The sequence below is a fragment of the Cyprinus carpio genome, chromosome B20, assembly GCF_018340385.1.
Source record: "Cyprinus carpio isolate SPL01 chromosome B20, ASM1834038v1, whole genome shotgun sequence".
NCBI lineage: Eukaryota > Metazoa > Chordata > Actinopteri > Cypriniformes > Cyprinidae > Cyprinus > Cyprinus carpio.
Genome location: NC_056616.1, coordinates 6,143,408 through 6,287,586, shown reverse-complemented (window position 1 = coordinate 6,287,586; position 144,179 = coordinate 6,143,408). Strand labels below are relative to the sequence as shown.

Genomic DNA, 144,179 nt, shown 5'->3' with positions numbered 1-144,179 from the left:
CCAAAGAAGCCACACCAGCCCTCTTGCAATCATCACTGGTTTGGTGAGACAATCACTTTAATGATTAAGAAAACGCTAACCAATACTGACATAAGCATGACATACAGTGTGCATACAGACTGAGCCAACTACAGGTGAAAAAATTATTTTCAAGGAACAGATAATGTATTTAAATATATTTATTTGTCAACAGCAATACCCTCTATCAAAGCTGATTGGCAGTACCCAGAACTGCAACTATAAGTTCGACAACCAGAAGAAGCACATGACCTCTGCCATGTGCACAGAGAAGCACATATTTCTTCCTTTCTCTTACCAGTGAGTGACACTGACATCATATCACTTACTACATTTCCCAGTGATATGTGTGCATAAATGGAACATCATATTCTAATTCATTTATATGCATTTCATTTTCTTTGCAGAAATACGTATGGTATCTCTTCGCTTGTTAAACAAATCCTAACTCTTGAGGGAACCAGCAAGATTAATGACAGAGTTTTTGATTATCGTGAGTGTTCCCAGTTGCACTGTTATATCTAAAATAGATCTGAGAATTTTGGATTTGATTTGTCTTGATAAAAATGATAGAACTGTTGGGAATATTCTGACTTCATGTTTCCTTTGGTTGTATCTATGTAGCCTTTCACTCACATATCATCCCGTTCTCCAAAATACAGGTTCTACTAACCCCAAACACTTGGCTCTAGAGGCAGTGGAGGATAAAGCCCCAGCTCAGAGCTCTGAGGCTCTGCTCTTCATCTTCAGGCAGCTGAAATCCATGAATGAAAAAAAAGATCGGCAGCTGAGGGCCAGCACTTTCCATAGTTTGGTGTCTGAACTCCGTGGGCTCGAGCATGAGGTTCTGCAGCAGAACATCATTCAGATGGTGGAGGAGGACAAGTTTTTGACCTGGCAGGCCCTGATTCAGTGTGGTACCCCAGAGTGTGGCAGCGCCATGTTCAGTATTCTGAAGACCTTTGATGCTGATTCCATTGAGGTAGATGCTGCTGTCTATGCTCTAGGAATGATGCTCAGACCTACTGGTCTCTTGGTGAAAGACATACTGGAGATTGCGCAGACCAAGAAGAGCAAGCCAGTAATGTATGCTCTCAGCAATGTTGTAAGGAGGTACGCAAATTCTTTTCTTTTCTAGATGGCTTAATTCCTTTCAATTCCCCTCTGAAAAGACCAGTATAGAATAGCTTAAATTTTCTAGCACATCTAAGCTGGTTCATATTAATTAAGTGCTGCCAGCATCACCATGCTGTCAGATGCAAAACATGGTTGGTGAAGACTGTGATTTGTATGGTATTTCTAGTGAAGCTGGTCCACCAAAGTAATCGTGCTTTGTAAGACATTAGCACACCGAAATCCAAAGCACAACATATGCTGGTGATCAGTTATGCTGTCTTCCTTTAGCTAAAGTATTTGTCAGTATATTTAGATTAGATTAGATGATTAGATTCAACTTTATTGTCATTGCACATGTAAGGTACAAGGCAACAAAATGTCGTTAGCATCTAACCAGAAGTGCAATAAGCAGTAAGTACAGGATATACAGTGTCTACAATATGTTACAATTGTACAATAAATATACAGATAAGGCAGTACTATGGACATAATTTACAGATTTTTAAATACTATCAGCATGATATACAGATGGATGTACTATGAACATACTATACAGATATTTCCACTTTAGCTGAACGTTAATAATATATCTCTTCAGGCACTTCCAAGCTGAGGGTCAGCTCACCTCTGAGATTCTTGAGGTGTCTAACTTCATTACCTCCATTCTTGGTGTTGACTGTGCTGGCGAGAAAGATCTGACCTACTTGACCTTAAGGGTTTGTATTTTAACATCTATATTTTTAGATATTTTCACACTGGGAAAACAACTTTTTTTATATATATATAATAATCTGCCCTGGTTAGGTGATTGGAAACATGGGTGAGGCTATGGAAGCAGCTGATCCCACCATAAAGACCACTCTGCTTAAGTGTATGAGACAGCCTGCCACCACCCTGTCAGTCCAGATGTCTGCCATCCAGGCTTTCAGACGAATGATTGTGACTCCTGATGTAAGTGTTGCAATTTTTGTTGAACAATTTGTATTTCTTCAAAATCAGATGTGTGCCTTATGTAAGGAATTATCCAATTTCACACCAATCTCTCTCTTTTTTTTAATGTTCAGGCCCGTTCTAACATTCAGAGAGTGGCCCTTTATGCCAAAGGTGCTGTTCAAAAGAGACTTGCTGCATATCTTATCTTGATGAAAAAGCCAGAGGCAAGTGACCTGGAGGTTGTGAGGAAGATCCTTACCCAGGACCAGAATGTGCAAGTCAAGTCTTTTGTGGCTTCTCATGTGTACAACATTATTCATTCCAGGGATCCTGAAATGAAAGAGTATGTTACTTAGTTTGTCAGTTTTCTCTAGACAGTTTGCAAAACACATCAACTGCTGTCTACCTTTTTTTGCTCTTTATCTACTATAACACTATAAATACTATAACTTTTTCTTCCAAGGTTGGGCAAAACAATAGTCAAGGTCATGCAGGATGATGAGGTGCTTGCCCACTCAAACTACACTCAGCTCTCTCGTAACTATAAGATGGATGTATTTATCCCAGGCTCCAAAATGCAGGGAAGTATCATTTTTGATCCCAGTAGCCAGTTGCCCAGAGAGGTTATGCTTGAGACAACCCTGAAAACCTTCGGTTACAACCTTGACTTCATTGAGGTAGTAATCTTAATGTGTTATGTACCTGTATTTAATTAGTTGTTATATGATTAAATTGTTACTTATTGCTTGTAGTTACCCTTGATTTTTATGGACTTGTTGCATTTGATTTGACTACGAATTTATTTATTTGTTTATTTATTTTGTGGTCACCAATTTGGCATGGAGGGCAAAGGATTTGAGCCAACTGTTGAGACTCTCTTTGGAAGCAATGGCTTCTTCCCTGATTCTATTTCCAAGGCAATGCACTGGGTTGGGGGCAAAATACCAAACAAAATCAATGAAATTCTGCAAGAATGGGTTGAACCCCTGAGAACAGAAAAAACTAAAAGACAGGTAGTGATATCTATTGCTTATTCCAAACATAGCAATGTGATTATTTATAGGATTTAATTTTTCATGCATGTATCCAAGGCTAAATAATATCAGAATCTTCTCTTTGACAGGTCCCTGAGAATATTATTAGGGAAATGGTGCAGAACTTCAACAAGCTTGCAAAGGATCTATACAACCAGGACTCCCCAGAGGCTATTGCTTACTTAAGGATCATGGGGAATGAGTTGGGATACATCAAGAGCACCAATGACCTGTCAGCTATTGTTGACAGGATTGCCACATATATTCAGGCCTTTAAGTACTTACCTGCTTGGGTATGTATATACAATATGCTGCATTTTACATAAAACATATCTATATTAGCTCTATCATATATCAGACAACACTGGGTTAATTTATACAGTGAATTTTTGCTATCTGTTTTTGCTAGCTCAAGATTTTCTCAAGATCTTTTTGAGGCACTATAAATGCAAAATTCTACATATTCCTGTTTCAATAGATTACAAAGGCCTTGATGTCTGGAGATCAGAGCATCTTTGCTCACTACATCTTTATGGATAATGAGTTCTCCCTTCCAACTGCCTCAGGATTTCCCCTTAAGTTTGCTTTGTCTGGGACCTTTGTGCCTGGTGTTGAGGGTGGTCTGCGTATGGAACCTGGCAGGGTATTAAATATTGCCCTTGATTACTTTTTGTTTATGCACAAAAAAAGTATAACAAATTATTTTATTTTGATCTTTTCATTGTCATGTTTATTACTAATGTATCCCTATTTCTTTTCACAGGGTGAACTGTCTTTTTCACCCGCCATGGCAGTAGAATTTGTTACCTGTATGGGAGTCCACATCCCTAAATTTGTTGTCTCTGCTGTGGAAATGCACACTAATATGTTCCATGAGAGCACTTTCAATGCCAAGATCACTAGCGGCGGTGGCCAAATAAAGCTGTCAATACTGCCACCTAAGAACACTATCGAACTCTTTAGAGTCAGGTAGCTTTTGTGTTATATGTTACATGGCTTATTTTAAATGTATGCTCTTTATACTGTTAAAGAAAATGTACAGAAAGAAATTGCATCAGCTTTTTACAAATTTGGTCCAGGCAGCTGTTTAATAGAAACATAATGGGAAACCTTTTGTCATTGTTCACAAACAGCAATAAGTTAGTAATGGTGTCCAAAACTCCAGTCACACTTGTTCCTGAGACAGGCGACAGAACTGCCATAATGAACTGCAGCCCCCTTATTTCTGGAATCAATTACTGCACCACCATACTCAACTCTAGAGCTGAGAGAAATTCTCCATACTTCCCTCTTAACGGAGAGTCTAGGTAAGAATCAAACTTAAAAAAAACAAAAAAAACATTAAACACATTTTTTCTATGTGTTGTGCTTAAAGTATTATGTGCCCACAGTTTTGTTTTGGGTATCCAACCCACCGGTGACATCACTGAGTACACTGCAGCCTTTGCCTATGAACTCTTAAACGAGGGCAAGGAAGGCCGCCAGAAGGTTGATTCTCTGAAAATGATTTTGAAAGCAGAAGGCATGTATACTTAACAACAGTAAATTTGAAATTATGACCACTCTGTTATTATATAACAACATTCCTACAGTGTTTGATGCTGTGGGTTTTAGGGATCACTTTTTTCCTCTTTTCTTACCATAGGTACTAAGGCCACAGAGGCAACTGCCACTATTAACTACAACAGGAACAAGAATATTCTAATGACCAGCATTGAAATTCCTGATTATGATATTGAGGCCGGAATCAAAGCTGGTGTCACTGACAGCCTTGCTAAAGGAAAGAAGATCACCATTGATATCACCAACAAAAATATTAACCAGTTTTCTCTCATTGGTCATGCAAAGTAAGTAGATATGTAAATAACTTTTTGAAACATTTGCCAATGGGCAAGTTCCTTAATCTAAAAGACATGTTTCTGCTAATAACAGGCTTGAGGACATGAAAGATGGCTTGCTGGAAACTCAGTTGATTATGCCCTCACTTAACACTGAGGCCACTCTTACTGCTACCATGAACTGTGCTGAAGATTTGACTCTGGAACTCAAGAGTAACATCAAGCTCCCAGAGACAAACTCTGTGCAGAAGATTACCTTACAATATGGTATTGGATACTTTTACTGTTTTCACATTTTTTATTTTAAAATCTTTATTTAAGTCAGTCTTAAATAAGTAAATAATTATTTTGGGTCTTATGTCAAATATAACAAGTGATAATTTGCTTTTAAAACAGCTAAAGATGAGATGAAGATTGAGATGAAGTCTTATATAGACTCAGAGATCCAGAAACTGATGCCTAATGCAGCACCTCTTCAGAGTAGCCTATATCAGGCCTTCGATAACATCATGGAACATAAAGTTGTAAAGACTGACATGAAAATCCGTCACATTTACGCAAAACTCTGGGAGGTATGATTGTATAGAATTTACAGTAAAAACTGTTTTTATTATAGACATGAAAAATATTTGGATAATAACCAATATGTTTATTGATATGATAGGCTTACCTCATTTGGATGGACAAGATTGCTTCTGATGTGCCTTACTTTCAGACACTAAGAGAGAGCATTCCAGAGCTGGTTATTCCATCTTTGCCTGAGAGGGTGTTCATGAACACGTAAGATTAATGCTAATGTTTTAAATCCAACTACAAATGTGATTATCCATTCAACTTCAAATAAATTTTATTATGTTTGCAGAGAGAGCATTTTCAAATACAAGTGCAACAAAGATCATGTCACCTTCACCATTCCTTTACCTCTTGGTGGGAAAACATCTGAGGACCTGAGAATCCCTCCCACCATGGCCACCCCAGAACTACTTATGCCACAAATCAGTGTAATGCTACCCTCTAAAAGGTTCAATCTACCAACCTTCTCCATTCCTTCTAGCTATGACCTCTCAATGCCTCTTCTAGGAATGGTAGAGGTATCAGCAAAAATGAACACTAACTTTTATGATATAGAGGCAGTTTTTTCTGGTGGCAACAACACTGTCAATGAGCCCAGCTACATTACAAGCTACAAAGTTGTTGCAAACAGTCCTGTGGAACTTCTTGCTTTTACTGTGGAAGGTAAACATATGCATATATGCAGTAGGCCTATACATGATACATGATTTTAGTTTTAATTGATATGGGTCTTTGGGTGTTTTTTTTTTTTTTTTGTCATTTCTAGAATTAATGACCATGTTTGTTACATGCAGGATCTGCACAAATTGCTGAAATTACAGAGGACATTGCGAAGTTCGACATCATTTCTTCCCTGAAACATAAGCTCATAGATGCACGCTTCAGTCTAATGGAAACAGCCAAAATCACAGATGAAGTGAAAGCAACAGGAAATTACAAGATCGAGGCCTTCAGCCCTCTGGGTATGCAGATGTCACTGGTATACACAACCCAGGCATTGGTTTCTTCTGAAATCACAGGAGATGGCAGTTTAGATGGATCACTAAATTTAGGACCAATATCTGCTAGAACTACTGCCACACAAACCTTTTTACTTCAACCCAAATCGACAGAGGCAAGAGCTGAATCAACTTTCAGTTTAAACTGTCCCAATTTCCAAATACTAAACAAGATAAAAGCTACAGCAGCCAGTGGAGAACTTTCATTTGAGTTGAACACTGACATAGAGAATGACCCAGTCCAACACACCACCAAGTTCAACATTGAACTAAATGAAGCTAAGTTTACCATTAAGTCTGATTCTGTCACCAGAGCTTATGAGACCAAGCTTCAAAACCAGGTAGATTTCTCTGCAACTATAAAGAAGGTCACTATCAGGATTGAGTCCCAGGCTGATGACAACACAAACCGAGCTTTCTCCCAGCTTACTGGGTCCCTAAGCACCCAGGGACTGGAGCTCAATAGTGATGCCAAGATCAACTTTGCTGCCAACCATGCCTCTAACAAAGGCACGCTGTCATTCACCAAAGATGGCCTGACAACTAGCTGTACCACTAGTGCTCAGATCAGCTCTTTGATCTTTGAAAACATTTTCCATGGTGTAATTACAACTACAGGTGCTACAGTGTCTGTCTCCAGCAAGGGAACAGTCAATGAGAACAGCGTTGAACTCAAAGTTGAAGGAAGACTTGCAAGTTCAGAAGTATACCTAAAGAGCATGTACAAGGGTGACATTTTCGATGCCAACACCAGAAACATGATCACTCTCAAGCTGAATGAAGATGGTCTAAACCTCTCCAACAACTTGATTGCATCACTTCAAGAGATTAAAATAGAAAACACAGACTCACTGATAGTTACCCTCAAATCTTTGGCCATGCATTCTATATCCAACAGCTACCTGAATAAGAACAACTTCTACAGGCACAACATTGCAGTGGACATACATGAATTTACTGCATCTTTAAAGGCTGAAAATGATCTTAAAGTAATTGGTATCCTCTTCAGCAATGAGGCCCAGATGAAGGCAGAGCCCTACAAGATGGAAGTTACTGGAACTCTGAAGGGGATATCAGGTGAAGAGGAACTGAGACATACATATGAGATCACGTATGTTGACCAGACAGCCACTGCAAAGTGCAGCACAAATGGAAAACTCATGGGCAGTCAAATGACTCAAAGCTCGGAGTTTGAGATCACTGGGTTTTCCACAAAGTTCAGCAATGAGGTGCACTTCAACTCTCCCTCTCTCCAACTGGAAAGCAACATCCTAACTAAAGCAGAACCTTTCAGTGTGAATGTTGAGAGCTCCTTTAACTCTGATGGAGCACTTAACCTGTATGGAAAACACAGTGGCCAGGTGAAAAGCATGCTGCTCCTTCAAGCTGAACCTAAGTCTTATTCATACAAGCATGAATGGAAGGCCTCAACTTCTCACCAGTTGAACAATGGAAACTCCATTAAAACTAACTTCCAGCATAAAATAACTAGTGCTATCACCCCTCAGCAGCAAAAGTTTAACTTCAATATGGAGTCTATGCTGAATGACCATGCATTTGACCACTCCCTGGACATCTTCAACACTCCAAATAACATGGGTATTGCACTGAAAGGCACTGTGTCCACCAACCTCTTGAACAAAGCCAGTGATAATCAAGAATTTGGCATCACAAGTGCTCTGAAATATGAGAAAAACAGTGATAGTCATTTTATTTACCTGCCTTTCATTGATAAGCTGCCTTTTCTCATAGAGGAGGTCAAAATTGCAATGCTCACCATTAAAGATCGTAGCATTGACCTGGTTGATGGCATTGATACTAAATATGATATTACATCCACTTTTAAAAGCAAAGGAAATGAACTTTCACAGGTAATTGTAAATTTTGATGTGGACATGTTCTTGGATGATGTGAGACTTTTTGCTTCTGATATGAAAGCTGTAGTAATGGAAATGGGCAAAAACCTGCAACCCATTAAGGACTTGATTGACAGTTTGGGCCAAAAATCTGGCATTATCACCAAGATAAATGAAATTATCAACAAAATTGATGAGGTTTTGGCAGAATATGAGATTGAGGCGATGGTTGAGAAAATCATCGATGAAGCTGTGGATTTAATGAAACAATATGAACTAAGGGAAATTATGCAGTCAGCTGCAAGTTACCTAAACTCTCTTGACATAAAACCAGTATTTGATAGAATCTTTGAACAAATGAATGAGCTGACAAAACTACTAAATACCAAAGTCAAAGAAATGATGGCTTATGATTTTGACACCTTGGCTGATGAAGTAAAGCAGATGGTCACTGACCTCATTAGGCTCCCCTGCTTTGGAATGCTGCATGGTGAGATTGAAATCAAATCCTCGGAGCACATTCTGAAGACCAGTGCTGAACTTAATAACTCAACAGACAAATTCACTGCTTACCTGAATTCTCAGTTCCAGACTCCTATTGATCTCTTGGCATACACCTTTGATGCCACTGCTCACCTTATCATCACCAGAATGAAAGAGCTGTCTTTGACTGAGACAGTGAAAGCAAATCATATAGCTTTCTCTCTTGATCACGAGGGATTCATGTCCATCAATGGCCCTATTGCCCAGGTATCTTCCAAGACCACAGCTAAGGCTACGACAGAACCATACAGGGCTGACTTAGTGAGCAATGCATTTCTGAGCACAGAAAATGTCTTCTCAGGTACTTTGGAGACCTCTTACATCCACAGTGTGAACATGCCAGTGGCCAACATCTTCAGTGAAGCCACAATGATCCAAAAAACTGCTGCTCAGCTGGAATCTGGCATAATCACCCTCACCCTTGGAAATAATGGCAAAGGAAAATTGTCTGTCTTTGATTATTGTGATGAAGGAACCCATAAGAGTAACTTGGAGATTCTGGTGAATGTGGAATCCATAAAACTGACATTTGATGGTGACACTGACAGCAGTATTCTCAAGATGAAGCAGAAAGTTGATGTTGAGACTAGAGGTTTGACTCAGATCAAGTTTAATGTGTATGCAGAGACAGAAACTCCTTTCATCAAGAGAAGCATTGCAGCAGTGAAAGGGCAGATTCGTTTGAAGGAACCCATGGTTGAGCTGAGTGGGTCTCATGATGCTGAACTGATTGGCAGAGTTGAAGGCACCATTACCAACTCAGTTAACTTCAAGGTTGTGCCTTTTGAAATTATCTTTGACACCAAGAACAAGAAAAACACTAAAGTAATGCTTCCACTTATGTTGTCCAGTAAAGTTGATTTGCAGAACGATATGGCTTTAACTCTGAATCCCTCTGTGCAGCAGGCCAGCTGGACCAGTCTTGCTAGGTTCAATCAATATAAGTTTTCTCATTACATTAGTATGGCTAATGGTGAGAAGGAAATTCAGTTCTCTGCATCAGTAAATGGTGAGGCTGACTTTAATGTGGTGACCTTGCCGATTAACATTCCTAAATTGACTGTCCCATTCATTAACAAAGGAACAGTGTATGTAGAGAAATTTTCTTTATGGGAGGACACAGGCCTTAAAAAAATCTTGATCACACCTCAGCAGACCTTTGATATGGATGCAAAGTTTAAATATGTGAAAAACCCTAAGATGTTCAACATGCAACCAGTCCTTAATTCTATTATTAGGAAAATTAAAATACCCATTTTCACAACTACCAAAACCACATCCGATACATATGATTGTCCTTATTTTGCCAAGATCACACTTCCCAATATTAAGGACTCAATTATGATCCCTGTCATGGGAGACCTGACCTATGACTTCTCTGTGAAAACAGCTATGATCATTATGAATACCAAGGCTGAGATCCTTAATCAGGAGGAAATTGCTGCCCAGTTTGAAACTCAGGTTAGCTCTGAGTTTGGTGTACTCAATGGCAAAACCAGTGGCTCTGCCACCTTCAACATGAATTCAGGGATGAAACTGTTTACCAATCTAATTGTGGAGCATAAATATTTTGAGAACAACTATAATGGAGTTCTTGAGACCAACACAGAAGTCTCAAAGGCCGTTATTTCAAATGTTGCCAAAGTAAATCTTCCAGATGTGAAATTTATGTTTTACCACAATTTAACTGGAAAAACAGAAGAAGGTCTTACTGTTTCTGTATCATCCCCATCTGCTGGACTTCTTGGTCTTCAGCTACAGAGCAAGAGCTTATCCCACCATACAGGAAGACTTTTTGGTGCAAACCCAGTAAGAATTTTTTAAAAATATAAAAGTTGATTTATTACACATTTAGTGTATCTTACATATCAATTAACATATTAAAACTTTGAACATTCAGTATACAAGTAGACATGATCAATAAGTGACATTATCTATTTTTTATTACAGTCTGAGGATTACATGGACATTCTAAAGGTTGACATTGCAATAGAGGACCCAAACAGACTGAGCTTCCAGGCACAGTGGAACAAGGAGCTCCCTGGTCAAATTCTTTTGTGGCTGAAGGAGAAAGTTGCTTCATTAAAGGATTTGAAAGACACAGTAACATATTTCATCTCTGCACTTTACAATGACATCAGCAATAAGTACGAGAAGCTAGAAAGTACCACTGATCACTGTCTGAAAGAGCTTCCTGAAATCCTGAAATTAAATGTGAAGAAAGCAGAGGAGCTCATTAGCTCTATCAAATTTCAAGATCTGGGCAAGCTTTCATCCTGGATCAGTAAAGTTTTCTCTGATGCTGTCAATTCCAACATTCTGAAAAAAATAGCTGAGCAGACTGAGAAGACCAAGAGAATTATTGAAGACTATTACAAAACTGTCAAAGCCAAGGCCCAGGACATTTTTGCTGAGATGACCCTTGAGCAACTGATTGAAGACACTCAGGCTTGGATTGAATCTACTATGACCCGTCTGGAAGTTCTCATGAACCAAATTATTGAGACCCTCAAGGATGACAAGAATATTCAGTCCTATGTGAGACTGAACAACACAGAATTGAATATTGACATTCATATTCCATTCATAAGGGATTTCTTCAGTAGAATTATTTCACATCCTTGTACCAAGACACTAAGTAGCTAAACTTTGCCAAGAGAAATGATCAAAATTATTAGTGTTATGCCCACAAAATATTTGCCCATGCTGCTATGGTTCCCTCTTTTTGTTTTGTAACTAATTTAGAATAGTGTTCTTTAAAGAAAATAGCTGAATGTTACGATCTATCTTATTGTATTTAATAAGCAATGACAGTAAAGTACCAATCAAAAATAAAACATTTTACTGCATAAAGTGCTATTTGATGTATATAACCAGCTATATATCTCTGTTAATACTTTAGACAGTTGCATTTTATATATATATATATATATATATATATATATACATATATAGTTATTGTTTTCTTTTTAAAATCTATTTACTTAACCATTTTATATGTGTCATAAGGAGGCCATAAACTCAATCTGATAAAGAAATAATAGAAATAATATCAATAAAATATGAATTAATTGTTCAGTTTAAGAAATCAAGTAAAAACAGATGGTTTGATTTAGGAATGGAAATTAAAACAGTGTATTTCAACATTAAAGATAAAAATGAAAATTAACAGTACAAATACACTTTTGTCTCTCAGTATCTTTATACCCTTACTCTTATCTTAAGCGCCAACTGAAATGTTGAGGTGAACTGAAACACGAAGGACAGCAGAATTAAATTATATTTAATTAAATAACAAGAGAACATGCAAGAGACACAGAAGAAAAACTGAGCAGGCAGACAAAACATCCATGTAAGGACAATACCTGACACACACACACACACATACACGGCTTAAAAGGACTAATCAAGGTAATAAGAAATGGGTTACAACAATGGAAATGGTTTTTTTTCTTTTAGCTTTTGTTTTGTGAAAATTATATTTTTTGTTTTTTTTCTTTTCCTATTTATTATTTTTACTTTTTTTTTAAATGTATCGTTATCTCACATTTTCATGGTGATTTTACAAAAAGCAAACAACCATAATAGTAACGTATCTCTAATTTTATTTATTTTATAACTAATAAGTAATTATTGAAGTAACAGCTAATCAATAACTACATGTATTCTGTCATACCTCTTGAAGAACAGTAAATCAAGTTTCTACATTACATTTATATATTGTAGAAATTGAATATATTTAACATATGGCAATTTTTTGTAATTCTGTATGTTTTCTGATGGCTGGCATCTTCTCTTCTCAGGTATTTGGTTCTTCATTTAAGGGTTGGATCCAGACTAAGGCTTCTGGAATTCCTTATTATTATAGTTATTATTATCATTATTCTTATTCTTATAAACCACATCAAAGTTAAACTCTTTGGCTTTGTTGTCTTTTTCTTGCCAAAAAACTGTTAAAAAATAAAAATTAATAATAATAATATAATTAATTAATTAATCTAAATCTCTCTTTTTTTTCATGCTTATACTTTTTTTTTTTTATGTTGCATTATCTCACTTTTTCATTATGATTTTACAGCAACAGCAATCTTGCTTCATTAACCAGCTAGAGAGTAATTACAAATTTACAAAACACATACCACAGTTGATTTGGGACAGAGACATTGTAGACTCTCCGTTGAATAGCCCTTCAGTCCTCTTAAGGCTCTTCCCACTGGATCTATGATTCTTAAACGCTCTCGCACTCGCCATCGCGGAACTCTGATCCCTCTTCCTCTCAAACTACCAGTGATGTAGGTCTCTCCCGATCCAGGGGTTTGTTGAAGAACCTCAGTAATATGACGATCTAGATCATCATTTGAAATGTTTGTGAAGCTCCCATAGTCCACTAAACCAAGTTGTCTCCTGTGGTTGTACAGTGTTCGAATGTTTACAGACAACATTCGTGATATGGCCATCCAGCTAAATCCTAAGTCCTGCATGTGAATCAACAGAGCAGCTGATATGTTGTACCTCAAACGAGAAAAAACAAAATAACAAAAATGTGCTAATTCACAAAGTGTTAATGCATAACTTGTATTAATTATTTTGTTTGCAACTTGCAAAGAGGTTAAAGTACAATAAATTATCACCACTCACCTCAGGCTTCCTCTCTGTGATGCAGAATGTGCACCTCTACCATGCACTTGTGTATCAGCTTCTACCTGGAGCACTATTTCAGCCAACATTTCCCTAAGAGATTCATAAATTCCTTCGAGAATGATGCATAATGTTCTTTCAGCAACATTTTGTTGAACATGACTGCCCATAAGCGCTAAGAATGTTGCAAGAATGGAAATATGATCCTCGAGATGACGTGATGTAGACTCCAAATTGTTTATGTTGTTTGGAGTATGACCAACTGTTGCAAAAAAGTTTTGTAGCTCACCAAAGTATTGGAAAATTTCAGAGAATGACATTTTTAAAGGAATCACAATTCAAAAGGCTAAAACAAGCTACACATTATTCAGTGAGAATTGTCAATGGTACACTTTCTTTTCACATATTCACACTTTCACATACATTTAGACTTTCATATATATTCAGACTTTCATTCTATATATTCAGACTTTCATTCTATATATTTTCAGACTTTCATTCTATATATATTCAGACTTTCATTCTATATATATTCAGACTTTCATTCCATGTATATTCAGACTTTCATTCCATGTATATTCAGACTTTCATTCTATACATTCAGACTTTCATTCCATGTATATTCAGATTTTCATTCTATGTATATTCAGACTTTCCTTCTATATATTTTCAGACTTTCATTCTATATATATTCAGACTTTCATTCTATATATATTCAGACTTTCATTCTATATATATTCAGACTTTCATTCCATAAATATTCAGACTTTCATTCTATATATATTCAGACTTTCATTCTATATATATTCAGACTTTCATTCCATATATATTTAGACTTTCATTCTATATATTCAGACTTTCATTCTATATATATTCAGACTATCATTCTATATATTCAGACTTCATATTATAAATATAATTTTTTCCTGAACGGCTTGCCATAAATATGTATATACATATTTATATATATATATATATATATATATATATATATATATATATATATATATATATATATATATATATATATATATATATATATATATATATAATAATATATATATATATATATATATATATATATATATATATATATATATATATATATATATATATATATATATAGATATATATATACTTGTACACTTTGTTTGACAATAAAGTTTTGGTTGTTGTGCCTTTGCTTGAGAACTTCGCTTTCATAGTTTAGTTTTTGTCAGTTAACCCTTTCTTAATCCCTTAACTATTCAGATCTTAAAAATTTGGTCAGTTAACCATTCCCTGATTCATTTACATCACTATTTCGATTCGTGAAAATTTTCACAGTGTAGTTATGGTCAGATAACGGTTTCGTTTCGCTAATAGGATCAAATTAATTTATGCATATATTTTCAGTCATAACTTATGATTTGTGTGTGCATCAGTGTACATCAGTGCATTTGCGCATAAGACAAAATGTAGAGCACAATTGTTTCAATGCACTGGCAATTGATCTTCTTCTTCTTCTACATTTTGATCTTTGCACATTTTTCTGATTTATCGTGGCCATAATGAGTCGCTATTCTTCTGTGAAGTGTCAAAGTTCTGCCGGCGTTAATTTATGTCATTATGTTTTGTAAATATTTTTCTAAGCTTCTGTAATACAATTTAATTTTGTAATTACATTGAATTTTAAGCTTATTATAATGCCTTTATATGCATATAATGATTTGATTTATACATCTGTGTGTATATAATATTATATATATATATACATACATACACATGTGCATATATTGCTGTAGATTTAATTATTATTATTGTTATTACTATGATTATTTTACATTTTAATTTTTGATTTTTTTATTTTTATTTTTATTTATATGTTTTACTAATTTATTTTAGTAATTCAACTCAAATTGTAAAACTTGTGTATTACAGTTTTTCTCCATTGGTTTGGCTCATTTCTTGAAACAGAAATTACATTCTTAAAACAACTTGGACAAACTTCCAAACCACTTGGAAATTGTTAACAACAGAATTGATTTTCTCATTCATTTCATCAAATTGCAAATGTCTAAGTACATGTCTCAATGTCTCACATTTGTCTTACATTTTTGCAAATGATTAAGTACAGGTAGCCTACATTTAGCACAATTTCCAAGTGAATAGATCTTGTTGATCTAAACTGATTGTTGATTCTCAGTCTAATGGTTGTTTGCTCCAAAACGTGTCAGCGTCATTTCATTGTATAAGTCATCACATGCACAATAGTCTGTTCAATTGTCAAAATTAGTCAAGAACATAATACCATGAATACCATATATGAATCCTTGGAACATTTGATAAATTTATTACAGCAATTGACAGCCAGGTGATACTAGAACTTGACTAATGAAGGAGGAGTTTCACACATCTCAGATGACCAATCAAACAGTATGTTCAGTTACCTGACAGGTGCTGTCCATGACTGTGAATGCTGCAAACGTATGTAAAGAGCTTGACCATGCAGGACCAGTACAATTTCTGAACATGGAGACACCTGGCCAAGTAAATGAACAAGGGCAGCTGCCTGCTCGAGGGAGAGGAAGAGGAAGAGGAAGAGGAAGAGGAAGAAGAAGAGGAGGAGGAGTAAGGGTGCGTGGTGGTGGAATAGGGGGAAGAGGCCGAGGAGCACGAAGACACCATGCTGTCCCGGATGAAATTCGGGCCACAATTATAGACCATGTCATCAACCATGGCCTCACAATGGTGGAGGCAGGTCGCCGAGTGCAGCCTAATGTGCCTCCCTCTACAGTCTCCTCCATCATCCAAACCTTTCGCAGGGAAAACAGGTATGTAGTCAGTCAATGATGGAATTTTATGTTGTATACGACAGTACATTGAGCATAGAACAAGAAATATATTTATTTACACATTTACCTATTCATTTAGTGTATGTGTGTGTGTGTGTGTGTGTGTGTGTGTGTGTGTGCGTGTTTTTGTAACATATCAGGACACAACTTTGTATAATGACATGGGTATGACACAGGAGTTTTTCTCAGTCACTTTGGTGCATTTCTCAAATCAGAAATGAAATTCTCAAAACTACTTGTACAACCTCCATATCATCTAGGCATTTATACACATCATAAAACCAGTTTCTCATTCTTTTGAACAAGTTGCGATTGCTTTTGTACATTCATGCAGTTGATTATGCACATTTATCTGCAGTTTCCTACATTATCAGTTGCTAATGTCATGTTGCTCAAAATGTATTATATAGTTTTCTGTGCAATAGTCTTACCCCTCAAAACATCTAGTCGTTAGTTCATCGTATAAGTCTCTGAATGCAAAAAGGTTCATCTAGTTGTCATAAACTGCCAAGCACTTTTTTTTTTTTAAACATTATTATTAGACTTTTTGTAAATTTGGCATGAATTGTGCAAGTGAATCTTGACTAATGAAGAGAATGTATATAAGCCAATGATAAACCATTTCTCTGAAATAGCTCAAAGGTTCATCTCATGACTCTTCAGTTGGAAAGCCTACACTGTATAGACAGACACAAGAGTTACACAGTGGACTTATCTTTTTTATTTTCATCTTTGTGCCCATATTTCTTTTTTCCTTCTCTATATCACAATGACATTGTAAAGGTTTTTTTTTTGTTTGTTTTGTTTTTTTTTTTGGTCAGACCACTAGTAAAAGTGTAACTAGGAATTCTATCCAGTCTCTTTCAATCAATATCCCACATACAATAATGTGTAAATTTGTACTTTTGAAATGGATATATGGCATACATAAGCATATGGCATAATGTTCAATACAGTAACTGTCATCCAAAATGTTGCCATAGTTTACATCAGAACATCCCTCCAGAGTACACTGTTATATTGACAACATGACTAAGCAATTTGACTGTCAGGTAACGTACACAGTGACACAAGGACTTGTCATTCTGATGGCACTGACATGTTCATTGACACAGATATTTATTTTTGAGAGATGAACTAAGGATTTTGAGTAAAAGACTGGCTTTTGCAGGTAATCCATGGTGTTTTGCTATTTGTACGAGTTGTTTTGAGAAATGCACTTACTGTTTTGCAAATGTCAAGGATGATTCGGGAAATGTACCAAAGCGACTGAGAAAAACTGTAAAAGGAGAGGGTGACTTATGAGGACATGACCCATGTCCCCATTTTTCAAAACACTTATGAACCATACAGAATGAGTTTTTTTTTTTTTTTGAGAAAGTAAAAATGCACAAAGTTTCCTGTAAGGGGTAGGGTTAGGTTTAGGGTTGGCGTAGGGCAATAGCACATACAGTTTGTAAAGTATAAAAACCATTATGCCGATGGAATGTCCCTACAATTCACAAAAACAAACGTTTGTGTGTGTGTGATAGGCCTACAGTAATATCTTACCTCAATGGGATGTTATGATACTAAAAATGACAAAAACATTGGAGAAAATAAACTATGGAATAGTTTATTTTCTACAGTATTGATGATACAGTTTACAGTAGTATTCCAGTCACTGTGCAGTGATGCGTTAGAATTGTGGTAAAGTTACTGTAAGTAAAACAACAGTACAATTACATAGGTAACTCATTCTGTAAGGGATACATAAGGTATACATTACGAATGGAGTGTTGTCCTTTGAATTCTATGTCTAGGATTGGACGACAACCTTGCACGGGTGGCAGAGGAAAATTTCTCAATGAACAACAAACAAGAGATTTGTAACATGGTGATGGGAAATAATGCCATCACATTGAGACAGATCCGTGCTGCAATCCTACAAGACAATTCCATATTCCAAAATGTCAACTCTATAAGCATCTCCACAATAGACCGGATATGGACAATGAAGCAAATTTACAGGGTACCATTTGAGAGGAACTCTGATAGAGTGAAAGAGCTGTGGTACCTGTATGTACATATAAGTCAGTTACTGGTTGTCCATCATTATAACCTTTTTACAATTACAGTTTTTTTTCAATTGCTAACAAGCGTTTACCAATACTTAAAGTACTTTTTCTAAACTTTTAACACAGCGACACACCTACATCACACAATTAGCCAAATAGTTAATTTTCTGGCCAAAACTACATTTTGTTAAATAAATACAAACTCCAGATTTCAAAATGCTGAATACCTTTTTCTACATATACTAACTCTATCAAAACACAGCAAACCCAATTCAAAATCGAGTCATTCGGACAAAACTTTAGAACTAGATTTCTATCCAATAGGAACATATAGTCAATCATAGCACAGTGACTGTCAAAATACTAACAGTGGATGGCTTTACAAAAACTGCATTACTTTCTTTTACATGTTTGAGATACATGTTTCAGTTCTACTTGAATAGAAATGTATTGGTTTTTTTTGTAATTTAGTTACCTTCAACTGAAACCCATTTTTAAGTGTTGAATGTGTTCATTCTAGGCAACATAATGTCTAAAACTGATTAAGTCATTACTTTATAGAATGTACAATAGAAAAAAAATAGGGTCCCCTATGCAGAAATTCAATTGGAACCTTGATTGAAATTGCTCTCCAGTAGGTGGGGGGTGGATAGTGCCCCCATGGTAGCTGATGCCAGTGATCAACAAAAATTACAATATACATGGCCTTTGGTTACTATGCAAGCTTGTTTCCATCACAGGATAAAAAAAAAGTTAAAACGGTAATTGTGAACTTTTTATCTCACAATTTGGACTTCTATTGCTTCTATTTGGAATTGCGAGTTTACATCTTGCAATTCAGACTTTATCAGAATTGTGAGATAAATTCACAATTGCAAGAAATAAAAGTCAGAACTGTGAGATGAAAAAAGTAACAGTTACCCTTTACCCTTTATATTTCATGGAAGAAATAAGTTTTCATAGGTTCCACATGTGAAAGAGAGAAAAACAAACAAACAAACAAACATAAAAATGCACAATCCAGCACACATTCTTACCCCCTCCCTTACCTCTTTTTCTCCCTTACCTAACTTCTTCTGATCTAACTATTCCTCTCCCTCTCCCATGCATTATTTTCTCTCTCTCTGATTCTTTGTGTTGTTCTGCACCCACAAAACAAATTCAAAGAGGTATTTTTTACTCTATGTTCATGTAATTGAAAGAGCATCAACACCTGACTATTCCTCCAACTGAGACTGGAATCAGCTATTTCTAAATATTTTAGTGATCTGTTACTTAAAAATGCTTATCAGTTGTTACAATATTTTATATAGAGATATTTTTTAAATACTTTTGAGCTGCTGTTGTCGCAGAAGTAGAGGCTTTACACTATATTTAAAGTTTGGAACATTAGATCTTCATTTCTGTCATGCCGTGTTTAAGAATTTGTAAAAAAAAAAAAAAAAAAAGATACACGGAGCAATTCCAAGAGGGTCCTCGCACTATCGGTGCTCGGGCCCTAATAAGAAAAATCTATGATTTTGGAATGGGGTAAGCTTATGTGAAAATAAAATTTAAGCATTTTAGAAACGTGTTAATTTACTGAATATTGTGTGAAAACAACATGAATTGTCACAACAGACTGATGTTGTGCTAATTGTGTATAGTGTTTTGAAAATGTTACTACAGATTGGACAAAAGGATGTTAGCAATTGAAAAAAACTGTAAGAAAATGTAAGCATTGTGGAAATGTGTTCACTGACTGCATATTGTGTGAAAACGACATGAAATGTGTGAATGGTATGGCCACAAAGACCGATGCTGTGCTAATTGTGTTTAGAGTTTTGAAATGTGACAACTGGTTGGACAAACGCTTGTTAGCGACTGAAAAAAACTGTAATATCATGCTCAAAATCACACATTGCAAACTAAACTTCAACATTAATTTTCAAATTACAATAATACACTAACACAATACAATACCAAAAACACTGCAAACATGTCTCAAAATCAAATTATTATTCCAAAACACTAACACATGTTCTCGTCCAACAGGAACATTTAGTCAGTCATAACACAATGTCATAAAAACACTAACATCAAATGGATTTACAGAAGCTGCATTATTTATTGGTGTCAGGTCAAGATGGTGTATTGCTTTGATCATAGATTGTGTGTTACACTACAGTTTATTTTTCTTTTGGGGTTTAGTAAGTGCAGGGTTTTTTTTGTTGTTGTTTTTTTTGCTGCAGAAATTCAATACAATAAATAACATTATAGAATGAATGGTTTATGGGGGGGGGGGAAGACAGAGACAGAATTGCTGCAGTAAAGGCTTTATTTGCAACAGGACATTAACAAAAAAATCAAAAAAGAAAACAAGAATTCAAGAAAAAAAGTACAATATAGCTGTCATTTATTATGTGAAAATACAAAATATACAAAAAGAAAAAGCCACAGAAGAAAAATAAATAAATGTAATCTAATCTGCCTGGTCTTCTGCGTTTGGTCACATGTTCTCATCCACATCACACCTGATATCTTCTCTGGCAAGGCATCTTGGGAAGATTTTTTTGGTGTGCCTTATCCTTCCTGGGATTGTTCAGCTGTGATGTCTTGGCATACAGCATCCATTGCATCCTGGAGGGACATTTGGAGGGACATCTGGAGGGATGATGGTCAAAAACCTTCCATCTCCAGGCTCAGTAAAACTCCTCAATGGGGTTGAGGAAAGGGGAGTAAGAGCAAGGGAAAAAAGAGACATCATTCTCGAATGGTTGTCAAACCAGGCTCTGACTGCACTGGGAATGGTGGCATGCCTCATTGTTCCATGTGATCACATATATAGTCTTTGGTGCAGATCTTCTAAAGTCTCACATTTATGTAGGAGTGCACTTTTCATTACATTTACATTTAGACATTTAGCAGATGCTTTTATCCAAAATGATTTACAAATGAGGACAATAGAAGCAATCAAAATCAACAAAAGAGCAAGTGCTATAACAAGTCTCAGTTAGCTTAACACAGTACACATAGTTTTTTATTAAATTTTTTTTTAACTGTAATTAGTAAGTACTATTCCAGAATTTAAGAATAATACTTTCCCACAAAAGATCAGCCCAAAGAAGTCCTATTTTACTGTATATCATATGGTCATGCAACTGATAGAACGTCAACACCTGAGTGTGTTTTCTAGATGGGAATAAGATGTAATTTGCATAATTTGTATTTGCATAATTTCAATCAGCTCATTAGCAATGGCAGAAAATCCAGGAGACATATTTGTGTTTCGATTCACAATATGAACAGCAATTCACTTTGACTTTAGCCTATAAGTTAGTTTTAGAAAATGATGTTATCTGATCTGACATACAGTGTAAAAGCATTTGAAAATTTGGCAGTAAAATTACATTAGTTTTGGTCTTGGTTGAGCTTGTGTGTAAAAGAAGTTCAAGCATTTTAAATTTGTGTTAACTGTATGCATTTTGTGTCAAAGCAACAAGAAATGTGTTAATTGTATAGTCTACACAGACGGATGTTGTGCTAACTGTGTTAAGAGTTTAGGAAAATCGTTAAAAGTAATGAAATAATTGTCATAACGATTGTAAAAAAATGTAAATGACTGCTATATTGTATTTTTTTGTCATTGTTGTTGTTTTCTTGCATTCTTTTTTTTTTCTTTTTTTTCTAATGTCCTGTTGCAAATAAAGCCTTTACTGCAGCAATTCTGTCTCTTTCTTTGTTCCCCCCATAAACCTTTCATTCTATAAAGCTACTCTGAGATGGGTCATTCATTTTTTGTATTGAATTTCTGCAGCAAAATAAACAAAATACATGCATTTACTAAACCCAAAAAGAAAAAGAAACTGTAGTGTAAAACACAATCTATGATAAAGCAATATACTGTCTATTGTAAAACGTCAGTCCTGACACCTAAAATAATGCAGTTTCTGTAATTCCATTTGATGTTAGTGTTTTTTATGATATTGTGCTATGATTGACTAAATGTTCCAGTTGAAGGAGAATATGTGTTAGTGTTTTGGAATAATAATTTGATTTTGAGACATGTTTGCAGTGTCTTGGTAGATGTAGTGTATTGTGTTAGGGTATTGTTGTAATTTGAAAATGTGTGTTGAAGTTTAGTTTACAATGTGTGATTTTGAGCATGAAATTAACTGTTGGTGCGTTAAGAGTTTAGAAAAATTGTTAGAAGTATTGAAAAAAATGTCATAGCTATCGTAAAAAACTGTAATAGACAAGCCATACCTCCCAACAAAATTATGGACTGTTTTTATAGTATTTACGAATGTTAACACACAACATCCCACAATAGCAAAAACAATATTCCAAACCTTAGATACAGTATAAAAACCTCTGCTTCTGCAATGATATCAGTTCAAAAACAATATATCTCAGCTGATAATAAATAAACAATTGAACAATTGACACACAGCTGATTTAGCTGAAATTGCTGAACCACAGCTGATTCCAGTCTGGCTTAGACTCAGTGGCAGGGGTTATATTTTTCTATTACATTGACACTTATACAGTAAAAGGAGGACTTTGAGGAGTGATGTTTTTGGAAACAGAAACAGAAAAAGACAAACACTGTAATGTCTGGACGAGGAAGAGTAAGAGCAAGGGGCCCAGGGAGAAGAGCAGGCCCAGTGAGAGATGCAGTGAGAGGTGCAGGCCCAGTGAGAGATGCAGTGAGAGGTGCTGGAGCAGTGAGAGATGCAGGAGCAGTGAGAGATGCAGTGAGAGGTGCAGGAGCAGTGAGAGATGTAGTGAGAGGTGCAGGAGCAGTGAGAGATGCAGTGAGAGGTGCAGGAGCAGTGAGAGATGCAGTGAGAGGTGCAGTAAGAGGTGCAGGTGCAGTGAGAGGAGCAGGGCCAGGGAGACGAGCAGGCCCAAGGAGAGGGCAAGGTAGACCATGTAATCAATGACCATGTAATCAACCTCGGTCTCTCACTCTAAGAAGCTGGTGAAAGAGTGCAGCCCAATTTGAGGTGGTCAACGGTTGCCTCCATTATATGCATCTTTCAACAAACCAACAGGTAAGTATTGTAATTTACGTGGATTGTTTCTATTCTCACTTGACATGTCAATGATGTCATACAGTAATGCATATGTAGAATTTTTTGTCCCTCTAAAGAATGCAACGTCTTCCCCTCTCTGGGGGAAGAGGAAAGCTCCTCAATAATGATCAAGAGCTTCCCATTGTAGAAATGGTTGTTGCAAATAATGCAATAAAACTGCATGAAATTAAAACTAGAATTGTGTAGGACCATGAGATATTTGACAATATCGATAGCATCAGCCTCACAACCATTACGCGGACATTGTCCAAACACAGAGTGAAGAGGATGAAGCAGCTCTGCACTGTTCCCTTTGAGAGGAACAGTGAGAGAGTCAAGGAGCTACGACGACAATGTTGCCTTTCTCAATGATCTCCACCAGCGCCTGGTTCCAGAGCAGGATCAGGAGGGTGAAAACATGAGGACCTTTGTAATTACCTGGGACAATGTGGCTTTCCATCATTCGCAAGCAATAACAAGATGGTTTGAAGTCCACCCAAGACTGTTAAATGTCTTCCTTCCACCCTATTCACAATTCCTCAACAAAAGAAAGTTCTTTTCTTCATGGAGGTAAAAGGTTTATGACCATCAGCCACATGACCAGATGTCCCTCCTTGAAGCCATGGATGCTGGCTGCAGGGACATCACAGTTCATGATTTCTAAGGGTGGATCCGACATACCAAGCGGTTTTATCCCAGGTGCATCGCCTTGGATAATATCAGATGTGATGTTGATGAAAACATGTGGCCTAACCCTGAAGATCGCAGAGATTAGATACAGTAATTTTGTGCTTTTTTAGTACCCCCCCCCCCTTTTTTATCTGGGCTTTTTGTTGTTGTTTTTCTCAGAATGCTCTTGTGTGTTTCATGGATATTTTGTTCACTGTAAGCAATACTGTAAAACTTTTTCTGTTCTATCATACTGTGTTTCTACTGTACCTCCTGTAGTAAACAGTAAAGGAAAAAAACTGATTTGCTTTTTACTGGAATGCTTTTGAATGTGAACATTACTGTACATGTGGACATACAGTTCCCAACCAAGACATTTAGTGTTAAAATGGTGGATTGCATGTTTTTGCATGTAAATACTTGTAAAACTGAAACATAAAAGTCTATGCAGTTTTTGTAATGTCAATAATAGCCAGTATTTTGAAACCTGGTGTACTTTGATTGACTGCATGTACCTTGTGAAGTGAAAACAAGTGTTATTCTTTGACAGAATAATTTCATTTTTGAGTCAGATTTGCAGTGTTTTGGTAAAGTTAGTGTGTGCAGAGAAAGATGTGTTCTATTTTGAAATGAAGAGTTAGTATATATTTAACAAAATGTGTTTTTGAGAAGAAAATTATCCATTTGGCCAATTGTGTTTTGTAGGTGTGAGTCTGTGTTAAGAGTTTAGAAAAAGTATCTGAAAAACTGTAATTCTTTTTTCAATTGTGTGTTGTAGGTGTGTTGGTGCGTTAAGAGTTTAGGAAAATTGTTAGAAATATTGAAAAAAAATGTCATAGCGATTGTAAAAAACTGTATTATGTGAAAATACAAAATATACAGAACAGAAAAAGCCACAGAAGAAAAAAAATAAATAAAAGTAATCTAATCTGCCTGGTCTTCTGCCAAGGGCGTAGATTTGGTTTGAACATTTTGGGGGGTTGAACGTTGTATGCTGCCTGTTATTTTTTTCAATTTTTTTTTTTTTTTTTTTTTTGTGTATTGTTATTGGATTCATTATTTTTTTCCTATCTATCTAACTATCTATCTATCTATCTATCTAACTAACTATCTATCTACATGCTTTAACTGATTACAAATTCAACATATACAAATATGAAAGAGACAACATTAAGACATTTATTTTAAGATTTTTACATTCCACCTTAATGCATTTTACTTTTTTTTAAGGGAAACACATCGGCTCTTGAACAACTGTCTATACTGTTTCCTATTTTATTTTATTGATTGAATGGCATCTTCTTTACCTGATCACCTGCTCCTCCTCTGCCTTTGCTGACTTTTCTACCCTGCTGCTATATTTACCTCGAATCTGTTATAAAAACATGTTAAGAGATTATACATCTCATAACGTTATGAAATTTGTGTATAATCATCATTCATAAAATTCTAACATAGTAGAGATTATCAAAAGAAAGAAATTAAGTATTGAAACCACCAGTAGGCGGAAGCGTTTCACTGTTTTAATGAGTTAGCCACTTAAATCGTTCATTCATCCAATTCGTTCAAAAGTCAGATTAAGGAAGGAAACAAACACCGATGTGAATACTTTTGTCATTGATAATTACAGACACTATTGAAAAATAAACTAGCAAAACAGACAGCTGCTTTGGTAACTTGTTATACTGATAGTTATAGCTAAATACATTGCAATGGATTAGCTAGCTAAAATATATGTGGTGTGTACTTAGCTATTACACAATATTTTCATACCTCATTCTCAGTATATGCTTTATTTATTTATTTATTTATTTTGCATCCCTCCCTGACCAGCAGTTAAATATAGTCCGCTGTGCAGCGCTTCTCTTCATTTTTGGCGCTAACGTTACCCGTGTGCTCTCCCATTCAAACACCACCTAGCATTGGTTTGGTGAAAGTGCGATTGGTTGGGCGTTACCAATCGGTTCAATGGAGGGGGAGTATTTTTTGTCTGATTTATTATGACAAACTCATATTTGGTTAGGAACAAAATGATTGTTACAAAATAAATGAATTCTACATATTTTTCATTTGATCTACTGTGATTTTCATGTTGAAATATTGAGGGGGTTGTAACTGATGGATTTGAATATTGGGGGGGTTACCTCCCCCCACCCCCCCATAAACTACGCCCCTGGGTATGATGTGGATGATAGCATGTGACCAAACGCAGAAGTCATACCTGATATCTTCTCTGGCAATGCATCTTGGGAAGAATCTTTTGGTATGCCTTTTCCTTCCTTAGTATTGTTCAGCTGTGATGTCTTGGCATTCAGCATCCATTGCATCCTGGAGGGACTGCTGGAGGGTCGATGGTGAAAAACCTTCCATCTCAGGGCTCAGTAAAACTCTTCAATGGGGTTGAGGAAAGGGGAGTAAAGGGCAAGGAAAAGAAACATCATTCTCGAATGGGTGTCAAACCAGGCTCTGACTGCACTGGTAATGGCGTGATCACATATTTTGACAAGTGGTCTCCCACCTGTCCCTTTTCTCTAGTACCAATCTTTGGTACAGATCTTCTAAAATCTCACATTTATGCAGGAGTGCTTTTTTCCACACAAGATCAGCCCAAAGAGGTCCTCTTTTACTGTATACCGTATGATCATGGGATTGAAAGACCCTCAACACCTGAGTATGTTTCCTATATGGGAATCAACTTATATATTTGCAATCAGCTGTTTATCATTAGCTATGGAATAATATAAAATACAGGGGACATATTTGTCCTTCAACTCACAATATGTGAAACATAAATTAGAACATGATGTTATCTGTTCTGACATACAGTGTGAAAGCCTTCGAAAATTTGGCAGTAAAATGACATTGTTTTGGTCTTGGTTGAGCTTGTGTTTAAAGAAAGTTCAAGCATTTTAAATTTGTGTCAACTCTATGCATTTTGTGTCAGAGCAACAAGAAATTTGTTTATTGTATAGCCTACACAGATGGTCATGTTAATTGTTTCATTTAGAGTTTAGGAAAATTGTTAAAAGTATTGAAAAAATTGTCATAGCAATCGTAAAAAAACTGTAGTGCCTCCCATGTAAATCTATCTAATACTTTGGGTTTTACTGTAATATTTCAGTAAGTCTAGTCATTGATGATTTCCCCCTCCCCTTTCTGTCAAACAACCCCTGTAGTACCTCTGCATAGGGGTACATATACCCCAGGTTTGGAACCACTGGAGTAGTGGCCAGTAGTATATTGAACTTGTGGAGAACATAGAACATTCCTATGTAATTGTCTGTAACTGTAGTGTATGACTCTTCTGTATGACTGATTTGACTGATTTGACTGACCCCTCACATCCTCGTGTTTGTGGATGAAGCTGGCTTCAACCTGGCCAAGGTCCGAAGACGACGCCATAATATTATTGGCCACCGGGCCACAGTGGATGTCCCAGGCCAGCGAGGGGGCACTATAACTATGTGTGCTGCCATATCTGAGAATGGTGTGGCCACTCACATGCCCAGTCTTGGCCCATACAATACACAGAAGCTCCTCATCTTCTAGGACTGCCTTCATTTTGATTTGATCCCTGAAAATGAGAGAGTTCTCGTAGGGCCTCACCTACCACAATATGTCATTGTATGGGACAGTGTGAATTTCCACCGTGGCCCGCTCTCAGGGCCTGGTTCACTACTCATCCAGGATGGTCATGGTGTTCCTACCACCTTACTCTCCTTTCCTCAATCCTATTGAGGAGTTTTTCTCCGCTTGGAGGTGGAGAGTGTATGAGCGTCGGGCTCAAGATCAGAGGTCCCTGCTCAATGCAATGGACGCTGCATGTGAGGATATTACAGGAGATCATTGTAGGGGATGGTTGCGACATGCACGCTTCCCTCATTGCATTGCAAGGGAGAGTATACGCTGTGATGTGGATGAGAATCTGTGGCCAGACAGACAGCAGCATGTGGATGGCCAGGAGGGTGAGGACGGTGACCAGTAGAGGGAGGGTGAGGACAGCAGTGGTGGACAGTAACGGAGTAGCTTTACTTCGTTACTGTACTTAAGTACATTTTTCAAGTATCTGTACTTTACTGGAGTAGTTTTATTTTTAGTAACTTTTACTTTTACTTCACTACATTCCAAAGCATAAGATCGTACTTTTTACTTAACTACATTTCATAAAACATATCGTTACTCCTTATAATAGGCTATATCATGTGCTCTGGCACGCAGAAGCGGTTTCTGATTCAAGAACGAACTGATTCTTTTCAATGAAGCTTTTAAATCGGTTCGCAAATCGCACCAAAAGATTCATTCACAAATTAGAATGATTCGATTGCAGCTGTTCTAGAGTCAACAACTCACTGATTCAAATGAACCATTTAGTGCAAGTCTCTAGTGAACTCAATTCACAACCGGGAGATCTTGTGAGCGCGTGCGACTGATGCTGCTAAAAGTAAGGTACTAATGTCGAATTTTAGGATTAATTATTGTAACTGAAAACCATATTTATGTCAAAACTGTCATTTATTTGGGAACTTAATCTGCTGTAAAGGGTGATCTATTTAAGCCCACTGAAATGCTTGAATGCAAACACATCAGCGCCTCTTACGTCAAAAAACAAAACATGTTTGAATTAACAAGCCGAGTAGACAGATATGAATGTTTATTCATAACCATACTGAAAATAAATAAATATTGGTAGCTGATGCTAACTGTCTAGCTAACAAGCTTGGTGCTAAGTTGAGGTAATTTTTTAAAATAAAGTCCAAATATTTTTATTCAGTCACCTAGATAGATTACATCTGAGGGAAAAGAAAGGCTGTGATGTTCAGAACATGGTAACTGCAGTAATTATCAAAGTGGGAAGTGATGTCCTCTGGGGGCATTTGGCCAAGGGTTTATATATATATATATACCACAGACAAGGTTTGAGAAGAAAAAAATCATTATTATTTTTTATCATCAAATATTATTTTTTCCTTAAAATGTTTTTCCTAACTTCAGGCCTTATTCTCATGTCATATATAATGGTGATGTTCTGCAAAACAACAAATTTTAAAACACTTTTTTTTCATACTGATGAAAATCTGATGGTCAGATGTGACCCTGGAGCACAAAACCAGTCTTAAGTGGGTGGGGTATATTTGTGGCAAAAGCCAAAAATACATTGTATGGGTCAAAATTATAATTTTTTCTTTTATGGCAAAAATTATTAGGATATTAAGTAAAGATCATGTTCCATTAAGATATTTTGTAAATTTTCTACCATAAATATATCAAAACTTAATTTTTTTTATTAATAATATTTGCTAAGAACTTCATTTAGACAAATTTAAAAGTGATTTTCTCAATATTTAGATTTTTTTGCTCCCTCAGATTCCAGATTTTCAAATAGTTGTATCTCAGCCAAATATCATCCTTTCCTAGCAGCTTATTTATTCAGCTTTTGGATGATGCATAAATCTCAATTCGAAAAACTGACCCTTATGACTGGTTTTGTGGTCCAGGGTCACAAATCTGTTTTCTCTCAGGTAAACGCAGTGTATCTTCACAGTGAACATTACTACATCACTCTCATCAGCGTAGTCCATATCAACAACAAAAATATATCTTGACTCCATATATTGGTTATTTTGAGAAAATTCCAGGTATTTTGAGCAGCAGGATTATTAAAAAAAAAATATGTGCTAATATAAAATTAAATTAAGTAGCCTATTTAAAATTGCTAAATAAATCTATCACATACCTTTTTACTTAAGTACATAAATTAAGTACTTTTGTACTTTTACTTGAGTTAAATTGAAAAAGGAGTACTTTTACTGGAGTATTATTTTAGTATACGTATCTGTACTTTCACTCAAGTACTTGATTTGTGTACTTCGTCCACCACTGGAGGACAGTGACCAGTGAAGAACTGTGTCAGGATATAGACGAGAGACAGAGGTAAGTAATCCAATCACAGTGTTTATTTGCAAATCACAAATGCAAGGTGAGTTCTTAGTGATTTCTGGTGCAGGTTCGGTGCAGATACTCAGTGCGGGGCTGAATGCAGGTGAGCACGTCTTGAATAGATAAGTTAATGCTAAAGTTAGTGCTCCTGTAGCTCAAGTGGTAGAGCATTGCGTTACCAAGCGCAAAGTTGGGATAAAGTTGGGTGCGGATAAAACCAAGCAAGCTCGGAGAAACACACTGAGAGTTGGGAGGAACTTCAGATCACAGATAGCAGGAAATTAAGCAGGAGTCCTGCAAGCAGGAGGACAATGACACAGAGGTTAGAGTTTCAAAGGTGAGTATACTTTACGTCCTTGAGTCCGCGGTGAATCAACAGGTCGGGAGACAACGGCATATGGTCTGTTCCTGTTGGAGGCTTGACATCGAACTGGGGCTGTGGTGAGTGCTTTATAGTGCTCTGTGATGAGGTTGATAATTATGTGCAGGTGCAGGTGATTAATACTCCGGGGAACGTGATCACTGTGGGATTGATGAGACCGGGCTTGACTGGTCCCTGACAAACTGTTAGTTGTGAAACTCCAGCTTTATTTACAGCACTGTAGGCTGCATATAATTTTTAGTTTTTTGTTTTTGTGTTTATACTACAGTATATTATGCTGTATACATTTTCTTTTTACTCTGATGTATGGAAGTTGCTTTATGTGTGTGAATGATAATGGTTACAATTTCCTTGGCAGTATGAGTGCAAGGTGTGATGTCAAACCTTGGAGGCTACCCTAAAATCCTATTTCTTTTTTTTTTCAGTTTTATACACAACTGTATTCTGTTAGCTAGACAAAAACAGTACAGTAACCATTGTCAATGAAGGACTGGGCTAAGACTGAAAGGTGGACATGAGGGATATTTCAATGGTCCTCTGCCATAACATCAGGGGATGTCCTCTGCCATAACATCAGGGGATCATGAGGGATATTTCAATGGTCCTCTGCCATAACATCAGCATAACATGTGAACAGCCTCTGGGGGCAACAGCCTTATGAGGATTGTCAAGCAAAATTGATTCAAGAATTTAAGTGAACTTCACAAGGAATGGACTGAGGCTGGTGTCAAGGCATCAAGAGCCACCAAGGAATTTGGCTACAGTTGTCGTATTCCTCATTAAGCCACTCTGAGGCGTCTTACCTGGGCTAAGGAGAAGAAGAACTGGACTGTTGCCCAGTGGTCCAAAGTCCTCTTTTCAGATGAGAGCAAGTTTTGTATTTCATTTGGAAACCAAGGTCCTAGAGTCTGGAGGAAGGGTGGAGAAGCTCATAGCCCAAGCTCATAGCCCATGACATTCAACAAATTTTCAGTGGGATTTCTGTCCTTCAAACCACTGTGTGCTCAGTTTTGCTGTGTGCTTTGGTTCATTGTCATGTTGGAAGGTAAACCTTCTTCCCATTGACAACATTCTGGCAGAAGGCAGCAGATTTTCCTCAAAAATTTGACAGTATTTTTCCCCATCCATTTTTCTTCTATCCTGACAAGTGCTCCAGTCCATGCTGCAGAGAAAGACCCCATAATAGGAAATTACCACCTCAACTGACCCGTACTAAACCATGAAAGTTTTCACATTTCAGAAAAGTGATGTTAGTGACCCAGGGAAGGGTCAACTGACCAAAACTGACATGTGAAAGTTTTCACAGATCAGAATAGTGATTTTACTGACTCCGTGAAACCTTTATCTGACCATAACTGCACTGTGAAACGTTTTCACAAATCGAAATAGTGATGTAAATGAATCAGGGAATGGTTAACTGACCAAATTTTTAAGAATAGTTAAGGGATCAAGAAAGGGTTAACTGATAAACTATGAAACATTGGCAAATCTGAATACTGAAGCTAAGTACTCAAGCAAAGGCACAACAACCAAAACTTTATTGTCAAACAAAGTGTACAAGTATATGTGTGTATAAGCTAATTTACCTTTTGAATTGGAAAACATTATTCACTGGAACTGCAACCATATGACAATATTATACAAAAAACGGGGGGCAGAGCAAAGAGAAACATGGCCACACAATAAAATGCTATTGTGAAATTTTTCACAAATCGAGCTCGACCTAAAACAATGTTTTTGTATTCCAGCAGTCTGCGTGTTTATTGGTAATAGACGTTAAACATGAATTACACCTTTCTTCCACATTCCTTACTGGCGGACTTACCAAGGGGTTTACGGACAAGAGCTTTGCTGTGAAAAAAAATCACAGATCAAGCTGGTGAAGATGACACTGGTTTCATTCCACTAAGTGTCCAACTTTTGGAGCTATAGGCATTATAAAGTTAAGAGTCGCTACGAAAAAAACAAACCCTGATTTTGGCCCGAAGGACAGCATCACCTGAATTCACAAATCATGGAGAATGATATTCTGTATTATTTGCATGTCTATGACAGCGCACTGCGTATTTATAGACAAAAGAAATCTGAATATCAAACCGCAAACTGTCTTTACTGCGGTTAATTACCTTATGTTTTGAGGGATGAGTATGTTTTTTGATGTGTGATCTGTTTATTTTATTTAGCTTTTTCTATCATTTACTTATCTATTTTTGTACTCTTTCTCTTTTGATTTGTAATTGCTGTATATTGTTCGGTCATCCTTGAACCCCTGACTCTTTTCCTTGGCATACGTTCTGTCACACTTATATTTCTGAATGATTGTTTAATTAATAATAATAATTATTTAAAAAAAAAATGCTCACCGCAGGCTGCTCAAAACTCCTATACCGCTGATCAACATGCAATTCCATGTTGCATTTTTATTAGCTGGTCAGTAAAAATGGGTCAGCAGGAAACACAGTGCGATGATCATGCTGAATTTCTGACACTGTCAGAAAATGATCGCAGGCTATCTTTGGTTGCTCTTTGAACCTCTCTCACTGTACGAAATAAGAACACCATTTAAGAGCCACTATCACAAAAATCGCTACAATTGTTTCATGATGCAAATCTTTCCTCTGGGACAGCCGAGAACCGTGCAGTGTGTTGATTAAGGCTTTATATTATGGGAATCCTTGGCTCAACTATAACTTTTCATCAAAATAAGATATTTACACCAAACTTGATACGCATATACAGGTCCTTCTCAAAAAATTAGCATATTGTGAAAAAGTTCATTATTTTCCATAATGTAATGATAAAAATTAAACTTTCATATATTTTAGATTCATTGCACACCAACTGAAATATTTCAGGTCTTTTATTGTTTTAATACTGATGATTTTGGCATACAGCTCATGAAAACCCAAAATTCCTATCTCAAAAAATTAGCATATTTCATCCGACCAATAAAAGAAAAGTGTTTTTAATACAAAAAAAAGTCAACCTTCAAATAATTATGTTCGGTTATGCACTCAATACTTGGTCGGGAATCCTTTTGCAGAAATGACTGCTTCAATGCGGCGTGGCATGGAGGCAATCAGCCTGTGGCACTGCTGAGGTGTTATGGAGGCCCAGGATGCTTCGATAGCGGCCTTAAGCTCATCCAGAGTGTTGGGTCTTGCGTCTCTCAACTTTCTCTTCACAATATCCCACAGATTCTCTATGGGGTTCAGGTCAGAAGAGTTGACAGGCCAACTGAGCACAGTAATACCATGGTCAGTAAACCATTTACCAGTGGTTTTGGCACTGTGAGCAGGTGCCAGGTCGTGCTGAAAAATGAAATCTTCATCTCCATAAAGCTTTTCAGCAGATGGAAGCATGAAGTGCTCCAAAATCTCCTGATAGCTAGCTGCATTGACCCTGCCCTTGATAAAACACAGTGGACCAACACCAGCAGCTGACATGGCACCCCAGACCATCACTGACTGTGGGTATTTGACACTGGACTTCAGGCATTTTGGCATTTCCTTCTCCCCAGTCTTCCTCCAGACTCTGGCACCTTGATTTCCGAATGACATGCAAAATTTGCTTTCATCCGAAAAAAGTACTTTGGACCACTGAGCAACAGTCCAGTGCTGCTTCTCTGTAGCCCATTTCCTGCACACGCCTGTGCACGGTGGCTCTGGATGTTTCTACTCCAGACTCAGTCCACTGCTTCCGCAGGTCCCTCAAAGTCTGGAATCGGTCCTTCTCCACAATCTTCCTCAGGGTCTGGTCACCTCTTCTCGTTGTGCAGCGTTTTTTGCCACACTTTTTCCTTCCCACAGACTTCCCAATGAGGTGCCTTGATACAGCACTCTGGGAACAGCCTATTCGTTCAGAAATTTCTTTCTGTGTCTTACCCTCTTGCTTGAGGGTGTCAATGATGGCCTTCTGGACAGCAGTCAGGTTGGCAGTCTTACCCATGATTGCGGTTTTGAGTAATGAACCAGGCTGGGAGTTTTTAAAAGCCTCAGGAATGTTTTGCAGGTTCTTAGAGTTAATTAGTTGATTCAGACGATTAGGTTAATAGCTCGTTTAGAGAACCTTTTCATGATATGCTAATTTTTTGAGATAGGAATTTTGGGTTTTCATGAGCTGTATGCCAAAATCATCAGTTTTAAAACAATAAAATACCTGAAATATTTCAGTTGGTGTGCAATGAATCTAAAATATATGAAAGTTTAATTTTTATCATTACATTATGGAAAATAATGAACTTTTTCACAATATGCTAATTTTTTGAGAAGGACCTGTATCTAAGACTCAATCTGAGGTAACATGACAAAAATCTTTGGCCACTATAAGGGACCCTTTTCACACGACTGTGATGACGCGTTTAACGGTCATCATCAGCATCATAAATCCTCGAAAGTTTTTCATATTTGTATTTTTTTTTTTAATGTATGAACATTTATAACACTATTCTTGTTATTATATCACCTTTGCATCAAATTACAAAAAAACTGTTAACGCTAATGCGAGGGTGTTTCTAATGCAGCGTCTATAGGAGGGATGGTAAATTTAGGCTTGTTTGAGATGAGCAAAATCTGCACAGAACCGATCACCGGTGATCAGCACGAGATGCATGCCGGTTAGAAAAGTGTCCGAGTTACGTCCGTCTTGCTCTGATGTCATGCTAACGTGTGCCAAAAAACTCTCGCGACAGCGAGGCGGCTGTGTCGGATTGAGCAGTCGAGCGCAGCTGCTCTCCACCGACTGCGCTATTCAAAAGCATGATGGGAAACGACTGACTGACGACACAGCTTTCTCTTTATTCTAAGAAGATTAGCTACCCATTTATTTATATTTACTTGCGAATTAAACAAAAACAAAACATGCCTAGTGAAGTTAAGAATTAGGACATGCGTTTATTTTATTTAATTTTTCTCTTAATTAGAATTCTTCCTTGTTGTAATTTTCACTTTATTCTATTGTATGTTTGTGTGAATTAATAAATCAATCCATTAAAAATGGACTGTTTAGCCATTATGCCTCATCTTTGTGTGGTTTCATCTGAGAAGTGTCAGGGTCTGGCTTAAAACAAGGGAAGAAATTCTAAAGAATGTTTGCTACAAAACAGCTTTGACTTGCATAGTATGGAAAAATACTATGGACGTGAAATGGTGGCAGAAACCTGTTTGTTTGCAAACATTCTTCTAAATTTCCTCCTTTGTGTTCAGCAGAACAAAGGAATTGATGCACATGATGACAAAACAGTGGTATTTCGATTACATCCACTTCGTCTGCGATAAAAAAAATGCGAACGCGATCTCCTCCATTGCTGACGTTTGCAGGAGACAAAACAGTGAGATTCAGGAAGTGTCCGACTTCAAAGGTCTTTTTTGACCCCTCCCCTTACTGCAGCCACATATTCTAGCCTACATTTCAGGCGAGGCAAGGTGCATCTCAAACAAGCCTTTTGACAACGTTCTCTCTAATTTTTTCCCCCTTTTATTGAAAGTCATGAAAACACTATTGTGGAGTTTTTCTTTTGCTATGTGAGCAAATGGGAATGCAAAAAATATATCTGTGGTACTCTCCCATTCACTGCTTCTCAAGTTAACCCAACTATGACAACTTGCACTGCTGAGAAACCCGGAAATGTGAAAAAGCTCCATTGGACAAAAAACTTATGTTAGTCCGACCGACTTAAAAATCACATGCAGTGTCTGTGTCCAAAGTTCCACAGTTGTCTATAAGCACATTGGTGTATCTCGAAAAACATGGCCACCATCAGTAAATGAAGTTTGAGCACCTATTAGATGGGGTTAACGGAGGCTAATATGAATGAAACTTGGTAGGCCCTAAAGCTCTGTGAGAAATTTGAAAGAAATCGGCCACACATACAGTGCCCTCCACTAATATTGGCAACCTTGGTAAATATGAGCAAAGGCGGCTGTGAAAATAAATCTGCATTGTTTATCCTTTTGATCTTTTATTTAAAAAATGAAAAAAAATTTAACCAATCATTGGAGTAAAACAATTGAAAGAGAGGAGAAAATCTGTTCCTATGGCTCAGTGGTAGAGCATTGTGTTAGCAGCGCTAAGGGTTGTGGGTTTGATTCCCAGGGAACACATGTTGGGTAAAAAAATGTTAGTCTGAATGCACTGTAAGTCGCTTGCATCTGCTAAATGTATAATAAATGAAAATAAAACAGATAGAATACGAAAGACTAGAAAGTTAGTTTATTTTAAAGAAAACAAGCAGCAAATGAATAGAGTGCAAGTCTAAAAGGGACCAGTGTTTTTTCAAAGAATATAATTAAAATAGAGAGTGCTAGAGTTACAGGGTCAAATAAAGATGGAAGAGATGTGTTTTAGCCGATTCTTGAAAAAAAAAACACACACACAAAAAACACCATATTCTTCATATCCTTAGGTATATTTTTGTCTTCCTTTACTTTATATTAAAAGTTTCCAATTGACATAGTTTAAAAACATTTTTTGAGTGTTTCAGCAATTTAACAGGGATCAATAGTTAATATCAATGTGAATAACACATGAATGTTCATAAATTGAAATCAATGTGTAAATGTTTCAGAATAATGACTTGTAGTAAACAAAATTTATTTATATGGATGAATAAACTTTATTAGCTTGCAAAGAAATGTGATCTCCAAAACACTTAAAGGTCATTAAATGCTACCTTCATTTTTACATATCCTAATGATTAAAAAAACATTTGTCAAATTGAATGACATGACTTTATGTATTTTTGCCCATTTAAAATAAGAAGTTGCCACTTTTTTATTGTAGTAGTCTGCATATTGCTGCATTCAAATTTACTCATTGTTCACGAACATATGATGTCCTTTGTGCTAACAGCATTTAATAATATATCAGCCATTTATCAATTGAAATGAAAGATGGAGGCCGTAATACTTATGTTGTCCACCAGAGGGAGGCAAAAGACAACAAATTATTTTAGATCGCATAGTTTAAAATCTGCGTAAATGGTTTAATAGATTAACTAATACGCATAAAATTCATTATATATTTATAAAGTGAAATAGAGGCTAAAACAATACAAGTCTAATCTGTGATCTCCAAAATACCGTCATATTCATACTAAATTCAGAAGTTGTCAGACATGACTGTAAGGTATATACAGTCAAATTAAAACAAAAATATTATTTGTCTGTTGCAATATAGAACATATAATAATACTTCGATATAAAGACACTTAAATTTACATTTACATTTAGTCATTTAGCAGACGTTTTTACAAATTATGAAAATAGAAGCAATCAAAACCAACAAAAGAGCAATAATATGCAATATGTCATCTATACAAGGCATTAGTGCTTGGATCCCGATAATCGCCGCTTGCTGTTATTTTTATTATTATTATTATTATTATTATTATTATTTAGATATATTTCTATAAGAAATTTAATATTTGCTCTTTTTTAGACTTTAAACTTACGTGAACACTCTTATATTTGTATAACATAACTCTATTTAAGAAACTAAACAAACCTGTGTTATTATATTTAACATCTGTAAATTGAAAACATCGAAAACAGTGGTTTGCGTAAAGTTTGGGGAATACAATTATGATCATCTGAAATGTTAGTGTGCAGGACTGATGTTGGATGCGTTGTGTGTGACAGAGTGTATACACAGGGGAGGAGGGCACCAATCCGCCCAAACTCCCACACAAGCGCCTCCAACACCTAATGATTAAAGCACACACAACACTGTCTCCACGGATACTAAACTTATACACAACACCGTGTCCATCATAGCCTCGAAACATCGGGCTTGAACATCATCACACACCACGCGTGAGTATCTTTAACCAGATGTAATGGATATTTGGGAGCGCGAACGTCAATTGTAGCCCCTTTTGTTTAGGGGCTTGAGCAGGGGGCCATGTTGTGAGTTTATCAGCCAAAAAACATGGGGCTTTATTAATTAATTCTTATGAAATATCCTCGTTGTTGGGTTCATAACAGTGAGGGCAACGTGTAAAGATATATAATTATTTGTAAGTGGTTTTTAAGGGATTCATTCGTTGTAAAACGAACTTTTAGAGGTGAGAGGCCTGTGTTGTTTCACCAACAAAGCGTCTCGCGCACTAGCAGAAACACAAACACATTGAAGTCGGACTTGGATTTTTGGTACACATTTGGATTTAGTTGCAATGTCGCATATCAGTTCAATGGCGCTGTTGAATTTTAAAATAGAAATAAATCAGGTTTCGTATTAAAACAAGCCCTATCTTTCGCTGACTGTTAGCGAGGTGGTGGTAGCTTGCGGAGTAAAGGGCCCCGCGATGCTAACAAACAACAGACAGGCCGATCATATAAAAACACTACTGAGACCAAACATTTAAGGATTTAGTTGTGAGCTCGAAGATTTAAAGACAAATCTGCATATTTTTACATCTAATATAAAGCCTACATTCACCGCCGTCCATCAATTGTGTGTTAGCCGTTAGCATTCTGCTATCCCTGTAACTACACCCAAAACATTCACATAGAAACGCGTGATTTCAGGTCTTTTAAAAAAAAAAAAAAAAAAAAAAAAACGGTTTCTAAAGCTAGAATCTTATGCTTTTCAAAATGTCCTGCTTTTAAAAACTGATTAAGCAAGGTTTAGTTATTGGACACATTTCTAGAGATAATAGGAAATTATTCTGCGGCTTTGTTCTCTAGACAATTTGTGGAGTTTTATTTGTTTGTATTTGATTGCATAACTTAGTTATTATGTGTGAGGTGTGTGTGCATAGTTATATATGTGTGTACACACACACACACACACACATAGTTATTATTGAAATGTAGTCCTTATTTTGGCTGCTGTTGATTACATAAAGGTTAACGGTTGCCTTTTATGTAAAACAGTGATTCTGTATTCCATATATTTTAAAATAAACTATTTAGTCAATTATTGTGGAATGAAATGAAGATTAATCATTAATCCCATGGAGGCAAATAAAGGTTTTTTTTTTTTTTTTAATTGCAATTAACTTCTCTGGTCCTTAAAACAGTCATTTTTTTCTGTAGGTTTTTCCGTGGAATGAACATTCCATGCAGCATCTTAGGTATGAATGACGTGGCCTGGCAGGAGACACGAGGCGGGATGCTGCACACAAATGGTGCGCCAGAGACTGGAGGTGTCAGAGTCCATGCAGGGGGTTCTCTAGCTACAGTAGGAGGTGCTGGGCAGGGACATGTAGGAGCTCACCCTCTGCCAGGTATGGACCGGGTGGCAAATCCCAACCCCAGCACCCCTCAGCCTCCATTGAGCGGTCGTTCCCAAGATGATGCCACTGTGGGCTATTTTTTTCAAAGGCAGCCTGGGGAGCAGTTGGGTGGCTGCACTGCAAGCAAACACCGCTGGCCCACTGGTGATGGAAACCATGTTGACCAGGTAAGAAAGACCTCAGTCTAACCCTAGTGCAAAGGAATGTGAACATGGGCACTAAGACAGAGGACTGTATAATTAAATATCACACCAACATGAAACAACATACTTACTTTGATTTGCACTTATTAAAATATAGGAAAAAAGTGAACATACTTATTTTTAATATATTTTAAATGACTAAAAACTTGCTGACAAATGGTAAATTTGGTAAGATTTATAATTACAATTAATTCGTTTTTTGGGGCTGCACTGTGATCCTTAAGTAGTCTTTTGTAGACATCTAAAGATTCTTGCTCTATATGCCTGATAAGATTTTTTTGGTATATGAACTTGTTGCACTGAATGTCATTTTAGTGGGTGTCATCTGTAAATCATGGCGCATATGTATGTATATATATATATATATATATGCAGGGCTCCAAACGGCGACTAAAATAGTCGCATTTGCGACCATAAATATTAATTTGCGAGTGACGTTTTTGCTGAGGTCGCCACTGGCGACTACCCGCCGAAAGCTCCTCAGTATTTAACCGCTAAAAAGTTTTCTCAGGCGGATGATTTGCTACATTCTAGCAGCGCCCCGTCTGTGATAAAACGAACTCGGGCCGAAGGTTAATACACACAACTACACCGAGTGTGGACCTGCTGCGTGTACAACAGCTTTCAGCCGAGATCGGCCCATAGAGAAAAAGCCGTCTGTCAGCCAGAAGTGTTTTGTAGAGTCGGCGTGGCTCTGGTCCATTATCTTCTCACCGATGCCGAGACTGAACCGACAGAGACGCATTTCAGCCAGAATCAGCCCGAGTGTTATTGCTATCTGGGTATATATTTACGTTATAACTTAAAAAATTGAATGTAATGCCTTTTTTCCTAATTGTTTAGTGATCAAATCTTTTATGTTCACGTATTAAACTGAGACGATGCGCATCAAAGTTTTAGTGGAAAAAGAGAGTTTCAGACAAGTCCTCTTCTCTGACGCACACAGTCTGATAAACGCAGCTCCGCTGTGCAGCGAGAGAGAAATGACGGAGACGGAACTTGAACAAACTAGAACAGGTAAAACTGTCAGCTGTGTGAATATTGGCGATATCGTTAACAATTCTCGTTTATAATAATTACTAATATGGCTTCTTCTAAAGATCTTGGTGTGTGTTCTTTTAATGCGTGAACTTCATTATTTGAAGTGCAACTGCCGTCCAGTAATCGCAAAAAGCTCTGTGTTTTGTCACTTTTTAATAAAAAGTACCAGCTTTAAAATTATTCCGAATTCATAACGAAATTCAAACAATAGGCTACAGTTTTGGCGCTCCTTAATGGGGCAGGCGCGGTGGCTTTAACGCCTCAGTTCAGGGGCAAGTGAACCCATTTAATCTTTCTCTTTACTAATATAGTACATAGTGAACATGAATTAACATCAAAATGTAGGCTATTTTATAAGAGAGCCTACAGTACAACTTACTGAAATGTCTCATGTAGGAGGAGCCCAAGCTACACTCAGTGGCCAAGTGATGCTTATGCTCCATGATACTGGTACAGATTCTGTGTAATGAACAATTCTTTGTGACTGTAGATTTCAAGATGGAAAAGACATTTAGTTCCCACTTTAAATGAACCTTAGTTCCCAGGTCATCTACAAGATGGATTAAAATGCTGATTAAGTCGGAAAAGATGAGACATAAACACATGACGGTATGATTGAAATGTTGAAATGTAAATAAATAAATAATAATAATCGTAAAATAAATAAATAACACGTTTATTCTGTGGCATCTAAAAAAATTATTTGGCTCCTAAGATTTTTTCTTATAGGAGCCAATGGCTCCTTACTCGATTTTTTTGTTTGGAGCCCTGATATATGTATGTGTATATATATATATATATATATATATATATATATATATATATATATATATATATATATATATGTATGTGTATGTATGTGTATATATGTGTATATATGTATGTGTATATATATGTATGTGTATATATATGTATGTGTATGTATATATATGTGTATATATATGTATATGTGTATATGTATATATATGTGTATATGTATATATGTGTGTATATGTATATATGTGTTTATATGTATGTATGTGTGTATGTGTGTATATGTATGTATGTGTGTATATATATGTATGTGTATATATGTATGTGTATATATGTATGTGTGTATATGTATATGTATATATATGTATGTGTATGTATATGTGTGTATATATGTGTATATATATGTATATATATATATATATACGTGTATGTATATGTGTATATGTATATGTGTGTATGTATGTATATGTATGTATGTATATGTATGTATGTATGTATGTATATATATGTATGTATATATATGTATGTATATATATATGTATTTATGTATATATGTATGTGTATGTATATATGTATGTATATATACGTGTATGTATATATATATATATATGTATATATATATATATATATATATATATATATATGTATATGTGTGTTAGGAATGTGCATCTCCATGACTGAGGCCGATACGATACATATCTCGATGCATATTCAATGATACGATACATTAAATATACATATGAAGCAGATATCGATGGGATGCGATACGATTCACCCCTGTTATGATGCGGTAAGATTTGATTCGATTTAACACAATGCAATTTGATGCAATATGATGCAATGGAAAAAATATGATCACTTCTAATGTCTTAAGGCCTGTTTCATAAAACAAGTTTGCCAAATAAGCCAGGCTTATTTCAGTTAATCTGACTCCTTGTCAAATGATGTTGTTCCATAAAGCAAATTTAACATAGACCTAGATCAAGCTAGTCACTGTGGCAACTTATGCAGGGAAATTAACCTGGTCTAAAGCAGGTTAAACGGTTAGTTCACCCAAAAATGAAAATTCGTCCATGTTTTACTCACCCTCGAAGCATCCTAGGTGTAAATCATCAAAATCGCTGGCGGTTGCTGGCAACTTTTTTCAAAAATACTGGCGGGGAAAGAGTTAAAAGATTAGTTCACCCAAAAATTAAATGTCCATGTTTTACTCACCCTCGAAGCATCCTAGGTGTATGTGACTTTTTTCTTTCAGACAAATCCAATCGGAGTTATATTTCAAATGTAATAAACACTTTTTTTTTCTCACATCTGGATATTTATCTTACAAGGGGGGATTCTCTACAGGGGGGCTTTATTCACCCCCTGGAGCCATGTGAGGGACGTTTTATTACAGATGCGCGCACTTTATTTCACGTCTTCTGAACTGTTGACAACAAATACCCTCTTACCCCCATTGAAAGGCTTAGAAGAAGGACAGTTTTTAATAACTCAGATTGGATTCGTCTGAAAGAAGAAAGTCACATACACCTAGGATGCTTCGAGGGTGAGTAAAACATGGACATTTAATTTTTGGGTGAACTAATCCTTTAACTCTATCCCCGCCAGTATTTTTGAAAAAAGTTGCCAGCAACCGCCAGCGATTTTTATGATTTTCACTCAAATTTGATGGTCTACAGTATATTTTGTTGTATGAATATTTGAATATGCAATACACCAAAATAAATATCAAAGCCACTACTTTTAAACAAAAAAAATCTGTTTTCTTCTAGCTTAAAGCATTCTTTTTTTTTTTTATCAAGACTTGAACGTAGGTAGGTTTCATAAAAATGTATAATTTTGAGCAAAAAGTTGAGAAAATCACATTTTTATAAAAAACTACATCTGGGTAATATTCAGTATGATTATCAAAGCATAAATCCAGTAAATCGCTTCCATCAGCACCACCAAAGCTTGAACAGACATATACCACTTCCTGGATCATCATTTTACTCCATAGCATTATGCACTTTTCATTTATATGCTGTCTATGGCTGATGTTCACATTATTTGTCATATGCATCTGTTTACATAAGAGATTGCTAGTTTTTCCATCCTGTTCATGAGTGTTTTTGTTCGGGTGGTTTTGTACTCGTTCAGAAGATGTGTAATAGCGCCCCCGAGTGTATAACAGTGAAAACACGGAATGCCATAAAAACAATGGCAGGGCAGCGTTGTCTTTTAAATGACAAGATAACTTGTCAATGGTGGGGAAAGAGTTAACTGTCAGACTAAGCTGAGTTCCTCTAACGTTGACCAATACGTCAACGTTTGGTGGGAAGTCGTGGCCTAATGGTTAGAGAGTCGGACTCCCAATCGAAGGGTTGTGAGTTCGAGTCTCGGGCCGGCAGGAATTGTGGGTGGGGGGAGTGCATGTACAGTTCTCTCTCCACCTTCAATACCATGACTTAGGTGCCCTTGAGGAAGGCATCGAAACCCCCAACTGCTCCCCCGGGCGCTGCAGCATAAAATGGCTGCCCACTGCTCCGGGTGTATGTTCACAGTGTGTGTGTGTGTGTTCACTGGTCTGTGTGTGTGCACTTCGGATGGGTTAAATGCAGAGCACAAATTCTGAGTATGGGTCACCATACTTGGCTGAATGTCACGTCACGTCACGTCAATAGGAATGTAGTGATATTACAATTGACTCTCTCACATACTATTATTTGACTTTTTAAAAAAAGACTTTGACTTTTTTTTACAATTTCTAGCCATGCAGCCTTTCTCTCTGGTTTTATGACAGGTGTAACTTTTATAGTTTGCAGAACAGATAGCAGAACATTACAACCTAAAATTGCTTTTTGAAGCATTAAAATAACAAAATTAAAATGTCTATATTTTAACAGGTATAAGAAATTAAAGGGGTCATATGATGCAATTTAAAATTTTCCTTTCTCTTTGGAGTGTTACAATCTCTTGGTGAATAAAGAAGATCTGTGAAGTTGCAAAGACTAAAGTCTCAAATCCAAAGAGATATTCTTTATAAAAGTTAACACTCATCCACGCCCCCCTGAAACGGCTCATTCTAACACGCCCCTACATATCTACGTCAGTATGTGGGAAGATTTGCATAATGCCACACAGATGTTCACGCAAAGAAAGAAGGCGTACCTTTTATTCTCGTTAAAGTATTGTTGCCACCGCCACCATGTTGTGTAGACACTGTGTTTCACTGCGAAAGTGAAACTACTTTGTTTGGCCTTTCAAAAGAGGACGATATCTGCTTCGTCATGCCTGGGGCTGGTTCGTGCTGGTCGTTGAGGAAATACATCAACTTGAATCTGCTTTCACCGTGGATGAAGCGGAGTCCAGCCCGGGGTCGTCACATGTGGTTGCTGCAAGCCCAAGGTACACTCCTTCGTAGAATCCTCCTGCCGCACCGTTCTCAAGCCGCCTGCCTCTGCTCACTCAAGGCGGCCGCGGCTCACTCTAGGCCTCCAGCCTCTGCTCACTCATGGTGTGTGACACCGTTTCGTTGAGAAAGTGAAACTACTTTGTTTTTGTCTTCCGAAAGAAGACACGTTTAGAAATCATGTTTATTTCACAGTTATAATGGGTTTTATGTTTATGTCTTGTCGCTCCAGCTGGACAAGGCATCACAATATGTTAAGAGGTAACATTTCCGTCACACACTTGAGGCATTCGGCCAATCACAATGCACTGGATAGCTGGCCAATCACAGCACACCTTGCTTTTCAGAGCGATGAGCTTTGTAAAAATCGACGCATTTCAGAAGGCCAGGCATAGAGGAGAAACAATAATGTACAGTATGTGGAAAATAATGTTTTTTTAACCTTAAACCACATAAACACATTTCATTACACCAAATACACAAAATAATGTTATTTTTTAGCAGCATCATATGACCCCTTTTAATATAGATGAATCCTTAAAGCTATAAAATTAATTTTTTAATCTTTTTTTTTTCTTTCTTTGTCCTTTGATTAATAGACATAACAGCAGCTGGTTATTAGGTTGTTTTAGTTGCTATTTCTTTAAGAGCTGAATGTGACATGGATCTGACACGCATCATATTTTCACTCAACTCTTTTTACCTTTTCTGACCCACTTCAGGTCTTAAAGGGTTAGTTCACCCAAAAATGAAAATTAGGCTTTGTTTTACTCACCCCCGAGGCATCCTAGGTGTACATGGCTTTCTTCTTTTAGACGAATCCAGTCAGAGAAAATTGTCCTTGCTATTCCAAGCTCTATCATTGCAGTCAGTGGGTGTTGCAGTTGAACAGTCCACAAGTCGTCAAAAAAAGCTCGCGCATTCATAATAAAATGTGCTGCAGATGGCTCCAGGGGATGAATAAAGGCCCCCTGTGGCGAATCCATGAGTTTTTGTATGAAAAATATCCACATTCAAAACGTAATAATCACTTTAATCTAGCTTGTGCTTTTTATCATTATAGTGTGGTTGTGTACACACACTGCCAACACACATTTCAGTTCAAACTACTTATAAAAGTGCATGTAGCATCCGATATATATACACACAAAGCAGTGTTGTTTTGAAGCTGGAAAACCTTGTAAATATATATGTGTGCAAAGTTGGAAGAAGTGTCAAATGTCTCTTTGTGTAGGTCCGTACTGTGGATGAGATGAATTATGACTTTCAAGCCTTGGCTCTGGAGTCTCGTGGAATGGGTGAGGTATGTTATTAGAGTCCTTAAAAAGTCCTTAAAAAATCCTTTTGCATCCTTTTGTCCAGTATCACAAGTGTTGTATTCCTTGTAATAATTTTAAAGTATGTTACTAGTTTTTTCTGTTGTTTGTATGATTTATATTTTTCAAAAAGTGATTGCCTTGTTGACCTTTTTGCAGCTACTTCCTGCAAAAAAATTGTGGGAATCAGATGAATTGGCAAAAGATGGACGCAAAGGGATGTTGCTGGGTGAAGAATGGAGAGAGAATGCCTGGGGTGCTTCCCGTAAGTTCTTCTAAAATGCCACCATGTTTTGATCATGATCAAGAAACATTCATGCTGAGATAAAATTGGACAAGTTTGACAAATTATGCTTCAGAGAAGACTCACTTTAGTTCATGCTAAAGGTGTACCAAATATTTGTTGCTATGTTTTTTTTTTTTTTTTTTTGCGTATAATTTAATTTCTCCATATAGTTAGCACTTTATATAGCAGAGATTGTTTCAAAGCAGATTCACAGTATTAAACAGGAAAAGTGACATGAATCAATGAAAATTTTAAAAATGAGGCACATACAAAATTCTGCTACAAAGCATCTGTGGCAAGTAGGGTTGTCAAAAGTACTGGTACTTCCTTACCAAGTAGATAGCTAAATTTTAAAAATGATGCCAGCCTTTCTGCTGTACCAGTTGTACCAATTGCAGGTTCAATTCAGTAACGGCTGATTCAAACATTCCCGTACTCCCGCTGAATTAAACTCTTGCTCTCACATCTCATTATTGCAGACCCTTACATTAGGTCAAATGAGATCAAATGACTATTCGAAAAAAATATGATAGCAATTGATAATGTTGAATAGTCATTTCAGCCCTAATCATGGTTAATGTAGTTTTTCCACCACAAATTCCAACTCCACAAATTGTATTAAACACAATTATAATAAAAATAGTTTAATTAATGTGAATAGATGGGTTAAAGAAATCATATACAATTAATTAACAACCTTGGGGCTCACAAGCGGTCTGTATTTTAAGGTTTATCAGTTATTGTTAAAAATGGAACTATGGAATGCTACAAAAAAAAAAAAAGTTTACGCCAAACAGACAGCGCACAATGAAATAGGAGCGCAATAACGCTGACTAAAATATACATTTTGCTGAAATATTTGTAGTTGTACAATAAATGTGACATGTATAATTTTAAACCTACAAGTAAGTTTATTTGTACGATAGCACTAACTGTAAAGTGTAATGGGGTAATCAAAATAGCCTTTTAGTCTGTGCTTTTTATTATTTTTATTTTTAGTTTAGTAACTTTAACTTCTGCTTTATTTATTTATTTATTTATTTATTTTTTAGATTGAAATGTTACAGTGTAATGTGATTTTAATCATTTTCTGCACATAATATAAGCCTACATGCTTACTTTCACTTTATTTGTTTAATCCAAATACAAAATACCGAGATAGGCTACTGTATACCGCAAATCAGCCACAAAATACAGAGATACGAATTTTTGCTCATATCGCCCAGCCCTATACAGAAGTGTACTGGAGTTTTAATTAAAGTGTGCTGGAGTGTTTTTACACACTGATGGTACTCAAAAAAAAATAAAAAATAAAAATTCCAAGATTGGCAGGTCTGGAACACTCTGTAGGGACCATGTCAATAGGAACACAGTTTATGCTCATTTCTTACGAGCTGATTATCTGAATTAGGTGTGTTAAAGCAAGGAAGTGAGGACTGAAATTGAGAACCGCTGGTGTAGAGTAGTGCTTGTTGTTTGTCATTTCTCCGATCAAAAATGGAGATGTGGTTTTATGTTAAGCCGGCGCGATGCAACGAAATGTGTAAAAACACAGTATAAGTCATTATAATCCAAAATTATGTCCCCACTGGATGCAACAAATGCCTCATTTGTAGTGGGTTTTATTGTTATTGTCTTGTCACGCCGGTGTTCTGATCAGGATACGCATCACAGTATGGCAAGGGGCATAACATTTCCGTCACACGCTTGAGGCATTTAGCCAATCACAATGCACAGGATAGCTGGCCAATCAGAGCACACCTCATTTTTCAGACCGATGAGCTTTGTAAAAAATGACACGAAAGGCAGGGCATAGAGGAGAAACAATAATGTACAGTTTGTGGAAATATGTTTTTTGAACCTATAACTGCATAAACCCATTTCATTACACCAAATACACAAAATAATGTTCTTTTAAGCAACATCATATGAACCCTTTAACGAACACTTTAAAATCCCTAAAAAAATAAATGGGGAAAAATACTTATGGAACCAGCGCCACCGAAAAACTGGGTACTTTATGGCCGATCAGAGAATTGTAATTCAGAATGCTCAATATGCCAGAGTTATAAACACAATGTAAATAAGAGATTCATTGTGCAGTATAGACAGATTTTATTTATTTATTTTTATTATTGCGCTTGTGCTGTGGGTGAACTGAAGTGATATAAGCATATTGATTACATAGGTAGTAATTTTTGCACACTTTTTGTATGAAACTTTGCCATTCTTAATTAGAATAAAAGTTCTATTTTTAATGCTGTTAAGCACATTATCATAACACTTTATCTCAAAATACCCCACAGGTAATTTTGTATAGCTTGTTGAAATTGCCACTTGTAGGGTATGAGCCAAAATGCGCTGTTTATGTGTATGTCCCCTTTAAATGAAAATGAGCTGATGCTTCTGCCTCCCTTCTCAGAAGAGTGCGGAGCTTCAAGAGGTCATGCTCGCAGGCATAACGGTGTTAAGGTTTAACTGATGGTGACCGTGTTACTGATCCTCACGTTGCTTCCAAACGCAATTTTTAACTACCACATTCCTATTCACGATCATTCTGGTAGCACGTGAAGGCAGTACTAGTCAAAACAGGCAGAGACAATGGTAGCTTTAGCAACATTAGCCTTACAGAGAGCCAAGAAGCTATTTTGGAAAACAAAATATGATGCGTGATGCTTTCTTTGTCTGGAGTCTGGATTGGAGTGGACGATATGGAAAAAATATCATATCACGATTCTTTTTTAGAAACTTACTTTTTTTTTTTTTACCATACTACTTTCCCTATTATAAAGACAAAGCCTTTCATGTTCACTTTTTGTTTTGTTATTTTGCACTTTAAAAAAGGTTGTTCATGTTTAGCCTATATAGTTAACTATTAATATTTAGCTACAATTTAATATAAATCTTAATTTGTTTATTAGTTTATAATAGAATACTGCTTTATAATTAAGAAGAAAGTTTAACTTTAGCCTAATCATTAGTTAATTATTAATATTTACCATTTAGTATAACTGTACTGTTATTTATTTGTTAATAAAGAATACTGCGTTATAATTATTCATTTCCATTGTATTCATTTCCATTACAAGCTGCATGCGTTCTTGAGTGTGTGACGCGGCCGCCGGGGGATTTTGTGTGTGGGGGGGGGGGGGGTTAACCGCCAAATCGTGATTCTTGTTGCTTCATCACCGCGGTAAGAAAAAATCCCATACCGTCACAGCCCTACCCACAACCTTAGGGTTAGGAGTCAAACTCTCTAACCATTAGGCCATGACTTCCCCAAAAAGATGGAGCGCTTCATGGATTTGTGTGTCATCCTTTTGCAGGGGCCATGCTAATCTTCTCTGTATCGATCCAATTTTAGTATATGTGCTGCCGTGGCACATGGGCTAGTGTGTTCCACTTGTTGGCTCTCCTCGGTTGCAGTTTGCCTGATTCAACATTCCGATTCAACACAAGTCAGAGCTCGAGAATTAAAGTGAAAGTCTAGTAGGCCTAAGTAAATGAAGGTAGCACAGACAGAAGGCATCATGTTATGTGATCTTACCAAAGTGTTCCAATATGGAATGTTTAACAACATGAGCCGCTTAAAATTATGAAAGTTATCAACGTTACACTTATTCAAAATGGTAAGCAAGCACTGCTTTGCTTGCATTTTGTATATCTGCATTTGTCTTTTCTATCTTTGTTTTTTAATGATGAATATTTACTATTGATAGCAACTGATATACAGTGGCGTGAAAAAGGTTTTGCCCCCCTCCTGTTTTTTTTATTTTTTTTTTTTTGCATATTTGTCACACTTAAAAGATTCAGATCATCAAACAAATTTTAATATTGCACAATGATAACCAGAGTAAATAGAAAATGCAGTTTTGAAATAATGATTTAATTTATTAAGGGCAAAAAGCTGTCCAAACATACCTGGCCCTATGTGAAAAAGTATTTGCCCCCTAAATCTAATAACTTGTTGTTCAACCCTTCGCAGGAACAACTACAATCAAGCGTTTGTGATAAGTGGCAATGAGTCGTTCACATCGCTGTGGAGGAATTTTGGCCCACTCTTCTTTGTAGAATTGTTTTATTTCAGCCACATTGGAGGGTTTTCTAGCATGAATGGACAGTTTAAGGTCATTCCACATCATCTCAATTGGATTTAAGTACGGACTTTGACTTGGCCACTCCAAAACCTTACTTTTGTTTTTCTTGAGCTATTCAGAGGTAGACTTGCTGGTGTGTTTGGGATCATTGTCCTGCTGCATAACCCAAGTGTGCTTGAGCTTGAGGTCACAAACTGACAGCCGGACATTCTCCTTCAGGATTTACTGATAGTGCAGAATTCATGCTTCCATCAATTATGGCAAGTCAACCAGTTCCTGAAGCTGCAAAGCAGCCCCAGACCATCACACTACCACCACCATGTTTGACTGTTGGTATGATGTTCTTTTTATGAAATGCTGTGTTGGTTTTATGCCAGATGTAACGGGACACACACCTTCCAAAAAGTTAAACTTTTGTTGCATCATTCCACAGAATATTTGCCCAAAAGTTTTGGGGATAATCAAGATATGTTTTGGCAAATGTGAAACGAGACTCTGTCTCGTGCCCAGTCTCTTTCTTATTGTTGAATCATGAACACTGACCTTAATTAAGGCAAGTGAGGCCTGTAGTTCTTTAGATGTTTTTCTGGGTTCTTTTATGACCTCCTGGATGAGTTGTTGTTGCACTCTTGGAGTAATTTTGGTGGGCCAATCACTCCTGGGAAGGTTCACCACTGTTCCAAGTTTTCTCAATTTGTGGATAATGGCTCTAACCGTGGTTCGCTGGAGTCCCAAAGCCTTAGAAATGGCTTTATAACCCTTTCCAGACTGATACATGCCAACTGTGTTGTTTCTCATCTGTTCTTGAATTTATTTAGATCGCAGCATGATGGGTTGCTCTTTAAGCATGCTTCACTTTATCAGACAGGTTCTAATAATGTGGTTAATCACAGTTCTTTTAACATTTAACAGGAGGGGGCAATTAATTTTTCACTTAGGGCCAGGTAGGTTTGGACAGCCTTTTTCCCTTAATAAATTAAATTATCATTTAAAAATTGCATTTTGTATTTACTTTCATTGTCTTTGTGTAATATTAAAATTTGTTTGATGATCTGAATCTTTTAAGTGCGACAAATAGGCAAAAAAATAAAAAAATAAAAAAAAAACCCGGAAGGGGGCATAAACCTTTTCACGGCAATGTAGATAGCTAATTCTTCTCATGCAGGCATGGAATGCATGTGTTAGTTTGCAGTTGGGTGTATTCTGCGCAGTGTGTTCAAGTGTAGCTTTTTGGTCCAGATGCTGCCGACGCAAGGCGACAACACTATGGCTGCCATCGCATCATCCAGGTGGATGCTGCACACTGGTGGTAGATGAGGAGATGGCTGCGTTTACATGAATATTTTTGGTTCAATTGGACTGAATTCATTCCCATTGATGAATGTAGTGTTTACATGAATGCTAAATTAAGTGATTGGGTTGATGTGCACGTTTATATGTCACAAGGTGTCTTTTTTTTTGTTTTATTTTGTATTTTTTTTTTTTTTTTATAACATGCGCACACTGCACAAATGTAGAGTTTCTCACTGTTCGCACATAATAACCAGTCTCCTACATGGTTTCTCTATTTGTTTTTAACAGCAGAATTAATATTTATCCATTTATGGATAAATTATACATATAAACCTCTGTGCCCTGCTGCTATAATGACAGGACACGCATTTATACAACACTTTATTCAAAAGGAAGAGCCGTTTGTTCCTTGTGTTATACGTCATTACGCTATTTCTGCATCATTGCACATGCGCAGTCCTTTCAGTTTCGGGGTTCAATCCGATTGAGTGTTTACATGCACTCTCAATCGTATTAGAAAAGGAATAAACCACCCCCTTCAATCCAATCGAGCTCAGTCATATCATTAAGGTGTTAACATTAAGGATTTTCAGTCCGATTGAGCTGACAATCCAATTACAAATGGATTATTTGGTTGCATGTAAACGTAGCCAATTTAAAGTTCTTTGAGTGCATAGTAAAGCATTATATTAATGTAATGAATTATTTTGTTTCATTTGATCTTTTCTTTTTCTTTTCATTTCATTTTCATTTATTACTTCCATTTGATCTTTTTAATGTGATGTTTACATTATTTAACATAATTTGAAGGCTGCATGTTTTATTTACCATTATTTATAATAATAAAAATTATATTAGATAATAATAATGAACAAATTGTAATATTTTAATTTTTAAATGGTTAAAAAAATGACATAGTAGTTTTCGCTGCGGTACCAAAGTTGGTATCTAGAAAAGTTGAATTTTACTGGTACTAAAAAAAAAAGTGACTTTAGGTATTGACTACTAAAATTTTGGTCCAGTGACAATAGTGCAATTTAGCTCTTCAGTGTTTGTTCATTTTAATAACGGTGTAAACTTAATTCCTTATGAAAGTTTAGTACATTCTTCAGTAGAGCAGCCTATCGCTGAAGTGTCGTTATTTTGCTTAAGTGAATTCAATGTTGACTCCAGTTCAGTAACACTGTCAATGCTGCAAAATTCTTCAATTATGAACAAATCTGATTCAGCTATGGAGCATGTGTGGTAGATATTCAGTAGATGTACACATTTCAGGATTTGTTGCATTGTTTGTGCTTGTTTTAATCACAATCACCTGCTGTTAGCAATAGTTTGAAATTGATTACTTTTCTCAGAAATCGAAACTAAACCTTTCTAATTTGTCACCCATTAAAATATGATTTAAGAATCTGTCCAGTTGACTGTAGCTAAATGGATAGCAGCTCCAGTATAAAAAGTAAATAGAGTAAAATAAAAAATGAATTGAAAGATATAGCATACATCTCCATTATAGTAGTATTAGCTTGATTTTCTTAATGCATGTTTAAATATTTTATTTGTCTTCTGATTTGTTTTTGTCATAGCAGTATTATTTTTCTCTGCTGTGTCTAGATCATTCTGTTTCTCAGCCCATTATGGTGCAAAGGCGACCAGGCCAGAGTTACAACGGAAACGGAGATGCAAGCTCGGTACTGTCCCCTCGCTCAGAGGGTGGTGGTCTGGGTGTGAGTATGGTGGAATATGTCCTCAGTTCTTCACCTGGAGACAAGATGGATGGTCACTACAGAAATGGAGGTTATGTGAGTCAATTATCTTATTACACTCATTGGGTATCTTATTACAACACATCTTTTTTATTTTTTTCTCAAGCATGTGTGTTATAAAATCAGGACAGAATTTGCGAAAGTTAATTTAATAAAAAGTATCTGAAAGAAGCACTAGTGCAGAGGTGGACAACATCCGCCCTGGAGAGTCACAGTCCTGCAGAGTTTTGCTCCAACCTTGATTAAAACTCACCTGAATTTAGCTTTCTAGTAATAGTAAGTGTTCACACCACCAGCGTCGAGAGAGTCAAAGTGGCCGGAAGTAATTCATTTTCAATGAGAGCCGGCGGCGAGGAGCGGCGCGGCACGACTTGGCCTTTTGAGAGCGTCGAGGAGAGTTGAAATCAGGGCAGCTTTATGGTAACCAATCAGAACGTAGAAGTCCACCGCTTGAGAGGATTCCAGAGAACACAGCTCTGACCACATTAGTTCCCAAGCAAAATATACAGTAGGACAGGTTGATTATTGCTGTGGCAGGTTTGCAATAATCTATGATGTGTCCCTGTTTGCGTACAGGGACATAAAAAATAAAATAAAAATGATACGTGGACCAAGGTGTCTGAGATTGTTCATGTTCCTGGCGAGTTGCTGATGTGCAGTAACGATATAGGAATAATAATCTAATGATATCATAAATAATAGTACAGTAGTCCCAGTTTACTTTTAAACAAATTTCCTGGATTATAATTACATTAAGTAATGTTTATACTTGATTGTATTTGATTAATTTGATTTTTTTTTGTTGGGTTTTTTTTTGAGTGAGAGTATTTTTACAGTGCTTTATACATTATTAGGTAAAGGATCTTAATACTTCGTCCACAACAATATTTATCGAGGTTAACTTATAACGTTACCCTCATTGTGGTTAGTCTGCAAAAGTTTAACAAGTTTGTTTGCTTTGCAGCCGCTTTAAATACAAGATAAGCATTCGATCTACGTCAGAGTGCTCACGAATCTTTCTGCAGCGTTGTGAGCAGGGCGGCCAGAGTGATTTTTGATGCTCTCGACGGCGGCGGTGTGAACACACAGTTAGTCCTGGGTTAGCTTGTTCAGGTGTTTTTGATTAGGGTTGGAACTGAACTCTGCAGGACTGTGGCTCTTCAGGACCGACTTTTTCCACCCCTGCTCCAGTGAATACCTGGAGTGTTTGAAAGGTAATGAAAATTCTGTCATTAATTTCTCTTACTCAACCATAATCAGCATTGTTTACGTTCAACATTGGCACGCTGTTAATGTAAATAATGTTGATTACATTCTGGGGTACTCTCCATAATGGCAGAAGACAGTAACTCGGGGAGAAGAACAGTTGAATAATTTGTTGTTATTGTTTTCTTTGCGTACAAAAAGTATTCTCGCTTCTTTGTAAAATAGCATAATTTACAAACAAACACACCCCAGAAAAGAGCAGTCAGAAACAGAGCCATCTGTAGATTTCCATTATTATTGATCCTTTAGGATTTGACGCATTGTTTTTACATATGATATATAAAGATATGCCAATAAAAATCATACAGAAGAAAGTATGTCTTGGTCATTTCCCTTTAAGGAAATAAATATGGTAATTTTTGATTTAATGGCTTTAAAATGTAAAGATGCACAGAGCTGGGTAGATTACTTACAAATTGTTATCTGTTACTGATTCCAAATTACAATAAATTGTAGTTAGTAACGTTTTATATATATATATATATATATATATATATATATATATATATATATATATATATATATATATATATATATATATATATATATATATAAAAATTTATTCTAATTCATAACATACCATTACATTACACTAGGCATGGGCCGATTACTGGTGTCAAGGTATACCACGATTTGAAAATTTTACGGTTTCAAAACACTAATATTTTCCATTATACGGTTCCTGCGGTATGCACTGTTTTCCATGTCTTCTCAATGACTGAAAGAGTAGGAATCCCTCAGGTTGAGTGCAGTGTAGAGAGTAACACTGACCCCTCCTCCTCCTGTTGGTGCGAGCGAGCGGTCAGTCACGTCTGTAGGATGGCTGAACTTAAGGAGCTGCCCGCGAAACTTCACATTCAGCATGGGTACACTTCACATTCAGCCTTTCCATCTCGCGCACAGCTGCGTCCGCACAGCATTCAAAAGTAAACTCAACCACAGATGAGCGCAGATGGATAAGCTAAATACATGGTTAAACAACCCACAGAGTAAAAATTATGTGTTCAGTAGTTGAGGCAGTGTTGAAACACTTCTTAAACATAAAATAATTTTTGTAAATCCAGTTTTTGTGTAAATGTGGACAAAACTGGAAGACTTTTTGAGTGTATATAAGCTATCGGTTATTTTAGAAAGAAACATTAAGAGGTAAAAAGAGGAATTGGGGAGAATCAATAAATTATGAATAATTTATTGCTATTGTGTAAATAGTTTAGATTACAAGTATTTAAAATTTTATTTAATCTAATTAAAATCACTTAATTTTTGGAATCTGATTGTGTAATCCAGATTACATGTAATCAGTTACTACCCAGCTCTGAAGATGCATATCGCCTGCTGGTATTTATTATTATTATTATTTTTTTATCTTTGTATGGCTCAAAATCTGCAAAGGGGTGATTAAATATAAAAGTATGTAAAATGTTAAAAAAGTATGATCTTTTATTGGAAAATGAAACATTTTTATCAAACTTTGATAATTGCCTTAATCTTTTAAACAACAGAAAAATAGTGATCAAACTACAATTTATAATAATCACCTGTCAAACTCCTGATTTTATGTATCAACATGTGAGAGTTTAATTTTATGTCTAGGGACCTCTCTCAAGATCAATCATTAAACAGTTCTGTTGCTAAAATTATGAGAAAAGATCCGTCAAGAATAGAAGTGATTGAAAATAGGGTCATTCTGTGTCAAATCAACCAAATTTTAGAAACTTCCTCACACAATAGTGATGAAAACTAAAACATTAAATGCCATGGATGAATATTTACTGAGTAATGTAGTATTTTGTAGAGGGGGGTATTAAATTAGATAAATATAATTCCTACACAACCTAAAGTAATTTCGCCTCTGGGATGGGATGTTTAACTTGGTTTATGGTGGTTCCAGGGTGGAGCAGATGCAGATCCAGATGGCATGGAGAAAGGTGATCCAAAAGAAAAGGCTTCTCCATTTGAAGATGACAAAAGTCCTGAGATGAAAGTTGGAGATGAAGGGGATGCCTCAAAAGCAAATTCCAGAGGATTGCTGAATGGGATGGATCGTGACTGTAAAGACTTCAAGTATGATGTTTCTTTTGCTTATTAAACTTGTAGCAAAAAGTAAAAAAACAAAAACAACTTTCTTTTAAAAAGCATTTAAACAACCCTCTACAATGCGAGTAAATCACTTGTATATGCAACTAAATTTCCATGCTAGACAGTCAAATAATGTCCATTGTTAGCCATTGGCTAATAATTTCTTATTAGAGTTAGAGACTAAGTGAAAGTTTAACACAGATATTTCACTTACCCTCATTCATTTGAACACTGTGCGCTTGATTTTCACTTTAAAGCACAGTTTTAATTCATCTCAATGGATGTGCACCGTATTTGGCGTACCATAAACTCTAGTGTGAAGGTGCCCGAATAGTTGTTACTTAGCTTAGACCGTTCACTGTTTCTCTCACACAAGCAAAAAGAGGGAGTTTTACTTGCACTAGGGCTGGGTGATGTATCAAATATTAATGATAATATCTGAATAATTTTGACGACGATGTAAAATTTTTAAATATTGGGAATATCGAATATTTCAAATTCCAGCACACTTTCCCAAAAGAACGTGACGAACATTCAAAAAAGAAATATGTAACTGCGGAGTGCTCTACGCGCCTCTACTACCAGAGCATAAGTGAGAGCGGTTGCCAGATAACAAGAGTTTAAATCCCCGAACCAAAGCTTCACTGTTACAAGGATACATTTTCTGCCCGGTGTTTGCTTATTTTAAGCAATCTGGCAACCATGCACACGTGCCCACTCCATTGCGGAAGCGCCGCTGACGATGATCTGTAAAACAAACAAGCTGGAGTTTAGCGATCTAATGAAAGCATCGTTCAGCCGGGCTGTGTTCTGTCATGAGATCTCGACTGTATTGTTTGCGATTGTGATCACTGAATAAATGCACTTACTCGACCGCTAATGTTTGAATAGAGAAACATAGGCTATGGCTGTTTGGAATTACTATTATGGAATTTCACCGTTATATTTACCATTTTTCATAATATAGACAGAGAGAGCGCAAAAGTCTTTGGTATTCATATATATATATATATATATATATATATATATATATATGTGTGTGTGTGTGTGTGTGTGTGTGTGTGTGTGTGTGTGTGTGTGTGTGTGTGTGTGTGTGTGTGTGTGTGTGTTTGTGTGCTTCAGCAACTAGCTCCCCATCTAAGAGGGTTTTTAGTTATAGTTTCATGCCACAGAGCTCCTCTTAAAGCCGCAGACCGTTGACAGACTTCTGTTCTTAGCTAAAAAACTTGTAAAAAAATTAAAAAATAAAATACTTATCCCAGTTTAGTTATTTCTTCCAAGTTGCATTTTCTGTACTTGTTTTGCACTGCTTCAGTTACATATATGTGTTCATTTAATAAAAAGCAGTAAGTGATCACTTGGTTTAGATTTTTTTTAAACTGCTTAAATTAGCTGTTCAATCTAAATTGTTTTTGTTGTTGTTGTTTTTTTTTTTTTTTTTAATGGACAAAAGAAAATCATGTTTTTTAATTATTTAAATGCAAATGCAAACATATCGAGATATATAACGAATATCGAAAAAAAAAATTGACAATATCGAGATATATTTTTTTTTTTACATATCGCCCAGCCCTACTTAGCGCATAGATTTGACTTGTAAATTATTTTCTTTGTTATATTGTCCTGTCAAAATAATGGAGTTCATTTATAATTATTTAGCTTTTAAAGTCCCCTTGAAATCAAAATTAAAGTTTTTTTTTTTTGGTGTTAGTATCAATATGTTCGTCTTAAGGTTATCTATAAGGCAGTTTGCTTCAAAACAGTGACAAAATTTGCATTTAGAATATATAAGCATTCAAAGCTTGCAGTTTGTCACTTCCTCCAACAAGGATCAATGATTTTTTGATGTCACCTCGTACTTCAGATTCTCCTCAAATCTTCTGACCAATCAAATGCTCTCTAGAATCCGAAGCGCCTGCACCTATGCTATAATTAAGAATAAGAATATGTGGAAACTTCTTCTGGTTTCTTCAGTAGTAGGCAGAGCTAATGTGCAAATGGCAGTGTCCTTGGCTTGTGCTCACCTATTACAGTACAGTCATTGTTTTGATTTCAGCAAATCAGTTTGAGCGAATGTAGACAACATGATTAATTTTTAAAAACCTAGCAGATCATCAGATCTTAGTGTGTTTTAAATTGTTATCAGTTGTAGAATTAGTATTATTATATTATCAGTAGGGCTGGGCGATTAACATGAATGTGTAGTTTACATCGACTATTTTTGAATGAAAATCGGTTTTCTTTTTAACATCCGAATGGGATCAGCCCTCCCCCTGCACGTTTGCCATGGAGATACACAAACAACATGTCAATGAGCAGGGAAGAACTCGTTCCTTTTAAGAAAGGTGTCATCCGTAATTTGGAATTGGTTCGGTTTTGCGGTGTCAGAAACAACAAACAAACAACACCCCGCTGCAAAATGTGTTTGAAGTCTGTTGCTAGCAAACCAATTTACTGCAGCTCCTCAAACAGAGGCATGCTGCCAAGTGAGAGAGATGGTGCGTTTTACGTAGTTAAATTGTGCGGGGTGGCACAAGCACACCCGCCAAAAAACAACCTATAACAGTGTTACTCGTTGCGTGGCTCGCCAAGCTTTACTTTGTGGCTCGCATGCCAGTAAATAATACGATGATATGATCATGCAGTCAATACAGATATTTCATAAAACATTAAAAACAAGCAGGGCTATAACATAACCCATTAAAAAACTCACACCATGTCTACACCGGATACGAGTGGCACGATCCCACAAAAGACAATAGAACCCAGTGATGTTGTCTACACTGGATGCGGCGCGATGCGACACGATCCCCATCAGTAAACTGCCCCGTTCTATTTATGACAAAATGTACTGACACTACGTTCAGATGATTTGCAACTGTAGTGTGGTGTCATCAAGTTTAGACAGACTTTTAGCGCAGCGGGGCGTGACACGGCATGGCAACTCTCGCGTCTGGCGTAGACACGGTTATACAGTGTCTGCTCTATTAGACTGGACTAGAAAATATATTTATAGGGCTCCAGACTAACATTTGAGAGCAGTGGCACCAGTGCCACTAACTTCATAAAATTACTATTGTTTTGCGTTAATAAGTGCAGTGACTAATAACATTTCATGTTCATTTCTTGTTTATTGTTTATACAGATTTGACAGTAAAGCACTAAGCTTGAGTTAAGATGCTTTTATTAACAACAGTAACAGGTGCAAAATCTACTTTTTATATACAGAAAATTTATATATTCCACTATTATTAAATGTACCATTATTCTTTTAGCATATGGAACTGACCAAGATCAGTGTTTGTGGGATTTAGTAGCAAATTGAAGAAAAGTTTGTGACTTTTCTTACTTCATACACAAAAAAGCGTAAAATTTCTTGATGATTTGATATTTTATAATAGTGATATTATAGCTTTAAAATATAGAGAAAAGGTAAAAATGAATGACTAATAAGCCAAAGTGCTCCTCTGCTCCTGTCTACTGGTTATAATTGTGAGTGTTTGTTTACCACAAAGTATATTTTGTTCATCCCATTAAAAATAACATTCAAACTGGATCATTTTAGAGCTTTAAAGAGCTGGAAACAGTTGTGTGAAATGCTTGAAAGTCACTGAGAAGTGCTTGAATTTCTCTCTCAAAAGCTTGTACAAACCCTGAAATGAATTATGTAATACATTCGACTATTTCTACCACAACACCATGGTTACAGTTAGCGTTAGCACTTCTGGTTTCCTGACATATTTCAGCACTGTTTATAACAGAGATTTCTGTGCAGAATTGGAATGCTTCTCAGTAAATCTCGTAGCAACCTTATCATTGTGCGCTGAATTCAAACGCTTCTCACTGGATCTCGCAGCACGGTTGCATCTGTGCAGTAACAGTGTTGCAAAATCATCTTTGGCTCCCGAGTAAAGCTGTTCTAAGTTCAGACAAGTTTGTTTGTGTCGCGGTCCGAGCTGAGAAATGGTCTGTTGCATTTGAGAGATATAAAAGGCAAACGAAACGAAAGAGAAACTAAACCGTGCTACGTTTCAGCATGGTTTAGTTTCGCTTTCGTTTAATTTCCCGTTTGATGTTTCTCAAATGCAACAGAAATGGCAGCGCTCATGAGTTGGGCAATGCGGTGGTCGTGCCAGTGCGACCACTCACTAAAATTAGTTGCACCGGCAGAAAAAATGGTCGCAGTCTGGAGACCTGTATTTACAGTTGCTCTTCCTACTTCCATGACACTGACTGAGTTGCAGAGTTGTCAGTTTTAATCTTAATCAAATGTCAAGAGTAATGGTGCCGCGTCCACATGCAGGAGCTTCTCTCTCTCCCATCAGAATGGTGTTTTCTAGTTTTTTGTCTTGTGAGTCGCTGTGTTTTTGTACGGTTTCATTGCGTCTACCTGTATTTAAGCGCGCATACAGTCGGGAGTTTCTGCTCGATGTCGGCAGAACCAGTTTTTAGAGTTAAACTCCGTGCACGCTGAAGAGCTGCAGGATCTCGATCTGCTCCGGAGGCCTTCACCATAACCGACCCCCACTGCTGCATCTCGCCCACAGCGGAGGTGCCACAAGCGGCGTGAGAGGAAGCAGAAGAGGGGTAAGCGCAGAGGTATTCGGGCTAAGCTAACGGCTAACCCTCACAAACCAGCTATCCCCACCATCGTACTGGCTAACGTACGCTCTTTGGACAACAAACTGGACTGCATCCGATTACTATGCTCAACTCAGAGGACTGTAAGAGACTGTTGTGTTTTTGTGTTCACGGAAACATGGCTCAACGACAGTGTTCCAGACTGCGCTTTTCAGCTCGATCAGCTGACATGCTATCAAGCGGACAGAGCTCTCGTCGCAGGAGGTAAATCACACATGGCGGGCTGTGTGTTTACATCAATGATGCGTGGTGCCATGATGCTGTTGTGGTCTGCAAACACTGCTCGCTCCTGGTTGAGTTTATGATTATTAAGTGCTGGCCGTTCTATCTGCCGAGGGAATATTCAGATATTCAGCCGTACTGCTCGTTGCTGTTTACGTTCCCCCCCAGCTCCAACAACAACAGGAGTGAGGCACTGAATGAACTGTACCAGCACATCAGTGAGCAGCAGACAGTTCACCCTGATGCTTTTCTCATCTTGGCTGGGGATTTCAACCATGCAGACTTAAAGAGTGTGTTCCCAAATATAAACCAGCACATTAATTTTCCAACAAGAGGTAAAAACATTTTAGACCTTGTTTATACCACACAGAGAGGAGCTTACAAAGCACTCCCCCTCCCCCACCTCGGTGCCTCAGACCACATCACTGTCATGCTAATGCCTGCGTACAGACCGCTCGTTAAAGTCGCCAAATCAGTTCACAAACAAATTCAAGTGTTGATGATGTAACAGTCACAAAGACCATCACTCTCCGGGCCAACCAGAAGCTGTGGATTACAGGGGAGGTCTACAGACTCCTGAAGACGTGGAACGCTGCCTTCAGAGCTGGAGATGAGGTGGGCCTGAGGACAGCCAGGGCCAACCTGTCCCGCGGCGTCAGAGAGGCTAAGAGACAGTACTTCAGGAGGATAGCCCATCGATTCAGTGACAGCAGAGACACTCGGAGTCTGTGGCAGGGGATACAGACCATTACGGACTACAAGCCCCCACCACCTGTGACAGCAACATCTCCCTGCTGAACGAGCTGAATGCTGCCTTCGCTCGCTTTGAGGCACAAAACAGCTCCACTGCACAGAAGACTCCACCTCCTCCCGGCTTCCAGGTGATGACGCTGTCCCCGGACAGCGTGAGGAGATCCCTCAGCAGGATCAACACACGCAAAGCTCCGGGTCCTGACAACATTTCTGGGCGTGTACTGAGAGACTATGCAGTGGAACTCACTGATGTCTTCACAGACATTTTTAACATCTCGCCTAGTCAGGCTGTTGTCCCCACATGCTTCAAAGCTACCACCATCATCCCAGTCCCGAAGAAGCCGTCTCCATCCTGCTTCAATGACTACCATCCAGTTGCACTTACCCCTATTCTCATGAAGTGTTTTGAACGGCTAGTCATGCAACACATCAAGTCTGCCCTCCCTGGACCCCTTCGAGTTTGCATATCGGTCCAACCGCTCGACTGATGACGCCATCTCAACTACCCTCCACTCAGCACTCACACATCTAGAGAAAAAAAGACTCATACGTCAGAATGCTGTTCATAGACTTCAGTTCAGCATTCAACACACTCATCCCTCAACAGCTAATTCACAAACTGGTCCAGCTGGGGTTCAACACTTCGTTGTGCAACTGGCTGTTAGACTTTCTGACTGGAAGACCTCAGGCTGTACGGGTCGGGAGCAACACATCCAGCACCATCACACTGAACACTGGGGCCCCCAAGGATGTGTGCTGAGCCCCCTCCTCTTCACTCTGCTGACCCACGACTGCACACCGTCACACAACTCCAACCTCTTTATTAAGTTTGCGGGTGACACAACTGTGGTGGGTCCATAGACTGTAACAAAATATGGACGTAGTGTCCGTGACGTCACCCATAGACTCATCAATAGCGGTTTTGAAGCTCAAAGTGTGCAGAGCGGGTCATCGCCATCTTGGCAGCGCGTCACCACGCGACTCTCCCGGAAAATTGCTGAAGCCACGCCCACCTAGTGCGACGGCATTGTCAGAAGTGGCAATCCACCTGTCACTCAAGTGGCCACGCCCTTAATTATGCAGAACTTTAAGGCTTAATATAATTTAAACGGATGAGTTATAAAAAAAATTCACGGCAATCTAACAGTTGTCATGAAGGGCAAAATTAGCAATATAGACCAAAATCATTTTTTGAACCAGGCTGTAAACATGTTTTTTTCTGCTGTAAAGTTGGGCATATTAACATGGGGAGTCTATGGGACTGACTCCCTTTTGCAGCCAGCCTCAAGCGGCCAGTCGATGAATTGCAGTTTTAGTCACTTCCTTATTGGCTTCACAAGAGAGAGCGCGAGGTTGCCGCTCGGGTGGGTCTCATTATCAACAGAGATGAGACAAACTACAGGAGCGAGGTGATCTGCCTGGCCGGGTGGTGCAGTGACAACAATCTCTCTCTGAACGTGGAGAAGACGAATGAGATTGTTGTTGACTTCAGGAGAGCACACACTCAGCATGCTCCTTTGACCATCAACGGTGCGTCTGTGGAGAGAGTGAGCAGCACCAAGCTCCTGGGTGTGCACATCACAGAGGACCTCTCCTGGACTGAAAACATTGCAGCACTGGCCAAGAAAGAACAGCTCTACTTCCTCCGCAAACTAAAAAGAGCCAGAGCCCCGGCCCCCATCATGTGCACCTTCTACAGAGGCACCATCGAAAGCATTCTGACGAGCTGCATCACTGTGTGGTATGGTGCCTGCAACGCGTCCTGCCGGAAGACCCTTCAACGCATAGTGAGAGCAGCTGAGAAGATCGTTGATGTCTCCCTCCTCTCCCTCCAGGACATTTTATGGAACCTGTCTCACCCGTAAAGCCCTCTGCATCGCAGGTGATCCTACTCACCCGTCACACAGCTTCTTCAGTCTGCTGCCATCAGAGAGGAGACTGCGGAGTCTCCAGGCCAGGACCAGCAGACTGAAGGACAGCCTCATTCATCAGGCTGTCAGGAAGCTGAACTCCCTCCCGACCTTGCCCCCCCTCTTTTTCCCCATGCACCACTGAACTCTGAACCTCAGTCCCTACCCCCCGCCCCCAGCTCCCACTAACACACTGGGACATGCACCAGACACTTTGTACAGCATTGGTCTGTTCTCTACCTCTTTCAGCAGTTAACTGACCTCATTCAACCGCCTCTTCTGTCAGTTTAAATAAAGAACTGCTCTCTGAGATTTTTGACACTTTAGTCAGACTGAATAAGCTCTTTTGCACTACAATCGTTATATCTGCACTGTTTACTTTATTAGTTTGCCGTAAAAGTGGCTCTCTGATTGTCTTTGCCCTATCAGTGCGGCTCCCATGAAAAAAAAAATAGTGAAGACCACTGACAGTCTTACAAACATTTACAAACTGTATCCGGTATGATAAGAATGTTATGTTATATTTTATGTTGTTATATTACATATTCACTGTTTACAATGGCAGGGCCTGCCATCTTTTCTTTTTGGCTTGTTGTTTCTGATTGCCCTTTAACCCCAAGGGGGAAATCCAGATCAAATCCCAGAAGGGAAAATCAAAACAAAATAAAGTTAAAACTTGTTTTGAACAATTTCTTTGTCATCAGAATATTGATTTTAAGTAGGGGGGAAAAATCGATTTAAATCGTAAATCTGATTTTTTTTTTTGGTGAAAAAAATCAGGAATTTTTATTTTAGGACTTATCGCCCAGCCCAAATTATAAGTATTATTGTTAGGTTTTTTTGCTATTTTTTTTCAAAAAAAGTGAATGACCAACAATGACTTACACACACGACACACGATTACGGCAATTATTTCCAATTATCATTATTAAGTGAGTTGTGTTTTACCCAGAAATGCGATGCTTTCTTCCCTGCCATTGTTTCTAATCTGTGTATTATTACACGTTTGCACCACGTCATTCATGTATGTCACAAGCACATATGCACTTTGGTCAGAGCGGCAGTACTGTTTACATGCCTGTATATTTCAGTTAAAATCGGCGTACGCCACCTATCTTAATACGATTATGCTTACTGCGACTATGAGTTTAATCGCATTATTTGAATCAAAGTATCGTGTTTACATGAGGTAAAGTTTAATTGCAATATTGCCAAAATCTCATTATAACCGCATTAAATGCACCCATAGTCTCAACACCACCAATAATCTTAATTTCAGTTAAAATGACAACTATGCATTCATACTTTTTCTTTCATTCATGGGTACCTTGTTATATAATGCTGAAAGTGTACTTTTAGATCATATCACACATGAATGGTTCTTAATGAAGATAAGCTAATGGGGTAAAAGTCATTTATTTATTTATTCATATATATATATATATATATATATATATATATATATATATATATATATATATATATATATATAATGAAACTGGAGACGGAATAATTACTTATGGCTACCACTGAGTATAACCTTTCCTCCCCAATATTAAGTTTCCAACTAAATGCAAAGGCAGATTACCACAGAAATCGCCACTTTATTTTTCCAAATTTACTGTTAAAACATTGAGCTCAACATCAATATAAAACCACCCCCCCCCCCCCCCCCCCCCAATTTCACAAGTTACTTGACTCTGTCGAACACCTGGTAACAAGGTTTTGGGTGGCCAAGATAATTTACATATAGGGCCCAAAATACCAGAATACAATGGTATAGACTGTACTTCAAACAAGATAACCTCTGTTAATGGACCAATGACCCGGCCACCATTGCACCCAACACACACAAAGTAACAACCATATATAACAATCAATATAATAAAAAACAACAACAATGGCAGTAACAAAAAGAGGGAGGAAAATAATAGATTACAACCTGCAACACAACAGTACAATAACAATAATAATAATAATAATGAAAATAACACCAAAAGTTGCCTGTTGCTTATTAGGGATTATTTTCTTGGGCAACGGTTGTTTAACACCAAAACAATTGATAAGGCACAATCAGGAACACAAAGAAACCCTTCAATAACAATAAACCAAATCACTCCCACAAAAAAAAAATAAAAAAAAATAATAAAATAAAATAAAAAAACCATTCACCTTGTTACCACCCCGCAAGATACACAATAAACACACACAAAAACAATCATTCAGTGAAATTAACCCCAAAATAATAAAACCACTTCTAGGTTCCTAAATGAGCAACATCAGTTTGCGCAAGACAAGATGGTACATAACCCAATACAATCACGGAATTAACAACCACATAAACAATCAAAATATACATATATAATTAAAAAAGAAAAAAAAACTTTGTACGAATCGGTTACCCACTAATATGTATACATGCTCTCACGCACAAACACGTCAACCAAACAATTCAAAACAACAAACACACCAGGTGCTTAAGCAGTTCGGGTAGGCTGTAGGTTACAATGCACCAAGGTTATAGCACATCCAAGGCGACGATGAGTTGACCACCAACGAGCGAAGAGTACAAAGATTTGAAGTAGAACACACAACATGCACACAAGCAGAAATGCTGCGTCCCAAACTGGAACAGCTGGAACTTAAGCCACATCAAAGCAGCAGCTGGAAGGCTCTTTCAGGTGTATTATATTTACATGCACGTTAACATGACCTTGATGCGCCCAGCTAATCAGAGGAGTGAAGATATGAGCATCACACCAACGGATCAGAGCAACACAATGCTAATCAGAGAATGAGACCTCACCTGCTCCTATGTAAATATGTAACGTTATTACCACGCAATGCACGCAATATACTTAAAAGGGCCACCCTACCACAGTCTACCCCCAGATTTTCATTCATTGTCCCAATGATTCAACTATAGCCAAGGGCCTCATTTATTGGTGTATGTCCCAAAGGCTCCATAACCACCACCACAGAGTCCCCAGCACACTCATGTTCCCCAGAATCCTAGCTCTGTAGCCCTAAATCAATGTGATTAGCCCGTTCCTCCATTGCAGGAGCCAATTTCAACAGAGACCTATGTACATGTTTGACCTACGAAGGCGCCTCCAATGGAGAAATGCTATACACCTGACCACCATCCTGAGAGGCCCTCACTATCTTATACAGTGTAGTGGACCATTGATTCTGGATCTTATTCCGACCTCAAACTCCACTCTCACGTAAATGTACTGACTGGTCCTCAATTAAGGGTTGGCCCCTTACAGTTTGATCATACAATGTTTTTCAATGCTCCGCAGCTGCCTCAAGCTGGGCCTTCACCCTTCCATAGGTGACTCTTAACCCCCCCCCCCCCCCCCCCCCCCCCCCCCCCCCCCCCCCCCGATGCCTAGCCACCTGCATCTGCCACACTACCTATAACTGGATCTTTCATGCCGGCAAGTAGAAAGTCTACAGGCAACCATGGGATCTGTCCAAACATCAGGAAATGGGGAGACTCACCAGTATGATGGCAAGTGGTATTGTTGGTAAAAACCACATGTGCCAACTGCAAAGTCCACTGTTTCTGTTCAGGTGGAAGGGAACGGAGCAGATCATGCAGTGTTCGATTGAAATGTTCACACCTTGTGGATGGTATGGGGTCATGTGGGTCTTCTGAATTCCATAAAGATGTCACAATTGCACAATCACTGCACTCTCAATTTCCCAACAATTCTGACCGCGTTCTTGGACATAGGCACTCATACTTGGCCAATAACACCTACGAATTATTAATAATTGACTCGTAGGTACGGTTCCTGCCTTGATAGTACCAATTGATCTACCCCCTCCCCACCATCAGGAAGTTGGAGATGGCGATACATCAATCCTTCCTTAAAAAACAATCTTTCCCAATGCCACAAGAGCTCCAGTCCAGAATTAGACATTAGTTTTTGCTCCACTCTTGATGGGTGGTACTTCATAGAAAATAATGCAAGAACTGGCCCCAATGTCGGATTGTCAGACTGCATCCACTAGAGCTCCTCCCTCGAATTAAATGGGAAGGCAGCAATAGCATGCTGTTCTGCACCTACCAACTCACCTTCTGCCTTCTGACAGTTGTCAGTTGTTCGGAGCATCTTAGGCAAAGGTGTACCAGAGGACTTTCTCAAAAAAACGGGGGAATACTGCCTCGACGGAGTCTGCATTTCCTTTCGCACGACCAGGATGATACTTGATCTCATAATCAAAAATGTCCAACTTAGACACCCAGCACTGCTCAGCTGCCCCTAACTTAGCAGAGCTCAGGTAGCTAAATGGATGGTTATTATCCATATAGACTGTGCAATGATGACCCAGGAGGTAGTCCTTGAACTTCTCTGCCATAGCCAATTTAAGGGCAAGAAGCTCCAACTTCTCGTGGAGCTATAATTCTTCATATTCTTCTCTGTAGGCCTAAGCCCTCGACTAGCATAGGCCACTTCCTGGCTAAGCACCGCTCCTAGTCCCGAATGGCTAGCATCAATATCAAGTACGAAGGGCTTAGAGAAATCAGCATATGCCAAAACAGGAGCAGTTATCAACTCTTGTTCACACTCTGGGGTCCAGCAGCTCTCCATAGGTCTACCCGTGCCCCTTCTCTTCTTTGTACTGACCAATTCTGCTACCAGGCAATGCAGAGGGGCAGCCAACTTAACAAACCCCTCTACAAAACGCTGATAGTAGCTTGCAAAGCCCAAAAAAGATCTCAGCTCCGCAACATTGCTAGGCCGCCTCCACTCTGCCGCTGTGCTAACTTTACCTGGATCAGTAGAAACACCTTCCTTTGAAACAACATGCCCCAAGTAATGTATCTCCTGACAGAAAAAAAAAAAAATAATTCTCTAGTTTTGCTTTTTGGCCTTCCTTCTGCAGACACTAAACACCAGCTCCAATTGTTCAAGATGCTGAGTTACTGTGGACGAGAAAACAATAATATCATCCAAGTACAACAACAACGTTTGAAACCGCTGGTCCCCAAACATCCGCTCCATCAGCCGCTGAAACGTGCTTGGGGCATTGCACAACCCAAAAAGCATCAAATTAAATTTGAATAGCCCAAAGGGTGTGCAAAAGGCTGTCTAACTCTTATCTTGCTCTGCTACCGGAACTTGATTATATCCACTTACCAGGTCCGCCGTGGAGAACCACCGAGACCCAGAAAGTGCATCCAATGTCTCCTCTATACGAGGCAAGGGGAAAGCATCCTTTCTAGTCTTCTGATTTAACTGCCGGTAATCAACACACAAGCGCATCTTACTGTCTTTTTTCTTAACAATGACTATAGAGGAAGCAAAGGGACTACTACTTTCCCGAATCACTTGACTTGCAAGCAGTTGTTGCACGTGTTCCTTAGCAGCAGCATAATCAGAAGAAGGGATGCGACGATAACTCTGCCGTACAGGGGCAGAATCTGTTAGAGGGATCTCATGTGTGATCAGGTTAGTATACCCCAAATCACAGTCATTAGCTGAAAATATAGATCTATATCTATATCAACAGACCCCTCACTTGACTCTGTTCCTAAATAAATTCAATTTGTGGATCGCCTCATTAACCTCATCAATCCCTCCAACTTGAGAAGAAACTGGCATGCTAATTGTGAGCAGAGCCTGGGCGGGAAACAATAATTTCCCCTGGCCAGCTAACCGGCTGGACCTTGCACAGGGTTCCCACCACTAACCATGTTTGCAGAAAGGCATCATGCTCACTTATATTAACCGTAGGTACTTCAGCAACACTACCTTGCACAGAAACCAGGGATATAGATGCCAATACACCCGATGGAAGAGGATTCCCGTTCTCCAAAGGCTCAAAAAGAGCCATAGACATGGATTTGCACTGTGCTGCACAAGTAACAAAGACAAATTGCAAAGAATTAGCCGGAATACGGACCACCCGTTTACCTTCACACAAATCGGCCCACCAATAAGTTCAGTCTGACAGTACTACATTGCCAACTACCATGCTGGAGCTTCCTTAACTATTGGAAGGTCAAACAACTCTGGAGCGTGTTGATTAAACAGCTCCTGAAAACAATCACCTATCACATTCATCCCAGTAAGCCCGGCATCCCTGAAGTTGAAGGGGCCTGGGTGAAATCCTTTACAATCAAAACCCCCTCATTACAAATGACCCTACCCAGTATAACAAAATCAAGCTCAAGATATCCTACAAAAGGGATAGCAGAACCATAAGCAGCCCGAAGCTGAAACCACCCACAGTCATTCAACCTTTCCTTTTCCCAGGGTTCAAAATGTGCTAGGAAGAAACTCTCTGTGATGGAAGTTACCATAGAGCCCATATCCAATAAGCATGGGACATTAACCCAACGCATATTAACTATGACCAAGCGGCATTTACCCAAAAGGGTAGAAAGTCCCTCACTAAGGGGTGCAGGAACTGCTGAGCCAGGCCCTAACCCTTCTGAACTGTTGCTCCTCAGTTCAGAGGGTTGTAGTTTTCTGCCTGTTCATTACGAGGCAGTACATTGCAGTGTGGTAAAGAACGAGTCTGCTGATCTCTAGACTGGGTCTGTGCTAACGTACATTTCCGTGCAATATGCCCAGGCTGATTACAACGCCTACAAATGATAGGTCCCGGCCGCCTAGAGTAGCTCCCTACATGCTGGGACTGGAGTTGCTGCAAACTTTGGGTAAGATGATTAAAGCTGTTCTTGCTGGGCTCGGATCATTTTTTTTAGTTCCATCAGCTCCAAAGCATTAGCATCAGATGGACCAGAGGAACCTATCTGTCCCTGTACACTATACTGAAGAGCAGAGGGAGCTGGGACTGAATTACTCCTCTCCCTCATCTCATAATGAAACCCCTCATCCACCCACCTAAAGGCTTCTTTGCGAACATCAAAAAGGGTGGACTCTGGATTTACGTTTAAACGTTTAAGCTCCCATCTCAAACCACTGTCAAACACATGTTCCACAAACTGGTCTCAAAGTAAAACTCCTGAATTAGGCATACTCCCTGGAGTCTGTTATACCACTTTTTCCATCAGTGCAAACAGAGCATGGGAATACTCCTGCAGGGATTCCCTTTGAGTCGGTTTCGAGAATTTGTAATTTATTTATTTATTTATTTTTTTTTTTGCTGCAAGGCAATAAAAGACTGTGGGCACCCATAAAGTTCTCTAAAAATCGAAAAGATCTGTTCTGGAGTTCCCCTATCCTCCGTTGCCCTATACTTAATTTCATTCTTAGTGCGATCCTCCAAATGGTCAAAAATAAATAAATTCTGTTCGGCTAAAGGCAAATACCGAACCCTCAATCAGGATTGAATCTCTTCCACCCACTCAAATTCACTATCTTCCCCTCTACCACTAAAGATACAGCAACTTTGCTCCTTAGGAATATAGACTACCCGTTCAACTACAGGACTAGGAGCATATGTAGCACTCAAAATGGCGGGGGCTGCAGCTCCCATAGCCTGACTTGCCTGTTGTTGATGCAACTGCTCATTCCCTCCCCTCAATGACTGTACCTGTTGTCGCAGCTCCTCCAATTCACCCTCCATTGCTGTGATGTACTACAAAGAGGGAAAAAGAAAAAAACCCCACCAAAAAACCTTACCACTAACCCAATTCTCCTTTATTACTCAACTCGTACTGCCCACCTTCAGCCAACTGCTGTCCTGCTGTAAGAGAGAAATAATAAAAAAACACACTCAACAAAAACACACCACACAACCAACAACAAAAATCTAGGATGAACAAATATTTTCCAATCACAATGTGGCCATCTCTGCTTGTCACTTCATCCTGCCGACTACGCCAAATGTAACTGGAGACCGAATAATTACTTATGGCTACCACTGCCCAGACCCCAGAGTATAACGCCCCCCCCCCCCCAATTCACAAGTTACTTGATTCTGTCGAACACCTGGTAACAAGGTTACGGGGGGCCAAGATAATTTACATATTGGACCCAAAATACAAGAATACATTCGTGTACACTCAAACAAGATAGCCTACCAAGAGGTTCTGTCAGTGGACCAATGACCTGGCCACTGTTGCACCCCACATACACAAATTAACAATCAATATAACAATCAATATAATAAAAATAACAACAATGGTAATAACAAAAAGAGGGAGGAAAATAATAGATTATACCTTGCAATAATAATAATAATGAAAATAACACCAAAAGTTGCCTGTTGCTTATTAGGGATTCTTTTCTTGGGCAACGGTTGTCTAACACCAAAACAATTGATAAGGCACAATCAGGAACACAAAGAAACCCTTCAATAACAATAAACCAAATCACTCCCACACATAAAAAATAAAAATAGAAAAGAAAACCCATTCACCTTGTTACCACCCCACAAGATACACGAATCGGTTACCCACTCATATGTATACATGCACTCACGCACAAACACAATCAACCAAGTGCATCCAAAGTGACGATGAGTCCACCACCATCGAGCAAAGAGTACAAAGATTTGAAGTAGAGAACACAACATGCGCACAAGCAGAAATGCAGAGTCCCAAACTGGAACAGCTGGAACTTAAAGGTATAGGTCACCCAAAAATGAAAATTGTATGTTTATCTGCTTACCCCCAGGGCATCCAAGATGTAGGTGACTTTGTTTCTTCAATAGAACACAAACTAAGATTTTTAGCTTCAGACGTTGCAGTCTCTCAGCCATACAATGCTTGGCAATGGTCACAGAATTTATGAGAGATAAAAAAAAAAACATGCACAGAAAAATCTAAATTAAACCCTGCGGCTTGAGGTGATACATTGATGTGTAAAGACACAAAACAATCGGTCTGTGCAAGAAACTGAACAGTATTTATATAGTTTTTTTTTTTTTTACCTCTGATTCACGCAATATCCAAACTGTTAGAACTCTTGTGAATGCGCTTCAGAGCAGCCTCTGAGTGATTTCTGAGTGATTTCAGATTCTGAGTGAATCAGAGGTTAAAAAAAAAAAACCAATATAAATACTGTTCAGTTTCTTGCACAGGCCGATCGTTTTGTGTCTTTACACGTTAATGTATTGTCACGAGCCGGTGGGTTTAATTTGGATTTTTATGTGCATGTTTTTTTCTCTCGTAGATTCTGTGACCATTGCCAAGCATTGTACGGCTTAGAGACTGCAACACCTGAAGCTAAAAATCATAATTTGTGTTCTACTGAAGAAACAAAGTCACCTACATCTTGGATGCCCTGGGGGTAAGCAGATAAACATAAAATTTTCAATTTTGGGTGAACTATCACCACAGCACAGCAGCAGCTGGCAGGCTCTTTCAGGTTTATTATATTAACATGCATGTTAACATGACCTGGATGCGCCCAGCTAATCAGAGGAGTGAAGATATGAGCGTCACACCAACGGATCAAAGCAACACAATGCTAATCAGAGAAGGAGACCTCACCTGCTCCTATGTTAATACGTAACGTGATTACTACACAATGCACAAAATATACTTAAAGGGCCACCCTACCACATACATATACATATACACACACTAGCCAATGGCAATTCTATTGCCAATGTGTGTGCAAAGGGTTGTTAAAATTGGGAGAAAAAGAAGATTATTGGTTTAAAATTCAAATTGAAGAGCAAACCAGTTACCTTACTTACTATTAAGTACCTAATAAATGTATGCCCTGAACCTTTATAGGCTTTTTTGTTGGCTGACACTAGACCTGTATGGATCCAGCTAAAGTAAAAAGCTAAAACCGGCCTTTAATAGAATCGCAATTACTGAAACTGTAATGTCACTGATTTCTTTTTTTGTTTTATGATAGTTAAGTATCCATGCTTTGATTAAAAACACATTTCCTACAGCCCTACCCCAGGCAGTCGCCAGGCATCCCCCACAGAGGCAGTAGAACGATTGGGCCCCAGTCAGGCTGGGATGGAAATGATGGCACAGCACCACCTGCATACTCTGCAGCCACCCCACCCTGTCACAAACAAACCTCCCGCCGAGGACTTCCAGAGTCAGGAAGCCCAGAACATGGCCAGCATGGAGCATCAGGCAGGCATGGAGTCGCTCCAATTTGACTATGCTGGGAACCAGATCCAGGTGGACTCATCTGGTGCTCCAGTCGGCCTATTTGACTACAACTCCCAACAGCAGGTACAAATGCTCGCCTGCATTTAATAATTATATTTACACTTGTTTTTTTTGTTTACAGTTACTGGTACTTTTTGTTTGCTTTTGCTTTTGCAGTATGAAGGGTCAATGTCTTGACAACATGAAACGTCATTTGCATTGCATTTTACTTTGTGACGTCTTAATGAAACAGAGTGTCCAGCTGAAATAATGTGTGGGTGGGACTTTTTTAATTATTGAAGTGATTGAATTGTAATGAGGGGAAGGGAGGGAAACCAAGGACCAAGCTGCAACCTGGGCATAGAGTAGTTATTGCCCCTTTTTGCTAGCTATATTGTGCCAATTTATACAACATTTTTGTACATTGTTTCATTTTCAGGCCTCCAGGCTGCAACTAAAACTGTCTCATTTGCAACCAAAAATACTAATTTGCAAGTGAAGTTTTTGCTGAGGTCACCACTGACGACTATATAAATGTACATTATAAATTTGCGCATAATGCCTTTTTTCCTGTATGTTTTACAACCACATCATTTGTTGATGTAATAAACTGAGATGATGTGCAGTTTTAGTGGAAACAGTCCTCATCTCTGCCAAACAGCAGCGTTGACGGCACACCTGCTAAAAGCAGCTCCAGTTGTGCAGCATGAGAGAGATTGAAAATGGAGACTTGCGAAGTAAAAGTGCAGAAAAGCATCAGAAAAGCAAGGCCAAAAGGAATCTGTTTATGTTGTATAAAAAAAAACACAATCACACGGAAGTGAACATTTTACCATTTTCTCTGCCTGCTATTCACTACAATAACAATTAGAGATGTGAATCTTCATTTACCTTGCTATTCAATTCAATTATTCTATTACAATTCAAAGGGTAATGATTCAATTATAATATGATTTCAATGCATCTTTTTCTCCAGTTCTTTTAGTAATTACTACAGTATAGTCATAATATAGTTTGTTTTCTGTTATAAAAATAAGAAAAAAAAAATCAATTTTAAATCTATTTAAAGATGCATTCTGTAAGTTTTGCCTCGGTCGCTATCTCTGTTTGAAAACCTGCAATTGCAGTTATTTGCAGAATTATCTTCCTTGCTTGGGTTGTGCACCCACATGGCTCCAACGCGGAAGAATCAAATCTTTTGAGGTGTATGTGTGGCTGTCAGTCACCGCACTGGTTTAGATCCTGTACTTCAGAATCACAGATTCTAGTCTACGTCTTGGAATATACGACCCAAATAATAATTTTCCCTGGATATTGTAATCTAAAAAAGTAACAAACAAATAATTTATTCAAAGTAATGTTTGTTCTGAGCAACTGAGGAAAAAGCATTGCAATAAATTGCGCTACCAGTGGTGATTAAATCTAATGATTGGTTAATTAGCTCATATCACATCAAACCGTGCAAATTATTATTAGTGTTATACTTTGTTCTCAAATTGTTAATGTTAACAACATCAGCATTGCATGACAATGTGTATATAGTGTTTATTAGTGTCTATATTTCAATTTCTGTATGGTCTAATCTCTAATTGTTATACCATTTGAATTTCATATTAAGACATTTTTTACCCAAAAAGCTAATTTTTCTTCCTTCACACTGGTTCTCTTTAAAATACAAATCCTGTGTAATCCCAGGCTATCTGTAATCAGATGCCCATTTAAAACTGGAATATAATTTAATTTCAGTCACATGCATTTCATAAACACATAATCCTTTCTAGATTACAATCCAACCCTCTACGGACACCTTGGCAATTGAATCGCCATTGGCTAGTAAATTTTTGAGTTTACTCACCTGACTGATAACCTATATACAGTATGGATATGTATATTATATATATTTTACAGTATATTTTTATATTTTATTTTACAAACACACACACACACACACACACACACATAATGTTTGTAAAATGACAATAACCAGCCTATAATGGTAAAAACCCACCCACTCATTGTTTTATAATCCCAATAATTTTTTAACCAAAAAAAAGTTATGGACTGCAGCTTTACAGGAATTGAATATTCAAATGTAAAAAAAAGAAGTGCATAGTCTTTAGTGCAGGGGTCGCCAAGTAAGTTTGGCATCGGACCAAAACAAATTTCACCACTAGATGGGGGCCAGAACATTGTCAAAGGATAATCCCAAAAAATAATTGATGAAAAATGCACCTAGATTTGCCTGTGACAAACCATTACAGTGTCTATTGTAACTGGTAGTGAGCTGTCTGTGTTAAAGCCTGTAGGAGGATAGTCATTAACAAAAAGCCACATTTGTGTGGCGGTGTCTGGATGAGTATGTGAGTGGAGTGAAGCATCAACAATTTATCCTCCGCTCTCAGAGCATTTAATAATCACTCTGCTCTCTCCACTCCTTGCTCACTAAAATCAGAAACAACGCTCCGCCTTCACCCTTCACTCCGAGGCTAAAGTATTTCAGTATTTTTGAAATATCACAGTTCTGTTCATAACATATTAAAAAAATAAATAAAATAACAGGAAAGTTTAAACGTGGCTTATTGGAACATTAGTGTGCAAACTTTTTTCCTACCACATAACAAGCTTATAACATGGTTGTCAGCATTAAAGGGTATAATTGCTGCTTTTTGCGGTGCAATTTTTTTTGTGATGAAAATAACTACATTTTCGATTAGTTTCACTTTCGTTATTTTACCTACAGATCGATGCATTTCTTACAGATTTCTGCTCGTTCGAAATAGAATACAGATGAAGTGGCACTGTAAGATTACATTTGTTTGAATGCATTATTGAGAGAGCGATTGCGTGTTATAGTACTTGTTTAAATCATGCTTTCAGCTGAAAATATTCAGTAGGCTATCTAGAAGGAACAAACAAATTCCTTGAGCACTATAACTTCCTGCTCATGTCCATCACCGTCATCATAGCCTTCACATTCCTTCTGATTTGAGTGATCCATCTCTTTCAAGCTAGCTAAATATGTTTAACATATGAATTCTTGCTAAATATGCAGTTATATGAAGGCCCATTGGCATGAATTGCACTCGTGATGGAGCGTTGGTGGAGAGCTCTTGGAGCAAGTGAAAACCACGACGCTCCGACTTTTAAACTCCACCCCGTGCTTCATTCACGTAATCTGATTGTGAGTAACTGTTGCTGTCATGACAGATCTATTTCAGAACCAGACTCTATCAAAATAATCTGCCATTGGCCGTGGGCCAGATATAATTGCTGGTGGGCCAGTCTTGGCCCGCTGGCCGCCTGTTGCCGGCCACTGCTTTAGTGTATTAATTACAAATAAATATATAATCAAAGTTGCAGAACTTTTTCAGGCAAGGGTAGTGAATGATTCCCACTTTTGTTGTTTGATTAAAGGGGTCATATGACAATGCTAAAAAGAACATTATTTTGTGTATGTGGTGTAATGCAATGTGTTTATGTGGTTTAAAGGAAACCGTCATAATTTTTCCATATTCCACTATGCTCTTCTCTCAACTTAGACGAGTTGATACGAACCTTCCTGTCTCAGTGCATACAATTAATCACTATAGTGTGCGGCGCCGCTATGCTAGCGTTTAGCTTAGCACCATTCATTCCTTAGGATCCAGACAGGGATGAAGTTAGAAGCTACTAAACTCTTCCATGGTTTCCCTATTTAAAGACAGTTACATGAGTAGTTATATAGTAGTATGGTGACACAAAATAAACAGTGGAGATTTCCTAAGCGGATAAAAATGATGACTATAATGTATGGCGGAAGAGCACTTCGCAGCACTTTGACCTCGGCGCACTAATATCGTCACTCCTGAGAGTGGAAGCTTTCAGGAGTGATGATATTTCTGTGCCGTGGTTGAATTGCTGCGAAGTGCTCTAGCTTGTAGCACTCCAAAGAGAATGGAAAACTTGAAATTGCATCATATGACCCCTTTAACATAAATGACAAACAGCAGCAGGTTTATTATATTAAGACAATTGCATGGATTTAATGTTAAACATAATATTTTCCCGCAACTGTTTGTTCATGCAAGACATAACCGACCATGAAAAGAAAAAGATATGGAGAATCCAATTTGTAGTCATCTAATTCTTCAAACAAATAGAAAAAAAGATGGTTCTTCTGTTTTTACGCAGCAATGCATTGTAAAATGATTATATTACTTAGCTCTAATAGTAATATTGTAAAAAGTTACACAATTTAAGTTTTGTCAATGTTTAAAATGTAATTAATTCCTGCGATGGCATACATGAATTTTCAGCATCTTTTTCTCCAGTCATCGGTGCCCCACAATCCATCAGAAATCAGATTATTGGTGCTCAAGAAACATTTCTTATCAGTGTTGTAAACAGTTGTTCTACTCAACATATATATAACATATGAAAGCATGATATATATATATATATATATATATATATATATATATATATATATATATATAAAATGGCTGTCATTTGATTAAAAAGAATTAACTAATTATTCACGCTTTTTTAGTTTTTAAATATACTTTTATATTGCAGTAATTTCACATTCAATCTTCAAATTAATATACAAGCAACATAGACAGTATATTTTTTATATTTGTTTAATTGCATTTTAACATTTATTAGACTTTAAAAAATAACTTCTAGTTTAAGTGAACTAAAAACAATCTTCACATAAACTCATTATAATGTCATATTTACCTGTGCCCTTCAGTAGAAATATGCAGATATTGAAATTGAAGTTATCAAACACTAAATTCTAAATTAAATATCGATGAATCCTTAACCAGTTAGCCAGCACCCCCCATTATGGCACTCACAACTGAAAGAGCCCTACCTAACTTAAAATTGTAACAGTTCCTTACTTCAGTGTGTTACACGCATAATTTTGGTGTCTTTGGAAAGAAGACTCTTTGGGCTTTACTTTTTATTAACCAGAGTTGATAATGCTCAAAAATATTAAAAGTTATAGACACTGAAGTGCCTTGAAATTTTTTTTACCACACTTTTTTATTTGATATAAAAATACATGAAATCAGTCCTGGAGCAATCTAGAAAAGTAATGGGTTGAAAGTCAAATGTCTCATGAGTTTATATTCCAAATCTGAAAAAGATACCATAAAAAATGAGATTCCTGTAACCATTTTTCTGAGACTGTCTAGTCCCCCCCACCCCCCAAATATAAAAAATATTTACCAACTGTATTAAAGGTTTTACAAACTAGTTTAGTCATTAAACATACCACTGCATATTTTTTTCAATTATAATACAATAGACAGAAACTTAGACATCATATAAGTGATTTATTTGAGCACTAGAAAAATACAATAAGAATAATTTGAATAAGAAAAAAAAAAGATGTAACTTTGTATGCCAATTACAGAACATCCTGAGGTTGCTAGAAATGCAACATTTACAACGAATTCTGGTCATATAGTCAATTATCACGTGCTGATGTGCTGATGGCCAGTTATAGAGATGGTAATCATATAAATGTGCCGTAAAGTCAATAATCACACTCTATTCATATAGACACCGTTCCTATTGATAGCTGGGATTACACAGTAATAGCGAGCTGATTTGCGCTCAAACAGATGGTAATCATGCAGATACAGGCACATTCAAAATAAAACACACTCACACATATATAAAAAAAAATGTTGAAAAATAAAAAAATAAAGAAAAAGGCGATTGTTAAGTTCCGCCTTCATCAGATGACAGGTGTGTCAGCGCACATCACGAGACGTCACTAGAGAGCGCCAGAATTCAAATAAACAATCTTCTGCCTATCGTTCACTTTTTTTTTGGTGGATCGTCTCATTTTGTTTGTGACATTGTACGCTACAAAACCATGCCGTTTTTTTACTACCAAGATGCAGTTTCTGAGCATGAGTTATTCCATAACGGGGACAAACAATTCTGTCCCTGAAGAACTGAAATGTAAACAAAGGAAGTATCATCCATATTACAACGTTATTGCTTCATTGGACTAAACATGCTCCATGAGATTTCATTCAGTGGACCATTACCTTCCTAACTAAACCAGGATTTATAGCTGTGGATGTGTTTGTCTCATTATTACGACAAATCTGGTATGTACTGCGTTTTTATTCTTCATGTTTTGATGTGTACTGCTTACACAAATCTAGCAAATACATTCTTAATAAGCTTTCCATTGGAAAAACAGCGATCTGTCGTCGATGCTTGAGGCTTAGATATTTATAATGATATAGTTTGTCAAGATTAAAACGTTGAACGTTGAAACAAGAAGAGTTCAGTGCGCCCACGTCCTGGTAAACGTTAAGAGGTTAAAGCTATAAAAGTTATAATTTCCTCTTTTTTTCTTTCTTTTTTTCCTTTGACCTTTGATTAATAGACATCACAGCAGCTGTTAATTAGGTTGTTTTAGCTGCTATTTCTTTAAGAGCTGTCGCTGCTGAAGTGATGCAGATCTGCGGCGCATCATATCGGTCAACTCTTTTTACCTTTTCTGACCATGTATGAATGCATATTACAGGTCATGGTTTCAGGTCTTAAAGTCTCTATTAATGAGCTGATGAGTTAAATCGGGTGTGTCAGATGAGTGAGACTGTGCTGGGCTGCTCGAGGAGTTGTTTGAGGTCTGTTTGATGGGGGTGTTCTTAAATGTGAGGACAGTTTTGATATATTTTTTGGATGCATGTTTTTAAGTGTGATTTATTCTTCTTTTTGGTAACTTCATGACTTAACTGACCACGACATTGCATGCACGTAGTTTATTTCGTGCTTTGATATGAAAGGATACAGGCTACAGCACGTCCGCCTTTGTGCGTGCAATTGAAGAGCATGTGCTGTGAGCACAGTACCGTTTCCGCACCAGATTGACTCGCGCCTGGTGCTGAAGCGAGGTGTCGCACGTATCTGAAACATCTCACATTTTCAGTCATTCTGCAAACTGAATAAACGCACTTCTTGTCAAGAAGAAAAGTGACAGAAGCAGCAGTTATGAGTGGGGTGGCCAACCCTAGCCCGCCCTTGTGTTAATTGCAAAAATAAATATTTTAATGCATTAAACTGAAGAAATTAATCGTCTGTGTTAACGCACTAATTTTGACACCACTAATATATATATTAGTGATGTCTGGTTTGCGAAAGAATCGTTCGATTTAACTGGTTCTTAGTGAACCGGTTGAACCAGTTCACCAAATTGGACTGAATTGTTTGAAACGGTTCGCGTCTCCAGTTGGCAAATTACTTGTTATTCACTTTTTTAACGTGGCTGACACTCCCTCTGAGTTGAAATAAACTTATATCCCAGAGTAATTAATTTACTCAAACTGTACACTGATTGAACTGCTGTGAAGAGAGAATTGAAGATGAACACGAGCAGAGCAGCATGTGTGCAGCGAGCCATATAACAAACGTACACGCCCACTGCTGGATTTTCGGATCACCGGTACACTCAACCGAGAACCGTTTCTTTCAGACACGTATGATTTGAGAACCGATGAGCTGATTCTTGTTCTCAAATCAAGAACCGGTTGCATCGGTTTTCGGATCACCAGTTCACTGAACCGAGAACCGTTTCTTTTGGACTTGAGAGCTGATGATACTGCACATGCATGTAATTTTTCAAGAGGACGAAAAGCATGTTATCAAAGTATTTTGTTAAACATCAGAAAGTTTGATAATATAAATATATTTTATTGGACTTTTTTAAAAAAGATTTGAATGTATCTAATCTGTGTACTTCCAGTTGCAGATTATGTTAGGTTATAGGCCAGAGGGGTTTGTCAGGGAAGTTGGACAATAATTAAGACTGTTTAATAAGAATAACAGATGATTTATGAAATACCTGTACTGTAATTATGGTTAACGATGACACATTGACAAATTGAGTTTGTAGTAAATAGAACATGAACACGAGTAGAGCATCTGATGATATACCCTACTGAACGGGCGTGCAGTGTGCTGTTAGAGCGGTTCTCATTCTTGCGTCAAGAACAGGTTGCATTGTTTTTTTCGGATCACCAGTACACTGAACCAAGAACCGTTTCTTTCAGACACGTCCCAGATTGCCTACTATGACTGACATGGCAAGTCTGACCTGAACTAGTTCTTTTTGACAACTGATTCTGTGCTAATGTTATGAGCGTGGGTAAACCGAAGACTTGAATGTAGGGAGATCTGGCGAGACGCAAGTTTAGTTAATAACAAATAAATCGCAATGGATTATGTATAGTAAGTGGATTATGGTTTCTGCGCTGATGACAACTAATGTATTTACTTTATATCTTGAAGACTTAAATCTAGACTAGTATGCGATACGATATTAGGGAGTAAAAAAAGGTCAGATATCCATATATCGGGCAATATTCTTTGTGTATATTATAGTATAGTACCAGTCAAAAGTTTGGACACACTACACGTTTGTGTGTCCAAACTTTTGACTGGTACTGTATATAGAATACAGTATATACGTAAACTGAATATATATATATATATATATATATATATATATATATATATATATATATATATATATATATATATATATATATATATATATATATACACACACTACTGTGCAAAAGTCTTTACACCCCAAAGAATGGTGTTCGGCCAGTTATTTCTATCTTTTGCTGTAGTGTGTCAGTAGAAAATATCAGTTTACATTTCCAAACATTAATTTTGCCATAAATTAATTTGTCTCAGTTTCATCTGTTTCTTTATGTAATCACAGACAGATTCGATGATGGTGAGATCAGATCAGAACAGCACCAGCTGTTGTCAGAATGCTTGTGCATTCAAAAATCTCAATAGATTATTATTAAAATTAATGGCAAAATGAATGTTTGGAAATGTAAACTGATATTTTCTACTGACACACTACAGCAAAAGATAGAAATAACTGGCTTAAAACCCTTTTTTGGGGTGAAAATACTAATGTGCCTAAGACTTTTGCACAGTACTGTTCATAAACACATTTTTTTGCAATGATCACTCAAATGTGGTGATCAAACACTTATGATGACAAAGATATGTAATGGAGACAAGGTATTTAACAATAAACTTTAATATTCACAGACAGTAGTCTAGTGTCTAGTTTAAAGCGCTATATAAATAAAGGTGACTAGTCTATATTGTGATTTGATGTAAGTGTACTCACCTGTTTTTAATTTATTCATCAAAAGTATGACAAATAGTGGTCAACCAATATTGTTTTTTTTGACAGACGATGCCGATGCCTATATCTTAGAAAGGAGGGTGGCCTATGGCCAATATAAAGTGGCTATAATTTTGTTTAATTATTTAAGAAGTTTGAAATCATTTGAAAATTTATTTAAAAAAATAAATGTTAAATAAACACATACTTTAGAAGTATTTTTCACAAATATTTAATAAAAATATAATTAAAAAGGAAGTAAACACTGTAACCAACAGAGCACTCAGTATTCTGGGAAATTTGTGTGCATTTATCATATTTTTTCAAATAAAGCCAAAGTAACACTCATTTTGCATACAGCACAAAGTGAAAAGGACATGAATATGAAAGTGGGCAAATGAACTGTCATTAAATCAACATTCAGCAGACTCCACCACACTGCCGTCTATTAGACAGAAAGATAATAACTTTTCAATCTGCTACGTTACTGACTGTACTGACAAACTATGTTGATTTGGCAAATTTGATATGACTGATGTGATAAGCAGGAGTGAAATGGCAGTTTTAAGGGATGGAGTTAACGTTATATTGGACTTATATTGAAAAGGGAAACTTATGGGGTCATTGTTTATTAGCTTTACAGTAAGTTATGTATTTCACAATCTAATTAGCAACTTACCTTGCAACGCTTCACTGCTTGTCTGCCGCTGCCTGAACAAGACACCCTCCTTACTAAAGTGAATGGTTGGCTGGTGTTACTAAAGCCGGGTTGCCATGTTTTTACAACAGTAACCTGGGTTGCCAGTAGTTGCCAGGCACTCTGCTGGACAAACTAAGTAATTACACCGTTGGCAAGCATTTTTTTCTGCGTCATATGTTCAATAAAAAAAATTAATATCGGTGGTGTATCTGCAGCATATATGCCGATGCAGATATATCTGCGACAGGCCCATATCGGCAAAGCAATAAATCGGTCAGGCTCATTTTTTAGAAAAATATGTTGTATCATGTGTTGTTGTTGTTTTGTTTTTTTAGTTGTTCCAGAGATCCAGTCATCTTACAGTTCAGCAGTTGACCGCAGCACAGCAGCAACAGTATGCCCTTGCTGCAGCCCAACAGCAACACCTTGGTAACATTATTACTTTCAGACTTGTATTTTCATCCAGAGACACTCTGTCTCCTATATCTTCTTTCCACCATAATTTTTTGTTTTGTTTTAAGAGGGCAAAAGAAGGCACAGTGAAAGTTCAATAATTGAGTGTTTAGTGATTGAATTTCATTGTGCAGGCAGTCTTTGCAATGAATATGGCTTGTTGTTCCGGTAGGCCTTGCACCTGCATTTGTGCCAAACCCTTATATTATCAATGCTGCCCCTCCTGGAGCAGACCCTTACACCGCTGCAGGATTGGCAGCAGCTGCCACACTTGCAGGTATACACATGTGCACACTTTATAAATATCAAGCATGTTATAGACTATCCTGGGATCTTAAATATGGAGTCCTCAGTCTAAAGCTCATGTTTTTCCATAGGTCCAACTGTAGTCCCTCCTCAGTACTATGGAGTGCCATGGGGCGTGTATCCAGCCAACCTCTTCCAACAACCGGCTGCTGCCAGTCATTCCGCCAACCAACAGGCATCCAGTCAGGGTCCAGGACCGGGACAACAGGTTGATGACATTATCTAAACATATAAAGCTTTGGTCACACTAGACTTTGAACATACAAAATTTATTTGGACACTGCAATGGTTGTGATGTGATGTCACACTCTGCAGCGTCTTTTTTAAAACCTAAATTCAACACACAATAAATAATAATAATTCCAAACTGTAAAAATGTGCAGTCTGCTCCCATTTTCTGCTGTGCCGCAGTTTTTAAATGTATGATCTTTAAATTCATGTGGTGACTTCTTTTGGTTTCACGGTTTCGTGTGATACTATTTTATAGGTCTGACTTTACCAAACTTGAACTTTGGAATGCAGTGCAGAGCAAAACTTCTTTGATTGCGAAAGAATGAAAGTCAGTGGATTGAAAAGTGTAGTGTGACCGGCCCTTAAGCCTTGTTCATTGTGTGACATTACTTTTAGGAGGATTTAAAAGAGATAAATAGATAGCACTAACTTGTACTGAACCAAGGCTATCGACAACAATTGTGGCATAATGTTGATTAGCGCAGAAAATAAATTTCACTTGTTTTTTGTGAACTCATGGATATAGTAAGACAAAACATATGTTTTCAAAACATATTTGACAGTGACGTGACCCATACTCAGAATTCGTGCTCTGCATTTAACCCATCCAAAGTGCACACACACAGCAGTGAACACACACACACCGTGAACACACACCTGGAGCAGTGGGCAGCCATTTATGCTGCGGTGCCCGGAGAGTAGTTGGGGGTTCGGTGCCTTGCTCAAGGGCACCTCAGTCGTGGTATTGCCAGCCCGAGACTCGAACCCACAACCTTGTGTTTAGGAGTCAAACTCTCTAACCACTAGGCCATGACTTCCCCTTAAATCTGTGGGCTACTAGTACTAGACTACTAGTTTCTGAAAACTAAAAAAGTAACTACAGTAATTATAATTAAATCACCCTCATGTCGTTCCAAACCCGTAAGAGCTTTGTTCATCTTCAGAACACAAATTAAGTTATTTTTGATGAAATCCGAGAACTCTCTGACCCTCCATAGACAGCAAGGGTCGTACCACAATCAAGGCATAGAAATGTAGTAAGTACATCATTTAAATAGTCCATATGACATGAGTGGTTCAACCATAATTTCAAACAGCTCCAATAATAATTTTTGTGTGCAAAGAAAACAAAAATAACTTCATTCAACAATTATTGTCCTTACCGTCTGCCGTGGTGTGCCGCCATTATGGAGAGTATCACGATGCATGTGCGTGCTTTCCTCTGCATTTAAACAAAGCATGTGGGTGCTGTTCCTTCTGTTGAACACGCGTGTGCAGTGGCTTGTTTACGAGCAGAGGACAGCATGTGCATGCATAGTTTACATGTAGAGGATACTCTCCACAATGGGGGCATGCCACAGCAGACGGGATGAGAAGAATTTTCTTTGATCACAAAAAGTATTCTCATAGCTTTGTAAAATAGTGGTTGAACCACTGATGTCACATGGACTATACCGATGTCCTTAATAAATTTCTGTGCCTTGATCATGGTAGGACCCTTGCTGTCTATGGAGAGTCAGAGATTTCTCGGATTTCATTAAAAATATCTTAATTTGTGTTCTGAATATGAATGAAGGTCTTATGGGTTTGGAACAGCATTAGGATGAGTAATTAATCACAAAATTTTCATTTTTGGGTGAACTATCCTTTTAAGTTATCTTTGGCTTGGCCCAATTTTCACACCTTGCTTGGTTAGAGCATTTTCTCCTTTAGTTCATTTAGGCATGAAATCTTATATGAATGTTAAGCTTAGAGGAATGCAAGCTTATATGGATTTGTAAAAGTGTGTGTAATGACAGCTGCAGAGAGCTAAGTTGTCAATCTATCTTGAAGGGTGCCATGAGTTGAATCTAAACAGTTGTGTAAACTAACCAATGAGAGTGCAGTTTTAATCATAAGACTTGCATAAAGACATTTAGTTATGCTTTGTAATGTTGCCTTGTGAAAGTGAATGTAATCAAGAAGAAAATCCTACAATGTTAGTCCCTGTTTTGGAACAGAGTAAGCAATGTGCAGGTCTGAAAATGCCATTAAACAGCTTCAATTACAGTTCAAATAGTAAATGAGTTTGTACTGAGAAATGTTAAAATGCAAACAATTTCTTCAATGTTACTGTAGATTAGATTTACTGTGTGATTTAAAAAAAAAACTGAACAAGTCAGTTATTTTCTCTTGTAATCAACATTGACACTAATGCTATTGATGTAGCTAAACTAGTATTGACAAAGCAACATTCATTTAAAGGGGTGGGTCATTTCGATTTAACTTTTTTAACGTTAGTTAGTGTGTAATGTTGCTGTTTGAGCATAAACAATATCTGCAAAGTTACAAAGCTGAAAGTTCAATGCAAACGGAGATAACGTCTTTTAAAATTCTGTCACTTTAATGCCTACGAAAAACAGCTGGTAGGGACTACAACGAGTTACTTCTCGGGTTCATGACATCACCAACCCAGATAAACCCTATCCCCTGGGAAAAGGCAGCAAAGGGGGCGAGGCCATGCTGCGCTGCTTTAGAGGAGAGGAAGAGAAAACTAGAGGTGCAAGTAAAAATCTGTTCATATATGAACCGCGATTCTGTTTTCTAATGATTCTAATTGATTCACAAGTTTAAAATCAATGTTCTAAACCAGCGGTTCTTATTACTGTTCCACACGTCCCTCTGCTCTGCATCACTCTCTCCCTCTCTCTCTCTCTCTCTCTCTCTCTCTCTCTCTCTCTCTCTCTCTCTCTCTCTCTCATTCAGCTCAGCTCCAGCAATGAACTGTTACAGTTATACACTTATTTTCACATAGCTAAGAGAAACATTAAACATGGCGAAGGAAGTACAACCTCTGCTGGGCCTTTTTCACAATGGAGTCAATGTGAATGTCCCACTTCAGGTCCTGAGAGATAGTGGTGCCCAGGAACCTGAATGACTCCACTGCAGTCACAGTGCTGTTCATGATGGTTAGTGGGGGGAGAGCAGGGGGGTCCACGAAGTCCACGATCATCTCCACTGTTTTGAGCGTGTTAAGCTCCAGGTTGTTGAGAGTACACCAGACAGCCTGCTCTTTAACCTCCTAACTGTAAGCAGACTTGTCACTGTCCTGAATGAGGCCGATGAGTGTGGTGTCGTCTGCAAACTTCAGGAGCTTGACAGAGGGGTCCTTAGATGTGCAATCATTAGTGTACAGGGAGAAGAGCATTGGGGAGAGAACGCAGCCCTGGGGAGCTCCGGTGCTGATTGTACGGGTGCTGGATGTGTATTTTCCCAGCCTCACTAACTGTTGCCTGTCTGTCAGGAAGCTGTTGATCCACTGACAGACGGAGGTGGGCACAGAGAGCTGAGTTAGTTTGGGCAGGAGGAGGTTTGGGATAATCGTGTTAAAGGCCGAGCTGAAGTCCACAAACAGGATTCTCACATAAGTCCCTGGTCTGTCTAGGTGTTGCAGAACATAATTCAGTCCAATGTTTACTGCATCGTCCACAGACCTGTTTGCTCTGTAGGCAAACTGAAGAGGATCCAGTAAGGGTCCAGTAATGTCCTTCAGGTGGACCAGCACCAGTTTTTCAAATGACTTCATGACCACAGACGTTAAAGCCACAGGCCTGTAGTCATTTAGTCCTGTAATTTGGGTTTCTTTGGGATGGGGATGATGGTGGAGCGTTTGAAGCATGAAGGGACTTCACACAGCTCCAGTGATCTGTTGAAGATCTGTGTGAAGATGGGGGCCAGCTGGTCACCACAGGATTTCAGACAGGCTGGTGTAACGCAATCTGGGCCTGGTGCTTTTTTCCTTTTCTGCTTCTGGAAGACCTGGTGCACCGCATGCTCGCTTATCTGTATTGCAGGTGTGGGGGAGAGGGGGGATGCACGATGTGTGAATGGTGAGGGCGGTTGTTTGGAGAGGTGTTCAGGACGGGTTGCAAGAGTTGTGAATGGTGAGAACGGTTGTTTGGAGAGGCATTCAAGGTGGGTTGCAGGACTTGTGAATGGTGTGAACGGTTGTGTGGAGAGGCGTTCAGGGCAGGTGATAGGTGTTTTTCTTTCAAACCTGCAGTAAAACTCGTTCAGATCGTCTGCCAGTCGTTGATTCTCCACAGTGCTGGGGGTGGTGTCCTTGTAATTGGTGATCTCTTTCAGACTTTTCCACACTGATGCGGAGTCATTGGAAGTGAACTGAGTCCTTATTTTATCAGAATAATTCCTCTTTGCCACTTTGATCTGCTTTTCCAGTGTGTATTTAGCCTGTTTATACAAGACATTGTCCCCCTTCCTGTAAGCATCTTCTTTGGCCTGACGGAGCTGACTGAGTTTTGCAGTGAACCACGGTTTGTCATTGTTGTAAATTAGTTGAGTCCTGGTAGGAATACACATATCCTCACAGAAACTGATATAAGATGTTACAGTCTCTGTGAGTTCGTCCAGATCGGTGGCAGCAGCTCAAAAACACTCCAATCAGTGAGGTCAAAACAAGATTGTAAATCCTGCTCTGCTTCATTAGTCCATCTTTTTACAGTCCTTACTACAGGTTTAGCTGATTTTAGTTTCTGCCTGTAGGTCGGTATAAGATGAATCAGACAGTGATCAGAACGTCCCAAAGCTGCTCGTGGAACAGATTGATATGCATCCTTTATTGTGGTGTAACAGTGATCCAATATATTACTGTCTCTTGTGGGACATGTAACATGCTGTCTGTATTTTGGCAGTTCACGGGAGAGATTGGCTTTATTAAAGTCCCCAAGAATGATTAAAATGGAGTCCGGGTGTTGTTGTTCTGTCTCTGTGATCTGATCAGCGAGTTTTTGTAAAGCCAGGCTTACGTGCGCTTGCGGAGGGATGTAAACACTCACCAGAATGAACGAGTGAAACTCTCGCGGCGAATAGAACGGCTTGCAGTTAATGAAGAGTGTTTTGAGATCTGAGCAGCACATCTTTTTTAACACAGTCACATCTGTACACCACCGTTCATTGATGTAAAAGCATGTCCCGCCGCCGCACGATTTCCCCGTTGATTCTGTGTCACGGTCCGCTCTGAACAGCTGAAAGCCCGGCAGATGGAGCACCCTCTCCGGAATGGCGTCATGCAGCCAAGTTTCCGTGAAACACAGAGCAGCAGAGTGTGAGAAATCCTTATTTGTCCGAGAGAGCTGAAGGAGTTCGTCCGTTTTGTTGGGTAGAGAGCGTAGATTTGCCAGATGGATGCTAGGCAACGGCGTTCGAAATCTGCGTTTTCTGAGTCTCACGAGCGCGCCAGCTCTTTTTCCCCGTCTGCGCATCCTCTTGAAGCGTGTGATCAGCGCAGCTGCTCCACCGACAAAAATGTCCAGCAAAACATCGGAATAGTCGAAAAACCGGTAATATATCGGGAGATGTGTGGTGCCGAATGTCCAGCAATTCGTCCCTGGTGAAACTGATTGCAGGAATATAACTAAAGACAGGACAAACTAACAAAAACACAAAAACAACTCGTCTCTGAGGCAGCCATCCTGTATCAGCGCCAGCGGGATATATGAGTGATCATATATGAGTGATACATGAGTGATCATTTGTCCCTATGCACATAAAGCTCCCATATATGGATGGAATCGTGGTGCATATGAGTAACATTTACATAAACTGAACGCTAATCACTAGTTTGGTATTGTAGCAGCTTAACAGAACAACATCATGTCGTTAATCTTTATAAAGAATAAATAATCACACATTGAATAATATTCCCTATTGGGACACTACAGAACGGTCATTACAGGACATGTCTGGGCATGTTCATATGGTACAGACGCATATAACACTGTAGCGTATGTTTGCTTTTGACATTAGTGGGGACATAAACCCAAGTACCACCCCCCCCCCCCCCCCCCCCCCCCCCCCCCCCACAAAATAACACCCAATAATTGCATAGTTGTTATTTTGTGAACCAACAACATCAGCATCAGACTAGTACTGGTTGTCTTTATCACACATCACTTTATTTGAATATTAATCAAATTGGTCCCAGGATAATTCTGAAAGAATACTCTGCTGTAATAACGAAAACAACTTTTATGCGCATCTGATTGAACCGCACACTCTTATTGCAGTGTTGTTTTTCTATTTTGTGGATATTTCAACTAACATTTGATTTGTTAAACAACATCAATTTAAAGTTAAAGTTTGTCCGCTGCGGCTCAGATGCTGTTCCAGATCCTGCTGCACCACAGAGTGCCACTTACATATATATATATATATATATATATATATATATATATATATATATATATATATATATATATATATATATATATATATATAATTTTTTTTTTTTTTTTTTTTTACCATTAAATCACTGTAACAATAATATAACTCCACAATTACGGGAAGAAGGAGGCGGGAACCGGCGAACACTCAAATAAAAGCTTTAATAACAAAATAAACATTAAAATAGCGCAACAGCCCCTCACGGGCGACTGCCGCGCATAAACAAAAACCAAACACAAAATAAAACCCAGGCCTGGTCCTCTCTCGTCCTTCACTGTCGTCGCTCCTCTTTTGTATCCTCCCGATCTCCTCAGTGGGACTCGAGACCGGTGAGTGGAGCAGGTGTCGCTCATTTCCCAATCACTCCACCGGCCTCGCTCCGTTCCCACGGCTCTCGGCCCCGCCCCACTCGTCACAATCACATTATATTTGTCCCAAATTATTGTTAATGTTCATAATGACTTTATCCTAGACTGGAAGATTGTGTATCTTAAACTCACAACCTTTTTCTGTCCGTATGCTTTATATAGGGAGCTAATAATAGCCATAGATTGCGCTTTCTCTTTCTGTTTGCTCTGTTTTGTCAAACACCTTCAAAAAACTTCAAACTCATCGATGCAACTTTGTTCAATCCTGAAGTGAACTTCTATATTAACTGTTTTGGACTGCTGTCTTGAATTGGGTAAAATACCCGTGAATTATTCTAATCGCGGCGCTGCGCTTCTCCTCCGGTGAACTACTACATTCGCCATGTACTAAATGTGCGTCATTGAAAGCGCACAAATTTCTACATAAAACTTCTTAGGTAATATCAAGAGTATGTCATTTCAGATGCGTCCGAAATTACAAAAACACATCCAAATATTTAAATGTTTGATCAAAATTATTGCTAGGGACAGTTTGGCACTCTTTGTATATTTTTTTGGTAGGGTCAGTTTTGTACTCGGTATAATTATATGCCCCTGCACTGTAGCGATCACTGCTAACAAATATAAATAAAATAGGCTTACTTTGTGGTCAGTGACTAACACCTTGATATTAAATCTGCAACAATCCCCACAAACAAACTGGAAGCATCATCCTTGCAGCTGATGGCTTGGACAGATCGGCAGCTCATCAAACTACACTGCCCCCTAACATAGTACTATAACAGTTCCGGTTTCATAATAAAAGTCCCTCTTACAGGAGCTTTTAATACAAGTGGGGTTCTGTGTAGTTTATTTATGGAATCCCACAAGATGGACGTCATCTGTTACGGCGCTCACTGACTGAATGCGTAGCTGCGTGATAGCACGGGGCTTGTTGATCCCGCTCTTGCTGAATTTCTGACAATTACTGCATGCTCCCACGATTTTTGTATTTGCCCCCACAAACATTCTAATATTATACGTAATTTTCCCGCATCAGGGCGCCGCTATCAATATATGTGGTATTTAAATCCCTTTGAATGATCGCACGCAGTCGCAATTCACTTTCGATTTCGAGATCACGTGCACACTGTGTAAAGGGAGCACATCTATATTTGTCAATGGGCTCTGGATCTGTTGAGGAGCAAATCCTCCAACATCTTGTCAGTTATCTCTCCTTACTTTTGACACGTGATGAGTCAAATCTGACTTCTGCAGCTCGTGTTGGATGCAGGATTGTTGTTTTTTTTTTTTTTTCAAGAAATTGGGCTGCTTTTTAAACTGTTGCCAGAGGCGTCATGGCCATTCAAAGTGAGGGGGCACGTGCCACCTCAGATTTTTGAGCCAACTGAATTTTGAATGCAGCTTCCAAAAGACAAAATAATATCTGAATAATATTTTCTATATTTAATATAATGACACCGGCGTGATTAAAATGTTCAGTGCGTCATATCATCAGCTGCTAAATTCAAATCTTTCTTTGCTGGCTGGTGCTGAGCCAGAGACAGATGTGTTTTTACAGCACTGCGCAAAACCAATCACACACATTGCTGTTGTGCTTATGAATGCAATGACCAATCAGAGGTGTACAGATGAGTAAGACATTGAATTTCATAGTGTAAACAGCTTCAGTGATTTTATTGGGAGTTTTTGAGAGTGCTTGAACTAGATTGTCAGTGAAAATATTCTTTGATAATGTAAATGTTCTTTGTTCTGTTTCTGTACAATGAAAGTGTTATGATTAGTAGCCTATCTTGCAATGTTTTTATTCACATGAACTTTCAATGTTAAATTCACATTAAATATAAGCTCAGTCGTATTAAAAATGTTATGGCATGATACCTATGTCTGTTAATTAAGTAAACAGACAGGTTTTTTGTGCATAGTTAATAGATTACACGATTAGGTTTCTTTGACCATCATAGATCAACATAATCTATAAAGGTAAGAATCAAGATATTTCATGATAAATAAATAAAACATAAGTGCTGTTGTGGCTGTGTGTCACATGACGACCCCCCATGGGCTTGGGATGCACAATTAAAATGATGTAATAGTTGTGATCATTATTTTACCTTCCATGATCATTCAGACACTATTAGGTGCAGTACTAACACACTGTCAAGTGTGCATCAAATCAAGCACTCTGTAATCTGTGCTTCGTTCCCCCCTTCTGAATTATGTTGTATTGATAAGGAAATATCACAAAGTAAGTCTGTTTAGTTGTGCTATCTTACAATCAGTATATAGTAAATGTAGGTTAAAGTGTCGCCGATGTAACCGGTTAAAACTTGGAGTGGCGATGAAGATAAGATAAGGTCCATGGCCTTAGCATTGTTTAAGTTTTTTCTTTGTGTTCAATCTGGAGTGACACACTCCTTATGCCCAACAGTGTAGTGCTCATTAGTTTAAATCCATTCATTTGTTTTCTTGCTCACCATCTACTCTGGAATGCTCCACTAATCTCCTGCACATTAAAATGCATTTCAACTCAGGCTGACATCACTGAAAATGAATAGTGAATTAAAGTTGTTACTTCAGGTAACTCTTCCTTCTCCCAATCCAGGTTATTCGTGCAGGGACCAATCAGCGACCTTTGACCCCTGGCCATAGCCAACAGAGTCAGCAGGAGTCACTTGCTGCAGCTGCTGCAAACCCAGCGCTGGCCTTCACAGGCATGGCAGGTGAGTTATGCTTTGACCTTTTCTTCCTGTTTTAACTTGTGCAGGTATTCTTGGGTTAGTTGTTCCTTATATCATAGGCTGTGCTTCATTTCTGTTCATCTGTGTACTTTATTTATGTGGTCTGGAATCAGAGGAAATGTGTGTGTTTGGCCATTAACCGTTCCAACCGATTCACATGTAATTTCTAGCTATTTTTGGGTTATTGAAATCAAGACACTTATGGACTTGGCATTGAGCTGCTTTTCATGCTAAAGAACTAATATGCCACATTCTCTGGGGTCTGCCTACATTTACACAACTACTAAAATTAGAAAATGGAGGCAGAACTGTTTGTGTTTATTGATTTGTAAATCTTTTTATCACTGAAATGCATGAACACAGTGCTTTTGTGCTCATTTTAGCAGAATCCATCACATTCATCCTTAATTAGCTAGTGCGACGAGATTTTACAACCCTCTACATTCAAGTCAAGTCACTTTTATTGTCACATCATCACAGCACATGTGCCTTGGAGAGTGAAATTCTTGGGAGCGTGCTCCAGAAATTGCAGAAACAATTTATATATAACCATACAGACTTCAACAGATGACAATGTGCAATATACACATACATACTGTATCAGTACACACAGTGTACTATTAGACATACTTACAGTTAACAATTACAACATTATACACAGTATGTACAAATTCTACATTATGTAGACATATATACACACAAAAATATGCTAACTCACCATATTGTGGGAGTATGCTGTAGGGCACAGACGACCACCGGGACAGGACCACAGGAAACAGATGATTCTTCTGCACAATCTGACTTTCACTGCAGCCTGGAATTGAACTGCTGGTTTAATCTGGCCAGAGGAGAGCTGGCCCCCCTACTGAGCCTGGTTTCTCCCAACGTTTTTTCTCCATTCTGTCACAGATGGAGTTTTGGTTCCTTGCCGCTGTCGTCTATGGCTTGCATAGTTGTTGACACTTCATTTACAGCAATATCGTTGACTTGATTCCAAATGATTGCACAGATACTATTTAAACTGAACTGAGCTGAATGATGACATCACTGAATTCAATGATGAACTGCTTTAACTGTCATTTTGCATTATTGACGCACTGTTTTCCTAATTAATGTTGTTCAGTTGCTTTGACACAATCTGTTTTGTTTAAAGCGCTATATAAATAAAGGTGATTGACTTGACTTGACTAGGGTGCTGTAGGGTGTATTAGTTTTGACTGTTCATTAGTCTGATAGCCTGAGGGAAAAAGCTATCCCTGTCGGCTAGTGCGGGATTGGATGCTCAGGAGACGTCTTCCTGAGGGCAGCAGAGAGAGCACTCTAGAGTCACTAATGATCCTCTGGGTTTTCCTTATACACCGCCTGGTGTAGATGGCCTGGAGGGAGGGAAGCTCACCTCCAACAATGTGGCAGTTTGCACGACCCTTTGCAGAGCTTTGCGGTTGCCGGCGGTGCTGTTTCCAAACCCCGCAGTGATGCAGCCAGTCAGGATACTCTCCACAGTGCAGGTGTAGAATGTTATGAGGATGCTGGGGCTCATTACAAAATTCCTCAGCCATCTCAGGAAGAAGAGGCGTTGATGTGCCGCCTTCAGCACTGCATCAGTGTGTGTAGACCATGTGAGATCCTCTCTGATGTTAACGCCGAGGAACAAGCTGTTGACCCGCTCCACAGGTGTCTTGTCGATGGTGATGGGTGTGTTTTCTCTTCTCTGTCTCCTGAAATCTACCACCAGCTCCTTGGTCTTGTCGATGTTGAGTGAGAGATTGTTCTCCTGATACCATTTAGTCAGGGTGCTCATCTCCTCTCTGTAGGGCTTCTCATCGTTGTCGGTGATCAGGCCTATCACCGTTGTGTCGTCAGCGAATTTGACTGACGTTGGAGCTGTGTGTGCCTGCACAGTCGTTTTACAGGGAGTACAGGAGTGGGCTGAGGACACTGCCCTGAGGAGCACCAGTGTTGAGGGTCAGCAGGGATGAAGTGTTGTTGCCTATTCTGACCACCTGACTTCTGCCTGTCAGGAAGTCCTGGATCCAGCTGCACAGAGATCTGTTTAGTCCCACAATGGTGGATTTTTTGAAGCACGAGGTAACCACAGACAGAGAGAGGGAGAGGTTGAAAATGTCTGTGAAAACTCTGGCTAGTTGGAAAGCACATTTCGGAGCACACAGCCTGTGATGCCATCAGGACCCGCAACCTTGCGAATATTCACCCATCGGAAGGATCGGGTTACATCCGCGACAGAGATGGAGAGTGCACTCACCTCTTCTGCAGCAGCCGCGGGAGCGCTCTCTGTGTGGGCGGTGTTGTGAGCCTCGAAACAAGCATAAAAGTTATTAAGCTCATCCGGTATAGAGGCGGCAATGTTTACAGTAGCTGTTTTTTTCCCTTTAAAATCTGTGATGTTATTGATGCCCTGCCACATGCTGCTTGCATCGTTGGTGTTGAATTTTTCCGGGGGAGGGATTTGTAGGCATTCTGGAAAGGAGAGTAGCAGTGGTCCAGTGGACGATGACCACGTGTGTTGATGGTGATGCATTGAAAATATTTTGGAGCTATTGTTCTGAAGTTGGCTTTGTTAAAGTCCCCCATAACAATAAATGCTGCAATCTGGGTACGCGGTTTTCTGCTCACTTATATTCCCACACAGTTCCTTGAGTGCCTGGTCTGTGTTGGCTTGAGGGGGAATGTAAACAGCTGTGATTATGACCTCTGTAAATTCCCTCGGTAGCCAGAATGGTCGACACAGAAGCATATGAAATTCCAGATCAGGGGACCAGAAGGATTTAATAGTGTAGGTTCCTTCCATCACACCACAAGTTGTTGATAAAGAAACAAACACCCCCACCTCTGCTTTTCCCTGTGAGCTCTTTCATTCTGTCCGAGCAGTGCACGGAGAACCTCGTAAGCCAGTCTGAGTCTGGAACCACTGCGGACATCCAAGTTTCTGTGAAGCAAATAATGCAGCAGTCCCTTGTTTCTCGCTGGTATGAGGTACATTGTGTTGTCCAGTGACTGAACATTACCCAGCAAAATGGTCGGGAGAGGAGGTCGGAGGGGACAACGTCTCAGTCTGACAAGGACGCCGGCTCTCTTCTCCCTTTTCCAGCGGCGTTTCCTTGGTCACGACCGTGCGGCCCAGACAAAGGGCTCTGATGTGGTGTTTGCAAACAGAGTGCTGACAACAAAAAAAACAAGGAAAACTAACGAAAAACTGCAAAGTTTACTCGGAGCGCGCAACACGGCCGCCATGCTCGGTGCCATCACTGCCATTGCGAGTATATGCAACTAAATCTTCACTCTGGGCGACTAAATTCTCAGATTTTACTCGCCAGTGTGTGAGTTGGACGCTAAGTATAAGTTTAGCACAGTTATATTTTTACTCGTCGAACACACTGACTGATGCACAGCGCACCTGTATTTGACATACCGTATACTCTAGTGTAAAGTCCCACACCTTGCCGTCACTTTGTCTCACACACACACAGTGAGAGAGAGCGAGAGAGTCTTGCATACCATGCAGAACTGACGTGCAACATGTAAACAATGTATTTTCTTGTATTTTCCTGTCAAAATAACTGTGTTCCTTTGGATTTTTTCAGCTTTTAAGAACTGCCGTGTTTTCCAGTAGTAGGCAGAACTAATGTGCAAACAACAATCTCATTGCTTGGTGCACACCTATCATCCATGTTTTGATTTCAACAAATCCATTCGAGCAAACACACACAAACCTGATTAATATTTTTGAATCCAGCAGCTCGTTAATCCTTAGTGCATTTCATATGGTTCTTATTAGTAGAATTATAATTATTATTATTGTTATCATTATCTTATCAGTATTATTGTTAGTTTTTCCCTATTTTTTTTTTAACAGAAACACTGAATGACTGAAAAAGCAGCACCACCAGGCTTAAGTTCAATTAAAATGAGTAATATGCATTCATACATGGTTTTAATTCTAATAGTTTTTTTTAAATAATACTTGATTATCATATACACTGCTTGACTGACTGATGTTAAGAATGTAGTACCTTAAGATATTTAAAAAGCTGTGCCATTTTAGAAACATGTTTGGTTCCAAAACGCAATAAATCCATTTTGATCGATTTGAGTAAAATTGTAAGAAAGTGGCAAGATGAAAACCACAATTTTCTGTTTCAAGCTTTCACATAGCATCTTTAGGTTATAATAAAGTTAAAAATTCAAATCCAGATTTTGATTTTCAAAGATTTTTTATTAAATTGTATTATTTTTTTAAAAAATTTTTTTAAATAAATTAAATATTTTTTGTTTGTTTTTTTTTTTTTTTTTTTTTTTTGTTTTTATATTGGTTATTTTTAATATTTATTTTTTTTATAGTAAACATTGTAGTTAGTTGATCCATATATGACAGGCTCTGAACTTGGTCAATACTAATCTTATATTCAGGCACTGGACTAAAAATACATTCAATCAGTTATCGCTCCCAAAATTAATTCAACAGGTCATCTTGTTAATGCTATAAATTAATTACAACAATAAAATAAAATTTTATCATGAACATACATGAACAACAACATCACATTAAACCACAGGAATTCCAAAATATGTCCCTTACGTTCAACTATTTACCAAAAGTGCATTCATCTTTCCCATGTTACGTTCATTTAGTTGGCTAGTGCTATACGCTGTATTAACAAAAGCATTAATGGCATTAATAAAAACACTTACACTGACAAGCTACGCAATATCACGTTCATAATCGAATTCAACTCATCTGCAGTTATGAATGCGATATTGCATAACTTGTCAGTGATGTACGGCTTTGTGTATTAAATGCCACTCCATCTTGAAAGCACGCGATGGAGATTTATCACAGAACCGGCTTTACTAAGGAGATGCGCATGACAATCACATGGGATTTATCGTGCAGCCCTTGTTTGTTGATCACAAGGTACTAAGTAGATGAGGAAAACTAGGATGCCGAGTGTATTCAGAGCGCCACCATTACTGTCTAGAGTGTGTGGAATGGTGCGCTGTGATTGGTTGTTACAGTTTACAGCACATGGAATGGTACGCTGTGATTGGTTGAGTGATTATATCGCATTCTGCAAAAAAAGGGGGTCTGGCGTTTCTCGCGGTTTGGGAAAAAAAGGAAGAAACAATGACCTAATAACTCTGCGAATATCACATTTTGCGTAAGATTAAAAATGGTCTTTTCAATACCAACCAGATACAATACTGATTTTGGCGGACACTAAATCTTTTTAAAAATGTAGGAACCAAACTCTTCACACATATATATCTATCTATCTATCTATCTATCTATCTATCTATCTATCTATCTATATATATATATATATATATATATATATATATATATATATATATATATATATATATATATACGTGTGTGTGTTGTGTGTGTGTGTATATATATATATATATATATATATATATATATATATATATACACACACACACACATATTCGGGTGATGGTCATATTATTAGAATTTAATTATTAACTCAAAAGCTATAACTAATTCCATTCAAAAAGTGAAACTTGTATATTATATTCATTAATTACACACAGACTGATATATTTCAAATGTTTATTTCTTTTAATTTTGATGATTATAACTGACAGCTAAGGAAAATCCCAAATTCAGTATCTCAGAAAATTAGAATATTGTGAAAAGGTTCAATATTGAAGACACCTGGTGCCACACTCTAATCAGCTAATTAACTCAAAACACCTGCAAAAGCCTTTGAATGTTATATTATTGTGGTTATGTTGAATATTGAATAATGGTGGTGACTGCTGACTTGACAGTTGTCCAAAAGACAACCATTGACACCTTGCACAAGGAGGGCAAGACACAAAAGGTCATTGCAAAAGAGGCTGGCTGTTCACAGAGCTCTGTGTCCAAGCACATTAATAGAGAGGCGAAGGGAAGGAAAAGATGTGGTAGAAAAAAGTGTGCAAGCAATAGGGATAACCGCACCCTGGAGAGGATTGTGAAACAAAACCCATTCAAAAATGTGGGGGAGATTCACAAAGAGTGGACTGCAGCTCGAGTCAGTGCTTCAAGAACCCCTACGCACAGACGTATGCAAGACATGGATTTCAGCTGTCGCATTCCTTGTGTCAGGCCACTCTTGAACAACAGACAGCGTCAGAAGAGTCTCGCCTGGGCTAAAGACAAAAAGGACTGGACTGCTGCTGAGTGGTCCAAAGTTATGTTCTCTGATGAAAGTAAATTTTACATTTCCTTTGGAAATCAGGGTCCCAGAGTCTGGAGGAAGAGAGGAGAGGCACACAATTCTCGTTGCTTTAGGTCCAGTATAAAGTTTCCACAGTCAGTGATGGTTTGGGGTGCCATGTCATCTGCTGGTGTTGGTCCACTGTGTTTTCTGAGGTCCAAGGTCAATGCAGCCGTATACCAGCAAGTTTTATAGCACTTCATGCTTCCTGCTGCTGACCAACTTTATGGAGATGCAGATTTCATTTTCCAACAGGACTTGGCACCTGCACACAGTGCCAATGCTACCAGTACCTGGTTTAAGGACCATGGTATCCCTGTTCTTAATTGGCCAGCAAACTCGCCTGACCTTAACCCCATAGAAAATCTATGCCCCAACTAAGTATTGAGTGCTGTACATGCTTGTACTCTTCATGTTCATACTTTTCAGTTGACCAAGATGTCTAAAAATCCTTTTTTTGTATTGGTCTTAAGTAATATTCTAATTTTCTGAGATACTGAATTTGGGATTTTCCTTAGTTGTCAGTTATAATCACCAAAATTAAAAGAAATAAACATTTGAAATGTATCAGTCTGTGTGTAATGAATGAATATAAAATACAAGTTTCACTTTTTGAATGGAATTAGTGAACTAAATCAACTTTTTGATGATATTCTAATTATATGACCAGCACCTGTATATGTATGTATATTTATTTATTTATTTATTTATATAACACACACACATGCATATGTGGTATATCAGTCTGGCGATTAAAAATTTACAAGCCAATGGCGATTCAATTGCCAAGGTATCCGTAGAGGGTTGTTTTAGCAAAATCAGTCAGTAGCTGTGACAGAAATACCAAAAATAGAATTGTTTCTTGTTGGCTCAAAATAGGGCACCACCTTTAAATGTCTTGTTAATTAATGTCTTTAGTGAATTTCATCAGTAATCAACAACTAAAAGTAATTAAGTAATTAAAATAATTTACTTGGTCAAAAGATGGGAACCCTGAAGTATAACCTTTTATTTAATTTGCCTTTAAGCTTGTAAAGACACTGATTCAGACCCCTGTTTGTTATGCTTTGATCAGGTTACCAAGTTCTAGCACCGGCTGCTTACTATGATCAGACTGGAGCACTGGTTATGGGTCCTGGAGCTCGCACTGGCCTGGGTGGACCTGTCCGACTGGTCCAAACCCCTCTCCTCATCAACCCAGCAGCTGCACAAGCTGGTGAATATGCTTGGTTTTGTTTTCTTTTTGAACTGAATTCCTTTTCGGGACTTTGTATTTAATAATGTTTTTTTGTTTTTTTTTATTCTGTTGACCAAACTGATTTACATTTTCGTTTCATTGCATTCTTTCCTTCTTCTTTGACTTCTTTCGATCCTCTGTTGTCTAGCTGCAGCTGCATCTGCATCAGGTTCTGGTAACAGCATGTCTGGTCCTACCAATGGTCTGTACCGATCCATGGGTTGCCAACAGCCCCAGCAGCCTCAACCTCAGCAGCAGCCACCTCCACCCTCTAGTGGCCTGCCCTCCAACTCCTTCTATGGCTCTGGCTCAGTGGCGCCCAGCTCCCAGAGCAGCTCGCTATTCTCTCATACAAGCGCGGCACCTCCTAGCACCTCTCTGGGTTTCAGCAGCACTGGTGGATCTCTAGGTGTTGGGCTAGGCTCTGCACTTGGTGCCTTTGGCTCCTCAGGTTTGTTGCACCATTTACATTTGCATCCATGAGTGACTGTTAACAAAGTTAAAAAAGTGTGTCAAATTGACCCCTTTTCATGTTCCATTTTGATTGTCACATCAGTGTGTTCTTAAACTTTGTAACTTAATGAACTGTTTAATTTAAATTAGTACTTAGCCTGAGATGGATGCGTTCATTTATCAGCGTTTTCAACAACATGATTATGAAGGTTAAATGATTATGAAGAGAAACAATTGGTTTGTACTAGAAACTGAACATTATTTAAAAAAAAATATTATCCGTAGTCTACAGTCTCTGCAAACGGAGTGATGTCCGTTTATTGAATAAAGGGGCAATATTAAAGGTGTAATGGTTTCTCATTATGTAAAATATGTATTAAAATGAATTTAAAACGTCCATATTTCACATCATTATTAGGTGCTTTAATAATATAATTGCTTGTATGTTGCATCATTGCATGATTGAACCAGTTCATTGAAACGAACTTCAACTACAAAAAAGAACCAGTTCATGTAAAATAACTGAATTTCCCGGTTACACGAGGCTATGGATTACGGGTAATATTGCAAGTAATTTTAAGTTTCTTGCAACGATTGCACCGAGACCGATTGATTCGCTTCATAAAACCTCAATATATCGTCAGGACAGGAGCATGGGTATTTGTTTTGTGGCGTGTGACAAATTAGCATGTTGCACTCTTGACTGCCACTGTGTGGCATTTACACAAACATCCACTAACAACTAACATGATCATTATAAAGCTATTTATATGGAAAAATACATTTGCTTACACATTCTAGAATAAGAATATCAACTATTTCACAATATAGTTATAATCAAATGGACAATAATCAAACTGAAGTGTCAAACTTGTTTTATAATCATGGAAATAGGAATTTAATGCATTATATCTTACGTTTTTTCAAAATATTTTAATAAAAAGATTTTAATAAAAACAGTAATAGTCTGTTTAAAAATTACAATTCTAAAACAGAGTTCCAAGGCATAAATATATGAAGTTTTTGACTAACCACACCATTGCCAATTTTTATATTTAAGAAAAGTTTTACATAATGTTTGTTACGTAATATGATTAATTAAGAAATAAAGTCTTTTTCCAAAATAACCAGAATTGAATGTTTTGGTGCTGTTTTGAAGTATCTTCATGAATGTGTGCCTTTGTAATCATCAAACTCTAGAATTGCTCCTGATAATGAGCTATGAAATTGGTCTTACATTTTCCTGATGTGATGTGGAATGGGCAGGAATTGAGTATCTGAGCTTCAGAAATTGATACCCTTGCTTTAGGTGATGGAACTGACTGAATAGAGTTTGAGACGCATGGATTGGGTTGTCATAGCAGATCAGTTCGTCAGTTGTGCTCAGTTGATCTTATCTTATCTTTCTCTTTTATTTTATTTAAATTTTTTTGTACTCTTGTACTCCTACAGTATCAAGTTCCACTAGCAGCAGTGCAACTCGTCGGGACTCCCTTTTGGCCAGCTCTGACCTGTATAAGCGTGGTGGTGGTAGTAGCTTAACGCCCATTGGCCAATCTTTTTACAACAGCCTAGGATACTCTTCCTCCCCCAGCCCCATTGGACTGACACCTGGTCATTCCCCTCTGACACCTCCACCCTCTCTGCCCTCATCCCATGGGTCCTCATCCAGCCTCCATCTGGGTATGATCTCTTAGTTCAACTGATTTATCCATATCAGAGTTTGTTTCCCTGATCTATGTAATGACTGGATTGCTCATTGCGTTCTAAACTGCTATTAGACGGTGAAGCCACTGGAAGTGCTCGAGCGGCCATCTTACTATTCCCTACTTACAGAGGGCATCATTGACTGACAGCCAAAATCTTGACTTAAACTGCCCGATCTGAAGTGCATCAGTCACACAGGATTAGTTTTGTAATATAATTTTATAATAATAAGTGTACGTAAATTATTTTTTTACTTTAGATGTGATCTGCAATGTTTATGGTCTTTTCTGGCAGGATAAGCGATTTATTAAAATTGTTAAGGTGTGTGTCTGGCCGTCTGCTGTGCACTTGCCGACATATGTAAGTGATCCAACACAAAATAAATTTCTTTCGTGACATTAAACAAATAGCCATTTACATACTTAGGACGTTTGTGTTGTAAGAATATACAGGGAGACCTCAAATATAAAAACGCTGACTCGTTTTGTGATGTATGTGATGTATTGATTAAAATCCTATGATTCCATATTAATACAATAGAATGTATCGGAATACTAGGAATACCAATATAATGGTGCGGTGTCTTCACTTTTATGATGTCACGAGCAATCCAGTTCTCTATTATAGGTCAGTGGTTTGTATTCCAGTTTGGGTTAAATGAAAACAATTTTCACACCAAGCAAACCCAAATTAAGGTCAAATGGCCTGGTCCATTTTAAAAGCTGTGTGACAATGTTTTTAGCCCCCTGAAATGTTTCTGAGATAATCATGCCTGCCAGGGGTGGTGCAAATGTTCTGCAGGAGAAACTATACAAGTGAAGAAAATCCTGTTTTCATCTTTTCTGCTTTTCTCAGGTGGTTTGACCAATGGCAGTGGTCGTTATATTTCAGCTGCACCAGGAGCAGAAGCCAAATACAGGAGTTCAGGCAGTACCTCCAGTCTTTTTAGCTCTAGCAGTCAGCTTTTTCCCCCACCACGAGCCCGCTACAGTCGCTCAGATGTCATGCCTTCAGGACGTAGCCGCTTACTAGAGGACTTCCGGAATAATCGCTTTCCCAACCTTCAGCTGCGAGACTTGCCTGGTCACATGGTGGAGTTCTCTCAAGACCAGCATGGATCCAGGTCCCAGCTCCTCCCAGTTCATACATTTGCAGGATTTTGGAAATCTTGGATTTTTTTTTTTAATTCAGTTTTCCAGTAATGAAAAATGGGAAAGATTACCTTAATACCTAGAAAAATAATTTGTTGTTTGAAAATGTTTTAGAATCACATTACTTTTAAAAGCTGTGTTCATTGTTTTTCAGTATTGCACATTTTACAATTTGTAACGTCTTTTTTTTTAATATTTTTTTTTTTAAATATGTATATATCAATATATCCTATGTCTGATTATTAACTGTGTTGAAAATGTTTTTCGTATAAACAATTTAATTATTCATTTATTTATTTTTTAAAAGCATTTTAGATCATATTTTAGAAACATTGCAAAAATAGCAATTGAACACAATTAAAACACTATTGTCATATAAAATAAATGTCCTGGAAAATAATTTAATGAAAGATTGGGAACTATGTTGAATATTCCTTTAAATTCCTTAAATATTTGTTTTTTAAATGTAAGGTCATTTTTTCAACATCCAGGTTTATTCAGCAAAAGTTGGAACGTGCAACTCCTGCAGAGAGGCAGATGGTCTTTGGAGAGATCCTACAGGCTGCTTACCAACTTATGACCGATGTCTTTGGGAACTATGTCATACAGAAGTTCTTTGAGGTAATTAATTATTAAACATTCAACCACAGTGTTTAGGACTGCTTTTCTAGGATATGCATTAGTCAATTGCTCCAGTGCTTTTCCCCATCAGACTGTTTTTAAAGTTTATATTTTTTTAATTCATGTGCCCTAGTAATCTTTAATCAAAAACATCAACCTCCCCTCCCCCTCAAAATGACTCAACTTCTCTTCCGGTCACAAGTTATGGCGCAAGGGCAGAGTTAGTGATGTGAGGGGTAAACGCTGGGATAGGGGGAAAAACTGAAGCTGATGGTTCACTTTATAGAAATCAATGCATTGACCAGTGCTGACATAAGCCATGGGGGAGTACACTATCCTTAAAAATTGAAAGGATATTATGACAACATTAATCTTAGGACATCGCAAACTGTTTTTTGTTTTTTTTTTTTAATATGACTTAACCTGATGGAGGACGCGCTTAGTCAATCAGGCAGCGAGCGCTGTTATGTATGTTTTGTGCCGTTGATCGTCCTTTATTATATATATTAATACTTTTCATTTATCAAGGATGCCTTTGATCAAGAGTGATGGTAAAGACATTTATAATGTTACAAATTATTTCTATTTCTGATAAATGCTGTTCTTCTGAACTTCTGTTCATCAAAGAAACCTGAAAAAATTCTACTCCGCTGTTTTCAACATAATAATAATAATATTATTTTTGAGCAGCAAATCATAATATTAGAATGATTTCTGAAGGATCATGTAACAGGAGTAATAATGCTAAGAATTCAGCTTTGAAATCACAGGAATAAATTATATTTTAAAATATATTCAAATAGAAATCTGTTCTTTTAAATAGTAAAAATATTTCAAAATGTTACTGTTTTTGCTGTTCTTTGGATTAAAGCAGAAGAGACTTCTTTAAAAAACATTAAAAGTCTTACTGTTCAAAAGCTTTTGACTGGTTATGTATATTATTTTTTCTCCCAAAAAATGCCTTTGCTTCTGAAACTATAAATGAATGAATGTTTGTGAATGAAGTATAAATGTACGTTTTTTGTGTGTGATGACTTGTGCATGATGCATTTCTGCCTTTGAGAGTAACTGCGGTCTCTGATTCTCTGCTACAGTTTGGCAGTGTGGATCAGAAATTGGCACTTGCAACTCGTATCCGTGGCCATGTGTTGCCGCTGGCTCTGCAGATGTATGGTTGTCGTGTGATTCAAAAAGCTCTGGAATCCATCTCCTCTGACCAGCAGGTAATTGTAAGTTGCCTTTTGTTTTCTTTCCACATTACACATTAATCCACAATGTTAGGCATTGTTTGATTGTACTGTAACTTTCTACAGTACAGTATAGTCCACACTAGAATTTTTTAAAAATACAGTTAAGTCTACATGTATTAAAATAAAAAAAATGTTTAAAATGTTGGTAGTTCTCCGAACAACAGAATGAGTAATTGTTTAATTGAAGGTTTCATTTTTTTTTTATTTCACGTTTGTCAGAGTGACATCGTACGGGAGTTGGATGGTCATGTGCTGAAATGTGTCAAGGATCAGAACGGAAATCATGTGGTGCAGAAATGTATTGAGTGTGTCCAGCCCCAGGCTCTTCAGTTCATCATTGATGCCTTTCAGGGACAGGTATTAGCTCCACAGACACTCAAAACACCCAGAAACAGAATTTACATATATGGTGGTGGCAGACCAAATATTGATGCATATTATTGCATGTCTGTCGAAAAACTTGTTTAAGAACCTTTGTAGTCTACTCTAGTCCATGTTTAAATCGTGCAAATTAAAATAAAGATAAAAATCTGAGATTTTGTTATACAGTTTATACCCTGGTAGAGATTTTCTGGCTATATACTATATCAGTAGTCAAGACTACTTTATGTTGCTTACACTTGGGGACAGTTCCATAAAATACTTACCCCTGGTTTCACAGACAAGGCTTAAGCCTAGTCCCAGACTAAAATGCAAGTCTGAGCTGTTTTAACTGAAATAAACTTGCACTGACTGATCTTAAAATATATCACTGTCTTTGTTTTGTCTCAAGACACACACCAGTAATGTTATTTTCTAAGGCACGTTTATAAAAATTACTTAAATATCCTAATTCCTAATTAGGAAATTTATCCTAACATAGGATAAATTAACATAGGATAAATTTAGCTCTGTTTCAGGTTCTGTCTAGTTTGTTTGTTATGTATAATAGTGTCTTTTAGTTTGACTTTAAATCCCATATAAAATTAAATATAGATTTTTTTTTTTAGTAATTATTTGGTTAAATTTAAGACAATTAAACTATATTATGATAAGAAATTATCTCATACCTTACTTGACCCTAGATGTTGGTATTTTAGAGAGTCACTAATAATATGATTAGTTGGGATGTGATGATATGATCAATATCGTTATCGCAATAGCAAAACTGTCTCAATATTATCGTGGTCACATGATGATATAAAACAATAGCAATGCTTTATTTTCGCGGGAGATGATTATGGCAGTTCACTAGATTTATAGTGAGACGCTTTTTTTTTTAACTGAAGCTGGAGTTTTCCTTCAAAATAAAAGCTCTGCTGCCATTTCCGTCAAAAGGTTAAAAGTGGAGTATGAATTTTTGATGGCTACCGGTTTAAATGCAGTCCAAATTCAAAATATCTCTTTCAAGTGTAGAAATGAGGGAATACGTATTGTAATTGACCATTCACAGGGAGTTTGATTGACAGGTGATCTGACCAATCAGAACATAAATATTATGTGCCGCCGTTGCTATCCGCCATCTTTTCCAACAGCTACAGCCAGTCTCCATAGAAATCCATGTTAAAACGTGGTAAAAACCGAATTGAAACTTTTTTTAATACAACAAAAAATGTGTGCAGAGTTAAGCTGTGCTGTTGTTGGCTGCCACAGTAACGGCAGTAAACTAAAGGGATTCCTTTAAAGTACTTGTTTTGTGTACCAGAATATCTGTCATGTCCGGCGCTATACGCATGGCTCGCAGTGCTTAAGTTAAAATACTGAATGTGAAATAATAAAGTAATATGTTAAAATAATTTGTGCTCTTTCTAATCATCCTGTGGACAAAATCCCGTGAACTTCGCATATACAGGAGCTGTATATGCACGTGCGCTCATCTATTTTCAATGCAGCTAACCTTACACTGCTTCATATCATCTTCCCACTCATTAAACTATGAAAGGTCCTTTACTGTAAAAAAAAAAAAAAAAAAAAGTCATTGTGCCACTGTAAAGTGATGAAACTGTGGAGCCATGTTTTTTTTTAAACCATTTTCATAGGTTTCACATTATATTTTTGGCTTGGAAAATATGTAAATGTGACTAGAAACACCAGAGACTGGAAATGTAAGGCACTGTTCCAGTCGGGTGAGACTTCTGTGTTCAGAAAAAGGTGGATTAGATTGTTTTATTAATGTCTACACCTTCCCCAACCATAAACAATAATGCAAAAACAGTAATTAAAAACAGTGACAAAAATTATGCTATATTGATATGCACATGCCCAGTAGCCACACCTTGTATCCCTTCTAGCCTTAACCACAAATCAGACTTCGGTGGACTTGAACTTGAAAAATGGTGTTTTCGGCAGTTGAAATAAAATACATTCTGATGTTTATTCACGTTTATTTCGTGCTTTACGTACATATGAAAAGACGATGGGTTCACGTGTGCTGATTGAACTGAGGCATTACAGCAATTTGTCACGACACATCAAAGAGGCAGAAAACAGTATTTATAGTTTGAATTTCTTTAAAAATGACAAAATTAGATTCCTGAGAACTTCTTGTCTGTCGGCACGTTATCAGTTTTCTCTTTGCTCTTCGATGTATTTTTCACTGCGTGAGAACAAGAACATGTTGTGCAGTGTGAGAGCGGCATTGTTTGTCTGAGATAGCAACAGTAACTAAGGAGGGCGGGTCCTTGCGAAGGTTCAGTTTCCCTACTCTAGTGTACAGCAAAAAATTATATACCTATGAAATATTAATTTTCATTTATTTAACTGTCCAATTATTTTACAATATATGGCTATTGCCATCGTTGTTGTTATATTCTAATTTGTTTGGCTTCCTAAAACACCAGAGCGAATGTAAATTAGTCTGAGACAGTATATCACAAATAAAAAGAGGGTTGAGTCCCCTTTTAAAGTACAGGTACAAGTCAATTCACTGACTTTAGTTAAATTTTGAACTCTATAACTGCATTAGATAGAATGAATTAACATTAAAATGTGCAACATTTAATTTTTTCCCCCTAAATCTTCATTTGTCTTTTTCTTTTTTTCTTTCTTTTTTTTTTTTTTTTTTTTAAATATCACATCATGGTTTTTTTTAAAAGTTTTTTCCTCTCGGTGTGTAGGTGTTTGTTTTGTCCACTCATCCGTATGGCTGCAGGGTGATCCAGCGTATCCTGGAGCACTGTACCCAGGAACAGACCCTGCCAATCCTGGAAGAACTCCACCAGCACTCTGAGCAGCTGGGACAGGTACAACTTCCTGAAAGTGTCATCCAGGAATTCTAGGAATCTCTGAAGTCTACTACTGTTGCTGTAGTTAGTTTCTTATTGTGTGGCCTCCTTTCATATTTAATATAATCCCAGTAGAAAATGTCAAAATTTAAGTAACTGTTCCAAAGGGACAACATTGGCAGCTGCCTTCTAAGGGGCCATTTACACAGGACATGTTTTTGCATTCCACTGCACTTCATTTTCCATTTGCTTTTCTTTATAAACATATTCTATACAGACTCTGAGTATTGTGCTTCCATTTATTTGCAGTATTTAAAGCAAGTCACAGTATTCAAAAAAATGCAGCGCTCAAGTTAATACGTCTCAGTCTTGCGTTTTTTTCATTCCACTGTGTCTAGCTTTTTTCAACATAAAAATGAACTGTGTGAATGGCTCTTAAAGGGTTACTCCACCCCAAAATGAAATTTTTTACATTAATTACTTACCCCCATGTCGTTCCAAACCCGTAAAAGCTTTGTTCATCTTCAGAACTCCATTTAAGATATTTTGGATGAAAACCAGGAGGCTTATGACTGTCCCATTGACCTCCAAGTAAATAACACTGTAAAGGGCCAGAAATGTGTGAAATAAATCATCAAAATAGTCCATTTGCCATCAGTGGTTCAATCTGAATTTTATGAAGCGAAGAGAATACTTTTTGTACGCAAAGAAAATAAAAATACTGACTTTATTCAACAATTTGTCTTCTCCGTGTCACCGTATCACCATTTTGAGTATCCACTGAATGCAAACTGCATATGCTGTTCTGTGTCAGCCGCACCCGTAGACTGTATAAAAACAGGCCGCACCACACGGATACGCTGTTTTCATTCAAATCAAAGTGTAAATAAATGAAGAAAATGTCTGGTGCGGCTGACACAGAACAGCATACGCAGTTTGCGTTCAGTGTATAGTCTCCAAAATGGCGCTACGGTGACGGGGAGGAGACAAATTGTTGAATAAAGTTGTTATTTTTGTTTTCTTTGCATACAGAAAGTGTTCTTGTCGCTTCATAAAATTCAGATTGAACCACTGATGGCAGATGGACTATTCTGACAATGTCTTTCATACTTTTCTCGGCCTTGACAGTGTTACTTGGCAGTCAGTGGGACAGTCACAAGCCTTCCGATTTTCATCCAAAATATCTTAAATTGTGTTCCGAAGACAAACAAAGCTTTTAAGGGTTTGGAACGACATGGGGGTAAGTGATGACAAAATTTTCATTTTGGGGTGGAATAACCCCTTAACCCTCTGGAGTCTAAGGGTATTTTTGGGGCCTGGAGAAGTTTTGTCATGGCCTGACATTTGTGCTTTTTTTTTAGTTTCTTATAAATATCTAAATGGCTAATCTCACTGTAATCAGCACAAACTGGGCTATAATAATATGTATGTATGTATGTACATGATTGTGTTTTTGAGAAAAAAAAAATGTTATGCGTGGTTAGTAAAAAAAAACTAAAAATGTTAAATCACTTGAATAAGGCAATAAAACACATACAGAACATTGGTTCCCGGGACTTTTGGGAACTGGAGCTTGTAGCCTAGAATTTTTCTTTCTAAATGATGTGAAAATCATCTTGTTTACTCACTTACAGAAAACAATATATTGATTTAAATTTTCTACACTTTTTGTTGGTAAAAGTCATATGCGAGTAGGCGTCAATAGGGCTGTCGCGATAACCGCAATATTGTAATACCGCGCTATTGACAAGCAAACCGCAGAGGAAATATAGCAACCGCAGAAACCACGCCAACCGCAGTGTTCAGGTTTTTTTTTTTTTTTTTTTTTTTTGAGGCTGTGGCCTTCTTGTTTTTTCAATTTGTCACTGTGCATTCAATGTTAAATAAATTAATGATACAATATGGTTACGACTGTCATTTTCTCGCGAGCCGTTGTAGGTTTGTGGTGTTTCGTTTGTTTTGAATAGGCCGGCTGAAACTATGTCACGTCGCCAGTTTGGGAACATTTCGGCTTTCAACCCAATGAAAAGGGCGAGCCAGCGAATTTAGATCAGCCGATATGCAAAATTTGCGGCAAAAATAAGGCTGCTGTGACACGCGGCAATACATCTAATTTGAGGTGTCATCTCGCTAACTGTCATCCAGCTATTGAAGCGCAGCTGTCCCCTCAAGCATCAGGTCGCGGAGCAACATCAAAAAGGACAGCTGAGACCGGTACCGGCCGACAGTTAGGAGTCGCTGAAGCCTTCGCGAAATCTGTAAAATACTGTAAAATCCTCGATATAGGGGCGATCATATCAATATCACGGAGACAAAATCCGCACTCATCGAAGATATGGTGGGAGTGGAGGACGAAGAGACCGCTGCCAGTGCGTCAGTGGTTGGAGACGATGGGCAGGCGGTGGTGCCACCTGCAGCAAAGAAAAAGACTCTTGGAGACCTGCTGAAGTCACGGACAACCTCCGTGTCAGCGCCCATACCCAAGAGAGCGCAAGCAGATAACGAGCACACACGCTATCTGCATGAGGAGTGCATCGACGCCAACGTGAATCCACTGCCCTGGTGGCGCGATAATCAGTCTAGATTTCCGTTGCTGTCCAAAGTCGCGCGCAAATACATGTGTAATTGTGCAACGAGCACACCGTCAGAAAGGGTTTTCAGTGCCGCGGGGAATATTGTTACCCCCGTGCGATCCTCCCTGAAACCACATAAGGTTAATATGTTGGTTTTCCTAGCACGCAACAATGACATGGTAACCCAGGTCTAAATCACATTGCCTACGTTACCGATTAAGTAATATTTAGTTTATTCTCTGTATTTTCACTTAGGTCTACACGTTGTTCATGTGATAGCCTACTTAAGAATTCTTTTGTTTTTCAAATAAAAAAAAAGCCATTTTCTTATTGCTTGTTTTCATGTGATACTTTAGAACTCTTTGATTTCTTTTAATTTTTTTAATTGGAAAAGGCATGTTCTTGTTGCTGTTTGGCATTTAACAATAAACAATTTTTTTTAAAACGTGTCTCTCGGTCAGTTAAAAAGCAACAATATATGCTACATAACATAACAATAGAGCTTTGTATGCAGTAAAATCAGGATAAATAAGGTTTGTTAAAAAAAAAAAAAAAAAAAAAAAAAAAAAAACTGCGGTAAAACCGCATATCGCGCTATTGAGCCACCCAAAATAACCGCAGGGGAAATTTCTTAACCGCGACAGCCCTAGGCGTCAACTATCATGAATATCATTGTGATTCACACCCGAGAAGACAAAGGCCTGCATAATGAGCTGCATAATGAGCCATTCAGTCAGCTGTGTGACTGAGGGGGAAGAATTACAAGAAAGAATGTAAGGACAAAATAAATGTATATAATTTTATGTTTGTAGTTTATTTAGAATATATTTAATTATCCCGCAACATAATTTAATATTCACTTGTGAGTGCAGTTAAACAGTTTATTAGGAACAATCAAAGCTGACTTTCAAAGCTGAATTTTTAGCATCATTACTCCAGTCACACAATCCTTCAGAAATCCTTTTAACAATCTTATTTTCTACAAAAAAAAAAAATGTATTGTTATTATTATTGTTGTTATTATTATTATTATTATTATTATTATTATTAATGTTGAAAAGAGCTGAGAATATTTTTTTTTCAGGTTTTTTTAGGGGGGATAAATTGAAAGAACAGCATTGTTTGTTACATTTGTTACAGTTACATCTATTTGTTACATTTATATTATTTACGTCAAGCTTTTGAATGGTATAGTAGTGTATATTGTTATTGAAACCTCATAATATTTCACTTGATTATACATTTAGTCAGGAATTATAGTTTGGAAAAAGTCTTTGGAAAAAAGTCTAACTAGTAAAATGTTTACACGTTATGTGAAAACTAGTACAAGTATATAAATAAATAAAAAGAGACTTACTCATGTTTATGATCTCTGTTGAATAAAGTGCTTCATTCTTTTTTCTGAGGAAATCCAAATCTCAAATCCTCAACCACATCACATCTTTTTGAGGTGAATTATGTCTTATTTCTCTCATCGCGAAGCAAACAGTAAAATAAAAAAAAACTTGAGGAACAATCTCGCTGCGTTTGTCTTCTGTTGTGTGGGCGTATTCAAGCCGCGCGCTTCAGTGAAACATTAGAATCTGAATAGCACGTTCAGCGCGGGGGCGTGGTCGCATTAGAAGATAATGAAGGGAGACGTGAAAAACGGACATTGCGTTGTTTTCATATGGATTACTTTATCACAGAATATTTGTTTTTGGCAGCACTTGTTTAGTTTAAAAGTGGACATGTACAGTATTCACTGAGTTACAGTTCATTTTAATGACGCGTTTGTAAATGAAGATCAGCGCAGGCAAAGGCTGCAGACAGTACACCTTGTTTGTTATCTTTATTTTATAAGTGCACAAAGTTTTGTTGTTATGTCTGTATACAAAAAAAGTAGACCCTTTACAGATTTGATTGATGTATTGCTCTTATCTGTACGATCAAAACTGAAAGTGTAATTTAAGTTCTTTTCGGGGTTATCAGGAGAAAATGCCTCATAACTCTTATACACGTTAATCTACTTCAGAGGGTTAAGGCTGTATCCAAATGTGTGGCTGATTAGAAATGATCTTCATGGCAAACAATGCTTACTAATGATCCATTAATTTCATCAGTGGTAGCATGTTGCTGAGCTAACACAACTTAAAGACCCTGTAGAATAGCACAGTTGTATTTTCTTATTGAACCAGAACTTGGGGAGAAAAATGAGTCAAACTTTATGTGTGTGTGGGTGTGTGTTTTAAATTGCCAGTAACTTTTAGTTATTGTATCATTGTTTACTACTAGAAATAATGGTGGTATTAAGGAGGAGGGACATTATCATTCTATAGTGAGTTTTATTGGACAAAAATTTGAATAAGCCTTTGACTACACGGAGACAATATTTTGAGGAATTTTATTTCAAAATGTGTGTATATGCTCAAACTTTTCAGCAACCCTCTCAATTATTTGAGTGAAATAGAGGAAAGTTCTGCATTTGCATTTTTTTTTGCATTATTAAATACATGCAATGCTTCCCTGTAGTTAAAATCAGGTAACTTAATTTGCTGCCTAGTTTTTGTATTTTCGTACTTTCGTGCCTATGTCTAAAAAAAATTTCACTATTAGGTAGCTCATCCCATTAGATGTGTGTGTGTAATTTATTCTTATTTTTATTTTATTCATTACTATATATATCTATATCTATCTATCTATATATATATATATATATATATATATATATATATATATTTATATATATATATATATATATATATATATATATATTTGGGAGATTGGGCCACTTAATAGACAAGTACACTTTTGTTCATTGTTCCTTCTGTGTGAATGGAAAGGAGGCCATGCAATGAGTAGAGCTTAGGGTTGTAGTACTTTGTGGGATAGGGTGGAGGCGATTGCATGATGTTTACTGCATGACTTGTTTATTCTATAACTTTTTGCCTACTTTGAAGTTGCATTCAATTGCTTTGAAGTATTTTCTTATGTCCAGTTAGATGTGCTAATGGATTTTTATGTTGCAAAACATTACCCACCCCTTGCCCCCCTGACTTATTTTATCTAGAAGTATCAAGCTGTTTCATTGGAGATGACCCCCAAAACATATTATACACTGTCCAGCGATGCACTGTTCAAGGTCAGAGTTACGCGCCTTCCTCCCACTCACAAGAACCTCCTGACGTCTCCTCGTCTACCTCCTAACCAGCCTGTGTTTAACACCTAGATGCTTCTCCAGTTGCTTTTTGCATTGCAGGGTTCTTTTCACTCACACTTTACCTTACACAACTTTCTTCCTTAATGGCTGCCACCTCTCTACATTCTGCCTAAAATCTAATCCTAATATATTATAGACCTTATTTAGTGTGGACACCAATTAATTTGAGACAAGCAAGGCTGTGAGATATAGTGAGATACAGAAGTATTCAGTGTTGTCACAATACCAGAATTTTGGTAGTCTAGAAGTCAATACTAGTAAAATGTCAAGATACTGTTACCAATACAAATTAACTATACTATTATCATAGTAGTGTAGTTACTTTACAATTTATGATACTGTAGCAAAACAACTATTTGAACTTTAAAATGTAAGATATTGACATCATGTTTGCACTTTCAGAAGATATGTTCCATCTTGACACTTTAAATTAATAATGTTCTATCTAGCAAAACTAAATGTGTAGGTTTGTGAGGCACATTAATGTAAGAAAGAGACAACATATTACTGACTTGATAGCGAGAGTGGCAGTTCTATCAGTTCACCCAGGGTCATTTAGCAGTCCTTATTGTTGAGTCCTGACATATTTGACGAGCTATACATCTAACCCTCACAGCCTTGTTTGTTGTCATGCAACTAAATAGGGACTGTTCTCATATTAAGGTCTCCTTCTTTTTGAGTTTCCCTCTTTTAATGATTTTTTTTAATCTGTCTGTATTTCAGTGTCTCTGGCACTTTCAATAATTTTTTTTTCCTGTTCCACCCAGAGCACCTCAAACCAGCAACTTGATTTGTGATGTGCATCCAAAATAGTTGAACTAATCTTGTGCAAATAAACCTACCCAAAACAATAAAGTAGTGACCGCTCCTTTAAATTTGAGGGAAAATTAGAATAGACAAAGGGTTTAGACTGAATCCCACAGCTTCTGATATTGGCGTGCGAGTTTTTGCCACCTTCCAAATGAATGTTGGTGTGTCTGTATGTGAGTGGGTGTTTTGTGGTTTCTTGTTGGGCTATTTGCCTAATACCAATTTTTAGGACCAATCATTGCTTAGATAAAGTGGGAGTTTTAATAAATCAATGGCCATGGGTTGCTATTTTTTAAATAACCCAATTGGGGGCCTGGATAGTTCATCTTTTTTTAAAGGGATACTCCACCCCAAAATGAAAATTTTGTCATTAATCACTTACCCCCATGTCGTTCCGAACCTGTAAAAGCTTTGTTCTTCTTCGGAACACAATTTAAGATATTGTGGATTAAAACCGGGAGGCTTGTGACTGTCCCAACGACATGGGGGTAAGTGATTAATGACAATTTTCATTTTGGGGTGGAGTATCCCTTTAAGGTCAGTTGTTTTATTGTGAGGGTATGTGGTTAAAGTAGCCTTGCTCAACCTTGTTGTACTAGTATTTCATGTAATGTTCTGTTTATTTATGTTTATTTATTTATGAGCTGTTACAATAATATTATGTATGTTCTTTCTCTCTCCCTCCCACTGTTCTCTGCCTGTCTCCACATGCAGGATCAGTATGGTAACTATGTGATCCAGCATGTTTTGGAGCATGGGCGTCCAGAAGACAAGAGCAAGATAGTGGCGGAGGTCAGAGGGAAGGTTCTGGCTTTGAGTCAACATAAATTTGCAAGGTCAGTTAATGTGAGAGAACTGAATTCTATAGATGAAACAGTATGAAAAATTAATATCACAATTATAGTGACCAAAAACATTCTAAAACTCTTAAATTGGCTTAATGTACTAAGACCAAATTTGGAGGAACTACTTAATATACACATTATTAATAAAGCATATTATGTACAGACAAGTAGAGCACAGAATGCACAAATATTCAAATTAAGCATTTTCCTCCCATAGAGTGTATAAAGAAAAAGTTTAACATTGTTTAATGCATTAAGGTAGAGATGTTAAAACACTAAATTAGGTATTTAAATGGTACTATTTACAGACTGTAATTAGTATACAGATGCATCTCAAAAAATTAGAATATTGTGAAAAAAAATAATTTTTTGAGAAAGTGAAACTTTCATATATTCTAGATTCATTACATTATATATATATATATATATATATATATATATATATATATATATATATATATATATATATATATATATATATATATATATATATATATATATAATTTTGATGATTAGAGCTTACAACTCATGAAAGTCAAAAATTCAGTATCTCAAAATATTAGAATATTTACATTTGATTTTCATTAAATGACCATCCCTATAGTATAAATTCTGGGTATCTCTTGTTCTTTGAAACCCCAATAATGGGGAACATTTGGCATTGGTCCAGAAGAGGTTCATTGACTCCCTCAACAAAGCAGGTAAGTCACAGAAGGTCATTACTGATAGTAGTGGCTAATCACAGAGTGCTGTATCAAAGCATATAAAATGCAAAGTTTACTGGAAGGAAGAAATTGGGTAGGAAAAGATGCACAAACAACAGGGATGACCGCAAGCTTGTGAGAATACTGTCAAGCAGATTCAAACATTTGGGAGAACTTCACAAGGAGTGGATTGACGCTGGAGTCAGTGCATCAAGAGTCACCACACTCCGACATCTTCAGGAAAAGGGCTACCAAGCCACTTCTGAAAAAGGAACGTCAGAAGCATCTTACCTGGGCTAAGGAGAAAAATAACTGGACTGTTGCACAGTGATCCAAAGTCCCCTTTTCAGATAAAAGTAAATTTTGCATTTCATTTGGAAATCAAGGTCTGGAGTCTGGAGGAAGACTGGAGAGGCACAGAATCCAAGCTGCTTGAAGTCAGTGATGATTTGGGGTGCCGTGACGTTTGCTGGTGTTGGAACATTGTGTTTTATCAAGTCCAAAGTCAATGCAGCCATCTACCAGGAGATTTTGGAGCACTTTGTTTCCATCTGCTGACAAGCTTTATGGAGATGCTGATTTCCTTTTCCAGCAGGACTTTAGCACCTGTCCACTGTGCCAAAAACACTTCCAAGTGGTTTGCTGACCATGATATTACTGTGCTTGATTGGTCAGCCAACATGCCTGACCTGAACCCGATATGGAATCTATGGGATTTTTCAAGAGAAAGAAGAGAAATAGTCGATCCAATAATTCAGATGAGCTGAAGGCTCAATAGTGCCTCAGCAGTGCCACAGGCAGATAGCTTCCATGCCACACCTCACTGATGCTGTCATATGTGCTAAAGGAGCCCAGACCAAGTTCTGAGTGTATAAATTAACATACTTTAAAGAACTTGAACTTTTCTGTTTTGCAAATCCTTTTTTGATTGATCTTAGGAAATATTCTAATATTCTGGATTTTTGACTTTCATGAGCTATAAGCTCTAATCATCAAAATTAAAACAAAAATGCTTTTGAAAATGATTTACTTTACATGTTATGAATCTAGAATATATGAAAGTTTAACTAAGTTTGAAATAAGTTACAGAAAAAAACTTTCACGATATTCTAATTTTTTGAGATGAATTTTTGCCTTTTTATTAAACCACTGTCTTTGTCCATTAAGCCACATTGTTTTCTTTATAATGAATTTCTATGGAACGAAAATTTCCAACTTACAATTTAGCGCATTTTGTTAATATTCTAGCCACATGTGTTTGCTTGATGTGTTAGTATACACCTTACTGATTTTGCAGTGTGGTCTTTTATTATCACTATCTTACTGCATTGTCACATGAAGCTTTTTCTTTATAAAATGCTTAATTTTCATCTTTCAACTTGGATTATTTTACCAGTGTTTTAGAATTAGATAGTGTGTAGATAGTAGATAGCAAGAGAAATGTGAGAAAATTGTATTTATTTTCTGTAGTTGTAGGTTGTGCGTTAGCTTTAACCTGTTAGCCAGCACCCCCCATTATGGGACTCACAGCTGAAAGTGCCCTACCTAACTTAAAATTGTAACAGTTCCTTACTTCAGTGTGTTACACATATAATTTTGGAAAGAAGACCCTTTGGGCTGTACTTTTTGTCAACCAAAGTTGATAATGCTCAAAAATATTAAAAGTTATAGACACTGAAGTGCCTTGAAATTTTTTTTACCACACTGAATTTTTTTTTATTTTTTATTTGATATAAAAATACATGAAATCAGTCCTGGAGCAATCTAGAAAAGTAATGGGTTGAAAGTCAAATGTCTCATGAGTTTCTATTTCAAATCTGAAGGAGATACAATGAAAAATGAGATTCCTGCAACCATTTTTCTGAGACTATGTCTAGACCCCGACCATCCCCCCACCCCCACAAATATACAAATATTTACCAACTGTATTGAAGGCTTCTACAAACTATTTTAGTCATTAAACACTGCATATTTTTTTTTTCAATTATAAAACACTAGACAGAAACTTAGACATCATATAAGTGATTTATTTGAGCACTAGAAAAATACAATAAGAATAATTTGAGTAAGAAAAATAAAAAAGATTTAACTTTGTATGCCAATTACAGAACATCCTGAGATTGCTAGAAATGCAGCATTTACAATGACTTACAATGAAAATACGTGCTGATGTGCTGATGGCCAGTTAACGAGATGGTAATCATATAAATGCGCCATAAAGTCAATAAATAACACTATTCATATAGATGGCATTCACATTGATAGCCGTGATTACACAGTAATAGCCAGCTGATTTGCACTCAAACAGATGGTAATCATGCAGATACAGGCACATTCAACATAAAACACACTCACACATATATAAAAAAAAAAATGTTGAAAAATAAAGAAAAAGGCGATCGCTAAGTTCCGCCTCCATCAGATAACAGATGTGTCAGAGCGCGTGTCACGAGCCATCACGAGAGAGCGGCAGAATTCAAATTAACAATCTTCTGCCTATCTTTCACTTTTTTTTTTGTGGATAGTCTCATTCTGTTTGTGACACTGTATGCTACAAAACCATGCCGTTTTTTTACTGCCAAGACACAGTTTCTGAGCGTGAGTTATTCCATAATGGACACAAACAATTCTGTCCCTGAAGAACTGATTACAACGTTATTGCTTCGTTGGACTAAACGTGCTCCATGAGATGTTGTTCAGTGGACCTTTCTAACTAAACCGGAATTTACAGCTGTGGATGTGTTTATGACTCGTTATTATGACGAATCTGGTATGTACTGCGGTTTCATTCTTCATGTTTTGATGTGTACTGCTAACACAAATTTAGCAAATACATTCTTTATAAGCTTTCCATTGAAAAACAGTGATCTGTCATCGATGCTTGAGGCTTAGATCTTTGTAATGATATATAGTTTGTCAAGATCAAATTTGTCCCGTTTCATTTAATCTATTCGTAAATATTGACACATGCAAACAAGGGGAGTTGAGGATGCCGGCGTCTGGGTGCAGGTTAACAGGTTAATTTAGACCAGCTTAATTAAACAAAACAATCATTTCAGGGATATTCCGACATAAAGGCTGATGGTTTTTTTTTTCCTTATTCTTTATAATGAAGGCTTTAGGCAACTTGTCAGCTTTTCCAGTTCATATAGATTTGAATGACATGTACCCTGACATACCGACTACGAACACATTTCCACCATTTATGCCTATGAAAGGTGATCAAGCCAATCAGAGTAGGTATGGACCAGAGTGACTTGTCTCCTTTCAGCCTTGAAGAATGTAACCTGGTTGACAGCATAGCACTATTATCAATTATTGAGAGAGATAATCTTCTCAGTTTAAAAGTATCCACATAACATCTATTCAAGTTAAATCCAAGTAATACTGAATGTGTGTGTGTGTGTGTTTTGTTTTTAATGTTTTAATTCATAGGTAATGACCCATTTAATTTCAGTTATATTTTGACCACTGAGCTAGGAAATGTCCCCAGTTTCCTTTTGGTCATCTTAGTTTTTCCAACCGGTAAATGTTTCACCCCTACTATATTCAGATGATGGGGATTTTGTTGTGAAGACAATGCTAAGTTTTCTTTCTTTAAATATCAAATTAAATATTAAAAATATAAAGAATAATATAAATAGTACAGTTTAAATAATATTTATCTAGAATTTTTTTATATGAAAAAATTTACAGCGCTAACTCAATCTCAAAACAAGTAGTTTTATGGTATTACAGTACAGCTATTATTTTCAGTCAACAAAATCGAGGAATGGTTATAACAGTAAATAACCCCAAATTAGCAGTGTACTAACAATGTTTTTATTATTATTATTATTATTGTGTGCTTTTCAAGTATAATTTTTGTGTAATGTATTAAATATTTAAGATATTAAGTAAAGATATATAAAGATCATCTGATCATCCTTTGATCATCTGAAAACTTTAAATTTCCTTTTATTTTGTTTGTGTCTGTCTCTTGTAGTAATGTTGTAGAGAAGTGCGTGATTCATTCTTCCCGTGCGGAGAGGGCCCTGCTGATTGATGAAGTCTGCTGTCAGAAGGATGGCCCTCACAGTGCCCTCTACACCATGATGAAGGACCAGTATGCAAATTATGTAGTGCAAAGAATGATTGACATGGCTGAACCTGCCCAGCGCAAGATCATCATGCACAAGGTATAAGCACAGAATTCTGTCGCATCATTAAAATAATTGAAGAAAAAATTAAAAACCCAATCATCATGGGCAGTATTTAAACCATTGCTATTGTCAATTTCAGATTCGGCCCCATATTGCCACTCTCCGTAAATACACATATGGAAAACACATCCTAGCTAAGTTGGAGAAGTACTACATGAAGAGTGGATCAGACCTAGGCCCTATTGGGGGCCCCACAAATGGCCTAATGTAAGGGCCTCCCACCCAACCCACGCCCCTTTCCCTCAAAACCACATCTGTTATGGGCATCTCCTCCACCGTGGAGTTCATACCCTTTAGGGGTTTTACCAAAAAAATGAAAGGAAAAGAAGTTGGCCTCACCTAAGAATCCTGAGACGTCTGACTAGTTGCTGGTGCAGTTCCCGGTGCAGTGCCCATTGTTACCTTCACCATCCCCCAATAGAGAGTGCATGGTCTGTAAGCTGTTTCCTGTGTAAAGCACAACACCCTTGTTCATTATGTAATTGATGTAACTGACTGTTTCCTTTTTTCTTTTCTAGTAAATATATTGTACATTTTTTACCTTGTACATTTTCTGTAGAAAAAGAAATGTTTGCTGAAAATTTACAGTTCTTACAATTTACACCAGCAAGTGACTTTATAAGGCCAAACTGAGTGATCCTTTTTAATTAACTTTATATATATATCTCCATACTTAATGGCACATTCAAGAAGTGTGGTACATTTAAGCCGTTTTAGCCCGATGGTACACATGCCAAAGCTGCTGATGAAAAATAATGAACCAGTCAGCTTGATCTTAAAAAATCTTGCTTGTAGATGACCACTTCCGTCTGCCGTGCCATTAAGTTAGTTGCGTTAAGTTAGTTGTGTTATTCTCAACCAATCATAGAGCTTTGCTGCCTAGAGTTTGCTGCCTTTAAATGGGGGTTGTATCATTCAGAAGTTGTTTGAAGTGGCTGCAATTGCCATCTGTTTTCTTCTTTCCCTCCCTCATGTGTATTTGATTAAGTGCTCGGTTTTTTTTATTTTTTGTTTTTTTTTTGGAAGCGTGTGTTTGCAGTATACCATACACCCCACTGACCAAGTCTGGTGCACACCTATTGTCTTGGTTCATTATTATGTTTCGAATCAATTGTAAGGACACCAGTACACCTGCCGTTATACACAGCTATGAGTTAGACCGATACCTGGAATTTTTCCATTTTGGGGTGCATGGAAGGTATGCGAGGCATGCAGGGGGTGGGGAGATTTGGCATGCTGCATCTGGATTTAATGTTTTAATGAAATTATTTTTCTTTGTCATCATGTTTGTGAAACATCTGTCTATTGAGTAGTTTTTTTGAACACTGCCCTAGAAACAGTATGGTTGTACTGATTATCATCTCTTTACATTGTAATAGGTTAGGCAAAATGTATAGCATCTTCATGTACACGTACAAATATTAAATTGTTGCTGTTTTTTGGGTGTGGGAGGAGATGGCGTTTGAATTTTAGCTGATGCTCTCCTGTACAAAATGGAGAAGTTGGTAGGCGACGTCCCTGTCCTTGGAGTCATCCAAGGACATTTGGCTTCGGCGCAAGTAGGACAGATTTGATTTTGTGAGACGTTGCGGGGTAGGATCAAATGTGCGGCATTCAGCAGTGTAGATTGAGAATGCACAAGAGTATTCTTTTCAGAGAATGGACATGTGGCTGCCGTCTTCTGCTGCACAATTTTCCTGTATGGCTAATATATTAATGGCTTTTGTTCCTTTGCTTCATATGAATAAATGTAGAATACATGTAGTATATGTGGAGTTATTAAGTGTAAGTTTATTAGTTAAATCGAAGAAAAAGAATCTAGTTGTGATGTTCGACAGGCCTTGCTAAATTGCGTAGTGATTTGCTTTTATTTTGTTTGTACAGTTGTACATTTGTAAACGTTAACGCTGTAAATGGAATGTCTTTTACACTTTTTGGGGAAGAAAAATCAAAAATGTGCATTTTGTTGTGTGAATATTCATCACTCCTTTCCCTTTGAATATAATGTATACAGTTTTCTTTGAACAAGCGTTATTTTAAAAAAAGAAAAAAGAAAAAAACTTTTTATGCGTCACAATCTCAAGGTGGTTTTGTTTTTAATCAGTTCTCGGAAAAGGTCAGCCTCTTTATGTACTTGGAGCAATGACACCTTCTGTTAACGTAGTCATTTTGACGTGGCAGTTGAATAAAATAACTAAAAATTTATGAATTAAAAAAAAAACATGGGCCTGTCTTTGGTTCTACCCGCTACCATGGAAATTTCACAGGACAGGACAAGAATTATTTTTGTATAAAGGAGTGCTGTATTTTGGAGCAGCCAACTTGTAAGCAAAGTAATTGTAAGATATTGTCAATTATATAAATATGAACATATGAGTTTTGTCACACTGTCAAAGTCATGTACATTTTCAGGTGGCCTTATGTACATTTCCAGATGTTAGATGAGAAAAGACCTTTTTTTTGGAAGCAGAATTGTGACTATGTATGATTAAACTGTTCTTCTAACATTTTATGTTAGTGTACGAAGCTTTCATTATTCATTAAATACGCTACACTCACTGCACAGCTGAAAGGAATATTCCTGTTTAAATATTGCTCATTGAAATGTGGTGTGCTGTCGATAATCACACAAAATATTTTAATAATTCGACTTAAATGTTTAACATATAAAATGTTTAATGTTTAGTTAAAATGACACAAACTTAAGTTACCTTAAATGACCTTGGAAGAAGGGACTATTAGGTGGAATAACTTATAAAAATATGTTGTGTTTCCTGTTTCTGCTCCTTGATTCCAATCTCATGCTTATGTAAGCAATAGGATACGAGAGGCTGTACTGTGAACACGGTCACGGCTGAAGAGCAGTTTCGCACCATGCCCGCAACACCTTTAGCTCTGGCTATTCACAATACCGCATACCTTAAGTACCTTTTTTGCTTTTAAAAAAATGGTTACCATACAATACAAATATCAAAGCCAAAAATATGTATTATGTTGCTTTTTAACTAAAATGCAATTTTTGATCGTAACAGTAAATGGCAAGACTGTTTCTAGTTATAACATGACTCATTTGACTATTACCATGGGGCTTAAAGAAAAAAAAGGACTGGGAACTCTTCTCATGTGCTGTAATTTTTTGTTTATTTTTTATACATTTTCCTCACACGTAGAAGTTGCAAAAGATTCAGGGAAAGTTCTGATACTTTGAATTCGTACTCAAAGCCACAGGGCAAAAATGTTCTTGATACCTGTTTTTTTTTTTTTGCCATTTAAACAATCAATTTAAAGTGGCTTTTTAAAATAATAATAAATTGTCTTAAATTGTCAGGGAGACGTCACACAGCTCATTGGTCCATAGATGGGGAAGATGGGAATATCAGATTCTTAAGACCGCTCAGGTTTTTAATTGCAATACAGTTCCTTAGCATCAATGGTAGTCATCTAAAGGGTGTTACAGTTGGCAACACTAATGTAAAAATCTAGCTGATGATATAGCATTATGCTTGAATTATTAGACACGAATTCCAGTGGCTTTGTGTATTCTTAAGTCCTTTCCTAAATCCTTAAATTTAAATTATAATCAATGTGAATTGCTACCAAATAGAAAATGCTCTAAATTGCTCTAATATTTCAATTGAGGATATTGCTGTCAAAAATAGTGTAACACATCTTGGTATACAAATAACTAAAGATGTAAACACAAAAAAGCAAGAGGGTCTGCCTCGTAAGGCATATACAGCTCAGTATCTTTGTGGATATGCCCATTTGTAAATTAATGAGGTTTTAATAAAATCCTCAAGGAAAAACAAATGTCATTATATGTGAAGGTCGTCATATTAAACTCTTACAGTAGTATTGGTCTGAATTTTAATTTTAAAATGAAGTGACTAAATCAATAGTCATGTCGTCACCTTTATTTGTATAGCACTTTTAACAATACAGATTGTGTCAAAGCAACTGTACAGTATTAAATAGGCAAATAGTATGTCAATACTGCAAAAGGGTAGTTCATCATTAAATTCAGTGATGTCATCATCCAGCTCAGTTCAGTTTAAATAGTATCTTTGTAATCAAGTCGCCTACTAAGCAAGCCAGAGGCGAAAGCAGCAGACAGAATGGAGAAAAAACCTTGGGAGAAACCAGGCTCAGTCAGGGGGCCAGTTCTCTCAATACATATTAAACCATCTTCTATTTTGGATTGTTTGGAACTAGTTTTTTCACAAATTGGTGGCATTCATTTTCTTCTAATGTGTAATTGACATATCCAAACTCCCTATCAAACCTTTCTACTTTCATTGACAGTTTCTGGGAGCATGGGCTCTATACTTTATGAACATCATTTTTCACCACAGAGGTGTTTTATTTGGAATAACATTTTATTCAAGAACAAATCTCTGTTTTATGATAATTGGTTTAGTAATGGTTTGTTTTTGAAAAAGTGGTTGTTTAATAATCGAACAAATTTGTCTCCAAATGCCAAATACTTAACCCCAAAAGAATTTGCTACAGTTTTGGGAGCTATTCCTTCTAGTTGGTGTATGCGTTTTAAAAACTGTAATCGTTCTTCATCTCTTCCTAACCTTTACTCCTATTGCCAAATTGGTTTTTGTTTTTCTCAGTTAGTCAAGACAAATGTTTTTAAATAAGATCTTTATTTCTTAAGAAGTTGATTTTGGTTGCACATACTCTCTTCTTGGAATAATTTGTTTGATAAGCTTAATTAAAAAAATAAAAAATAAAATCTGGTCTAGACTGCAAAAAAAAAAAAAAAAAAAAAAAAATTCACAAAGTGAAAGTAGCAAGCTAAGCCATAGGTTTAACCCTGTCAAGAAATGTATACAAACGTTTAGAGCTGACACTGATTGAACTGACATTCTCTTTTCATTTGAACTGAGGAAACAGTATTTTGGTAATGTTAATACTAAGTTCAAGTTAGGAGTTTAATTTACTTATATAGCACCATTAAAACAGCAGCAGCTGACCAATGTGCTTTACAGCATCAGATAAAATAAATACAAACAAAACTATATAAAATCAGACATATAATTATCAACAGGATATCAAAAGAAAAAAAGAACAACAACAGAAGTTGAATTTAAAAATTAATCATCGGACATTAAAAGCAATGGAAAAAATGATTTTTAAGCAAAGATTTAAAAATCTGTATTGTAGAAGCAGATCTTATATGAACTGGTAACCTGTTCCAGAGTTTAGGACCTGCAACAGCAAAGGCACATTCACCTCTTTGTTTAAGTCTGGCTGTAGGAACATTGAGCAATCTATGACTACCGGATCAAAGAGCTCAAGAAGGGTTATGTGGAGATAGAAGCTCAAATAGATAGGGGACTGAGGTGTATAGGGACTTAAAAACAAAAACTAGGGTTTTAAACTCCACTCTAAACCAGACAGGCAGTCAATGCAATGATGCTAACGCAGGTGTAATGTGGATTTTAATGTGGATTTACTGAGGCCCAATAAAAGTCTTGCTGACACATTTTGGACCAACTGGAGATGGGCCAGGGAAGTAGTATTTATTCCACAATAAAGTGAGTTACAGTATTCTAACCATGATGATATGAAAACATGAATTAATCTTTCAAAATCTTGAAAAGAGAGAAAAGACTTCATTTTGGAAAGAAGGCGGAGATTAAAAAAAAAATCAGGATCTTACCACTGAGTTTACTTGTCTAGTTTCAGCTCATTGTCAAGCAAGATGCCTGAGTTTTTAGGATGTGTTTTGTGTTTTTATTTGTTTTTGTGGTTTTTTGATGACATCCAGATTTTTATGTCCTCCATACACTCCATTATAGGGCCCAGGGAGATGTAACCTGAATGTTTAAGGGGCAAGTGAATCGGCATAGCAATAAAAAGATAACACAATGCTTTCAGGAAAATAGAGCCCAATGGGAGCATATATAAAGAAAAAAGGGTTGGAGCTAGTATAGATCCCTGCGGGGCCCCCCGTGGGAAATTGCCAACTGATGACGAGATTGCCAAGGTGAACAGAGAATCTCCTGTCCTTTAAAAAGGAACTAAACCAGCATAAAACTGTTCCCGTCACACCCACATAGGTCTTGAGATGGGCAATAAGAATCTCATGATCAATCATGTCAAATGCAGCAGTAAGATCTAACATAACCAATATTACACTATCACATGGTCAGTTACCATATAAATATTGTTAAAAACCTTTAATAAAGCAGACTCAGTGCTGTGAAATGTTCTAAAACTTGACTGAAATGTTTCATAGATAGAATTTTGAAACAGAAAAGAGTGTAGCTGGAATTGAACACCTTTTTTTTTTTTTTTAGAATGAAAAGGCAGATTAGATTTTTGAAGTGTTTTTTGAAGGATAGGCAGTGTTTTGGTTTGGCTTATTGGGTGATGGTTTGGCTTATTAATGTTTGGGTTATTTTTTTTTTGTCCCCCAAAACTAAATGATTTTACTCTTAGAAGTTTTGAAATGATATTGCCATTTTTGTCAAGTAACATTTTGCCAGGCAAATCTAATCTGAGAAACATTATGTTTGGATATTTTGACTTGAAAATATCGTATTGTTGTTGTTTATAGTTTTTTCTTAAGCAAATTTTACTTTCACGAATGCAAATTCTCAAACTGTAAACGTAATTATCTTAGAAATGGAAAATTGCTTGTATGTGATTTCTGCTAATAAAAAAAAGCTATAAGGACTGTTAGAATTTGCTCTGCTTTTGGGCTCTTCATGTGATGATTTTTGTAATATAATGGCCTTTTTGTATTATATATATATATATATATATATATATATATATATATATATATATATATATATATATATATATATATATATATAATAAAGTTATTATATGCTGTTTTTTTATTTTAATTTTTTATTTTTTTTTGTATGTTCCCTTTTTTCACAATAAATAAATAAATACACTGTCTACATTAATATCGCTAAAGTTTTGATCTCGGAGGAATTCTCTTGTAATAAATGAAGAACATTAATTGATTTCACGCAACATGTTAACAGTACATACAGTACATTTTCCAGGTGGGGTGCGTTTTGTTTTCCGATGTTACTAAATGTGTTGTAGATCACTTTTGTGGCTAAAGGCACTAGGTCACAGTTAATTTTCAATAGGTGATCTATTCCTGCTCGAAATCAGTAATTATTGATGAAATTGTTAATTTTCTCACCAGATGGCGCTATTATGCTGAAGTTTTATCGTAAGACTGGTCTTTTAAATACATTACTTACAGTGCCAGGTTTTTAAAATAAAAGTTTGATAAAAAGAGTGATGCAAACTTTTTTTTCTTCATACTGGAGAGTTTTTAATAATACATGTTATTTGAACATGAAAACTGAGAAAATGTAAAACTGTGTTTATTAAAAAATTTTCCATAAATAATTTTGTTCAAAAGATCTGGAGAGAAAACATGATTTTACAGTTTCATCTTACAAATCAAATGGATTTGATAAACATGATCACGTTCATATTTGTATTTCAGTATACTGTTTATTTAATTTATTTATTTATTTTTTAAGTAGGAAGACTGAAGAAGAATCTATGACAATATCAATTGACATAAGAAACAAATGTTAAAAAATGACAATAATTGTCGTAGAATTGTTATCTCACATAACTAATGTGTAAAATTTTTATAGGCTAAATTAGTGCTCACATATATCAGTCATTAGACCAGCTTTTTCAAAATGTATCAGACCAAGTCTGAGAGTGCTGTCGTGAAGTGTCTTCCAGCCAGGGTAAAGATTCCTTTGAGAGCACTTTAAGTCCTGAAACACTTCTCCTGTTGTCATAGTAACCTACTGCAGAACCACATTAAATGTGTTTGGAGTATGTACACTCACTAAGCCACAACTGGACATTACTTATGAAGACAGCTGCATTTCAAAGAGACAAATGTTTTGGAAGTGATGACTGTTTTTAAGAGCAAGTCCAGTTTCCTTGGCGATAACACTAATATATTGCACAAATTTGTTCCACTGGTTTTATTCCAGAACTCCTGAGTGTGAAAACCATATTGTGTGATTTATCCTGCAGTGAAATTTCCCAGATACATATATAAACATGAATATGATTTTTGGACAATGTTCATTTTCAAATTATATGTAATTAAATGTTTTAGGTTTAATTTAAGAAACCTGTACATCAACAATTACAGTCCTTATTTTTTATTCATTTGTCTAAACCAGTGGTTCCCAATCTGTGCCAGAGTTTGCAGGAGTGTGTAGGAGCTTATATGTTTTGAGGTCAAATATAGATGCAATGTATAGCATAGGTATTCAGACAAATTCATAGGTAGTTTCCAGGAATAGAGGACAAAAGGGCTTCAAGGACAAAAGGCTGGGAAACACTGTGAATGATTGCAAATTAACTCAGCTGCTATCACTGTCCACCAGTTACATTTATTGGATTTTTATACTAATTTCCCTATTTGGCCAATCCCATAACTCAAGGGCACATAAGGGTGCCAAATAAGCTCAAGGGCTCACTGTGGCAGCTGTGTTTTCTCTCTGATTGTAAGTGTGATCAGACTACCAGGAGGTATGAAACCAAGGCATTTCTGAGACTGATTATAATTGGACGGTGAGTTCTCAGAGATATATTCACGTAATCCATCAAGGAGGGTACATTTGAGCCTACCATAAACTGCAAATCCTGCATCTTGTCTAGGTACAACTGGATCCTTGGACTTTCATGTTTGTCTATATCTATTTTATTACACAGAAGAGGCCAGAAGTATGTAAAAAGTACTTGTTTGGAATCCTGTTTCGTCTACTTCTAAAACACCCATGTGTTCAGTATCCAGGAAAATAAGTTTATTCAAATGTGCTACACAAATATGGCAACATAAGCTCAATAACTACTGATGGTGGGGCTGTTTTTGCCTTGAATGCATGAAAAGAAGCAGCAAACACTTTGGAAATACCAAGTAATCAAGTGCGAGAGAGGGGCGGTATTTGAACTTGGGCCAGGTTTCGAACTCAGGACACTCGTAATGCAACAGCGTTATATACTTGGCTTAAACTGACAAGTATACCAAAAATTCAAAGTATATAAGCAAATGATTGATAATGTTATGCTAAGATAACTTGGATCATCATCAGGTTTCAACTGGGACAAAAAGGTTGCCATTCCCTGTATTACTACAGCAAACACATTAAAATGCACAAATTCATGTCATTTCATATTTACATATTGTCTAGTGCTGTAATGTTAGTTTCAATTGTATGAACTGGTTTGTACTCTGCTTCAAAATTGTACACAGATGCACTTTGTGGTAACTTTTGAGACTGTTTATGTGACTATAATTGTTTAGAAATATAACATGGTTTAATCTGTAACACATGGATGGTTTTTGTAATGCTGAAACTGCCTGTTCAACATACGAGAAATTCTCACATAATACATTTTGGAAGGCCTAGACCTTTATCAGTATCACTAGTGAAAACTCCATATTTGAACCGTATAAATTTGCAGTCCAGCATCTGAATTTGTGTACAAAAGCACCACTAAGTCAATTAGACCATGTTTCTCATGAGACAAATGATTATGCAAGTTACTGAACACTGCCAATATACAGCTGTGAAATACTACTCATAACTCTGTATATTACAGAGAGTAACCTATAAACTAAAAAGTGGATATTTAATTAGAAAACAGACAATGTACTTATGAGTTCACTTGAAGTATATTTGCAATACCAAATAAAGTTAGGGGTGGAAAGATGCTTCAAAATCCAGGACATTTACAGAATATATAAACAGGCATCGGCATAAAGATACCAGGCATTACTTGAAACCAGTCTAAAGGTGAGAGAACTCAAAGGCATGTCACCAATGAAAGCACATGTGGGTGTTAGATATTCCATCTGTATTTCTTTGAAACCAGCTCAGTTAAAATATTAACCAGATGTTGAACAGCAATATTTTCTCCAGAAAGACTCCTATTATCATTTCCCTCCATTTCGCACCTATAGTTTGCTTGTTTTAGTTCTTACAAGTTATGCTTCAGTGTAAGAAACAGTTTGACACTGCTAGCTGATGAGAAAATAAAGCTGTAGGCCTATTTGATAGTTCAATCCAAAGAGAATAATATGCCATCTGGAAGAATTGTCACATTCCACATTACGAGAAGGGAAATCCATAATTTATATCTTGAGTTATCATGCTTGTTCAAATTGGTCATCAACCCTAAGAGCCAGAGGTATGCGAAATCCCTGTCTGCAGTCCAGCTTTGTGCTTCAAATGACAAATTAGTAATAACCAAAGCTATTTAAAAATAATAAATGAATTCCCTCAATGGAAAATAGCCTGGTACATTCACACCCATACATGTCTCCTCTCAATTAGTGTCAGCTGGAAAGTTCAGTAAGAGGTTAGTGGAAGCGTAACTCAAATCCCTTTTAGTACTTTCATTACCAGCCATATGGAAAGAAACTCACCAAAGTATTATATGGAAAAGCGATGGCATTGTTCAGACAGACAGACAGACAGACAGACAGATAGACAACAAAAACACAATTTTTGGATTATCGAACTGTTTTTGAAGGTGCATTTTTTAGTTAACTAAATTTTTAACATAAATTAGCTAACAAAATCCAATACAGATATGCTTTGAGTCTTGTTTTTTCTGCACAATAAACATGCAATGCAATGATGTAATGTTACAATGTTTTTATTAAAATTTTTATTTAACATGCAATGAGGTCAAAAAAGGACCAGCTAACCAATGATGTTTTTGTGTTTTTATTTTCTAGCCCTTGATGTACAGAAATGAAAATATAACCATATTATGTTGATGAGAGAAAGAGTGAGAGAGATTTTGATTCAATGCTTAAAGGGACTACATCAAAAACCCTTCTTATTAAAGACACCGGTGGCTGTTATGTGGATTTATTTACTTGTGCTTGCACTTACTTTGTGCACACTTAACGCAAGACAATCATAACTTGATTTAATCCCCTGATTATCGTGTAAGGCAAGGCAAGGCAAGTTTATTTATATAGCACATTTCATACACAATGGTTATTCAAATGTTTACATAAAATAAAGTAAATAATCATACAAAATAATCACAACAATAAAACAAGGAATTGAAAAAACGTTTAAAATGATTTAAAATTGATTTTAAGTGTGGAATGCACTCATCTGTGGCACAATCAATTACATAGCAGAGGGGGAGGAGCAACCAGACTTCATTGATGAATGATAAAATAACCTTATACAATTCATTCACTGTAAGTGTTTGAGTACAGTGTATAGTGCATCATTTAGGATGTAACTGAATTTAATAACTAACTAAGATTTGGGGGCCCTAAGCAAATTTCAGGTATGGGACCCCAACACAACAACTATTTACTCTTTTACGTTTGTAACCCTTTTTTCTCCCTCATATTTTAAATTTGCACTTGGGATTGCATTTGTCAGTTGAATGGTAGTGAATAGTCACAATCTTCAATATTTTAAAAAATGTGTACACTTTCTTCTCTGAGGTGAATAAGTTGAACGAGTAATGTAAAATAATCCATAACTCAATATATATTTGGAATAGGAGGAATTATTTTAACAATAAACAAATCATCACCATTTAATACATAAATGTGGCACATTTTTATTTAGTTATACATGAAGATAAAATAGCATGAATTTAAATAAACTAAAAATTAAGTTTTGTGATTACAACAGCTACATTAATGCTAAGAAACTGTTAGTGACAAGCTAATAATAATATCTAAACACAACACTTGAATGATCTACACACAAGCTCGTATATTTTACAAAAACATGATGCTCAGCAACAATGGCCAGTAGAAGAACTGCAGTAGAAGGCGCTATGTAGAAAATGTAGTAGTTCAGGATGTTACTAAATTACAACCATAATTTCTAAAATAGTTATCGTGGTTGGGCCACTGAGAATTACAAACTTCATCATGAAATATAATTCTAAATGCTGGGCTTATGCACAATGTACTCAGTTAATATCGGTGATGGAATAACTATGCACCACTGTGTGGTGTTATACAGCTTAATAAACTATTCACAATGGCCTCAATAAACACAAGATGAGCAAATTTCTTTTTAAAACAATTCTAAAGTGATTCTTAAATAAATTTTAGTGTTTTAAGTACCCAGTGTCTGTATTGTATTGTATAGTAAATCATTGACTATTACCAGTGCAACATAATACTTTAAATATACAACCTAAAACTCATCGGTTTGTTTTAAAGGGGTCATATGATGCGATTTCATTTGTTCCTTTCTTTTCGGAGTGTTACAAACTCTTGGTGCATAAAGAAGATCTGTAAAGTTGCAAAGACTAAAATCTCAAATCCAAAGAGATATTCTTTACAAAAGTTAAGAGTCAACCACGCCTACCTAAAACGGCTTATTCTAACACACCCCACATTTATTCTCGCTGTTGCCATCGCCGCCATGTTGTGGAGATGCTGTGTGTTTCGTTATGAAAGCGAAACTACTTTGATTGGCCTTCCAAAAGAGGACACAACTAGAAATCAGTTGTTAAGTTGTATCTACAACACTTTTCCAGAACAGTTCAACCTAAATATTCAGATGTGTGCAGTGCATTTTACGGAGGACAAGGACTATTTCCTGTGAAAGTAGACTACATTGCCAGTGTTTGTTTCTATAAAGTGGGGCAATTTCAACTTTGCAAGGACAGTCTGGCGCTTCTGACTCACAGCCTGTAAGTACATATACATATTTAAAGAATTTGCCACTGATGATTCAAACACGAGTTTTGAGCAGTGTAGAGTAGCGCTTGTTGTTTGTCGTTTCTCCGATCACAAATGCAGACATGGCTTTACGCAACGCAACGTGTAAAGAGACAGTACAAGTCATTATAATCAGTAATTATGTGCCCACTGGATGCAACAAATGCCTCGTTTGTAATGGGTTTTTATAGGTTTTGTCTCATTGCGCCGGAACACACACCATCATAGTATGGTAAGGGGCTTAACATTTCTGTCACATGCTTGAGGTATTCAGCCAATCACAATGCATTGGATAGCTGGCCAATCAGAGCACACCTGAGAGCACACCTTGTAAAAATCTATGCATTTCAGAAAGGCAGGGCATAGAGGAGAAACAATAATGTACAGTACGTGGAAAATAATGTGTTTTTTTAAACTTAAACTGCATAAACACATTGCATTACACCAAATACACAAAATAATGTTCTTTTTAGAAACATCATATGACCCATTTAATGCAGATCATTCTGGTAATTAATTAATTTTCTGTCTTTTTTGTGCTGCATTGCAACTTAATGGACTCCAACTCGGTTGGACTTCTACATTCCAGTTATTGTGACCTGAAATAACATATAGGTTTCAAGTGTCCTGCCCATCACTCTCCTCCTGCTGTTGGGTGACTGGCGGGTTGCCTGGATAATCTAGAAGCGAAATAGGGGTCTCCTTTGCTCCTGTTTGCTCCCTCTCACGTCTAGTGATTCCTCTGCTGCTTGCCTTCGAAGATATTGTCTGACCCCGGAACAGCTGAGCCTGATGTTGACAGAGACCCACTTTGCTGAGCAGTATAAAGACATCTCCTTGGAAGGCCTTGGTGAAGATAGCATATAGGAAAGGGTTAGCACAGGAATTCAGAGGGTAAAAGAGCACCAAGAGGATCTTGGAGTTTGAAACAGTGATGAGTGGGTGGTCCAATGCAGCGGTCATAGCATACATCGAAATTGGTGCCATGCAGAGGAAGTCTGTAAAAATGAGCACAGCCATGCGCTTGGCAATGTTGGTGTCTTTGTTGGCAGACTGATGACTGGGGTTGTGAACAGCACAATAGATCTTGATGTAACAGGCACAAATGACTACAAAAGCCAGGATGTTAAAAACAAGCACAGATATGATGTAGATCTGGTCCACAAGTGTCTGGGTGTCCATGGGCAGACAAATGCTGACCTTCTGGTAGCTGCTGACCCCAATGAGAGGCATAAGAGCCAATAAGAGGCAAAAGATCCAGCCTACCAGCATGATGACTGAAGCATGGTACAGATGCAATTTACGGTCCAGTCTCATGGCGTATGTGATAGCATACCAGCGTTCAAGAGTAATAGTGGTCAGTGTGTAGACCGAAAGTTCACTAGCAAAGACAGAGAAGAATCCAGCTAGGTTGCATCCAAGACCTGTCTGCCAATCAATAGCATGATTATAGTATTCAGAACGTGTGTGGAGGTCCACGGAAGCAATCAGCAGAAGGTAGATGCCCATACACAGGTCAGCAAAGGCCAGGTGGCACATTAAAAACCTTGAAACTGACAGTTTGAAGTGGCTGGTGAGCAGCACCAACAGTACAAGCAGGTTGCCCAACACAGCAAGCAAACTGACAAACCACACAGATACCCTTAGAAAGCTGAAACTCATAATGTCTTCACATGGGTTGAACTCATCAGGAGCAGGAAAACAGGCAACCTCCTCTCCCTCCTCACAAACAATGTAGTCATAGCGGCCGTCAAACTCATGGCTGGTGTCTTCCTGGGGGTTCTTCAGGGTTTCGCCAAAGCCCACATCATCATCTGAGTGCCCGCCAAAGTAGGTGTGGTAGTGCAGTCTGCTGTTAAAGTCCTGGTGGTCATAGGTGTCTCTAAAGAGGTTATCAGCCGAATCAATGCCAGGTTCCATGCTGCTATGCAGGCCAGGGATTGTAAAAGTTCCCACAGATCTCTTCTGAAGTTGGTTATACCTGGCAGTAAGGTTACATATGATGTCCTCTAAATACCTGCCATTTAGAAAGCAAAAATCCTTATGCTTGCATGGTAGAAATTACATTTTTATAAGGCCTTAAATCTTTTTTGCATGCTCACTAAAACTATACCATAATATTCAGAATTTTTAATAGAATAAGGCAACCAACAAAGTTTAGAGTAGTATTGCAATGAATAATCAAGGCCACAAACCCTCTTTTTTTCTTCAAGTTTTTGAATGCACAGCAGTGGCTGGGGTAGGTCAGGTCTGCCGTAATCATGTGTCTGAAAGTCATGATCGGTGGTAGTTTTTTGAGAGTCCAAACATTCCGAGCACAGAGTTCCCGAAGTGACTCCAAGCCTCTGGTTGGTAGGGAAGTGACAGCCGATTCTGATACATCACTGATGAGAAAACAAGACAGCAGACTTTCAAAGAATGGCTAAGATATTTAACTAAATTCCCAAACATTGAAATGCTTTTGGTACTTTGGTTGATGTTGCTTTTTACCAGTGCTTTTTCTAAAGTGTTGGCCATTTGTTCTAATGACTTTCCTGTCTGAGAGCTTGACAAATAATTATATAGAGAAGATTCTGAAGACAAAAATATCTGAATTAAAGTCCCATTTCCCGAAAAACAAATCAGATACTTTCTAATTTAAACAGCACTCATGGTGATCTTATGTACAGCATTCTGCTAATACTAGTGCTGCTGTCAGTGTGTTTTGGCACAATATTATAAACAGTTGGTCAAGTGAATGTAAGATGGGACAAAAAAATGGATACATTGTCAAAAGACAATGTGCATTAGCGCTTGCAGGCTTAGGGTGTGTATGTGTGTGTGTGCAGGCTTAGAGTAAGCTGTGCTGTGTGGGTTTCTGTATTACCTAAAGAATAAATTTACCACTGCCTGTTTTTTTTTTCTCTGAAAATCATCAATCCTCCCTATAGGATTATAACCCTCAGTCAAAACTGTCCATTATTATATGAGCTTGTTGTTGTTTTTGTTTTAAACAGATGTTCCAAGGAGTCTATTGTGCAACATGAGTTTAAAATTAAGACGAATAAAATAAAATAACAATTGCAGCCTGCTTGTCTGATTTTTTCATTTTGAGATAGTTAGCCAGTGACCTCATAGCAATGATTTCACACTAAGCTGACTCCTGAGAGGGTAGCTGAGGAGCCACATTATTAACTTATTAAAGAATTATGATTTCAGCAGGCCCACATTAGCAGACAGATAAGATTACTATGGTCAACATCCTGCATTCAGATGAGAATATATTTTTGCACTTACAGGAAAATTATTAGTAACACTGATGAAGAGAAGGCTAGATTTATGAATTCTGTTGGGGAGATAAATATATAATCTAATAATTATATATATATATATATATATATATATATATATATATATATATATATATATATATATATATATATATATATATATAAATTTTTTTAAAGAGAAAATATTTTCCATTAAAATTATCAAAACAATATCCATTATGCAAAATATTGTACATTTTTGTCTTATGACGTTCTAATCTCTAAATATTTTTTTTACGAACTTGTACAATTCATATTTATATGCTATATATTACAATCATAATAACACAGTCTTAATCTTATAATTTACAGTTAATTTATAATTTATACACACACACACGCACACACACACACACACACACACACACACAGACATATATATACAGTCATGTGAAAAAGTTAGGACACCATATTGAATTCCATGGTTTTCCATTCTGAACATAATAAAAAATTATCAGGTACTTGGCAGTTCTTAAAATTTGGAAAATAAAACCTCAGATGAACAACAACACATGACATATCACACCATGTCATTATTTATTTAACAAAAATAAAGCCAAAATGGAAAAGACACGTGACAATGTTAGGAAACCCTTACTGCTAACATAGAAATTAAGAGGGTAAGTAGCAGTCAGGCACTGCTAATCAAATGCCTTTGATTAACTGATCAGCAAGTGTGGACACCTCTATATATGCAGAAGTTTTGACAGTTTGCTGGTCTGGAGCCTTCAGGTGTGTGTTAACATGATGCCAGGGAGGTAAAACATCAGTAATGATCTTAGAGAAGCAATTGTTGCTGGCATCAATCTCGGAAGAGTAATATGGCCATTTCCAAACAATATGAAGTCCATCACTCTGCAGTGAGGAAGTTTATTCGCAAGTGGAAGACATTTAAAACAGACACCAATCCTCCCAGGAGTGAACGTCCCAGCAAATTCACCCCAGGATCAGACTGTGTATCACTCAGAAAAATGGCAGAAAACTCAAGAACTTCACTGCAGACTCTACAGAACTCAGTTGACATGTTAAATGATAAAGTTCATGGCAGTACAATTAGAAAAATATTAAAAAATATAAAAATATAAGTCATGGCATGTTTGGCAGGCTTGCCAGAAGAAAGTCTCTTCTATCTAAAAAAACAACAACTTGGCAGCACGGTTTAGGCTTGCAAAGTTGCATCTGAACAAACCATAAGACTTCTAGAACAATGTTCTTTGAACAGACGAGACCAAAGTGGAGATGTTTGGCCATAATGCACAGTGCCGTGTTTGGTGAAAACCTAAAAACCATATCAGCACAAACACCTCATAGCAAAAGTCACACATGCTGGTGGAGTGCTGATGATTTTGGGCTTTTTTTGTAGCCACAGGACTTTGGTCACTTTGTGGTCATTGAGTCGACCATGAACTCCTCTGTATACCAAAGTATCCTAGAGTCAAATGTGAGGCGACCCATCTGACAGCTAAAGCTTGGCCAAGATTGGATCATGCAACAGGACAATGATCCCAAGCACACCAGCAAATCTACAACAGAACGGCTGAAAAAATAAAGAATCAAGGTGTTTTGATTCCCCAGTCAAAGTCCAGACCTCATTCTGAAAGAAATGCTGTGGTGAGAGCTGTGCATAATCAAATGCCCACAAACCTCAATAAACTGAAGCAATGTTACAAAGAAGAGTGGGCCAAAATTCCTCCAGAACGATGTGAGAGACTGATTAAGTCATACAGAAAATGATTACTTCAAGTTATTGCTCCCAAAAGCGGATGCACAGACAAGTGAATCATAGGGTATCCTTACTTTGTCACACATGGATTTTCCATCTTTGCTTTATTTTTGTTAAATACATAATGACATGGTGTGATATGTCATGTGATTTTTAATGATGTCCTGATATAGAAAACCATGGAATTCAATAGGGTGTCCTAAATTTTTCACATGACTGTATATATATATATATATATATATATATATATATATATATTTATATATTCTATAACCAAAACACAGCAAGATCATTTATGGACAAGGACAGTAAACCTTAGCTTAGAGAGAACTACAGACACTGAATCTCAAGTGCTTTCAGGAGAAACAAAAGGCACTCACAGGAGCATTGGCCCACTGCTAGTCCCAGCAAACATTCTCTCATCCAGCCTTGTCAGCTGCTTGTTTCTATGCAGGTACCTGTAAAGAAAATGAGTAAAAAAAGGGGTCAGTTTGGTGAAAGCACTTGAAAGCACTTGTCATCTTTAACATTTAATTTTGCCATTAAATGTTAAAGATGAAATTTAAAGACTGTTTGTGGTGCTTGTTAAGCCAAAAACAAACCCATAAACCCTAAAGTATTAAGTATGTAACTTGTCCCAAAATATTTGTGTTATAACAAATAATTGTGCACCTATTCTTAACAAGCAGCATTTATATAAGTCATCAGATTTAGGTCTTTCACCTGGCTGATGGCAAAAATCACACAGATTTACATTAAAGCACACATAGGATGGAACCAGAATATCACAAAGACTCTTTGGGGCCAGGAAGAAACCATTTAGCAAAATGCCACAAAACCTTAGCATCACATTTTCTTTAAAAATGCTATCTCCAATAATTTAATTCTAAATAAGAACTTTTTTAACAGCTGCTCCTTTAAATACACTACAACACATTTAATTTTTTTTTTTTTTGATATTTTTCTGCAAAACAAGACAAAAATTCTGAATGCTGAAGAAAATTACTCTGTGCAATGTGATTTCTAAAATAACATGAATTTCATAACCATGCTGGATGAATTCTCCAGTGCACTGTAACAGCCCAACAAGGCTTGCTAGGGGGGCCCACATTAACAAGCAATTTAGCAATCCAGAAATGGATTTTAACCATTCATCAGGTGTTTTTGTCCTGGTTTAGCAGTCCAATGTAAACATGCAAAACCAGAGACATTAGCAAGAGATTACAACCTAAGGGAGTTTGAGATATGAGGGAGATTGACATTAATATCCTGTATTCTCAGCAGAGCTTAATGACACAAGAAATCACAAGAATACACTTTTCCGTGGGAACTGATTGAGAAGACACTAGCATGGTTGAATTAAGTGAATTAATAGTTCAACCAAATATAGAAATTATATCATTATTTAATCATATGCTGTTGTTTTTTATGTGGAATAAAAAGAAGAAAAAAAAAAAAGACTTTTCACTCAGATGCAGTAACAGTTCATAGTGAGCACATCTGTCAGAGAGGACATAAAAACATATAAGTTCCGTACAATACTCCATACAACTGTCACATATATTATACGCCTAAAGCAGGAATCTACAACTTTGCTTCTAGATACGTCCTGCAGACTTCAGTTCCAACCCTGAGCCAACACACCTGTCTGTAATTATCAAGTAACCCTAAACACCTTGATTAGCTGGTTTAGTTGTGTTTGATTGGAGTTAGAGCTGCAATCTGCAAGCCTTTCAGAAACAGGGTTGGAAACCCTTGTCTAAAGCAATACGGTAGCTTTGTGTGAGCTACAGAAAATATTTTAAGTCCTTTTTGGTTTGTTTTTTAGGAAGATTATAACATAAAATTATAAGTTTAAGAACTTATTTTGGTGGTGCTTTTGTTGTTTTTGGAGTGGTTTAGTAATGTAATTAAGTTGTGTATATATGTACAGTATATATATATATATATATATATATATATATATATATATATATATATATATATATATATATATATATTTTTTTTTTTTTTTTTTTTCATGCTTGGGTAAACTATTCTCTTAATGATCAATGCTCCATAAATGTGTTGTATCAAACTTGTTTATACAGTATATGGTTTTAGATACACTTGTACAATTGTTTGAATTTGTTACACAAGGTTTTTATAAAGAACTTAACACTGAGTCCAGCTTTGTGCCATTGAAAGCATGATGTTGGACTTTCGTAAAGCCGTTGCTGTACAGCCTCCTGTTGAATAAAAAGCAAAAAAATAACAGTCATGTCTTTGTGCAAAAATCTTGCCAATAACAGTGTCTACTTTTGAATTTGACGATATAGAGTGGATGTAAAAATAGCCTCTCCAGGAGATAGAGATGCTTGAGTCACTCATATACTGCAAATGACTACACCAGGAACTAGAACAGTATTACAAATAGTCTGTGCTAAAAGAATTTATTTAAGGCCAATCACTAAAATCCTTCCAATATAACTATAAGTAATAATAGTTATGCACTTTCTCAAAAAAAAACAAAAAAAAAAAATCAATCATGGAGAAAATGGACAAATGACAGTTCAAAATTAATTTTTCTCTGTTAGTATGAGGAATATGACAAGGCTTACACTGACAGCAGATCATTGGTAATGCCAAGAAAAGCGTTAGCTGGAATTTCAGGAATATATGGATTATCGCTTAGTTCTCTGCAGGAAGAGCAGAAATAGATTAAAAGAATACTTTCAAAAACACTGGTCTATGAAAACTGCTGCATTATAGAACAATCCTCACAGTAGGAAGTGTGAGTCATCAGCCTGGATATTGGTCAGGACAGGGAAGATGGTGAGGCCTGTGTTGAATAAGCCTCTGAAAATACAACACCTCCTGGTTGTTATTTCAAGTTCTTATGCATTGTCCATAGTGACACTGACTTTATTGCTAAAGGTAACTGCACTTTTTGTTTCAAATAAATGTTCCTACTACTGAGTGCACTAATGTTACTACCTGGCTACCTGGTTATAGCTTTACTTATCAAGACCATGCTCTTGGGCACAATAATCAAACATATTGTACATTATATATCTATATATAATTTGTATATTGAATGTGCATAAATGCATTAAAAAAACATGACCCACAAGGAATTAAATGTCAGAGCAGGGATAAAAAAAAAAAAAAAAGTAATCCTCAGATGCCATGTTTGTTACATCAACATCTCAGAGAGATAACATTGTGGAGAGAGCTGCAGAATGAATGAACCTCATTTATAGCCA

General features: G+C 37.3%; 3 protein-coding genes and 1 non-coding gene across 9 annotated transcripts in view; 2 read left to right on the top strand and 2 right to left on the bottom strand.

The window, feature by feature from the left end:
• The window catches only part of LOC109108036 (apolipoprotein B-100-like), a 15,586-nt gene extending 3,211 nt beyond the window's left edge, over positions 1–12,375 (top strand). Inside the window, exons 6-26 of the mRNA XM_042747346.1 lie at positions 1–43; positions 194–318; positions 426–511; positions 681–1,131; positions 1,733–1,850; positions 1,939–2,085; positions 2,199–2,410; positions 2,531–2,744; positions 2,901–3,080; positions 3,191–3,394; positions 3,580–3,744; positions 3,865–4,070; positions 4,235–4,408; positions 4,493–4,623; positions 4,747–4,948; positions 5,034–5,206; positions 5,336–5,511; positions 5,604–5,719; positions 5,802–6,175; positions 6,307–10,718; positions 10,860–12,375. The exon at positions 1–43 is cut by the window's left edge and continues 110 nt beyond it. Coding sequence (XP_042603280.1) covers positions 1–43; positions 194–318; positions 426–511; positions 681–1,131; positions 1,733–1,850; positions 1,939–2,085; positions 2,199–2,410; positions 2,531–2,744; positions 2,901–3,080; positions 3,191–3,394; positions 3,580–3,744; positions 3,865–4,070; positions 4,235–4,408; positions 4,493–4,623; positions 4,747–4,948; positions 5,034–5,206; positions 5,336–5,511; positions 5,604–5,719; positions 5,802–6,175; positions 6,307–10,718; positions 10,860–11,555 — 8,605 coding nt within the window. The 3' untranslated portion in view covers positions 11,556–12,375. The remainder of the gene's footprint in view (positions 44–193; positions 319–425; positions 512–680; positions 1,132–1,732; positions 1,851–1,938; positions 2,086–2,198; positions 2,411–2,530; positions 2,745–2,900; positions 3,081–3,190; positions 3,395–3,579; positions 3,745–3,864; positions 4,071–4,234; positions 4,409–4,492; positions 4,624–4,746; positions 4,949–5,033; positions 5,207–5,335; positions 5,512–5,603; positions 5,720–5,801; positions 6,176–6,306; positions 10,719–10,859) is intronic.
• A 25,731-nt stretch (positions 12,376–38,106) lies between these two features.
• On the top strand, positions 38,107–125,676 carry LOC109069708 (pumilio homolog 2-like). Of its 6 annotated transcripts, none has more exons than XM_042747349.1 (23): positions 38,107–38,294; positions 39,519–39,885; positions 46,341–46,409; positions 46,582–46,687; positions 53,710–53,897; positions 57,019–57,191; positions 74,570–74,864; positions 84,979–85,072; positions 85,269–85,373; positions 85,474–85,610; positions 94,829–94,946; positions 102,285–102,425; positions 102,601–102,897; positions 104,352–104,582; positions 105,462–105,729; positions 106,249–106,378; positions 107,473–107,607; positions 107,848–107,985; positions 110,724–110,849; positions 116,454–116,525; positions 118,128–118,249; positions 122,948–123,140; positions 123,244–125,676. In XM_042747349.1, the coding sequence occupies exons 2-23, from the start codon at positions 39,532–39,534 to the stop codon at positions 123,373–123,375; spliced, it is 3,624 nt and encodes a 1,207-aa protein (XP_042603283.1). In that variant the 5' UTR covers positions 38,107–38,294; positions 39,519–39,531; the 3' UTR covers positions 123,376–125,676. The 6 variants fall into 6 exon arrangements, with proteins under 6 accessions (XP_042603283.1, XP_042603284.1, XP_042603281.1 ...); XM_042747350.1 differs by having other exon boundaries at positions 38,108–38,294; positions 102,595–102,897; positions 107,473–107,601; XM_042747347.1 differs by having other exon boundaries at positions 38,108–38,294; positions 102,595–102,897.
• On the bottom strand, positions 49,990–50,092 carry LOC122141174. The gene has a single exon (XR_006157600.1). It is a non-coding gene; the product is annotated as a U6 spliceosomal RNA (small nuclear RNA).
• A 10,672-nt stretch (positions 125,677–136,348) lies between the features above and the next one.
• LOC109069715 (thyrotropin receptor-like) overlaps positions 136,349–144,179 on the bottom strand; it is a 31,659-nt gene continuing 23,828 nt past the window's right edge. The window contains exons 5-10 of the mRNA XM_042746857.1: positions 143,698–143,772; positions 143,535–143,612; positions 143,094–143,162; positions 141,315–141,392; positions 138,099–138,287; positions 136,349–137,920 (exon numbers count right to left, since the gene is read on the bottom strand). Coding sequence (XP_042602791.1) covers positions 136,522–137,920; positions 138,099–138,287; positions 141,315–141,392; positions 143,094–143,162; positions 143,535–143,612; positions 143,698–143,772 — 1,888 coding nt within the window. The 3' untranslated portion in view covers positions 136,349–136,521. The remainder of the gene's footprint in view (positions 137,921–138,098; positions 138,288–141,314; positions 141,393–143,093; positions 143,163–143,534; positions 143,613–143,697; positions 143,773–144,179) is intronic.

Coding starts and splice junctions, on each gene's coding strand:
- LOC109069708 (XM_042747347.1), top strand. CDS start 39,532: ATGAACATTCCATGCAGCATCTTAGGTATGAATGACGTGGCCTGGCAG. Junction 104,583..105,461: donor CTCATCCAGCCTCCATCTGG/GTATGATCTCTT, acceptor TGCTTTTCTCAG/GTGGTTTGACCAATGGCAGT. Junction 107,608..107,847: donor CCTCTGACCAGCAGGTAATT/GTAAGTTGCCTT, acceptor CACGTTTGTCAG/AGTGACATCGTACGGGAGTT.